The sequence below is a fragment of the Triturus cristatus genome, chromosome 5_2, assembly GCF_964204655.1.
Source record: "Triturus cristatus chromosome 5_2, aTriCri1.1, whole genome shotgun sequence".
NCBI lineage: Eukaryota > Metazoa > Chordata > Amphibia > Caudata > Salamandridae > Triturus > Triturus cristatus.
In genome coordinates, this window is record NC_140588.1 from 1,051,967,781 (window position 1) to 1,052,111,959 (window position 144,179).

The following is a 144,179-nucleotide window of genomic DNA, read 5'->3' on the forward strand; positions in this document are numbered from 1 at the left end:
TCACAACACCTCTGGAATCTACCCAACGCCCACACCTTACACCTATAGCCACCAACAATAAACACTCAAGTCCTCCCAAGGTCCAGCGGCACAGCTGGAACACGACCCTCTTATTGAACCAACCGCAAAGACCCAAAAGAACAAGCGCCGCACTTTCCTTGAGTAACGTGATTGATCTCGCCAAATCCTGTGACTCAGCTTCATCTATCAACCTCCGCTCCGAGATCCAGGTTATCATGAGATTCGGAAGAGACCGCATCGCACTGAGAACGTCGAGGCCTCCAGCCCTCACTAATATCCCCATGGCTCCCCTAACAAAGGAAAGTGACAGTAAGGGATCGATCAAAAGCATGGTCATAAACTGTAGATCTGCCACCAAACATACAACAGAACTGGCAGAAACCATCCTCACCCATGACATAGACATCATGTTCATCACAGAAACCTGGTTGAATGAAGCCTCTTCCCCTATCATTGACATGCTTGTGCCCCCGGGGATCTCAATCATCAACAGAGACAGAAAGAACCAGCGAGGCGGTGGGATTGCAATCAGCCACAAGAGCAACATCTCGGTAACGGAAACAGACTCCTTTAAATATGACACATTTGAATATCTAACTGCCACCATCAAGACGACTGACAACAAAGTGCTATACTGCCATCTGCTTTACCATCTGCCAGGCAACATATCGTCATTTGGGGAACACCTGTCTGACCTGATAACACACTGCTCACTCTTGGACTCTAACAACATAATATTAGGCGACCTCCACCTACATTGGAATGATGAGAATAGCTCTCTGATCCAATCCATGAATGAAGTTCTACGCAACAACAATCTTATCCAACACTGCTCAGAGCAAACCCATAACAGAGGCTCCATCCTGGATGGCATCATAGCTCACGAAGATACAGTCACTACTGACCACATACTGCCTGTTGACTGGTCAGACCACCACATCATTCTATTTCACATCAACCAAAACATCCATTGCCCACCTCGCACCCAGAACTCCCCCCGATGGGCGAGAAATCTAAGACAGATTCCCCTTGCCGACCTGGAAGGAAGGATAAGTTCAATCCTTCCCAATCCCACATACGACCTATCTACAACAGAACTGACTTCACACTACAATGCAACTATGACCTTCATACTTGACCAAAAAGCTCCCTTGAAACAAAAAAGAGTCAGGAATATCCCATCAAGATCCTGGTTCAACACAGACCTAAATTCGGAAGGAAGACAACTAAGCGCTGCGGAAAAAATCTCTGGTAGAACAACCCGTCCTTATTCCACCTTGATCAACTCAAAATGGAATCCAGGAATTTTAAGAAGCACATCAAGAAAGAAAAAACTTCCTTCTTCTGTGGAGCACCAGACAACGCCAAATATCGTCCCAAAGAACTCTTCAATCTCATCAGACAACAAACTTCCAAGCCCTCCTCAACCTCAGTGCAGGCCTCCAAAGTCTTATGTGACAATTTTGCCAATTTTTTTAACGATACAATCACCGAGATTGAGCTCTCCCTGGACGACCACCTCCGTCCACCCAGAGAAAGCACGCCACATGGCAAAGATGAAAACATCCCACCCAGACACTCCACTCCCAACTAAAAGTCGTTCAACCCCATCTCTGAAGCAGAAATCATCGAAATGATTACCAAATCCAATCCCTTGTCCCACATTGCAGACCCTATCCCTGCCCAACTGGCTAAAAAACTCAAACACACCCTAGCCCCACTCTGGACCAAGATCAAAAACAGCTCCCTGACAACCGAATCATGCCAGACTGTCTCAAAATCGGCCAAGTCCCGCCACTACAAAAAAAACGGGCTCTGACCCAAATGATCTCAATAATTTTAGGCCTGTATCCAATCTCCCATTCTTAGCCAAAATCCTAGAAAGCTGTGTTCTCCTTCAACTTACCCACCACATAGACAGCAACACCCTGCTAGACCCTCATCAATTGGGTTTCAGAAAAGGCATCAGTACGGAGACAGCGATCCTGAATGTCATAGATGATGTCCACAAATCACTCGATACGGACCGATGCTGTCTGCTCATACTCCCAGGGCCGGACTGGGAACGAAAGCCGGCCCTGGCAAAGTGCTCGCCCCCCCCCCTCCCCGGGGGGGCGGGGGGTTGGGGGTGCGACCGAGCTCTTTGCCAGGGCCGGTTTTTGGCTGATTTTGTTACAGGGCAGATTTTGCAGCTATGCTGCAAAAACGGCCCTGTAACAAAAACGGCCCCCAGGGGCCCAAAACCGGCCCCCACCCATGTGGCCCACCGGGGGATTGCCCGGTGCCCGCTACGTCCAGTCCGGCCCTGCATACTCCTGGACCTATCTGAAGCCTTCGACACGGTAGACCATAAATTGCTCATCACTGTACTCCACAAAAGGGTTCGAGCAGAAGAGGTGGTCTTACAGTGCTTTACCTCCTTTCTGTGGAACTGCTCCCAAAGAATAAAAATGTATAACTTCACGTCTGACATACTACCCATAAGTCGGGGGCGTCCCCCAAGGATCAGTCCACTCCCCATCATTATTCAACATCTACATGGAGCCCCTCACCACCATACTCAAGAAAGCCAATATCCCCTTCCACCTCTATGCAGATGATACACAGATCTACCTAGAAACCTCGTCCATTGGTGACATTCTGAGACTAAACGACACTCTAAAAGAAGTCCAACACTAGTTATCCCTCAACCACCTGAATCTCAGCAAGACAAGACGGATATCCAACTCATATCCAACAAAGAGCAGACCCCCCCAAATCACAGAATTGCTCAAATCCATTGATGCTCTCAACTGCAATCTCATCCCTGCCGACTCCGTAAAGTCACTGGGAATCACTCTGGACCCAAACTTAGACATGGTCAAACATATCAAGAACACCGCAAAGAGCGCTTTCCTCAACGTAAAACTACTCCAAAAAATAAAACCCTTCATCCCTCCCACTAACCTCAAACAAGCCACACAAACCCTGGTTCTGTCCAGATTGAACTACGGGAATGCAACCCTCACAGGCACGGCAAAATCTCACTTAGCTCCCCTCCGATCAACGCTAAATGCCACAGCCAGGATGGTCACGGGAATAATGAAATACAAACACATCTTCGTCCACTCTCAGGGAGCTAAAATGGCTCCCAATCGAAATGCATGCAAGCTTCAGAACTGCTTGTCTCACACACAAAGCTCTGCACACGGGCAAACCTGCCTACCTGGCCTCCAAACTAAACAAGGCTGGTTAGATAAGGAATCTCAGGAGTACTAACACTCTACTTCACATCCCTCCGAAAACTCGAAAACAATCACGCTCCTTCTCTCGTAATGCACCCAACATCTGGAATGTCATCCCAGTCTATATCAGGACCAACCCCTCCTTCAAAAAATGTAAAAGCCAGCTCACAGGTCTCTACCGCAACCTATTTTTTCCGAAGGGATAGCTGCCGCCCAACACAGAACCCTGCCCATTGGAGAATATAGTCACGTAGATATGAAGACTTTTACACCACCTACCTCTTGACTCGCGTCTCTGTTCTCCCTCCCAGAACAGGATTCAGCATGAAGCAACTTGTTTACTATTGTTCAACCTCTGTATTCGTCTGTTACCTTTGTCCCCATTCCCTGAACAGGACTTGTTCATGAATCAATGTGTTTACTAGTGTGTTTATATTATTTCACTCTGGACTCTACTGCTACATGACAAAAGATTGTAAAGCACTCCGATAACTCCGGGTCTGGCCAGCGTGTTATAATTGACTTGTGCTATTCCTTTCTCTAGTTGTGTTTTTCCTGCTGCTCAGCCAGGATGAGTGTTAGAATGTCTGATGACCTCACGGAGTGCTTGAGTACTGGCTTGTCTGTGGAGTGTCAGTTGGTGGATGCAGGCTGAGCGGCCGGGAGGCTGCTCCTGGTGGGGCTACATTCCCATCTACGCATCTTCTTCTAATGAACTTACCTCATAACCAAGCTTCAATAAATCTATCCTGTTTTATATACCTGGCGCATGGGCGTTCCATTTACCACATTTTGGTGACGATTGAAAGAACCTACACGTTGAGGAAGGAAATCTCTCTATAAAGGAGCTGAGGAACTGAGGAGCCTACTTAAGTAATTGAAACACGTTAACTGGAAACTAATAGGATACGCCTTGGTCAGCCCCACCAGTGTCCTTTACCACCTGGACAGCCTGCAGCCCAGGGAGTTTGACCTTCTTCTGCCGGTCTTCAAGCAGCTACTGTGGATATTGCTGCTATCCTACTGCCTTGGAGGAGTTGCTCTTGCCCAGCTGTTCTTGCTACAGTCATGAGACAGGCTGCTAATTTGGTTTGCCAGTAGCGACTGGTGCTTGGGAATTGGCACCAGCGACGTGTGCTGGGGAATACCGGCACTCCTGTGAAGCGTTACACTTTAAAGAAAAGTAGGCAGAGGCTTGTGGTCTACTAACAGTTTTAACCTGAGTTTTCCAGAGGTACTGTTTGTTTTAAGCTGTGAAGAGAGACTACTGAATTGAATACAGAGGATACTGAACTGTTTACTTCTCCGCACCTCTGAGGAATGGGAGTGACGTGTTGTGGGAAAATCGGCATCGCATATACATTTCTGTAATAGACTGCTTGCGGCGCATTATTTGGTAGCTGGAAGTATAAAAATACTGTCCTTCGCTGCAACCGTAGTCATTTGGCAGTTTGCCCGCAACTTTGAAATTTGAAAGTCAGGCACGTGTTGCCTATGTCGCGTGCACACTTACATGGTGATGCAGTCCTTTCGTGGAAGCCTCTGTGACATGTGGCTCATGGCTGTGGTGCACGTTTTAGAGCACGGTGATGCCGGGAGCCATCCGGCGCGGCATCACCGGTGTGTGCCGCCATCTTGGGATTGGAGAATCTTTGATGTTCATAATCTTCATTACCTTGTGGTGTACACGCTTTGCCAACCATATATTTTTTTTAATTTTGGATGTCAAGTACAATAAAGTTATGGGGAACATCGTCTTTATGGAGCAGCAAGGTTTTGAAGTTACTCTCGTCATCTTCGGTTGCAGTTCGTGTCGTTGTGAGAACAGCTAATGGTACTGCTCTCGTCAGCTTCTGTTTCAGTTCGTGTCCTCGTCAGAACAGCTATAGGTACTGGTGCTTATGGACCTTCTCTAGAATTCAACTTTGGGCACAATCGTGGGGCAGCTATCCGGTTCTTCATGGAGACTCGTGTTCCCGTTAAAGTGGAATGTCAACCATTTTCCACCAGATTGCAGGACACACTACATCGGAGTTTATTTTTCTCACGCTATGCAAAGACACTAACTAGGATGAAGTTTCTGCACGACAGCTACATGCAGCTCTTGGAAAAGGGTTGCTCTTTGTGTCAAGGCATCGGGTGAGAGATCGCTCACCGAGTATATGACTTTCTCCTTTAATTGTTTTGCTTCACATGTCGTATAATGGGGTGTGGATTTGACTCTAAATGCTTATACAGTCTTTTACAGTGAGGTTGTGGGGCGAGTGCCCCAGTTCAACCCTATAGAGTGTTGTATACCCTATTACGGTACCCTGTTAAGTTAACGTTGTTAAGGTGTTGTGGATGGTGTGCACCCTATTATGGTGTTGTGGGTGGTTGGTGCCACTGTATGCTCTTATTGGGTTGTGAGTTCCCTTTTTTTGGTAAGGTCGTGGGGCGGTAAGTGCCCCTGTTCTGGTTCATGGGGAGATCTGTTCCCTATTGTGTGGATGTTGTGGAAGCTGGGTGCTCCGGTTCAGTTTTTATATGTTTTCCTCTATTACATGGAGGTTGTGGCAGTTTTTTTAAAGAGATTCTGGCTGCATGGTGCCCCAGGTCTGGATCATAGGGAGGTGTGTTTCCTTATTGCATGGAGGTTGTGGGAGCTGTGTGCCCAGTTCAGTTTTTAAGAGGTTTTGGGAGCTAAGTGCCCCAGTTCGGGATCACAGGGAGGTGTGTTCCCTATTACATGGAGATTGTGGGAGCTAAGTGCCCCAGTGCTGGATCATAGGGAGATGTGTCCCCTATTACATGGAGGTTATGGGAGCTGAGTGCCCCGTTTCTGGATGTTTATGAGATTGTCCAGGTTGAGTGGTATGCCAACGAGTGGCATTAAAGCTTGTTTTAATTTTGCATAAGGGAGGGGGATGGGGTTAATCCCAATGTCTTTATTGTTGAGAATGCAATTTAAATGTTTAGTTTTGAAAATGCATTGTATATATTGATGTTTCCAATTCCTTCCTTCACTTCTGCATTGTTGTTTCCCTAAGGAAGGGGGGTATGTTATAATTGACTTGTGCTATTCCTTTCTCTAGTTGTGTCTTTCCTGCTGCTCAGCCAGGATGAGTGTTAGAATGTCTGATGAACTCACAGAATGCTTGAGTGCTGGCTTGTGTGTGGAGTGTCAGTTGGTGTATGCAGGCTGAGCGGCCAGGAGGCTGCTCCTGGTGGGGCTACATTTCCATCTACCTATCTTCTTCTAATGAACTTACCTTGTAACCAAGCTTCAATAAATCTATCCTGTTTTATATACCTGGCGCATGGATGTTCCATTTACCACACAGTGCGATATAAAACAGTTAAAAAAAATTACAAAAGAAAAAACCTAAACAAACATTGACCTTTTCTCACAGAGCTCAATAGCAAAGCTTTTTTTTCGTTTTGCAGAAAATTCTTGTCCATCTAAAGCATCCAGGTAGCTATCAAAAATAACAATCCAACCTGTCCAAGGTATAGAAGGGGTGCCAGGTTTACTTAAAAAAATTGAGGCGGCAAAGCAACAGCAATATGCTGGCTAGACATGGCTTTAAATATTATAATAGATCACACAATAAAAGCTATATGATAAAAATTTGAAATAAGAAACACAATGGTCAATTTATTTATAGGTGTGCACATCACCGTTTAAAATGCATTTGAAGAAAGGTCTCAAATACTTTTGATGTGCGTATCACTTCACGTTGACCGTTTATTCCATGTGTATGACATTAGATAAATGAAAAGAGAATTACATTCTGGTGAAATATAAACTAAAGATGTGCGCGTAACAAAGACTGCGTAACACAGAGTGTGTAGGTCACACAAACAAATTAAATGGACACGCTAGAGGTGTGCGTGTCACCGGAGTACTCCATAAGTGGTAATCCGTGGTGTGAACAGCTTAGCGTCACCGTAATGTGCTGCGCTGAAAACTAGAGAGTACACTGAAGACTTGAAGATTTTCGCCTTTCAAAATGGTCGACAGACGTAGCGTGATGATGTATCTTCTTGTAATCTGCAACGCATAGTGTGCACTTAAAACTTGGAGATTTTCGCCTTTCAAAATGGCCGACAGACGTAGCGTGATGACGTATGTTCTTGTAATCTGCAACGCTGACTTGATTGTAAGCTGCTATGCAGATTTGAACACCTTCGCACTTCAAAATGGCCAAAAGACATAAACGTTGTGACGTACCTTTTTGCAGACAGCAACGCTGACTTGTGGAGAAGAAAAGTTAATTCTCTCACGATGGCTGAGATGTGTGCTATAATGACGTGCGTGCTGAACGGCTTGAATGGTGCCAAAAGCAACTCACGGTTAGACGAAGTGACGTCACTGGAGAAGGAAACTCATCCTCTTCCAAACAGGAAAATTCACCAATACAGCTAATTTTATGGTAGCGTGTATCAAATTTAAGGACCACAATCAAAGAAATGGTCCGAAGTGTTCGTCGCTAGGCTGCGTCTATGACAAGCAGGAATCAATAGAAATTGCATTGGCTTGTCCTTAACTCATCTGGCCAGCGCCATCCCAGAAGATCATCGTCAAAATTGTTGTAGAAATAATGGGCAGCTTGAAGACTTCTCCAGGTATATTAATGTAGTTTTATTTAAGAGATCAGCCAAACGAACACCTTGCAAGCTGACCAGACAAGCAACTGACAGATATGGAATGCGTGAACCAAACATACTAGGATACACACAGGTATTCTAAAAGAGAAGGGAAAAGGGAACACAAAAAAAGACTTTACATATGAAGAATATGTAAATGAGATAACTGATCATGTACAACATTATTCCACCCTCAAGAAAGGATTACCATCTTGATCCACTATTGCTCCTAGAAATGTCACTAGAATATGGACAATAGGTCTTTCAACCAGTAGCATTATCCCCTAGTTGCCCCATACCACAGATGACATTATCAACAACTTATGTTTAACCCTGTCCTCCTTAGCACTTAGAGGTGACTGTAAAGGTGATATAAACACATGAAAATGCTTCAACCTTATATTCGAAGATGTCAATAGGTCTCACTGATGGACTCCTCCTTCTCTTATTCACGCTAGTCCTAGATCCACGGGTAGAATTCTAGTTGAGAATTTGATTAAGGATTTATTTGATGACTTGCAGGAGAGCAGTCCTCCTGCCAGACCCTGTGTCTGATGCTTTGTCTACAGTATCCAGCCTGTGAAATTGAAATTTGTCTGGAACAGAATCACTCATTGAAAAGCAAAACATTGTTGTGAAGGTTGCATTTCCATATCATGTTTGATACATGATTTACCCTGAACATCTTGTGCCAGTCACTTGGAAGCTCAGACACTCTGTACTGCTCTCTGAGGTGTTAGGTAAAAATTGCTGAAGCGAAGGGCTCCTTTTCAAGGCCATAACCAGGCACAAGAATATCCCTGGAATCCGCTGTGTCTTGTAGTCAATGGAGACGCTGAATGGACAATATTTGCAGCTCAGTTCTGCAGAGTCTTGCAAGTTAGAAATAATGAAATCCTTTTGGCTCCTGATAGACTCTGTTTACTGTGACATACATTTTAGAGCGGAATACAATTAAGACTGGTTCAGAATGTTAAGTTTGCAGTTACACGCAGATGAATGAAGGTGCTTAGTACTAAGATCCGTGTGCGGCGTAGTCATTGGTGGGTATCAAGGCTCGAGAGGATGCTACAAGTGTGATAGGCCGAGTCCAACTGATTCAACCCGGATCGTGCCCGGACAACTTTGTTGAGAGTTCTCTCTGATGAGTAGGGTCTTCTGATACAACCTCAGGCGACTTGACACAAACAAGTCACCTCGCTGGTTTGTTTCTCTACCCAGGGTCAGAAACAGTGGATTAGCTTCTCAAACCCTTGCTCATGAAGTTGGCCATCTACTACCAGAGTCTCACTCCTACTTATGAAGTACATGCCCAAGAATGACAGAACTACTCCTAGAAATGTATGATAACTGAAAAATGTCCACATGTGAAATTTTCACATGGTGGAATAGATTGCCAGGGTAAGAGATTAGAAAATTTCCACTGCAGCATATAATTTACATTGTTTCTCCGCAGGGAAAGTATTTTGCCTACGAAATATAGGGTATGATCTCTCCTCGTTCTACCTCTGGAAAGAAAACAACATCTACATTTCACTGGAGCAGTTATTAGTTCATTCGCAGGGTGTACAACTGCCTGCAAATTTATCATTATAATTCAGAAATTTAGGGGCATATCAACAACAACCGGCGATAATTATCGCTAAACGCACTTAGCGCTAGGATAATTATCGCCGTCTAACGTTGATTTTTATCGCTGAGATAGCGTGCTATTAGCAACGCTTATCTCAATAGCGATAAAAATCCTCACGCTAAGTGGCTAACGTGAGATTATCGCTGGAAACCCAGCGATAATCTCATGTTAGCTTGTTGATGGGGACAGACAAACTTAGCCATGATATCCTCCTTCCATAGGATATCATCGCTAAGTCATAAAAATACCAGACTTAAAAAAGCAGCGTTAACCGCGGTTAGCGCTGCTTTTTTTGTCTCTAACAGGGTTAGCGATATTCTTGATAATAGGAGAAATGTCGCTTAGCGACATTTCTCCTATTATTTTACTCTGGAACGCCCCCCAAGGGGAAGCGTAGAGTAAAAGGGTGCTAACATGCAAATTTGCATGTTAGCACCCTGTTGTTGATATGCCCCTTATTGCTTTGGAGAAAATGCACTGCAATTTGCAGACCCACCAGGCAGGATTGCCCACAGTCCTGCCCCTGCCTCTAAAATTAAAAATGCAGAAAATCCAATATTTTACAAGGAAATGTGTTGCTAGCTTTGGACAACTTGGTCCATTACGAAGTACTGAAGTCCTAACCAGTCATTAACCATTTGAACACTTGAGGCATTGATTTCACTGTATGAATGGTAACTGTGAGCATCAGGTGGTGTCATGGACTACTATATTGTCCAGGAATGTTCATTTTGAATCGTGGCCTTTTGTGGCATTGTGGCCTTTTAAAAGGACACAGTGGCAGTGCTAAAAAAACAAATGGTACATTGGAAGGTTCTTCCAAGCACCACCTCCCTCACTCGGTCACATGGGCTGGAGTGTTCATTCTGGTTTATTTTCATAATCTTGTTTCTGTGGCCATGAGTTCTTAGCCTGTCAGTCACAATCTTCATATCTTGTCATTGGAAAACACTAGACTATTGAAGTGGGAGCTCTGCTAATGCAGAAAAGAAAATAGCAGGCACTGATTGGCCAGGTTAGCTGACATCTGAAGGTATGCTGGGAAACAATCAATGAAAATATCTGTAACATGTGCAGTGTAACACAATCAACCCCTCACTGTTCTTAATGGAAGGACACAGCTGATATTTTACCAGCCCAGCCATCCTTTTCCCGGTATCATAGGGCCCAGTGCTAGGATCTGGATAATCCTTGGATGAGGAAGGAATGGTTAAACACATGCTGACCAGTACATTGGCAATTGATCAATGAACCCCATTTTGTGTATGGTGGGGCCTGCACTAAATGTGTTTTGTTCCCTGATCAGAAACCACTTTAAAGCCATAGGGTTTCTATAGACCCAGCAGTTTCCAGTTGGCTGGGAAACATCCGTTCTAGTCAGAATCCACCGTCCTAGATAGGATTAGTATGATACACGTGTCCGATAACCTGTGCTCACCCTTGGGTAGCTTGGCACCATTTAGTCAGGCTTATCCTCAGGGCCCTAGTGTAAAGCATTGACAGAACTCCACTCCCAGTTGGATCAGCAGCCCCCTCAATCACCCTCAGTGCATAGAGACCCTCACAGGTGAGCAGCTGCGCTTTGCAAACTCCTGATTGTGAGACCGGCCTCACGGCGTATGCCCTCCCGATCATCCAGCCAACCTGCAACCACCCCCAAGACACGGCATCTCCGACTCCGGCCGCCCCAGCCACACAGACCCGAGGGCCGGCCAGAGTCCCCGACAGACTCGACACCCTACCACGCATGTCCGACCGAGGGAGCGGGAACCCCCGAGCCAGACCAAGAGGCGCCAGCCCAGTCACACCTCGGATCGCCTTCCCCCGGGAGGACTCGATCGGCCACCAGGCCCCTGGGGAGCAGGCGCCTCGCCTGCCGAGCATCTGGGGACCCTCCCAGACCTACCTGAAAAGACCAAAGAAACGAGCGGCAGGAAATCCCGCCGAACCCCCTCAGTCACCAAAGACCCCTCTCTGCGAGGACTCCGGACTTCAAAGGGCAGGGGGAGTATAATAGGGGGTGCCGGAGGAACGAATGGCAGAGAAGACCTGGAACCATCGAAGCCTGCTGACGCTGTCGCGGCTCCCGAATACCGAACCACCTGGGCCTGCTGAGTGGCTCGCGGCCCCCAGCCATTGAACCATCTGAGCCCTGCTGACGAGATCGCGGCTCCCGAACTCTGAACCACCTGGCCTGCTGAGTGACTCGCGGCCCCCAGCCATTGAACCATCTGAGCCCTGCTGACGAGATCGCGGCTCCCGAACTCCGACTACCTGTGCCTGCTGAGTGACTCGCGGCGCTCCCCTCGAGGACGAATTGGCAAGAGATCGCCCAGAGAAACGACACCCTCCAGCTCGAGGATTGTGAGCTATCCGCAGGGTACTTTGCAGAGACACTACCTTCAAAGACTGTCCCGCTACCCCCATTTCCTTACCACCGATTTGTAGTATCTTGTGCCGCTGATGTACTACTTGCACCTTGGATCATAAAGATCCCTTGAAACCTTCGATAAAAGAACCTATCGTCCTACAAAGAATACGTGTGGTGTCACTCTGTTCGTAGTGTAAGCTCAGGGTGTGCGCGCCTGGTTCGGCCTACTTGGGAGAGGTGGGTCAAAGGGGTGGGCAAGACGTGTATCGAACCCCCCTCCGGCGAACGCCTTTCCAACATTTGGTGGCAGACGACGGGATCCGAGCCGACACCGAAAGAGAGCGTGCAGTGAACGACTGACGCACTACCAAACAGAGATGGAAGGAGAAACCTCCCTGGGTGCCACAGGTACCGAAATGAGCTCACCGTTCCGAGAGGATCAATTGGACTATTATACGCATAGAGAATTAAAACAATTTTGCAAAGACCTTGGAATCGCTACCACCGGATTAAGCACAAAGGAAGACTTCCAGAAAGAATTGAAGACCTGGGTCGAGACGGGGGCGCCCCCGACCCAAACGGAAGGAGACTCCGCCCATGAACCACAAAGCATCCCGGTGAGAAACAACGGGCCAGAGGGGAACCTGTCCCCCGAGGAACTAGCAGACCGAGAGAGAAGCCGCAGCCACGAACTTGAACTGGCCAAGCTGAAAATCGAGGGAGAAATAAAACTGGCCGAGAAAAAGTTAGCCGTCGAGCAGTTACGGCTACAAGGGGAACTCGAGGAAAAGAGACGCCAAAGAGAGCACGACGAAAAGAAACTCCAGCTGGAACATGAACGCAGCCTGAAAGAGATCGAGTTGAGGGCTAAAAGCGAAAAGTCACAACCTTCCGGGAATCTACCATCCGCTCCCACCGTGGAAGCCAAAGTCCACATCCCCAAGGATGTGGTAAAGGAGTATTACAAAAATGAAGATATCCAGCAGTGGTTTAAGGCCTATGAAGTCGCCATGACCTCTCACCGATTCCCGCAGAAGGATTGGGGGGCTGGCCTATGGGGCCGGTTCTTAAGCGAGGGGAGAGATACCCTGCTGGATCTGCCCTCCACGGTCATGAACTCCTACAGCCACATGAAAGAAGCCCTCGTGGGCCGGTATGGACTCACCCCCGAGATGTACCGGCAACGGTTCCGAGATTGCAAAAAGATACCGGGCACCACATGGGTAGAATACGTGAACTTTTACAGCCGGGCCTTGGACGGGTGGATCAAGGGCAGCAAGGTCTCCACCTTCGAAGAGCTGTTTGATCTGATCTCCTGGGAACATTTAGCGGCCAATTGCTTGTAGAACTGCGCCAACATCTCTTGGACAGTAAACTCACCGACCCTCGAAAGCTGGCCGCCGAGGCTGACCGTTGGGTGAACACCCGGGCCACCCGAGGCCCCGTGGGAGACTACGGTCGCCACAGTCAGGGACCCCGCTGCCAGAGGGGCGGAGGAAACCACGGCTGACCGAGAGACTTCCCAGGGGGGCCCCCGCACAGCCCTCCCAGCAGCCCACCAGCGGCAGGTCCAGCCCCGTCCCCAGCCAGCACCGGAGCCCCGGGGCGGCTAGGGCCTCGAACCAGGATCACCTGCTTCCGCTGCCAACAGCCTGGACACTACGCCAATGACCCCCAGTGTCCCCAGTATCAACGAACCGCAACGACCAACCGCCCGGCAGATGGCCTCCGTGGCCCTAGGGGAAGAGATAGAGGACTCTGAAGAGTGGGAACCAGCTGCCATGGCCCTGGTCTCCCTTGGTGATCGAGAGATGGTCCCCGGGACACCCTTGCCCTCCAACACGAAGAAGTACCGACAGCAGGTGACCATCAACGGCCACCGAGTCGAGGGCCTCCGTGATACCGGGGCAAGTGTCACCGCGGTCCACCGCAACCTAATCTCTGAAGACCAGATCCTACCCGGTGCCCTCTGTCCGGTCATATCCTCCGACAATTCCGAGAGCCTCTGCCAGATGGCTCTGGTACCTTTCGAGTGGGGAGGAGTCTCCGGAGAATTGAAGGTAGCCGTCCGAACATCACAGCCCGTAGACTGCCTCCTGGGCAACGACCTTGAGAGTTCCCCGTGGGGGCAAGTGGAACGAAGAGCCCATCTCGGGATGATGGGCCTACCCGAATGGGTCTGCGCCACCACGCGCTCCATGACCGCGCGATTGCCTCTCTCCGAGGGCGGTGAGGCCCTCTCACCGAACACTGTCCCCGAGAACCGGGACACCCTAACAGAAATGGACAACCCTCCTTCGGAGGGAGAAGAAGACACTAACCCGGGAGAAGGGCCGGAACCTTCCGCCCCTGAGGCACTGACTGAGCTCGGAGAACTGCCCGAGATGGCCCAGTGGCGCTGTGAGGGAGGGCCCTCCCGTGAAGAGTTCTGCCAGGAACAGGCCACCTGCCCTTCCCTCGTGGGACTCCGACAACAAGCCGAAGCCCAGACCGCCGGTGACCGGACCGGAACCCACTGGGTCTATTGGGACAATGGCCTCCTATACAGCGAACAAAAGTCAGCCGAGCTAGGCGCAGCCCGAGTACTGGTGGTACCCCTGCGCTTCAGAAGCCTCCTCCTGGGCCTAGCCCACGATGTACCCTTGGCAGGACACTTAGGCCAAGACAAAACATATCAGCGATTAGTTACCCACTTCTATTGGCCCAAGATGCGAGCAAATGTGGAAGTCCACTGTAAATCCTGCCTCACGTGCCAGGGCAGTGGGAAAAGTGGCGGAAAGCGCAAGGCTCCATTACAACCCTTTCCCGTTGTGAGTACCCCGTTTGAGCGGGTCGGCATCGACATCGTGGGACCCCTGGATCCGAAGACCGCCCAGGGCCACAGATTCATCCTCGTCCTGGTGGACCATGCCACCCGCTACCCCGAGGCCATTCCCCTCCGCACCGTGACGGATCCCGTGGTGGGCCGGGCTCTCATGGGGATCTTCTCCCGTGTCGGATTCCCTCGCGAGGTTGTGAGTGATCGCGGCACTAACTTCATATCCCGCTACATGAAGTCCCTGTGGCAGCAGTGCGGAGTAACATATAAGTTCACGACCCCCTACCACCCCCAGGGCAACGGCCTGGTGGAACGCTTCAACCGAACCCTGAAGGGGATGATCCTGGGCCTCGAGGAGCCCCTGCGCCGAAGATGGGACGTCCTCCTCCCTTGCCTCCTGTTCGCGTACCGGGAAGTTCCCCAAAAGTCCCTGGGGTTCAGCCCATTCGAACTACTATACGGACACCCCGTCCGGGGGCCCTGAGCCTGGTCAAAGAGGGCTGGGAGACAAGCCCCCGGGGGACCCCCCTGATGTGTTCCGCTACATCCTGGCGCTCCGCAACCAGACCCGGAAGTTCAGAGAACTCGCTGAGGCTAACCTCGAGGCCAGCCAAGAAGAGATGAAGCGCTGGTATGACCAGAACGCAACTCTGGTCGAGTTCCAGCCGGGCCAGCAGGTTTGGGTCATGGCCCCGGTGAAACCCTGCGCCCTACAGGACAAATGGACTGGCCCCTTCAAGGTGATCGAGCGGAAGAGTCAGGTCACGTACCTGATCGATGTACAGTCCCCGCGGAACCCCCTCCGGGTTCTCCACGTGAACCGTCTCAAGCCCCACTTTGTGAGAACGGAGTTGAGTTTGCTACTGGCCACCGATGATGGAGCGGAAGACGACACTGAACCCCTGCCTGACCCCCTGTGCGTGAAAGAACTGGATGGTTCCGTGGAGGGAGTGAAGCTGTCAACCACCCTCACTCCCCAACAGTCCGACGACTGTCGCCAGCTGCTCAGACAATTCGCAGACCTCTTCTCCCTCATCCCAAGGGTCACCGACTGGTGTGTCCACGACGTAGACACCGGCGACAGCCCACCTGTGAGACACCGAGCCTACCGGGTGCCTGACCGGGTCCGCACCTGTATCAAGACCGAAGTACAGAAGATGTTAACCCTTGGAGTGATCGAACCCTCCGATAGCCCCTGGGCCAGCCCGGTAGTCCTGGTCCCGAAAGCGGCCGCCCCTGGGGTCGCCCCCGAACTAAGATTCTGTGTGGACTACCGGGGGCTCAATGCGGTCACCCGAGCGGATGCTCACCCTATTCCCCGCGCCGACGAGCTCATCGACCACCTTGGGGCCGCACGTTTCCTCAGCACCTTCGACCTGACCTGCGGTTACTGGCAGATTGCGCTCACGGAGGGAGCAAAAGAACGCTCCGCCTTCTCCACACCCGATGGACACTACCGCTTCAGGGTCATGCCGTTCGGGATGAAAAATGCCCCGGCCACTTTCCAGCGGTTGGTAAACAAGGTCCTGGCCGGACTCGAGGAGTTCAGCGCAGCGTACCTGGACGATATAGCCGTATTCAGCTCTCAATGGCACGAGCACCTCCAGCACCTCCGACAAGTACTGCTGGCCCTGCGCCAAGCCGGCCTAACAGTGAAGGCCAGCAAATGCCAGCTCGGGCAAGGCTCCGTGGTCTACCTGGGGCATCAGGTGGGCAGCGGGCAGGTCGCCCCCCTCCAACCAAAGATCGACGCCATCAAATCCTGGGAGCCCCCCACCACTCAGACGGAAGTCCGGGCCTTCCTGGGCCTCACAGGATACTACCGCCAGTTCATTAAAAACTATGGTAGCCTCGCAGGGCCTCTTACGGAGTTGACCTCCAAAAAGCTCCCGAAGAAGGTGCAGTGGACCCCCCCGTGCCAGCAGGCGTTCGACGCCTTGAAAACCGCCATGTGCACCGCCCCAGTACTCAAGGCCCCCGACTACTCCCAAGAGTTTGTGGTCGAGACCAACGCATCCGAACACGGCATCGGAGCCGTCCTCTCGCAGTTCAACGACAAGGGCATAGATCAGCCCATAGCCTTCATCAGCCGAAGGCTGCTGCCTCGAGAACAACGTTGGAGTACCATAGAACGAGAGACCTTCGCCATAGTCTGGGCCCTTAAGAAACTACGGCCCTATTTGTTCGGAACCCACTTCCGAGTGCAGACGGACCACCGGCCCTTGCGGTGGCTGATGCAGATGAGGGGAGAGAACCCCAAGCTATTACGATGGTCAATCTCCCTCCAAGGGATGGACTTCACTGTCGAGCATCGCCCCGGGATGGATCATGCCAACACCGACGGCCTGTCCCGGTTCTTCCGCTTCGGCGAGGAGAACCCCCCAGTGGATGGGTAGTTCTCCACGCCTTTCAGCTGGGGGGGACGCGTGTGAGACCGGCCTCACGGCGTATGCCCTCCCGATCATCCAGCCAACCTGCAACCACCCCCAAGACACGGCATCTCCGACTCCGGCCGCCCCAGCCACACAGACCCGAGGGCCAGCCAGAGTCCCCGACAGACTCGACACCCTACCACGCATGTCCGACCGAGGGAGCGGGAACCCCCGAGCCAGACCAAGAGGCGCCAGCCCAGTCACACCTCGGATCGCCTTCCCCCGGGAGGACTCGATCGGCCACCAGGCCCCTGGGGAGCAGGCGCCTCGCCTGCCGAGCGTCTGGGGACCCTCTCAGACCCACCTGAAAAGACCAAAGAAACGAGCGGCAGGAAATCCCGCCGAACCCCCTCAGTCACCAAAGACCCCTCTCTGCGAGGACTTCGGACTTCAAAGGGCAGGGGGAGTATAATAGGGGGTGCCGGAGCAACGAATGGCAGAGAAGACCTGGAACCATCGAAGCCTGCTGACGCTGTCGCGGCTCCCGAATACCGAACCACCTGGGCCTGCTGAGTGGCTCGCGGCCCCCAGCCATTGAACCATCTGAGCCCTGCTGACGAGATCGCGGCTCCCGAACTCTGAACCACCTGGGCCTGCTGAGTGACTCGCGGCCCCCAGCCATTGAACCATCTGAGCCCTGCTGACGAGATCGCGGCTCCCGAACTCCGACTACCTGTGCCTGCTGAGTGACTCGCGGTGCTCCCCTCGAGGGCGAATTGGCAAGAGATTGCCCAGAGAAACTACACCCTCCAGCTCGAGGATTGTGAGCTATCCGCAGGGTACTTTGCAGAGACACTACCTTCAAAGACTGTCCCGCTACCCCCATTCCCTTACCACCAATTTGTAGTATCTTGTGCCGCTGATGTACTGCTTGCACCTTGGATCATAAAGATCACTTGAAACCTTCGATAAAAGAACCTATCGTCCTACAAAGAATACGTGTGGTGTCACTCTGTTCGTAGTGTAAGCTCAGGGTGTGCGCGCCTGGTTCGGCCTACTTGGGAGAGGTGGGTCAAAGGGGTGGGCGAGACGTGTATCGAACCCCCCTCCGGCGAACGCCTTTCCAACACTGATTGACTGATTGAACTCCACCATCACAACACAATGTGTACGCCAAAAAATGACTCCACACCGTATGTATAAAACACTGGTCTTTGTATTACACACACACATATTTAAATCAAAATGAGATACACATTGTAGATACACTTTGCCGTTATATGCAATTGTCAAACCTTTCCATTAGCAGCAGACGGCATCAACATAAATGTGTAAATCAGACGTATTCATCCAACACCACATTCCCCAACATCACATACTCCCAACAATTACAATGGTCAAGCAATCACAGGTCTTTGACTATGCCTCGTGACCCAGCCCCTCAGCCACTCAACTACACCAGCCAACGATACACGTTGCCCCTGGTGCCACGTTGATGAGATTGTCGGAACCACCTAAAACAGAAAGAAACAGTTACCTAGTTTCATCCATCCAGATTAGACCTCAAGGCACCCAGCGGCACCTGCACGAGTGCGGGGTCTCTATCCTCCCCAGACAAAAGGTTGTGACCCAGGAAGCTGGTCCGCTTCCAAGTCTGGAGTAGTATTTCCTCTCAAGTGGAGGTGCTAGCTGCAGTAGGTTCTGACAGCCAGCCGTAGGAGCCCACAAAGAACAACAAAACTCCACGGGCCCCGTCACGATGTTTTCCACAACAAAGGACCCTGTACTATGGGTCCAGGGATAGGGAGCCAGAGGCCTCGAACGGAGTCCATGATGTCAGACACTGTCATCCTCCCGATCTGGAGGTTGAAGACAGTCTCAGTTCAGGACCCCAACCACCCTTCAGACATCACACGCTCCGGAGTGCAAGCTAGCACAGGTCCCCTGGTTGCAAGCATGGGTCCATCGGACTCTGCTAGCTTCCCCCGCACTCCTCAAATTTCTCATCGCTTGGCACCTCAGGTGGCCAGCTGAGCTTTACGAGCACACACCTCTGCACAGTGTGATGATGGTGTACGTCAGCCTGGTCTTTGCCCAAACCAAAGATCATTTACACCAGTTTCTGCCGAACCCTGCATGGTCATGTGATCTTGTGGAAATGGGGAGATCCTTTGTGTCCCTGGGATCTTGTGGACAGAAGGCCAGGTAACTGGCCCTCGAAGAGTACTAAGGGACCCGTTGTCACTTAGCTGCAGGCAAGCACAGTCCAGGTAAAATCCACCACATGATAGTCTCCTTCCTGAAGTACAACAAGCTCCAGCCCATCACACGTCTGCGGATAATCCAGTTGCAGTCCCTCCTGCCCTAATGATTCCTTGTGTCAATGTCCCAGTGTTAAACCAGCATAATATGGTTCCAAATTCAAAAGCATCACTAACTTCTGAAGCCAGAGCCCCAGTAGTTATACCCACAATGGTCTCTGAAGATGCGATCAGTTCAAAAGCAAGTCTAGGCAGTGAACTGTGCTCCGCTCGCAGAGTTTGCAGAGTTTTTCGCACTCCACGTTACATGGAGCTTGCGGAGTTCCGAAAAACTCACGGAGCGGAGATTTTTCCTCGCTTGCGCTCCGCAACATCAAGTTGGCGAGGACGAGTGAGAAAAATCCACCTCCCAGTGAGATTTTTCCAAGCTTGCGATCATAAGCGTCAAGTTGGCGAGCACGAGCATGGAAAATCAACCTCCAGGCAAGATTTCTCAACGCGGGCAGTCAGGTTTCTCATCGTGAGTGGTCGCATATGCTAACGATTGCTCGCACTGAGAAACCGTCTGTTTGCGTTGAAAAAGCTGCACCTTGAGTAAAAAATCTACTTTAGTGACAGAAAGGAAGCAGTGCCCACTTGCATCCGATTGCGCTGTGCATGGTGCTGTTCGTGATGATTGCACAGTGCGGACAAACACCTGGTGCTGAAAATCACAGCAAACGGCATTTATCTAACGTGCTCCACTACTTGCGGAGCTCCTTATAGTGTGGCATAGTTCTGTTTGCACTTCACGGAGTTCCACGTAGCGGAACTCCACAAACTCTGCCCAGGCTTATGCAAAAGGCCACCTTTGAAATGCACAGGCCCTCTCTAAATGTTGTCCTGTGTGTCATCCTACCCCAGGAGGTTTGATCACTATCTTTAGTGGGGCCAAGACCCTGCCCAAATCCACTCCCACGTAACTGTCCCCAAATGGCCCATCGGAGTCAGAGGTCTGCAGTTTCCCATGTGCCCCTAGTTTATGGCCTGCTATCAGTCCCCGAGCACCCAGATGTGAACTGGAGACAGGCCGATAGGCACACAGAGCAATTTTCATCGAAATACCCACTTTTCCAATATGGCATTTCCACCTTAGTAATGTTGAATCCACTCGCAATACCGGCGAGGATTCTCCATTACGAACTCATCAATATCAAACACTATACTGTTACTATTCTGCATGTAGGAAATACTGCACAATAGCCTTTCCCTACAATCCACCATGTTTATCTAATGTGCAAAGCAGGCCCCTTCGTACCGAACACCACCATCCGGTGCCATTCAAGACTCTTGCATGTAATGCGCATGCACACATGCCCTATCTCTTCCCAACACTACACCTTGTCCCCAGGGAGAACTCCGTATAACAAGAGACATGCAGAACCTCAACACTTAGGGTCATATTATCAAGAACGGCGTTAAGATTATCACCGCTTTAGCGGCAGGAAACTGCCACTAAAGCAGCGATAATGGGCTTGAAAATATGCCCTTGAGAATTCCAATAGAAGCCCATGTTCTGGTGTGAACCTGGGCTTCTATTGGAATTCTCAAGGGCATATTATCAAGCCCATTATCACCGCTTTAGCGGCAAAGCGGCGATAAATTTAATGCCGTTCTTGATAATATGCCCCCTAGTGTTTTAAATCACCACGCTGAGTAATAGTGGCCTGCACACACAGGCCCCAACTCTATGGATGGCACAACCAGTGTTGCAGGCTCATGGAGGTGCATTCGAGGTACATGTCTTGGGTATATGTCTTACCCCTAGACAAGGGACTTACAGCTAACTCAAATCAGCCAATCATGTATACACCAATCACCAGTATGTATATGAGAAGCTCACTGCTTTGCCACTGAGCGGCAGTGTCAAACGTGCTCAAAGTCCTAAGGCTAGCACCTAGATCAGCTGAAAACCATGAAGGAGAAAAGCAAAAAGTCAAGGGAAAGAACCCTGGAAAGAGCAATTTCCAACAGTTTTGGTGAAATAGGTCCATCCGCAGGAATCTTGACAGCTGACTCAACCTAACTCAAAATGCTCCTCTCGGTTGCCCCATTGCACCAAAAACTACATTTCCAAGATGTTCTTCAGCAGTGCCTATTTTTTGTGGCTATTTTCCATAGAATTTAAAATAAGAACAGAAGTTTGCTTACTTCCATATGGAGTGAGCTCTGCGTGGATACAAGATCTCAAGGCTGACAAGCAGGTCGGGCTAATTATGTCTGAGAACGATCACCCATGTATTTCTGTACTCCGCAGCTTGGTTGAACTGATCATTACTAAAAATGCATTCACTGCTGGGTGGGAGGTAGGGAGAGATGCTGAAGTAATTTACAATTCTAAGTTCATACACCAGAGAAGGAAGCAGAAGGGGATTCCTAGACAAAGACGGGGCAGCAGAAGCAGGGACGCCTGGAGCAGCAATAGCGAATGTATTAAATTGAAAGGAGCACATTAACAAGGGCTTTATCTAGAAGCGGAGATAAAAATATTGCCCTATCAACCACAGGGTGCTAACATGCAAAATCGCATGTTAGCTCCCTTTTTCACTACACTTCCCTTTGCATCTCTAATGAGATGCAAAGCGGGCGTTCCAGAGCAAAATAATAGGAGCAATGTCGCTAAGCGACATTTCTCCTATTATCAAGCTTCACGCTAACCTTAGAGACAAAAAAAGCAGCGCTAACCATGGTTAACGCTGCTTTTTTACGTCTGGTAATTTTCAGACTTAGCCATGTAATCCAATGGGAGGTGGATTACATGGCTAACTCCACCATGGGCTATCAACAAGGATATCCCTATCCTTGTAGTTTTATCGCTGCATTACCAGTGATAACCTCCCAAAATGCCGCTATCGCTGGATTTTTTATCGCCTAGGCAGTTAGCGTTGTTAATAACGCGATAACCAGGCGATATTATCCAATGATAGCGGGCGTTAAAAAAATTAACGCTAAGCGCCCTTAGCGTTAATTTTCCCTGTTCCTTGTTAATATGCCCCAAAGCCCTATAAAGGTATGGAAAGGTCTCCACGTCTCTAAGCCAATGACTAATGCAGGGACCATGTAGTATCTTTGTGTCAGGAGTAGGTAGGGAACTGTGCAAAATGGAAGTGCTTTCATGCCCTTAAGTGCTGTCAGATGCACCGCACCTATATCAAAACAATGATTCATATTCATCTTTAAAAGCCAGTTGTTCCAATTCAATACTCCGAGTTGTAAGTTAGGAACCAGGGATCCAGTGAAGAGGTCTAGTTTTGGGGTGATACAGGCTTTGCTGCAGCAGTCTAGTGCTGCGATTAATAGGCCCTGGTCCATAAATCAATGCTTATTGCAAAGCTTCCTCTACCATACCTTCCAACAGAGGGAGGCCTTGAAGGAGGAAGCTGGGAGACATTAAAACTGCATTGATACCTTGGAGGGCTTAAACGCCAGATCTGCCTGGTGTTTGCATGCGCTCTCCCACAGAGGAAGGAGCTGACAGACTTATCCAGTTGACATTATGCGCAATGATGCGCACATTCTTTGGCTTCGATTAAGCGCTACAGAGTGACACCACCTGGGAAGCCACAGCAGCCATGGCCTGGGAACGGCATGATCTTCGCTCAGTGGAACGCGCTGTCATTTGAAAGGACAGCCTGAAGGCTGCTTTCTTCTCAGGAGGTCGCTGGCTATCCACAACAGGCGCTCAGCTTTACCCCAACAACTTCACGCTTTGCGTTTGAAGCACGCTCCCTTCTACGAGCCCAGCCCAACTACCTGATCTCGGTGATGTGTGTGAACGGTGCTTGGAAACAACTGTGCGCATGCGCAACTGCTTCACCTCTGTTATCTGTGCAAATAGTGCTCGGAAACAACTGTACAACTCCGCGGATGCGCGACTACCTCACCTCTCTCATGTGTGCAAACAGTGCATAGAAACAGTGGTGCACATGCCCAACTGCCTCGCCTCTGTCGTGTGCAAACGGTGCATGGAAACAACTGTGCACATCACCAACTGCCTCACCTCTGTCATGTGTGCAAATAGTGCTCGGAAACAACTGTGCACATCACCAACTGCCTCACCTCTGTCATGTGTGCAAACGGTGCTTGGAAACAGTGGTGCACATGCGCAACTGCCTCACCTCTGTCATGTGTGCAAATAGTGCTCGGAAACAACTATACAACTGTGTGCATGCGCGACTACCTCACCTCTGTCATGTGTGCAAATGGTGCATGGAAACAACTGTGCACATCACCAACTGCCTCACCTCTGTCATGTGTGCAAACGCTGCTCGTAAACAGTGGTGTACATGCGTAACTGCCTCACCTCTGTCATGTGTGCAAATAGTGCTCGGAAACAGCTGTGCACATCACCAACTGCCTCACCTCTGTCATGTGTGCAAACGGTGCTCGGAAATAGTGGTGCACATGCCCAACTGCCTCACCTCTGTCATGTGTGCAAATAGTGCTCGGAAACAACTATACAACTGTGGGCATGCGCGACTACCTCACCTCTGTCATGTGTGCAAACGGTGCTTGGAAACTGTGGTGAACATGCCCAACTGCCTCACCTCTGTCATGTGTGCAAACTGTGCTTGGAAACAGTGGTGCGCATATGCAACTGCCTCACCTCTGTCAGGGCAAAGGAGTTGGCATAACGGCTAGGGCGGTCGACCTCGAAGCTGGGGAACCGGGTTCGAGTCTCGACAATGACGCTGAACATCCTGTGATTCTGGGCAAATCACTTAATCTCTCCGTGCCTAACAAAAAATAAAATTAATGTGCCCTCATGTAACGCAACTGGTGCTATGTAAAGCGCTCTGATACCTAATTCGGATCAAGTTTGCGCTATATAAAACTATGTAAAAAAAATAAATAATAAAAAACAAAAAAAAAATGTGTGCAAACAGTGCTTGAAAACAGTGGTGTGCATGCCCAACTGCCTCACCTCTGTCATGTATGCATACAGTGCTTGGAAACAACAGTACAACTGTGCACATGCCCAATTGCCTCACCTCTCTCATGTGTGTGAACGGTGCTTGGAAACAACTGTGCCCATGCCCAACTGCCTCTCCTCTGTCATGTGTGCAAATGGTACTTGTAAACAATGGTGCACATGCCAAACTGCCTCACCTCTGTCATGTGTGCATACAGTACTTGGAAACAACTGTACAACTATGCGCATGTTCAACTGCCTCACCTCTGTCATGTGTGCAAACGGTGCTTGAAAACAGCTGTGTGCATGTTTAACTGCCTCACCTCTGTCATGTCTGCAAATGGTGCTTGGAAACAACTGTGCGAATGCCCAACTGCCCCACATCTGTCATGTGTGCATACAGAGCTTGGAAACAACTGTACATCTGTGTGAATGGCCAACTACCTTACCTCTGTCATGTGTGAATACAGTGCTTTGAAACAACTGTAAAACTGTGTGCATGCCCAACTGCCACACCTCTGTCATGTGTGCGAACAGTACTTGGAAATTGCACATGCCCAACTGCCTGACATCTGTTATGTGTACAAACGTTGGTTGGAGACAGTGGTGCACATGCAACTGCCACACCCCTGTCATGTGTGCAAACTGTACTTGGAAACAGTGGTGCGCATGCCCAACTGCCTCACCTCTGTCATTTGTGCAAATCGTACTTGGAAACAGTGGTGCACCTGCCCAACTGACTAACCTGTGTCATGTGTGCAAACGGTTCTTGGAAACTGTGGTGCGCATGCCCAACTTACTGACCTCTGTCATGTGTGAAAACGGTGCTTGGAAACAGTGGTGCGCATGCCCAACTTACTGACCTCTGTCATGTGTGAAAACGGTGCTTGGAAACAGTGGTGCGCCTTCCCAACTTCCTTAACTCTGTCATGTATGCAAACGGTGCTTGGAAACAACTGTGTGCATGCCCAACTGCCACACCTCTGTCATGTGTGCAAACGGTGCTTGAAAACAACTGTGTGCATGTTCAACTGCCTCACCTCTGTCATATGTGCATACAGAGCTTGGAAACAACTGTACAACTGTGCACATGGCCAACCACCTCTCCTCTGTCATGTGTGCAAACGGTACTTGGAAACAGCTGTGCCCATGCCCAACTGCCTGACATCTGTCATGTGTGTAAACGTTGCTTGGAAACAGTGGTGCACATGCAACTACCACACCCCTGTCATGTGTGCAAACTGTACTTGAAAACAGTGGTGCGCAAGCCCAACTGCCTCACCTCTGTCGTGTGTGCAGACGGAGCTTGGAAACAACTGTGTGCATGCCCAACTGCCTCACCTCTGTCATTTGCGGAAATCGTACTTGGAAACAGTGGTGCACCTGCCCAACTGACTAACCTGTGTCATGTGTGCAAACGGTACTTGGAAACTGTGCGCATGCCCAACTTACTGACCTCTGTCATGTGTGAAAACGGTGCTTGGAAACAGTGGTGCGCATGCCCAACTTACTGCCCTCTGTGAAAACGGTGCTTGGAAACAGTGGTGCGCCTGCCCAACTGCCTTAACTCTGTCATGTATGCAAACGGTGCTTGGAAACACAACTGTGTGCATACCCAACTGACTGACCTCTGTCATGTGTGCAAATGGTGCTCGGAAACAGCTGTGCGCATGCCCAACTGCCACACCTGTGTCATGTGAGCAAACAGTACTTGGACACAGTGGTGCGCATGGCCAACTGACTGCCCTCTATCATGTGTGCAAAAAATACTTTGGAACATTGGTGCAAATGCCCAACTGACTGCTCTCTATCAGGTGTGCAAACAGTTCTTGGAAACAGTGGTGTGCATGGCCAACTGACTGCCCTCTATCATGTGTGCACAGAGTACTTCAAAACAGTATTGCCATGTCCAACTGCCTCCCCTCTGTCATGTGTGCAAACAGTACTTTGAAACAGTGGTGTGCATGGCCAACTGACTGCCCTCTATCATGTGTGCAAACAGTAGTTGGAAACAAGTGAGTGCATGTCCAACTGTCTCACCTCTGCCATGTGTGTGAACTGTGCTTGGAAACAACTGTTTGCATGCCCAACTACCTCACCTCTGGCATGTGTGCAAACAGTGCTTGGAAACAGTGGTGCGCATGCCCAACTGCCTTACCTCTGTCATGTGTGCAAACAGTGCTTGGAAACAGCTGTGCCCATGCCCAACTGCCTCTCCTCTGTTATGTGTGTAAAGGTGCTTGTAAACAGTGGTGTGCATGCCCAACAGCCTCACCTCTGACATGTGTGCAAATAGTGCTCGAAAACAACTGTACAACTGTGCACATGGCCAACCACATCTCCTCTGTCATGTGTGCAAACGGTATTTGGAAACAGCTGTGCCCATGCCCAACTGCCTGACATCTGTCATGTGTGCAAACGTTGCTTGGAAACAGTGGTGCACATGCAACTACCACACCCCTGTCATGTGTGCAAACTGTACTTGGAAACAGTGGTGCGCAAGCCCAACTGCCTCACCTCTGTCGTGTGTGCAGACGGAGCTTGGAAACAACTGTGTGCATGCCCAACTGCCTCACCTCTGTCATTTGTGCAAATCGTACTTGGAAACAGCTGTGCGCATGCCCAACTGCCACACCTGTGTCATGTGTGCAAACAGTACTTGGAAACAGTGGTGCGCATGCCCAACTGACTGCCCTCTATCATGTGTGCAAACAATACTTTGGAACAGTGGTGCAAATGCCCAACTGACTACCCTCTATCAAGTGTGCAAACAGTTCTTGGAAACAGTGGTGTGCATGGCCAACTGACTGCCCTCTATCATGTGTGCACACAGTACTTCGAAACAGTATTGCCATGTTCAACTGCCTCACCTCTGTCATGTGTGCAAACAGTACTTTGAAACAGTGGTGTGCATGGCCAACTGACTGCCCTCTATCATGTGTGCAAACAGTAGTTGGAAACAAGTGTGTGCATGTCCAACTGCCTCACCTCTGGCATGTGTGTGAACTGTGCTTTGAAACAACTGTTTGCATGCCCAACTACCTCACCTATGAAATGTGTGCAAACAGTGCTTGGAAACAGTGGTGCGCATGCCCAACTGCCTTACCTCTGTCATGTGTGCAAACGGTGCTTGGAAACAGCTGTGCCCATGCCCAACTGCCTCTCCTCTGTTATGTGTGTAAACGGTGCTTTAAACAGTGGTGCGCATGCCCAACAGCCTCACCTCTGACATGTGCAAATAGTGCTCGAAGACAACTGTACAACTGTGTGCATTCCCAACTACCTCACCTCTGTCATGTGTGCAAACAGTACTTAGAAACAGTGATGTGCATGCCCAACTGACTGACCTCTGTCATGTGTTCAAATGATGCTTGGAAACAGCTGTGCTCATGCCCAACTGACTGACCTCTGTCATGTGTGCAAATGGTACTTGAAAACAGTGGTGCGCATGCCCAACTGCCTCACCTCTGTCATGTGTGAAAACGGTACTTGGAAACAGTGGTGTGCATGCCCAACTGACTGACCTCTGTCATGTGTGCAAATGGTACTTGAAAACAGTGGTGCGCATGCCCAACTGACTGCCCTCTGTCATGTGTGGAAACAGTACTTGGAAACAGTGGTGCGCATGCCCAACTGCCTCACCTCTGTCATGTGTGCAAACAGTGCTTGGAAACAGCTGTGCCTATGCCCAACTGCCTCACCACTGTCATGTGTGCAAACGGTACTTGGAAACAGTGGTGCACATGCCCAACTGCCCAACCTCTGTCATGTGTTCAAACAGTGCTTGGAAACAGCTGTGCCCATGCCCAACTAACTGACCTTTCTCATGTGTGCAAATGGTACTTGGAAACAGTGGTTTGAATGCCCAACTGACTGCCCTCTGTCATGTGTGGAAACGGTACTTGGTAACAGTGGTGCGCATGCCCAACTTACTCACCTCTCTCATGTGTGCAAATGGTACTTGGAAACAGTGGTGCGCATGGCCAACTGACTGCCCTCTCTCATGTGTGCAAATGGTACTTGGAAACAGTGGTGTGCATGCCCAACTGAGTGTCCTCTGTCATGTGTGCAAATGGTGCTTGGAAACAACTGTACAATTGTGCGCATGCCCAACTGACCGACCTCTGTCATGTTTGCAAATGGGGCTAGGAAACAACTATACACATGTTCAACTGTCTCACATCTGTCATGTGTGCATACAGTGCTTGGATACAACTGTACAACTGTACACATGCCCAACTGCCTCACCTCTGTCATGTGTGCAAACTGTGCTTGGAAACAGTGGTGCGCATGCCTAACTGCGTTTCCTCTGTCATGTGTGGAAACGGTGCTTGGAAACAGCCGTGCGTATATGCCCAACTGCCTGACATCTGTCATGTGTGCAAACTATGCTTGGAAACAGTGGTGGGCATGCCCAACTGCGTCAACTCTGTCATGTGTGCAAACGGTGCTTGGAAACCGCCGTGCGCATGCCCAACTGCCTGACATCTGTCATATGTGCAAACATTGATTGGAAACAGTGGTGCACATGCCCAACTGACTGACCTCTGTCACGTGCAAACAGTGCTCGGAAACAGTGGTGCATATACCCAACTACCGCACCTCTGTCATATGTGCAACTGTGCTTGGAAACAACTGTGAGCATATTCAAGTGCCTCACCTCTGTAATGGGTCCAAAAGGTGCTTGTAAAGAACTGTACACATGCTCAACTGCCTTACCTCTATCATGTGTGGAAAAGATGCTTCAGAACATCTGTGCGCATGCCCAACTGCCTCACCTCTGTCATGTCTGCATGCGATGAGTGGTAACAACTAGGATTACCCACAACAGGGGCAGCCCTACTCCCCAGAACTTGGGGCAAATAAACAATGCTGCAATGGATCAGGGAGACATTTGCCCCCACTTTTCTTATGCACATTTCTCCCTGAACCTTTGTAGCTGCTTCATTGGTAACAACTGTGCACATGCCCAACTGCCTCAACGCTGTCATGTGGACAAAGGGTTCTTTGAAACAACCAAGGGGCCGATTACGATCCTGGAAAAACCCGGTACAAACCGTGGGTCGGAGCTTTTTCTCCGTCCGACTCGTACTGGGTTGTAAAACTTTACAAACATGCAATTACGATTCGTACGGAAACACCATTTCCGTACGAATCGGAAAAAAGACCAACCGACAGAAAAATACATACAAATGTGATCCGGGACACCGCGGACGTGACGTCCGGACGGAGTTAGGCATGTTTTTACGTACCAGCAATTACGATTCGCACTGACTGCAGTCCGGATGGGAAAATTTTTACGGCACCTAAAAAGTGCCGGAAAAGCTAAGTACGCAGCGATGCGAGCTGATTAGGGGGCCGGGTACGTGCCGTACCCCCCCCCGCCCCCGTATGTTCGCGCCGTACCCCCAGCCCCCCGTATGTAAGGAGCGTATGCCTGTACCCCCCAGTCCCCCGTATGTACGGAGCGTACCCCCCAGTCCCCCGTATGTACGGAGCGTACCCCCGTTCCCCCCAGCCCCCCGTATGCACGGAGCGTACCCCCGTACCCCCCAGTCCCCCGTATGTACGGAGCGTACCCCCGTACCCCCCAGCCCCCCGCAGCCCCCCGTATGTACGGAGCGTACCCCCGTACCCCCCAGTCCCCCGTATGTACGGAGCGTACCCCCACCCCCGTATGTACGGTGCGGACCCCTACGCGCTGGGGGTCCGCACCGTACATACGGGGGTGGGGGTACGCTCCATACATATGGGGGGCTGGGGGGTACGGGGGTACGCTCCGTACATACGGGGGACTGGGGGTACGCTCCGTACATACGGGGGACTGGGGGTACGCTCCGTACATACGGGGGGCTGGGGGGTACGCTCCGTACATACGGGGGGCTGGGGGTACGGCGCGCCCATCCGCGGGGGGGCTGGGGGTACGGCGCGAACATACGGGGGCGGGCGGGGGGTACGGCGCGTACCGGGCACTTGTTTGGACATCTCCATGGTTGCTATGGGAGTTCGCTCCGGACGGTCTTTTTTCCATACAGTTGTACAATCGGACGGATGGGACGGATCGTACTTGCGCATTTGGACTTCAGTTTTCCCATTTGTACGTAAACATGTCCGGGGACGTGTCGGAGACTTTTCCCGACCCGAGGACGTGTGGGGGAATTTTCCCAATGCGATTTGTATGGACTTTTTCCCATACGAATCGTACTTGGCAGTTTGTACGGCGCTTTTACCATTTGTACGGAAAAAAGTCCAGATTCAATTCGGTTGGGGAAATTTTTTCCAGGATCCTAATCGGCACCCAAGTGTGTGCCCAAAGGTCATACTTCTGTTCTATGTGAAAACACTTCCTTGTAACAACTGAACGCTTTGAGGTACCTCAAGTGAAACGTATTGCAGTGGCAGTCTAGGTATGGGTAATTGGACAGGCTCGAAGAGAAAATGTCTCCCACAAAGCATTTTTTTGTTCAAAACAGTCTCCAACAAAACACATTCTGCTTCAACTAAATAACTCGGCATAACTGGCGGTGTGTAATTGCTAAAATTACACATATTTCACATAATGTAAAATTCTCAGAATTTAATTAAAATTACGTGTTTGACAACAATATTTCGCACGTCTAAGTCATACACTATTTATGGGACTGACAACACCCACTGCCAGGCCCCATAGGTCCTTTATGTGATGCCTCCCCAGCCCTCTACAAATTGTGCCACTTTATGCAAGCGCTTAGTTGGTGTATAGGCCACATTGGGGCTGGTCCTGATGTTTACATTCTTATGCTTGAGTTTGTAATTTTTATGAATGATTTTATTCTGCTGGACCACCACATGAAGGCCTCACTCCAGTTCTAATGACTCCTGCTCAGGAGACCAGATCTCCCATGTTCTTTTTATCCTAGTGAGAAAAATGCGATTTTGAGCTTCATAAGCAGATGTCTAAATGAGATCAGCATATGAACCGTGGAAACGTACATCTGCATCTGTTAGTTTAGCATTTTTAATCAAACCAATGTACTCTACACTTGTTATTATCACAAAATGTCTTTACTCATTCCGGTATTGGCTGCATCTGGGGAATGCCCCTTATCAGCGTGCAATTTATTGTGCTTGCCTCATTGCTACATCAATTTTTATGCACTACATTCTAATTTCTTTTATAAGAAGCCATGATGTGGCTTAGTTGCTTTTTTAAACTCCATGTTCTGATATGCTCTTTATATTGAGCTATCTGGTCATGAGCTACAATTGTAATGGACAATGACAAAAGCTACAAAATCATGGCGGCATTTTTGAGGAGCGGCACAGTCCATGCTTGTGGTTGCAGCAGGCCGTTCGTATTTTCCATCTGCATGATCTAACAAGCATTTACAATGCAATGGTCTCGGCAATATTATAGGTAGAGCTATTGGTATTGCTCATTATTTTTTTATCATTTTTATATCCCTAAATAAATGGCAGTCATTTCTATTGGCATTAGCTTTTTTTTTGCATATGTGATACCTATTGCATTAGCAGAGAGAGAGTGAGGTAGTGAGATAGAGAGAGAGAGTGAGGTATTGAAATAGAGAGTGAGGTAGTGAGATAGAGAGAGTGAGGTAGTGAAAGAGAGAGTGAGGTAGTGAAAGAGAGAGTGAGGTAGTGAAAGAGTGAGGTAGTGAGGGAGAGGGATGTTGTGAGGTAGTGATATATAAGCATAGTGATGTTGTGATGTAGTGAGATAGAGAGAGAGGTAGTGAAAGAGAGAGTGAAAGTGATTTATTGAGATAGAAAGAGTGAGGTAGTGAGATAGAGAGTGATTGAGGTAGTGAGTGAGAGAGAGTGAAGTTGTGAGGTTGTGAGCTAGAGAGTGAGGTAGTGATGTTTTGAGAGAGAGAAGTTGTGATAGTGAGATTGTGGAGTAGTGAGGTAGAGAGAGTTATGGAAAACACAAATTGTCTAAGGTGAAGATAAATATAAACGGGACCTGCAGCGTGGACTTAGATGGCCATAAGGATTTTTAACGTAGTTGTTGACGACTTAATCAGTATTGTAGAGCACGTCATCTGAGTTCACGTATAGTGCCAAATAACATTCTTTAACTGTTCGCAGAGAACAGCGCTTCTTCGTTCAAGACCTCTTCATTTTAAAGTTAATTATGTGGCAGCCGGGAACAGAGGGCCACAGTTCCACAAGCTCCCAACGAAAAGCGCGCACAAGACACAAACGACTCACCTGTCTGTATAGAGCGCTTTAAGAAAACAGCGCTGTCAGTCCCCCCTGACCTGCTTTAACAAAGCCGACCATTCACTACCTGTGCTGCTTGGTGTAAGCAACTAGCATTGTCCATACCTCCCTTCTTCGCCTACAGCCTACACACCCTGATCCTCCCGTCACTAGACCGTACTGGGTGCTCAAAATAATACCATACTCTTCCTGACGCAGCATGGAGGGACAGATTTAAAAATCCATCTCTATAGCCTTCAACCACTAAGCAATGCCCATGACATGCGAGCACAAGTTTCCTCCACACAAGCCTAATGGGCTGCTCTGTACATTTAAATGAACGCAAGTGTTCATGTTTTGGACACTATACCCCATCAACCACAATCCTTTACAGTCGTACTCCTCTTTCCGGCCCATCTTATATTGTTAATCTGATTAGGTCTACTTTTAAATTTGCACAAATGGTAAAAGTAGGCAAATTATGTCCTACACTGGACTAGAGAGGCTTAAACTCAATATCAGATCTGCCCGGGGGAGGGGGGGGTTCCCACTAGACGCTATGGAAGGATGCATTTTGTATACCTGTTGTCACACACACGCTCGTACAACCAGACGCTTATTACACCCAAATCTGGTGCAACAGGTGCAGTGGGGGCACATACTCTCCCACCCCTGAACCGAGCTGTGCCTTATTTCCACAACTAATGAACACTTTTTGGGCAAGGATGACAATGACGACTAATAGGTCCAGTCGACAGACACTGGTGGTCTGCGGTGACTTTAGTCACCTGAAACCTCGCCCACTGTTTGCAATCTGGCTGTGAGGGGCACAGAACCGTATTCAGATAACACAGTGACAGTGAGTTTTAATCTTCAATTGCAAGAGAAAAGTCACCCTGATGAGGCTCATGACCGAGTGTCACACTACTAGCCATTCAAGATGGCGGCACTGCTTTGTAGCCAACAAACAACGTTCCTAAAAACCTACCCCAACACTAGTCATCCAAACCCAGGAGCACTTAAAGGGATCCAGCAGGCAGCACCCGAGGTTAACACTGGAGAGGGCACCAGCGTCAGCTTTCATTCACACATTAAACACAACTTTGTGGCATACATTTATAAAACACGAAACCAACTAAAGCAAGATTGGCGTGCGCCGGCTAACTGCTGACTCCCCTCACAGGCCGAGAGGGGAAGGTTGAATGTACCCTCACAAGCGGGCGGCATGGCCGGTCTGTGGACAGAGCGTAGCGCTGCGGGTGCCCGCAGAGGTGCTTAATCCAGCCCTTGAGAAGGTATGTTCTGCTCTCTGCGGAATGAGAGAAGCTGCAGGCAACAACATATTGATCGTGGAAAGCCAGAAGCACTTAAGCCGAGGACGGCCTGGCCGCTAGCGTGCTACCTCAGGACTTTGAGATCACCAGGTCCCAGGGGCCACGGAGGGCCCCGCAACAATTGAAGAACACAGACGCTGCTCTATCCTGAGACGTCACCAGCCATTGAGAGAAGTGATGAAATGTACATCAATGCTGAAGAAAGGAACGGACACAGCAGTAGCCCCAGTGCGCCTGAGAACCGCTCCATTCAGCGCCTTGAAACCAACGCAGACACATCCAACGCCCGGACGCCTCACCGGGGGACACCCTGCAGGATGGCGCTTTGAAACCTGGGGTCAAGAAGGGTCGGCCGCGCCGGTGGGGAATAGGTCGCAGGGAGACGGGAAATAAGGGTCGTCGCCCTGCTCCCCAATGCTGCGGGAAGACAGCAAACATCAGAATACACAAGGATCCCTTGCTGTGCCGGAGAGACGTCCCTGCACTGACAGGGACGGACGGCTTTTAAAATACAATAATACAACACTTAACATTACTAATTCAGCTGGACAAGTCGTGCCACGCGCCGCTTCCAGAAGACATCGCCGCTTTACCTTAGGCCGCATCATCAGCCAGGGCATGGCATGGCTGCCCGCCCCAAGCACAAAGGGACACAAGGCTTGAAGATGCACAGCACGAGAGGGCGTGGGTACAAATGACACGGAGGATTTTACACGAGAGGGGCCGAGTGAAGATGAGAAAGCACCCCGATGACACTGAATACCAGCATGGATCGGTACAGCGGCACAACAGCAAGAAGATCCTCACGGCCAGAGAACAGCATAAAAATGGCGGATGGAAGAATCGAAACTTTTTCGGATTCGGGGGCGTGTTCCTGCTGTTCTAAAAGGGCGTGGCTAAAAAGTGGAAAGAACAGCAAGGAACACGCCCCCGAATCTGAAAAAGACGGAGCCTATTTGGAGGGACGGCTCTCTCCTCCAATGGCGGGCCTCCGTTTAGGAAGCCAGCCAATGGAGGAGAAGCAAAAAGAGAGGCGGGCTAAATAGCCACTCTAGGAAACATTAAATCTTCCGACTTCCGGTTCTGCCTTCGGCAGACCGGTAGTCCTTGACCTAAAAATCAATATATCTGGTTTCCTCATGAAGTGACACATCTTTGTCGACTGACGTTCTCCTACTATTTTGTTTGTGCACTCAAGGAGCCAGTTGCATTGGGGATGATACATGCCCCACTCCAGTAAAGTCCTACTCAGAAAATCTTGAATCTTTAGAGATAAAATGGAACTCTGTTATAAGATAACAATTTTTGGGGTATATTTCCCTTGAAAATATATTAGTGAAAAAATATACAATCATTTGGGTATATGGAGTCCTTGTGAATTTCGCATCTATTCATTTAGATTTGTAATACTTTAATGCAATGGCCAATCTCAAATCCTGGAAGAATATATAAATGGCCTCAAAAATTCGATTCCTACTTTCCCCCACACATCTTCATACATATGTACGCACAGTAAGGTAATTTTTATAGTTTCTAACCCCTTGTGTGCCACCTAATAAACAACAGCAAATGCCACAGTGGTAACAAAACAACCTAGACCCGCACATTGTACAATTTCCTATTCACTTTTCTGCTCTTGCACAAACAAGCTTAAAAAACAATCAGCTTTTTTTCTGGAACCTGGTATATGTACAACCATGAAATGATATTCAAAAATGTAGGTTCAGAGCCTGGCTAAGCGAGCACTAGATTCCATAGGATTTACATTGGTTCCCCCTAGATATAGAATAGAGGTTTGTGGTCAATTCTTCAAAGATGTCCGGTTCACCATATCTAAATCCAGGTACGGCCTGACGTTACCTGGCACCAGGTCTCGTATTATGATAAGGGCGCACTTTTGCTGTTTGTGCCATGGTGTACCTTCAAACATGTGCGCCGTGTGCAAACGGGGAAAGTGAGCCCCATAAGGTCGAATATGCTGCCGCTAGGGCAGCCGCGACAACGTGCTGCCCTGAGGGTAGCGCATTCAAGTGAAATACAGCGAGGATGCTTTAAACCCACTCCGTTTTTCACAGTGCAGGCCGCACCCCACCTGCATTTAAGAGGGATTAGAGATCCCTTTGCAGTGAGTGACTGCACCCACCTGCAAGTGGATGTCTGTGAGTCCATGGTGCCACTCTTTTTTGGTGCACTTTCAGCACACCTACTGACAGCTTCTTTACCTCTGCGCACACATCCATAATACGGCATAGGCACAGAGACAAAGAGATTCCCTCATCTGAATTACGGACATGCCCCCAAGCAAATGAGGGAACATCCTCTTGAGATAGTGCTGGCACTGCATGTGCCCCTGCGCTATCAGTATTACAGAAGGGGCCGCACAAGCATCTTCGGCCCCTTCTGTAACACCAAAGTGCCCCAGGGGTGCACCAAGCAGCCAAATGCATGTTGCACCCACAGGACACTTTCTGTACAGCACCCCCTGGTGTTTTTCCGGTGGGATGGCAGTATGGAGGGCAGTTTTACAGCTGGTAGGGCCAGTTTTGCTGCTGGGCACCAGCCAGATGCATTTTTAATGCCTTCAGTACTTACGAATAAGCAAAGCAAAAGAAATGGTCTTAGAGTGGGCTTCAAAGCCATTTGTTTTGCATTTGGGCGGTTCTTGTCCCCTGTAGGGTCCACAGGCAGCATTGACCTTCAATACTATAGGAGCGAGGGGGGTGAGGGGCCTGCTGTCGCTTAGCTCAGAGAGTCCAGTATATATATGAGAAATACTCTTCAACATTCAAATAGTGCATTTCTTTATTATGTGATATTTTTAAGCATTTCAGCTTAGTAAATTACCTTATACAATTTAATTGAATAACAATTGTTAGAAGTGACAGATTCCAATTATGAACTTAGGAACATGTATGCCCCATCCCTCACAGGAATGCTGTCTTTTGTCCTCCACATGTTCTATGGTGTTACTATAGATGGAGTAACATTATAGTCGTTTTCCTTTGTGTGGTGCACATCTTGAACTGATGTATTCTAAGGTGCTGGCATGTGATGATGAAGGAGGAAAAGGATACAAAAAGAACAAATGTCCTATGGAATGCTGAAACAATGTAAAACATTACCCCCAGTACGGCGATCTGGGCGTAAATCCATATTTTGTTTTGCTCCCTAAGCCATTCCAGTTTAGACCCAGACATATGCAAATCACACTAGACCCTGCTCCGCATGGGAACAGTCCAGCTGAACTGCCAGGCCAGGCCCTCTCTAGACCGCAAACAAACATCCTGGGTTCGGTTTCAGGGTATCACCCTAAGTTGGCAGGGTATGCCCAGACATGGGTCTCTTGTAACCCCAGGTGGAGCAGGCGGAGTTGCTCTACGCGGAGCTCTACGGAGTTGTCCAAAAATTCCATGGAGCTCTTCTCCACTCCGCTCCTCGCCTCCCAGCCCCCCGTAATAAATATTTTTAAAATAAAATTTACAATGAAAGTAAAATAAAAGCTCACTTACCTTATCGGGGCATCCCAGGCAGCCCTCCTCGCCACAAACCTGTACGTCATGGTAGGACTGCGCAGTCCTACCATGACATACGTCTAACGTAGGGGATTACGGCGAGGAGGAGGATGGCAGGCAGGGACGCCGCAATAAGGTAAGTGCGCTTTTATTTTACTTTAATAGTACATTTTATTATAAAAATATTTATTGCGGGAGTGGGAGGTGGGAGGGTCCGGTGCTGAACCCCGCTCCACTGTGGAGTCAGAAGTTTTACAGAAACTTTGCGTTCTCCGCAGAGCATGCAAAATTCCGCAAACTCCCTCAGCGGGGCGGAGTTCGTGCCCACGGTTAGTCCCTTGCACACTTTGCCACTGGGTCAAGTTAGCCTGGCTGATAAGGATGTGTTACCCCGAAACCAGTTCCAGGAAGGACCTGGCCCGGGCTCAATTATTCCCATGAGGAGCAGGGAAAAGACTGATTTGCATATGAGTGGGTCCAAACTAGGGTGGCTTAGTGAGCAGAAAAACGATGATGGATTCAACCCAGATCTGTGACTGGGGTCGAGTGTCTGAAAAGTTTCAGCACTCCATCCATCATCTTATTGTGTTTGTGATGATGGAAACGGAGGCACTGTGAAAAAAGTAAATGTCTAGGATCACACAATATAGTAAAGTGGAAGTCAGAATTGATGCAAGATTTTTGTACAATTCACCCGCTACATGGAAGCTAAAATGAAAACCAGAACACCCACCCTTGGTCAGTGCATTGAAACCATTTGCTCCACGTAGTTAAAAGTCTGTGGGGCAGATTTACAAGCAACTGACGCATCTGCACAGATGTGTCAGTTTCCTTGCACCAGCGTAAAATGTCCTTGTGCCACCATGGCTGTGCTGTATTTGCAATACAAAATTAAAATTAAAATATTTTCGAAAGTTTAAATGATAAAAATCACATCTATAAACTTAAAGTAAAAAACAAAATCTGTATTGAAATTATTAAAAGTGATGTATAGAATTAATTAAAAATAATTTCAAGATTTTTAATAAATATAAGTGTTACATTCATTTATAAATTTTAAAAAGTTAATCGTTAAAAAAAATATGTTTTATCAGTAGGCTTTTTTTAAACATCATATACAATGTATTTATACTGTTAAATAGTTTAAATAAATTCATTTAATTTAACATAAATTCCTATGTCATTTTATTTTAAGTCCCTACCTCCACTATTTATTTACTATCAAAAGGTGTAGTTGCATCTGTGAAGATTTCCACACAAAACATAGTAGAGGTGGCTGTGTAGACCACCGCACAATGGTAATTTTTCAAATTGCTTTACATTTACAGAGCCTTTTAAAATGTTACATTTTGATTTTTAAAGTATATATATATATATATATATATATATATATATATATATATATATATATATATATATATATATATTCACTGAAAAAACCATAGGTTTCACACATGTTATAGTTAGCAGGACATTTCACTCGTGAAAAACCAATGAAATTGCCCCGTTATAGTTAGTGCAGGCAACTATAACTCACGCGACCGCAATCCTCTGCTGATGACGTCAGATATTACATCACTGTATTTAGACACTTATTTACCCATGTCTTCTTCCATTAATTTTTAGCTATACATATATTACAAATATTTTTTTTTTCAGAAAAACACATATGTCATCAGGGATGTAATATCTGATGTCATCAGCAGAGGATTGCGGTCGCGTGAGTTATAGTTGCCTGCACTAACTATAACGGGGGAATTTCATTGGTTTTTCACGAGTTAAATGTCCTGCTAACTATAACATGTGTGAAGCCTATGGTTTTTTCAGTGAATTTGCAAGGTTTTTTAAATGCTAATTCCTAACTATAACGTGTGTGAAACCTATGGTTTTTTCAGTGAATTTCAAAGGTTTTTTTAAATGTAAATTTTTTTTTGAGATTTTTGTTAAAAAATAATATCCAACCTATGTATAAAATAATATATGTACTATATCCTGCATTATGGAATGGTTAATTTAAAAAAAATGAATGTTTACATACAGTTGTACATCACAGTTATTATCTTCTACAACCCTTGAAACGTTTTTTTTTTTTTTTATGAATTTTTTGCCGTGCGCATACGGTAAGCTGACGCTACGCGCTCCGTACGTCATAAGTACGGTGCGCTTACGTGACGTACGTACGCACGCGTACTTCTTCGGCAACACGTACACGCATGCGCGTTGCGCGGAACCAACGTCGCGGTTACGCGGGTGCGTGTAATGCGCATGCGCGAGTGCGTCATACGTACGCGCTCCGTAAGCGCTCCGTAAGCGCATGTGTACGTCACGTTTGCGCATGCGTACTTGTTTACGAGCGCGTAGCGTAAGCTTACGGAGCGCGTAGCGTAAGCTACGGAGGGCGCACGGTAGGTCATGTGATCCACAAAGAACACTTTTCATTGGTTTAAACTACTTTCAGTTCCAGAAACTTGCAACACCACACCCATTCCCCTCATTACTGCTTGAGATCCCCTAGGAGAAGGAGCTGAATTGACTTTTAGATACAATGGCAGAACAGCAGTCCTCTTCTGATAGTGAGCCTAGCAGCACCATCATCATACAGAGAAGGAGGAAACAAAAGAATTCTTTTGTGTGGGAGTATTTTACTTTTCCAGAGGGGCAGAAAAAGGTCAATGCTCCATTGGTCACTTGCACACTTTGTGACCGTGTTTTATCTAGAGGAAATCCAAGGAAAAAGTATTCCTTTGGAAATCACTCTATGATGAGACACCTTAGGGATAAACATCCCAGGACCTTTGCTCGACATACTGGAGAAAACTCTTCAGTAAGTCACCAGAGCCCAACCTCAGAAGCTCAGCCGAGTACATCATCGGCAGCTCAGCTGAGCCCTTCCTCTGAGGTGGGAGCATCACCTTCTTCAGCTCCTCTGGACATTAACCCTCGATTTCGGAGGGTTTCAATGAGGTGTACAACGTGTTGTGGTCTTATTGTTTTTGGGGAGACCAGTGTTTCCCTTATTAACAATAAGATAGACCAACATGTTTGTAGACGTTCATAATATTCCCATTCTTTCTTTCCTCTATCCCTGTCCTTGTAAGCTCCTGAGGCGGAAGCCGGGAGACGAACCACTCTTTTTTAAAATTGTTATATGTGTCACAAACTCGACGAAATACTCTGTATTTTTAAATAAATCTCACTCACCCGTTTACCTCTCTGGAGTGGGCTCAGAATCACCTAAACAGCGACCCCTTCGCTGCAACGCCAAAGCACCTAACAAACTTCTCGGCCGCCATTCTCGGCGAGGGAGAGAGGCCACGCCCACTTTAAGGCGACGCCCACCCGCCGCCCACGGTACTTAAACGCTGCCTTCAGCGCGACAAATATCAGAACCTTGAAAGCTCCTGAGGCGGAAGCCGGGAGACGAACCACTCTTTTTTAAAATTGTTATATGTGTCACAAACTCGCCGAAATACTCTGTATTTTTAAATAAATCTCACTCACCCGTTTACCTCTCTGGAGCGGGCTCAGAATCACCTAAACAGCGACCCCTTCGCTGCAACGCCAAAGCACCTAACAAACTTCTCGGCCGCCATTCTCGGCGATTGAGAGAGGCCACGCCCACTTTAAGGCGACGCCCACCCGCCGCCCACGGTACTTAAACGCTGCCTTCAGCGCGACAAATATCAGAACCTTGAAAGCTCCTGAGGCGGAAGCCGGGAGACGAACCACTCTTTTTTAAAATTGTTATATGTGTCACAAACTCGACGAAATACTCTGTATTTTTAAATAAATCTCACTCACCCGTTTACCTCTCTGGAGCGGGCTCAGAATCACCTAAACAGCGACCCCTTCGCTGCAACGCCAAAGCACCTAACAAACTTCTCGGCCGCCATTCTCGGCGAGGGAGAGAGGCCACGCCCACTTTAAGGCGACGCCCACCCGCCCTTTCCCTACACATTTAAGATGTGCAACTACCGGACGCGCAGCGGACGGGCGCAGCGGGCGCGCCGTCAGCGCGCCGAAGGCGCGCCAAAGGCAAGCCCGTCTGGGCCCGTCCGGGCCCAGAAGGCCCTAGGCCCCGTCACTATGCCGGGCACCCCTCAGGCTCGAGTAACGTATACAGCGGATACTTTATACGACTTACGACCTAAGAACACTCTAGCCTGCCATCACTCGTTTACTGCAGGTAAGGCATTCACGACCTGTCCACAATGCAATCTGACCCCCATCTCGAAATCACCTACCCTTTCTTTGAAACTAGGACTTCTTAATTGTCGCTCCCTCCCCAAACATGCCACCGAACTGAACCTCCTGATTCAGAACCAGGAGCTTGACCTACTGTTCATAACGGAAACATGGCTCTCGGACAATACCGACTCGGATATTGTCACGGCCCTCCCCATCGGGTATATCTGTCAAGCTCTTAATAGACCTAAAGGGAGAGGAGGCGGGATAGCTATAATCCACAGGGAACAATTTACCTGCCGCATGACCAACTCTGGTATTGAGGATTGCGAGAGCGGCCAATTCTCCATCCAACTCGCCCCAGCTCTCACCCTCGCAGGGCTTCTAATTTACCGCCCCCCAGGGCCCCCGGGTAATTTCATCAACGCTGTATTCGAATCCAGTTCACAACTAGCTTCTACCACCCCCAACGTCCTCATACTAGGTGACCTAAACGTCCATTTTCTGGACCCCACGGATCGAGCAGCATCGGACATTATATACGATTTAACATCTCTAGATATTCGTTTAGTGAATAATGAGCCCACCCATGATAAGGGCCATCTATTGGACCCGATCCTCACCAACATAGCAACAATGACCTCTGATCCACCGGTGACCCTACCTTGGACGGACCACTTTCTGGTCCCCTTTTCTTGGGAAATCCCCACTCCCACTTATTCAACCCCAAAAACCCAAGTTACCGACCGACAATGGCGCAAACTATCTCCTGAGATATGGGCTGACTCTCTTGCAGAGTCCACCCCTGCGCTCTCCTCTGACCCCAATATAGCTGACAAACAATTCAGCGACTGGATCACTTCTTCTCTGGATACGTTGCTTCCGAAAACTACCACCCTGAAACAACCCAAAAGAATACCATCCGCTTTATGGTACACTCCTGAGCTTAAAGTTCTGCGTCAGGAGTGTAAAAAAACCGAACGCTCCTGGAGGCGCGACAAAACAGCAACCAACAAGAGCTCCTACTCTATTTCTCTTCTGACATACAAAACTGCTATTCATAAAACCAAAAGCATGTTTTTTCAGGAGAGAATAGAGAAAGCAGGATGCTCCAGTAAGGAAGCGTATGCCATCCTTAAAGAGCTGTCTAAACCCCAAGGACAAGGTCCAGGACCCATTTCCGATCCCGAAGTCGACCTGGAGAAATGCCAGCAACTGGCCAATTTCTTCCACGATAAAATCAGACTAATTTTGGAATCTATCCCCCCCTCCAGTCCTGAGGATAATATCGCCTTCCCACAGACCTCCACCTGTCTGTCCACGTGGGGCCAGGTCACGGTTGATGAGGTGAGAAATACGTTCAACTCCATGAAGAGCGGCTCCCCTAGTGACCCTGCTCCTCTCCGTATCCTTAAAGAGGTAGCCCCCACTATCATCCCTTCCCTTACCCATCTGATCAATACCTCACTTCAACAAGGAGTTGTACCCTCAAGCTGGAAGAGGGCGGTGGTAAAAGCCCTGCTGAAGAAACCTACGCTTGATCCCGAGAACCTAGCTAACTACAGGCCCATCTCTCTACTGCCTGGAGTGAGCAAGGTCGCAGAAAAATTGGTCAACAAGAAACTCTCGCAATTCATAGAGGCCAATAACAAATTAAAAAGCTCCCAGACGGGTTTTCGACCAGGACAGGGCACGGACATTGCCCTTCTGGCTGCTGTAGAAGAGGCCAGAGCACTATTGGATGGGGGAGGATCAGTGGCAGTGATCCTCCTCGACCTTAGTGCTGCGTTCGATACAGTAGACCACCAACTCCTCATCGAAAGACTGGCTAGAGTGGGAGTGGAAGGTACAGCCCTATCCTGGCTCTCATCCTTTCTGGCCCAACGGTCCTACCAGATCTGGGAAAAGAACGCCCGCTCCTCCGAAATGCCTCTCCATTGTGGTGTTCCTCAGGGCTCTTCCCTGAGCCCTACGTTATTTAATATCTATATGTCCACATTGGAGGAGGTTATCATCCCCTTCGGAGTGAGCGTCGTCAGCTACGCCGACGACACTCAACTAGTGGTGTCTTTGTCCCATCCCAAGCAACAGAATGCTGATCTCTTCAACTGCCTTACGCAGGTCCATCATTGGATGAACAGATCAGCCCTAAAACTCAATGGGACAAAAACCGAGGTCCTTATACTCGGCCCTAAAGGAGCCTCACTTCCCCTGGACAGCTGGCCAGCTTGTTTGGGTCCGCCCCCTGACCCTAAAAAAGAGGTGAAAAGTCTGGGTGTGTGGATCGATTCCGATCTCTCTTTCACCTCACAAGCTAAGAAAGTGGCAGGGACCTGCTTCGGTCTCTTAAAATCTCTGAGGAAAGTCCTGCCCCTTCTTCCCCCTAAATCCCAAAAACTATTAGTCCAAGGTCTCATAGTATCGAGGCTGGACTATAGTAATGTGATTTACCTGGGTGCCCCCGAAGCGACCCTTACGAAACTGCAGACAATTCAGAACACGGCCGCCCGGATCATCACTAACACCCCGGCCAGATCATCTGCTAAGCCCGCTCTTAAACTCCTTCACTGGCTCCCCATAAGGGAGAGAGTCAAATTTAAAGCCCTATGTCTCGCTCACAAAACACTGCAGAACCAAGGTCCTCCTGTTCTCAGCAATTTTGTCATCCCCTACAGAAACTCTAGGTCTCTCCGCTCCAATGCAGAAAACCTTATCAACATCCCTAGATTCAGGAAAACCCGAGCAGGAGGAAGACGTTTCTCGGTACAAGTCTCCCGCCTTTGGAACTCACTTCCCCGTAACCTACGCCTTGAATCTCAATACCTGCGTTTCAGGAAACTGTTAAAAACCCATCTCTTTCCCTAACCTGTACATCCCCTCCCCCCCCTTTTGCCTTGACCCTCCATCCTTCCATCCTCCTATCTCAGTCTCTTGCTCCGCTGACTTGGTGAATTCAGGGTTCCTCAGCGCTGGGATACTCCGGGTGACTATCGCGCTTTACAAAAATAAATTAAATTAAATTAAATTAAATTAAATTAATTAAATTAAATTAAATTAAATTAACACAACGGCTCTTTTAAGAGCCAACCTTACCTCACAATTTTTTTAATTTTTTTTAACCTCTCCTTTTTGAAAAAATGTTTTTACCGTGCGCGCACGGTACGCGTAATCGCGGAATCGTTACGCGAAGTTCGCAGAATTTTTCCGTTTACGCCGTACGCGTACGCTACGCGCATTCGGCGATTTTTCGAAAAAAAATAATAATAATTTTTGCCCTTAGGGGTCCTTCTGGGACCCCCTGACAAAGGCTAGGGGGTCAGGAACTGTCCACCCTGCCCCCTTTTCACGTTATCCACCTTTATTTTTCACTCCCTCAGAGTGCGAGAGACAAAATGGCGGCCGACACTTCCTGGTTTCGACCGATTCGAATGTTTACTAAGATCTAACAACCAATCAGAATCGCGCTCGTGCACGGCGGCGTGCGCGTACGGTAAGCTTACGGTAAGCTTACGGTACACGCTCGGAGCGCGCCTATAGATATATATATTGATTTAAATGCTATTTTCTCAGGAAATACTGAACAGATTTACACGAGACCTTCAAAAGGCACATCCCTGACCTGAGGGCTACTTCTCTGCCAAATTTCAAGTAATTCTGTTCAGCCGTTCGGGCTGTAGCTCGGACTAAAGGTCCTATGGAAAAATGCATGGGGAAAACGCGTTTTGGGACCCCCCCTTTTTCTCAGCCCCCGCTTGACGAATCCCCCCGAGACTTTCAGGGAAGGAGCGGAGCGCCCCACCTATTTTGAGAATTTCGCGAGGATTCGTCAATCGGCGCCTAAGTTATTCCAAATAGAATGTTGCGGATTTCCTATGGAAACACGGTCCTAACTATAACTATCTACTGGCGACCGCCAGTAGATAATATATATATATATATATATATATTTATACATGACTTTCATTCGAGCACTTGCAATTGACGGAAATGTCATTCACCTGTGATCAAGGCTATAAAAAGCTGAAACGCGTAAGGACACGAGTTAGCAGTTGTAAAATAAATACCTGGAATAGTCACAAAAATGGGCTCGGCAATTTTTTCTTGTGATGTTCCATGACAGGATTCTCCATTCCTGTTGCCGCCGTATTCGCCCTGCAGGGTTGGGGGCCCCCACCATGGAGGTTTTGTTTTTCGTGTTGCAGACACTATGGGGGCATGACCAGCTCACCAGATGCCAGACCGGAATGGATTGCCTCGGTATTTCTGGCATTTGAGGTGAGAGAGGTACATACCTCTCGTGGACAGTTTTTGACTCCAGCTATTTGTGAAAGTATTTTGCTGCTACACCTTGACATTGTGTGCACGTAGTCACTTTATTTAAAAGTGTATCTTTCTAAAAGGAGGAAAATAGTGCAAGTGGCAGTGTGGAAAAGTTATTCAGCGAAAATCAGATGTTTACTGCATTTGTACAAGTTAAACAACACTGGTGCACCTTGGGACTTGAAGTGCTGTGCACTGTCACATGACTTTCATTCGAGCGCTTGCAATTGACGGAAATGTCATTCACCTGTGATCAAGGCTATAAAAAGCTGAAACGCGTAAGGACACAAGTTAGCAGTTGTGAGCATAAATACCTGGAATGGTCACAAAAATGGGCTCAGAAATTTTTTCTTGTGATATATATATATATAGGTAGTTATAGTTAGGACCTAGGGGCATATGTATCAAGCGAATTTTTAGTCGCAAACGCTGCGATTCGCAAAATACAGCGTTTGCGATTAAAAATTCGCAAAACGGGATGTATTAGGCAAATTCCCAACGCAAATTTAAGGAATCGCTAATTTAGCGATTTCTTAAGTTTGCGTAAGCATTTAAGAAATCGCAAGTTTTCAATTTTTTAAATACATCCCGTTTTGCAATTCTCAAATAGCGATTCCTTAAAAATCGCTATTTGAGAATCGCAAATGGTGATGTTGATACATATGCCCCCTAGTTACTATAGGAAAATGACAACATTCTATTCGCAATAACTTTGGCGCAGATTGACAAATCTTTGCGAAAGTTTCAAAACTAATTCTTTGTTGAGATCAGCTCCTATGTTGAAAGTTTGGGGGTGATTCGTGAAGGGGGGGCTGAGAAAAAAGGGGGGTCCCAAAACGTGTTTATTCAATGTTAATTTCCATAGAAAACTTTAGACAAGGCAACAGGTCGAACGGGTGAACGGAATTACCCCAAATTTGGAAGGGAGAAGGGTCTTGATCTAGAAAGCACGCTTTTGTTTATTTGGTGTAAATTCGTTCAGTAGTTTTTGAGAAATATTGAAATTTCACAGATATCGATATTTGGGAATACTGCCATCTGATTGGCTGAGGCGTTATGAGCACGAGCTTGCTGGTGATTGGCTGCGAGCGGAGCGAGCGGTTGCAACTAAGAAGTGTTGGCCGCCATTTTGTGATTCCGTTGAAGTGAGTAAGGGAAAAAATAAGGACAAAAATGTGGGAAAGAGGAGGGTAGGAGCGCTGTGAGGTTTGTAGGGCGGGTAGGGTGTGCTATAGAGGGAGTGTGAAGTGAATTATTTATCCCTACTGGTGTGAAAGTGCTGTTTTCACCACTGTGAGATGGTGTTCAGGTGAGGTGCCGGTACAGTCTGGGATGAAACCGTGCATCTAAACTGTGAGCTGAGTGCTGTAAAGTGATGTGCTCTGGGCGCTGCAGCATAGTGGGTGCTGTAGCATATCTGTGCAGGGGGTGTTAGTATGCGTTTAGAGTATAGCGGGAGTGGGAAGCAAAGTACTTAGTGGTATCGGTATGAAGACTCGGGGATGAAACTGTGAGTGTAAGTCATGAGTTTATTGCTGTGAAGTGATGTGCTGTGGGCGCTGTAGGATACTGGCCGCTGTAGCATACCTCTATTAGTAGTGTTAGTGTGCATTTATTCTATACAGGGAGTGAAACGAACTACTCATCCCTATTGGTCTGTAGAGTGGAATGTAGTGTTTTAGGAAGCAGGAATAAAGGAATAATCGTGAAGAATATAATGCAGAATGTTGCAATGCCAGAGAAGGAAAATGGTAAAATGAGTTGTGCCTAAGAAAGTGGTTGTGTGTAATAAAGGGATGGAGTTTGAAAATTATATAGAAAGTGTCTTTATTTAAGTGCCATAATTGGACCCACTGGTGCAAGAGCTAGGGTATCCAGCTGATGCAAAGTTGAACCACTCCTGCTGTATTCAAACGTAAGCTCGGGCATGGGTAAATTGTATATTACATGTTACAGTTGCATGTGAAATAAACAATAGCTATTACACTTGAATGACTCTACATTCTATAAAGAAAATAAAGGTAAGATATGATTAGTACATGTATCATTTAAGAAAAGAAAGAAATAAAAAAGAAATTGCAAAATGTAGTCATCAAACATTTTATGTACCTTGGCAGTGCTTTTTTGTAACAGAAAATGAACAACAGTAGAATAGTTTGCAATCTGTTGTACAGTAGATTCAATGTGGTGCGTGTCAGAATTGGTACTCGTTCAGCCCATATTGGAACTTTGAGGATGAATACAAACATTTCGCTTCTGAGAAGCCCATTCGGTACCTTTGTAGTCAAACCGTACATCACTGTCTTCAGCTGTTTCAAAAAAACTTTCTTGTGTAGAGTGCTAAGGTATCGAGCTTAGACAAACTCCAATTGCTCCTGCTGTAGGCAAATCGAAGCTCCTGCATCAGTGAATTGCACATTATATGTTACAGTTCTATGTGACCTACAGAATAGCTATTAGACATGAATAAATACATTGTATAATGAAAATACAGGTAGTTTACGATTTCCACACTGTGCCAACCAGTTCCTAAACAAAGTCGTATTTTTACATTTTTATCATGAGGTTCTGAGCAGAGGCTGACTTTGAGTAAAATTGTGTGAAAGGGTAGAGAATAGACGTGGTTTCTAAATGGATGTCGGGTTTAGGTTAATTTTGGAAGTAAATAGCGTATTTGCATAGGCCATACATCACCGATTCCTGGTTAGACTGGAGACGTAAGGGGGAATAATGAGGGTAGAGTTCAAATGTCTGAGTATACTTAGAAAGTTATTATATCAAAGTAGTAGGATTGAAGTGTATTTTAAAAAATTTAAAGGAAAAAAATCCATTCAAGAATAATGTGAGTTTCTTACAAGTCTTGGAGATTCCTGTCCAGAAGTTCTTCAGCTGCTTGTGATGCATAATGTTCCAAGAGGCTATTGTTGCCATTGTGTGAGAAAAGTGAAACGATCCAATTCATATCCTCGAAGGGACAGTAATGTTCCTCGAATGTTGGAGCGGTAATTTGAATGGGCAGGCAATCTGCGATGTTGTGAAAGGTCGCACGTTGCAGGAGATCTTTTGTGGCAGCGCAGAAATCCCATTGCTCTGCGATTACTTTTTGCATTGCATTCGCCATTGCTCCGCTCCCAGAACAATCATTACCTGCTGGATATCTGGAGCGATTGTTGAGATGTTGGCAAGGCATACATCTATTCACCAGTCGAATGGGCAAGTTTTGCAATGAACCGATGGTTGTACGCGTATTGCATAAGTGTAGTTAAAGGTTATGTTGTAGCTAGCTCCGATAATAAATAGAGGCAGGCAGCCGAAAAGTTTTTCCGTTTTTTTACAGTATTGATGTAGCTTGGCGTAGAAGCGTATTCTGTAGGACATTGTTGTTACCAAAGGGAGCGTAGCCATTTCTAGAAGTAGAATTAGTAGTAGGATGGACGCAAAGAGGGAGAAAATGATGGGCACTGTTCATGTTATTCCAGAGATCATCGAAAGAATGTCTGAATGTAGTCTTGTATTAAAAGAAGAACAGTTTGAAAACGTGTTAGAAGGCTGTAGGAGACCGTGTTAAAAAAGTGTGCCAGATCTTGAGTGTGACATGTGTTGAAAATTGTGTAACAATTCACAAAGTGTAATGGGAGGTTCGTATTTAAAAGGGAGTGTATTGTACTTGAAGTTCGTGGTATCTGCAGTCGATAAATTTCATTTGCAGAAGTGAGGGACACTTCTGTTGTGAACAAAAGCGCTTTCAGTTTGGTTTGTTTAATGAAATCTGTTTTCAAAGTAGGGATTGTAGGCCAAGTTGAAGTTTGGGAGTTAGTTTGTGTGGGTGGGAATAGACATTAAACAAATCCAGATAGGTAACAGTTCCTCAGAAGGGAAGTTGCAGTCCCGGTATGGTCTGCTACAAATGCAAGAGAGAGAGAGTAAAGTCTGCAGATAGGTTCGAAAAAATGAATGAAGTGAAGACCAGATACTCCTGGGTGGGTGATAGAAGTGTCCTCATACACCCTTGCAGGTGCAAAGCATCATCATAGGGCGAAGCTCCTCGTGGGGGTGTCGCTGCAGTCCCTCACGGGCCCTCAAAGAGGGCGTTCTGTTGGAGATCTTTTTTCGGAGTAGCCGTAGTTGTGCATGCGGGTGTGTGGGGAAGTTGTGGGAGGTGGTGAGGCTAAAAAGACCCTTCGGTACCCCAACATTTTTTTATTAGTGAGTCTTTAGGGTCTGGATAAAATGTAACGGGGAAATAGTGCGTAAATAACGCTGAAACGAGTAGGGGAGAAAAAGTAAGCTATAGTCCCGCTGCTCTCGACCCGTATGTGAAAACTTAAGGTGAGAGAGAAGGTGTAAAGTGGGTGGTCAACATGTTTCGCGCTGCCCGTGGTCCCTAGTGGATCCTTAAGCGCTTCATCAGGACCTTAGAAGAAAGAGATTTGGGATTCAGGAGGAAACAACCTATAATCCCTACTCAAGGTGGGGAGTCACGTCTTATTCGTGTCCCAAGCGTCGAACCTAGAAGAGAGAAAGAAAGAGAGGCAAAAGAGGCATGTAAACAACACCATAGCAGTCCAAGGCCACAATACTAGTAACCAATGCTGAAGGTGGGCCAGTGGGGTCATGCTGGGAGTGATGGGTATGCCAATGAACAAGAGGTCAAAGGGGCAGGGCTAAAAACGGGGCTACTGTGTGAACGGGGTGCAGGTACAAAATACATTCTGGCTCGGGGTCTCGGTACAGAGGTCAAGCACAGAAACGAATGTGACGCTACACATAAGTTCAATATGGAAATTATCAGTACATGGTCATGCACAAAACGGGATGTGAGAGACGTTAGCCACAGTAGAAGAAAGGTGAAAAAGGGGGGGGGGAGGGGGTGGAGGAAACAGGGGACCGAGGTCCCAAGGGAGGTCGGGTGAACGTCGTCTGAACTCGGTTACGGGCCCCAAGTCATCCTGGTCACGCCAATAGTTGGAGTGCTCTAGTGGTGTAACCACAGGGACAAGTGTTAGGGCCGGAGCCCCGGTAAATGGAAGTTATGCTTCTCAGTAGACGTGTGACGCGGTATACTGAGGGAGAACGGGTGATACCACGAGGAGGGGACAAGCAGTGCCTCAATGCGCTATTAAAACATAACAATCAACATAGAACAGTGGACGAAACAGTGCAAACGAAGGAATTTAAAAGCTGTCCTACCCAAAATGGTGTGGGTCCGGGCTATACCGGAAGGGACCGTCTGGAGAAGGAGCCAAAGCTGGAGCGCGACAAATTGTCGAGCACAGCCAGAGACGGAAGGTAGAAAGGAGTAAACACGTAGTCATGAGGTAACAATCCTGGAAACAAACACGGAGGGCATAGCAATACAGCGGTTAGCAGCAGCTGGATCATTGGACTTACGTGTGCCCCGAGGTTCCGATCTGGAAACCTAGTCTAGCTCCAGGGTCGCCGGTAAACTACCCAGGGGAACGGGCTGTATATAAGCAAACAGACAAGTCAGTCCCGGAAATGAGAGTGACGTTAGGCAAAGACAAAGGACTCTCATCGAGCTCAATTGGTGGCGGCCATGTTGGGAAGGGATCGAAAAGGGTGACGGCCGGGGCCATATGAGTGGCTAATGGTATGTAAGGGTGCCGAAAGCTACATACAGGAATGATTGTCAATATCATGTGGTAGCTAATAACAAGGTGGCCAGAAGACTGCGAACAGGAGAGTGGTAAACTGGTATCCACGTGGTACACCTGTGCAGTCTACGGGCATGAAGGGGGAATAGAATGTCTAAGTAGAGATAGGGGAGCGATGTCTCCAAAAATAAGACTCATAGTGAGACCATGTATGAGCGCTCGTGTGCAAGAGATGTCAGCTCATAAGTATCCGTGTGTTGCCAAGAGTGCGGAAACCCTTCCTGAAATACAGGATGGTAGTCGGTTAAAGGCGCTACATATCATTTGAACAGAGTAGAGGCAAGTGATAGTGTGCACGTGTGTGTAGAGACACAGCCATAGGTAAGTCAGTGGATATAAGAAATGTATCCATGCTGCCGCCCATGTATGGGTGTACCTAGTCTCAAGAACAGGGGGGTAATATCGTAGCTAGTACAGACCAAAGGACTCCAACCATGGAAATCTGCGAGAAATGTAAGTGCATGGCTGGCAGGGAGTGCTGAAGGACACAGTGCGACATATCAGAGGGGGAGGGAACTCCATGGTATGTCGTCATTTAGACCAACATTATTAGTTCTAAGTCTGAAGACCCAACGTTGTTCAGTCTTGAACAGGGTAGATGGGGTCCATGCGGGATTATGATCAATCACAGTCCATTGGAGACTATCAGGGGAATGATTCTGTTCCACAAAGTGATTCTGCAAACGGGTTTGGGTTTTTCTACACCGTATCGTACTCTTATGTTCACCGATGCGAATTTTCACCGGTCTAGCAGTCATTCCTATGTATCGGAGTCCGCAAGGGCATGTGAGTAGATAAATGCAGTTTTTGGAATTGCAATTAGTGTGACGTCTCAATTGACACGGTCTTTGTAGTCCTAGATCCAGCTCCTTCATAGGTTTTGTTTGAGGACAAGATGCGCATGACCCACAAGGAAAATGACCGGTGACTGGAGGTAAAGTCCAGAGAGTCTGTGGTGGTTTAGCGGTGATCTTGGGGCGGGTATGTACTAATATGTCTCTAAAATTTTGAGTGCGTTTGAACACAAAGAGGGGAAGAGGACCTGGGTCAAAGGAACCCGTCTTCAGTATCTGCCAGTGTTTTCTGACTATTTTTTGAATTTTGTTAGACAGAGGGGTGAAGGAGGTCACGCACGTTAGAGCTGTACTTTTGGGTTTCTCTTTAGTTTCTAGCAAGGCATCCCGATGATTATTCCTGGCCCTTTTGTGAGCTGTTTTAATGATGTTGGCGGGGTACTTTCTAGCAACTAGGTTCTTCTTGAGGATGGCTGCTTGGACTTCAAACTCGGTAAGGGTATTACAATTCCTTCTCAGGCGTAAAAATTGTCCCACTGGGAGATTGTCCCTCAAAGCCTTGGGGTGGTGACTCTGGTAGAGTAGGAGACTATTCCTATCGGTGGGTTTTCTGTAGTACGTGGTTAACAAAACGCCATCTTTGAGGGATATGGAGAGGTCCAAGAACGGGATAGACTCTTCTGATTGTGTACCTGTGAATTTTAAGGATGGATTGATAGTATTCATCCAATTGAAAAAAGAAAGACAGTCATCTATGCTCCCTTTCCAAAAAATGAGGATGTCGTCGATATATCGGCGCCAAAGTAAGATATACTCAAGGAAGGGGTTAGATGATCTGCTGATGTGTTCTGCCTCAAAATTGGCCATGTAAAGGCATGCCAGGCTCGGCGCAAATGTACTCCCCATACTGGTACCTTGTATTTGATGGTAAAGCTTGTTGTTGAAAGCGAAGAAGTTCTCTTTAAGTGCAAGGTTGGCACATTCACAAATGAAGGGTATGGGGGTAACATATGGCCAGGGATCCAGACTGTGTAGAGCATGTTCAAGGACGGTAAGGGTAGCGTCCTGAGGTATGTTTGTGTATAAAGCTTCTACATCTAAGGTGACAAGAAGATCAATAGTCTCAGGGGCTTCGAACTGCTGTATTAGATTGAGAACCTCCATGGTGTCTCTCAAATAGGTAGGAGTGTTGGTAACTAAGGGTCGTAGAAAAAAGTCACAAAATTGACTCAGAGGTTCGAGTAAGGAATTGATCCCTGAGACGATAGGGCGTCCTGGGGGAGGATTGACACCTTTGTGAATCTTTGGGAGACAATAGAGGTACGGAATCCGTGGGTCTTTTTGACTAAGGAATAGAGCTTCATCGTGTGAGATCCAATCTTCTGCTTCGGCTTCCAAAGTCAGGCTGCTTATTTTGTTCGTAAGGCGCTTTGTAGGGTCTACGTTGATTGGGAGGTAATATTTGGTGTCTGCGAGTTGGCGTTCGCATTCTGCTTCATAGGTCCCTTTATCAAGGAGGACAATAGCACCGCCCTTGTCTGCAGGTTTGAGAATGATGGTGTTGTCGTCTGCAATATTCTTAAGAATGCGGCGTTCTTCTTTGGAAAGATTGTCAAAATGATGGTGGGTATTCGTGTTGGAAATCTCTTTCAGGACCCACACCATTTTGGGTAGGACAGCTTTTAAATTCCTTCCATTGCACTGTTTCGTCCACTGTTCTATGTTGATTGTTATGTTTTAATAGCGCATTGAGGCACTGCTTGTCCCCTCCTCGTGGTATCACCCGTTCTCCCTCAGTATACCGCGTCACACGTCTACTGAGAAGCATAACTTCCATTTACCGGGGCTCCGGCCCTAACACTTGTCCCTGTGGTTACACCACTAGAGCACTCCAACTATTGGCGTGACCAGGATGACTTGGGGCCCGTAACCGAGTTCAGACGACGTTCACCCGACCTCCCTTGGGACCTCGGTCCCCTGTTTCCTCCACTACCCGCCCACTTTTTCACCTTTCTTCTACTGTGGCTAACGTCTCTCACATCCCGTTTTGTTCATGACCATGTACTGATAATTTCCATATTGAACCTATGTGTAGCGTCACATTCGTTTCTGTGCTTGACCTCTGTACTGAGACCCCGAGCCAGAATGTATTTTGTACCTGCACCCCGTTCACACGGTAGCCCCGTTTTTAGCCCTGCCCCTTTGACCTCTTGTTCATTGGCATACCCATCACTCCCAGCGTGACCCCACTGGCCCACCTTCAGCATTGGTTACTAGTATTGTGGCCTTGGACTGCTATGGTGTTGTTTACATGCCTCTTTTGCCTCTCTTTCTTTCTCTCTTCTAGGTTCGACGATTGGGACACGAATAAGACGTGACTCCCCACCTTGCGTAGGGATTATAGGTTGTTTCCTCCTGAATCCCATATCTCTTTCTTCTAAGGTCCTGATGAAGCGCTTAAGGATCCACTAGGGACCACGGGCAGCGCGAAACATGTTGACCACCCACTTTACACCTTCTCTCTCACCTTAAGTTTTCACATACGGGTCGAGAGCAGCGGGACTATAGCTTACTTTTTCTCCCCTAGTCGTTTCAGCGTTATTTACGCACTATTTCCCCGTTACATTTTATCCAGACCCTAAAGACTCACTAATAAAAAAAAATTGGGGTACCGAAGGGTCTTTTTAGCCTCACCACCTCCCACAACTTCCCCACACACCCACATGCACAACTACGGCTACTCCGATAAAAGAACTCCGACAGAGCGCCCTCTTTGAGGGCCCGTGAGGGACTGCAGCGCCACCCCCACGAGGAGCTTCGCCCTATGATAATGCTTTGCACCTGCAAGGGTGTATGAGGGCACTTCTATCACCCACCCAGGAGTATCTGGTCTTCACTTCATTCATTTTTCGAACCTATCTGCAGACTTTACTCTCTCTCTCTTGCATTTGTAGCAGACCATACCGGGACTGCAACTTCCCTTCTGAGGAACTGTTACCTATCTGGATTTGTGTATACCTTTGGAGCATCGGTACAGGACCTTTTCTAATTTTGCTCCGTGTCCCTCCCTCTTTAGTGTGTTTACTGGGAATAGACATTGCCACAGGAAGTTAATCGGTTTGAAACAGTAAGGACATGCAGTATGCCAGTTCACATTCCTTAGGAGTGCATGTTATTGAGAAGCAGATAACTGCCGTTAGAAAGCTGTGTCAATGTTGGTCTGATTGTGGGAGTTGGCGTGCTTTTAAGAAAGCACGCAAGATTGGGGGCTGTAAGCTTAGAAGCGTCATGCAGTTGGACATTCTTGCATAGTAATGAATGACTGCTATTGTTGTCGCACTTTTCACCTGTGAGAAAAACTTCTGTATGCTCTTTAAAACAGCGATATGTAAATGGGAGAAACCACTGCTCGTGAATAAACGCGCTACTTCATATAATTACATACAGCATGACAAACAACATGTACACCTAGCAGACACAACAACGCTACGTATTGTGGGAACCGTGGCTAGCCATGTACACAAAGCAAACAGAGAGATGGGAGCAAAGTATGTGCGAAGGTGGCAAGTAATTCTTGATTATAAAAGTATACAATGCAAACTCTTGAGGGGATGTGCCGGACAGACTTGAGTATGCAGAGCACAGACATGTACATGTCAACATACACTGATGGTCTATTGAGTGAAGTGCACAGTGGACGCAACCATGATAGTACAGTCAGTATGGAAGATTACAGAATGGTAGCGCGTACGAGCCTCCTCCCCCCTCCCAAATGTTTAGGGAAGTGGGCTGGCTCGCCATACGCAAGGCTAGCGTAGGGGTATGAATAAAAGGCACGTTTCTTTGGGTGTGGTTCTCTTCCCTATTGGCGAACATGTCTGCCAGGTCTGCGCAGCTTACACCGCCACGAGGCTGACGCTGTGAGTGAATGTGGGTGCGTGGATGATGCTGTCCACCTGCTGGTACTCAGAAACCGTCATTGGCCGCTGTGACGCATATATTCCCCACAGTTCACCTTTTGACACCGCTGTATGTGAAAGGGGGCCGACCACATGCCGGCGGAAGGTCCTGGGCCGAGGTCTGCGAGCTCGGAAGGCTCCTGAGATTAACGCTGGCTACCGCGACACAGGCACACAGAGCCCAGCCTGACTCTGTATAATAGTAACACAGTAGTCTGACAGGTACCGACAGTGGAACGGTTTTTGATACCATAGTGGACGATGTTAGAACTGTATCTGAGAGTGGAGAGGAAGGTACTCCCTTCGACCAGCTGCAACCGGATGTATGACGTTACAACGCACACTTTTACAACGCATGCACTTACAACGCATTTTTTACAACGCATAATCCATTACAACGCACTACACTTACAACGCATGACACTACAACGCATTTTTAAAAACTACCATTACAACGCATACCATTACAACGCATAATATTTAATTGCATTTAAAGTAAGTATTAGATAGTATAGGGGTAAAAATTACTTTTCTAACTCCAGGGGGTGCAACAGTAGGGTAAGTGTTGGATAGTATAGGGGTAAAAATTACTATTCTTACTCCAGGGGGTGCAACAGTAGGGTAAGTGTTGGATAGTATAGGGGTAAAAATTACTATTCTAACTCCAGGGGGTGCAACAGTAGGGTAAGTGTTGGATAGTATAGGGGTAAAAATTAGTATTCTAACTCCAGGGGGTGCAACAGTAGGGTAAGTGTTGGATAGTATAGGGGTAAAAATTACTATTCTAACTCCAGGGGGTGCAACAGTAGGGTAAGTGTTGGATAGTATAGGGGTAAAAATTGCTATTCTAACTCCAGGGGGTGCAACAGTAGGGTAAGTGTTGGATAGTATAGGGGTAAAAATTGCTATTCTAACTCCAGGGGGTGCAACAGTAGGGTAAGTGTTGGATAGTATAGGGGTACAAATTGCTATTCTAACTCCAGGGGGTGCAACAGTAGGGTAAGTGTTGGATAGTATAGGGGTAAAAATTACTATTCTAACTCCAGGGGGTGCAACAGTAGGGTAAGTGTTGGATAGTATAGGGGTAAAAATTACTATTCTAACTCCAGGGGCGCAACAGTAGGGTAAGTGTTGGATAGTATAGGGGTACAAATTACTATTCTAACTCCAGGGGGTGCAACAGTAGGGTAAGTGTAAGACACGCAACCAACTCTAGGTACCAACAGTGGAATGGTGTCTTGATCACACAATGGACGATGTCCGATATTACCTGTTGCTGGTTTTTCACACAACTCTGTCTGTTGAGGTGCAGCAGATTTTGTGCTTCTGTAGTTAAGTGCTGCACATGGTTATTGGGCTTAGTTGACTGGTATTGCTGGAATACACCACGGTAGAGCAGATCCAAACAGTGAAATGGGGTCTTGATTCTATGATTGAGGATGTCATAAGTTAAAGTCTGTGATGATTTTTGTGTACCCCTCTGATCAGGTGCAACCAACTCCGTGCTTCCGAATCCAACGGAAGTTGGATTCGGAAGTTGTGAATGAGCACTGGATTTGGTGTAGACTGCAGTTCGCAGGGTTCACAATTTAGATTGCGTGGTGATTGTTTAATTACAGAATCCAGTAGTTAAGTAATTAGAACGTCTATTGAAACATACACAATATTGTTTTAGTATACTTACTTCAAGAAGTTTTTTTATATCAGTTATAGGTTTAGTGAAATTACCAAATTTATCTTGGTATTCCAAAGGAACAGTGAATATTGTGGAGAGATGAAATCCCAATTCGAATTGTTTTGATTTATTCATTGTAGAGTTCTCTGTAATTTATGTTGTTTTATTTTGTAAAGAGGGAGTGAGAAAAAGTATTGATGGTTGTGTGTGTGAGTACTGCTTTTAATTAACAATGCAGACAGTAGTGTTCACAATTCAGAACGAGTTGCTATTGTACATGATGCAGTCCTGTAAGAGAAGAGATTGCTGTAGTGTGCTCTGTCTGCACCACTCATACGCATCATTGCAGGCTCCGCACACATTTTCTTTGCTTCGTGTATTGCAAACTGTAGAGCTCAAGTCAATGCTACGTGACTGTGGGCCCTTGCAGAACGCTCTCTCTCTGGCATATACTGCAGACTTCAGTGTTCACATTTGAAATTGAGTCAGTATTGTAGATGATGCAGTCCTGTAGGAAAAGACATTGCTCCAGCGTGCTCTGTCTGCACTACTCATTCGCATCATTGCGGGCTCTGCACACTTTTCTTTGCTTCGCGTATTGTAAACCGTAGAGCTCAAGTCAATGCCACGTGGCTGTGGGCTCTTGCTGAACGCTCTCTCTGGCCTATACTGCAGACTCAGTGTCCACATTTGACATTGAGTCGGTATTATAGATGATGCAGTCCTGTAGGAAAAGACATTGCTCCAGTGCACTCTGTCTGCACCACTGATATGCATCATTGCAGGATCTGCACACGTTTTTATTCTTCATATATTGCAAACTGTAGAACTCAAGTGAATGCGAGGTGGCTGTGGGCCCTAGCTGACTGCTCTCTCTGGCCTACACTGCAGACAGCAGTGTTCAGAATTCAGATGGAGTCGCTATTGTAGATTAGGTAGTTCAGTAGGAAAAGACATTGCTCCAGTGTGCTCTGTCTGCAGCACTCATACGTATCATTGTAGGCTCTGTACACGTTTTTGCTTCGTGTATTGTAAACTGTAGACGTCAAGTCGATGCCACGTGGCTGTGGGCCCTTGCTGAATGCTGTCTCTGGCCTATACTGCAGACATCTGTGTCCACATTTGACATTGAGTCGGTATTATAGATGATGCAGTCCTGTAGGAAAAGATATTGCTCCAGTGTGCTCTATCTGCACCACTCATTTGCATCATTGCAGGCTCTGCATACTTTTTTTTTTTAGTTTATGTATTGCAAACTGTAGAGCTCATGTTGTGAATGCCATGTGGCTGTTGGCCCCTGTGACCGCTCACTCTGGCCTACACTGCAGACAGCAGTGTTCACAATTGAGATTGAGTCGCTATTGTGGATGAGGTAGTCCTGTAGGAAAAGACATTGCTCCAGTGTGTACTGTCTGCACCATGCATATGTATCATTGCAGGCTTTGCACACTCTTTTTTGTTGCTTCGCTGACGACAAACTGGGTAGGTGAAGTCACTTTACGTATCTGTGGGTCTTTTGTGACCGCTCTCTATGGCCTACACTGCAGACAGCAGTGTTCATAATTCAGATTGAGTCGGTATTGCAGATGATGCATTGTTGATGGCAACAGATATTGCTCCTAGTACGGGCTGTCTACGTCACGCTTTTTTGGTGGCTGTGCACATGCTGAATGCTTTTGATGTGGTTATGTGAGTGTACTAGAACTGATGGAGCGTTTATGATATAATCTTTTTGTATATTATTTCATATCAATTGATTGTGTGTCAGTATACCACAAGTTGTTGTTCTTTTACGATGGAATTATTTCTGTATTGTTTCACATCTACTGTCCCTACCTTACTGCAGCATAAATTATTGATTCTTTTAATATTGAATCTCTGTGTGTGATCCAATGATTACTGTTGTAGTTGATGCTAGCAGCAACCATTGTCTGAAGGCTGGTTTAGACTTACCGCACACACATCCAGCACAGACGTCACTGGATATGTCTATGCATGATACTGTCTCTGGGCCGTACTATATTACGTTGTGTTGTGGACAGCGTATTGAACCATGTTACCCGCGATATTGGAGAAAATGTTGGTAATGTAACTTTTAGGTGTATGGGTATCATAGGTGGAAGGCTACTTTACAGAGCATGAATACTGATGTGTGTAGTGTAAGATATGTGTATATTGCAAAAAGTTTTGAACAAAACTCTCTAAGCAGAAGAGGTGTGTCTCATAAAATGCAGTACAGATATTAACTAAAATGGGTGGCGTTTTCGAACTGTTACAATGGGAAATGTTATGAACTAATTAAATGCTTTTTTTTTATGGTTACATGGCAATCGCGCAGCCAGTGCGCAATGAGACCACACCTGATGTGAATTTGAGAAAATATATTTATTATAATATAGGTTTATTAGAGTTAGAAATATATAACTGTTTAAAATATTTTTAATTATCGCTTGCTCTCATATACACTTTAAAGTTTTTTAGATATAGCTTTGAGACAAAAAATGAGGGAATGGTGTATGTGGCGCAACATCTGACGTAACACAGGGCGTGGCAGCATGCACTCGTCGCATACGCAACACGCAGCGAGTGCAACCCTATACATACATGAGGTAAAGCGCGGAATGGTAGTGCGTACCCGTCACATACCAAAGTAGCAGCTGGTGTGACCTCATATGTACATGTTTTAAACGTGGGACGCGGTGCCACAAACCCATCAGATACGAAATGCGCATCATTTAAATGTGGTAGATAGGATTTGCATGTTGATCGAGCTTGGTAGACTACCGGTACGGGACTGTAGTTTTCTCAACAACAAAAAAAAAATATATACATATTTTGTGGGGAAGATATAAAAGATTACATAATTTGTAAACTTTAAAAAAAGGATGATAGAGTTGCAAAATATTAAAAACTATTTGAAAGAAAATAGGTTTTATAAATATTAAAATATGAAATTAACATTTCAAAAACCTTCGAAATTCACTGAAAACATAGGTTTTACAGATGTTAAAGTTAGGAATTAGCATTTAAAAAACCTTAGAAATTCACCGAAAATACCATAGGTTTCAGGGACGTTATAGTTAGTTGGACATGTGACTCATATAAAACCAGAGAAATTCGCCAGTTATAGTTAGTTGAGCTAACTATAACTCGCGCGCCTGCAATGCAATGCTGATGACGTCACATATTACATCACTCATGACATGGTCAGTGACATCACTCAATACATCACTGATGACATCTCAAATGACATCACTGATGACATCATCCACGTGATAGTCTGACAAACCTCTTCACACTGTAATAGAAACATTGATAGACGCACTCTAAAATACAGACTACCGTTTTGAAAAGCATAGACACACCAATACCAGATACTAGATATCCATCCACTGATTCCTATCTATATATTGTGAGCCAGATATACACTGATACAGTCACTGATACATGGTGTCACTCATCATTACATCAGTATAATATCCACTCATACACGTATATATACATTTACACAGTGCTACTGATCCATAGAGTTACTCACACATCTATTCAGTCATGCGAAAAATCAATCATACACCCATGTACTCACCTATGTAGATATATACACACCTGCCTTATTTATACACCCATCACTTTCCTTATTTATATAGATACTATCACATACTTTCTTCCTTATACAATCACTAATACATGTACACATTCGTGTATGTAGACACTCTTGCAATCACTGTCTTTCACGTAGTCAATTATACACCCCAACACTCACATATAGTGTGTAAATACATATATAGTTACTCACATATAGACAGCTGAGACATCAATTCACTAATCAACACACCTGTTCACAGTCAGCTATCTATACAGCCCTTCTGAGATGCACTTTTGAATCTATAGAACCAGTGAATCGGCCATTCAGACATGTATGCACAGAGTCAGACACCACCCACACACCCACATAGACAGTCAGACCCCCATACAGATACTCATACAATCAATGAAAAACACATATACACACTGATGTAGCTACTCACCAAGCCATGTACCTGCTTACACACCAAGTGAGAGACTAAGAGAGACAGTGACACAGTCTAGTCACTAATCTATGCATTCAGTAACATACATTCAATCAGTCAGTCCTGCATCTACTAAATAATGCATTCAGGCACTTTTACATCAACTCATTCTTGAATAGACCTTGGCATAGATATATATGAAAAATATTGAAACTTTACAGAAACACACATTCACTGGATGATGTCATCAGTGATGTCATCAGTGATGTCATTTGAGATGTCATGAGTGATGTCATGAGTGATGTCACTGACCATGTCATGAGTGATGTAATATATGAAGTCATCAGCAGTGCATTGCAGGCGTGCGAGTTATACTTAGCTCAACTAACTATAACAAGTGAATTTCTCTGGTTTTATATGAGTCAAATGTCAAACTAACTATAACGTCCCTGCAACCTATGGTTTTTTCAGAGAATTTCTAAGGTTTTGTAAATGCTAAATCCTAACTATAACGTCTGTAAAACCATGTTTTTTTCAGTGAATATATATATATATATATATATATATATATATATATATATATATATATTCACTTAAAAAACCATAGGTTTCACACATGTTATAGTTAGCTGGACATTTCACTCGTGAAAAACCATTGAAATTCCCCCGTTATAGTTAGTGCAGGCAACTATAACTCACGCGACCGCAATCCTCTGCTGATGACGTCAGATATTACATCACTGTATTTAGACACTTATTTACCCATGTCTTCTTCCATTAATTTTTAGCTATACATATATTACAAATATTTTTTTTCAGAAAGACACATATGTCATCAATGATGTAATATCTGACGTCATCAGCAGAGGATTGCGGTCGCGTGAGTTATAGTTGCCTGCACTAACTATAACGGGGGAATTTCAATGGTTTTTCACGAGTGAAATGTCCAGCTAACTATAACATGTGTGAAACCTATGGTTTTTTAAGTGAATTTGCAAGGTTTTTTAAATGCTAATTCCTAACTATAACGTGTGTGAAACCTATGGTTTTTTCAGTGAATTTGTACGATTTTTTAAATGCTAAGTTATGTATTTATTTTTTTAAGGTTTTTCACCGTGCGCGTACCATTCGCGGAATTTTTCCGTTTCCACCGTACGCGCACGCTACGCGTACTCCGCGATTTTTCGCAAAAAAATTAATGGAAATTTTGGCCCTTGGGGGTCCTTCTGGGACCCCCTGACTAAGGCTAGGGGGTCAGGAACTGTCCACCCTGCCCCCTTTTCACGTTCTCCACCTTTGTTTTTCACCCCCTCAGACTGCGAGAGACAAAATGGCGGCCGACACTTCCTGGTTTCGACCGATTCGAATGTTTACTAAGATCTAACAACCAATCAGAATTGAGCTCGCGCACGGCAGCGTGCGCGTACGGTAAGTTTTACCGTACGCGCACGGTGCGCGCTTATAGATATATATATGCTTTTAAATGCTATTTTCTCAGGAAATACTGAACAGATTTACACCAGACCTGCAAAAGGCACATCCCTGACCTGAGGACTACCACTCTGCCAAATTTCAAGTAATTCTGTTCAGCCGTTCGGGCTGTAGCTTGGACTAAAGGTCCTATGGAAAAATGCATGGGAAAAACGTGTTTTGGGACCCCCCTTTTTCTCAGCCCCCGCTTGACGAATCCCCCCGAGACTTTCAGGGAAGGAGCGGAGCGGAGCGCCCCACCTATTTTGAAAATTTCGCGAGGATTCGTCAATCGTGGCCAAAGTAATTCGAAATAGAATGTTGCGGATATCCTTTGGAAACACGATCCTAAATATAACTATCTAGATAATATATGTATATATATTACCTACTGGCGGTCGCCAGTAGGTAGTTATAGTTAGGACCCCTTTTCCAAATGTACAGGGCTTATTAGACCTGTGAAAAAAACCTAAATTTTGGCAACATGAAATTATAAAATCGAAATAAAAAAAACACTATCCACATTGACCCCACCCCCTCTGCTTTTGGTGGCCGAAGGCCACCAAATGTACAGGGCTTATTAAAGTTGCTAAAAACCGTGCACGGAACGAACTGCGTTAAGTGGGCGCGCACGCCTCGAATGGCGTAAAGTAACTTAGCATTTAAAAAACCGTACAAATTCACTGAAAAAACCATAGGTTTCACACACGTTATAGTTAGGAATTAGCATTTAAAAAACCTTGCAAATTCACTGAAAAAACCATAGGTTTCACACATGTTATAGTTAGCGGAAATTTTACTGATAAAAAACCAATGAAATTGCCCCGTTATAGTTAGTGCTGGCAACTATAACTCACGCGACCGCAATCTTCTGCTGATGACATATGTGTCTTTATAAAAAAAAATATTTGTAATATATGTATAGCTAAAAATGTATGGAAGAAGACATGGGCAAATAAGTGTCTAAATACAGTATCAGCATCAGCAGAGGATTGCGGTCGCGTGAGTTATAGTTGCCAGCACTAACTGTAACGGGGCAATTTCATTGGTTTTTTATCAGTAAAATTTCCGCTAACTATAACATGTGTGAAACCTATGGTTTTTTCAGTGAATATATATATATATATATATATATATATACACATATATATACTTTATTAGTCTGTTAATATTATTGAATTTTCTGAACAGGACCGCCTTACTCTTTCTCATGTTCATCATATTCTTTGATAGACTGGTCGGTGCTCAAAGATTTTATCCTCCTCCATGATGGTATAAAAATTAAGGGGCATATTTACAAGGAGCTATTGCCGCGGCTGCATCATTTTTTGTTGACGCAATGGTGGCACAATCAGTGCTCCACACTTCTCCATATTTACAAACAGACGCATTGGGTCCAATGCGTACGTTTGTAGAGGCCTGCATCACATTATACCTGTGCCAGGAAAAATGTATGCAGGGTAGGCGTTCTCATGGTAAAAGCGACTTAGAACTGACGCAGTGAATTTACAACTTTTCACTGTGTCACTCTACGACTTGATCTCGTCAAAATCCCTACGCCTTCTCAAACCAGCCGTAAGGATTGACACAGGGCTATTAACATGGGACTCGCCTCTGTGTTCTGACTCATTGCTGGAGGTCAGTCTTACAAACAACTCGAGCAATGCGTCACTTTTGGGCCAAAAGATGAACCAGAATTTCTGACACATCCATGAATTCTCCCGCCATAGAGCATTTGTGGCAGGCACAAGAAGTCTGGTGCATCGATGTTGATGCATTTGATCTGGTACACATGCCCTTAAATCCCTGAATTGCCCCATGCAGACATTAAATGCCGAAAACCACTCCTTCCAACATAAATGCGCTTCACCAGAAGGTTGAAATAATAATAGAGATGGGTTTACCGACTGCATGAGTATAAATCAGGGAACGCCTCTTTGGGATCATTCTGGCAGCTGTTTTACGCAGGAGCAATCTATATTTCAGAAGGGGTGGCTCAGGCATTTACAGAGCCTTCAGTATTACCAACATGGCCAAAGTGCCCAAGAGAAACCAAAAAGGTTGCAGGGGACCCTCCTCGGGCACTGATGTAAAACATGGTCCCTGGCGGTAATATGCAATCACACGGATCAGTGTCATAACACAAAATGATGGGGCCTTCCTGCAGAATGTGATGAGGGGCCACAAAGTCTTCCATATCAGACATATATTCATGAGCCTTGTGCTGAGTGCGGCCGCCCTAAAGGTCAGGGGGCCTCCCGAAGGGCGGGGGCACTTGTATCCCGCACGGGGTGCAGGGACCTGCGTTATGGCCCTGATTCTGACTGAACATGTGTAGGAAATGTGGTAGTGCTCCAACTCATCATCAACCAAGAACTTTCATGCACAGACCATGAAAGTAGACTCATTCACTAGACAGAGATGCATTCACTGTCACTATTGACTGCACCTCGTGACATGCCGAACCAGCCTCGCGCCTGGGATGGATACCACAGAACCATATGATGCTAGTAGAGGGCTACTGAATGTACCTTGATGCTATAAACATGCATGCATCTGGGACCCCTCCTGCAAAACCTCGGAGCCATGGTGCACAAAAGTGAGCACCTACACCTGTTGTGAGCCCCGGGGCCGGTTGTGCATTGGATGCCCAAGAGAAGCATTTCCTGGAGGTGAAGGGATAGCTACTCAAAATACCTAATTGGAGCAATCGTGTGATGCATGAGGCAAATCCATGACAGCCATGCAGAAAGTCACATTTCCATTATCCTAGTACAGCATTATCCCAAAGACCAAAGATGGCCGCCATGTTTGAGGTGCATTGAGTTTGACATGCACAGTAGAAGAAGAACGGAAAGCTTGGTGAGAAGTCCTGACCTGAATTTGCATAAGGCAAATGGTGATTGTGTGGCTTCATGTCCCCTGTCTGCAGATGGCTATTAAGAAATCCTTTCAGCACTGGCAGAGGGCCAGGACTGGAAACAGCACGGGAAAGATGATGCCAAAAAAGAATCTGTTCTCTATATGTAGACAGCTGCCATTATTTGCATATTAATGTATCTGTTCCCTTGTAGTTCCAAAGATACAGTCACTGGGTCATATTAATTATTGGGCACAGTTCCCAATCGTACCGTAGCACACTCTCAATTGCGTGGAAGCGCATAGACAGGGGCAGTGCAACCATTTTGTGAAGCAAATATGCTTGCACCAGTGCAGTGCTTAATTTGTAAAAGAAAACAAAAACGTGTTCAGGCCCTTGTAAGGTGGCCCCTTCAGTTCGCAACACATTGCTCTGACAGCGCAGCCAGTGACAGTACCGACACAAGTACTCGCCATCACCCTCCTACAAGTGTAACAATTCATACTATTCCAGGCTCCCAAAGCTATAAGAATGGCTTGGACAGTAGGCATTAGTAATGTTTAATGTATATCGAATTACTAAACAACTGTTGCTGTGCTCATCTCTAAATGAGACCCACAGTGCTACCATGTGCCAGACTGTCATAAGCGCCGGTATTGACAATTAAGTGCTGGTGCTAAGCACCGGAAAACACCAGCTCAAATTAAGCACTGGTGCAGACTCAAACTTTGTCAGTTGGATTTTGCACTGGGGAGAGAGCCTTGGTGAAAAACTGAGCCACAGTTTTAAACCGAGGCCCAGTATTTCAGTGCCAGCAGACCCTCTCTCATTGTCAAGGGGGTGCAGGAATCACCCCCTCCCCTACTGATCAGTTGAGTGTATGACAACATCCACCTGCCGTGGGGGTTCTTGTGGGTCCTTGGGACCCTCTTGTTCTCCTCCCAAGGGACGACCCTCAATACATGTTGCACAATCAGTGTGCCTCCAAATGACCTGTTTGACTATGCCACTATACCTGTAATATGGCACAAATGTAATAGAAAAGAAGCTCCCTTATTTGCATGGGGCCATGCTCCCACGCAAGCGAGAGCAGAACCATCAGGATCTCATCTGCAGATATTTTGTGATAGTGAACTCCATATTTCTGAAAGGGCCATGCAAGCCTCTGTGGCCCCTTTGGTAATATGAAGTTCCCCAGTGGTGCAAAAGGTATCCCAAATACCCGTACCTCCCAGTCCACACTGTTTACTTACGTTAATGGGGCTGTTTTAGAAACAACATGCCCATAGGGTGCCACGGGTCTTAGCTCCCATTTCTAGACACCCTGGGCACTTTGGCATTATAAAAGAGGCTGCAGATGCTTGTGTAGCCACAACTGCAATATGGATCACAGGGTCAAATATTTCAAGCCAGCACGATCATGATGGGCTTTCCCTCTTTGCATGGGTGCATTGGCCCACTTTGACTCTGCACCCATGATGTATTATAAATCATCTATAAACATCTGTTATTCAGCACCAAGAGACCCTTGGGTGAGCGTGCGCTTTACAAATACACGTTATTATAGATTCAGGCACAGATGGATCAGAGATGTCGGGAGGTATAATGATTCAGAGCCGGACAGTGGGGATTCACAGTCAAAGCACCCAAACAGCGCCTGTTGAATGAGGGAACGGCGGCCCTGGAGACCCTCCAGGCATACCCCTACTGGCGGGGTCAGTCACTCACTGCAACTACTTGTCGAGGGATGTTTGCCCCCCTTTCCAACTCAAACGGAAAGGCAGACCAGCGGTAAGAGCTGCTCCGCCTCTCACTCATGTCTTGTTCTTACAGCAAACACAAGTTCTTCCCTGTACTCTGAGCAGTGCATTGACTGTGATAGGGTGCACTGTCCTGAGCCTTGGATTGGCCATGATTGCTAGAGAGAGATCTGGGACTTATTAAGCACCATGAAAGTGCACTTGTCATTACAGAGATAACATTAAAGAAAGAAGACCTTTGACTGAACTCATGCAGAGAAACTATCCAAATGTGATGGAAAAAGAAAGTAAGCCTTTCTGAGACATTGTAGATCAGGGCTATCCATTCTGGGAAGATTATCCAAGCAATCCAATGAATGCGTAAACTCTGGAGTTACACGTCTCAATAACTTACTACATGGAATTCCAAGCTTGTAGAATTCCAATAGAGGAAACACCAGGTGTAATAGGAACATATAGGCATCAATTGTGGGAAGATTTGAGCTTCATGAGATTTTTGAAGTCATTAGGCCAAAAGAAATAGCAAGGCTTATAAAACAGAGATAATGATGTTTTATCCAAAATTTTGTATTCCCTTTTCTCTTAAAAGTTTTCAACAATCTATTAATGGGAGAGATATTCTTGCCTTCTGTAGGACAAGTAATAGAGTATAAAGGCCCTCCACTGTACATAGTAAGGATAAGTAACTGAATGACCCTGTAGAGGATTGATACTGATGGCTGAGTTTGTTTATAAAGTCATGGAAGCCAGAAGTGTATTGCATTATCCTTGAGATGTATGGCAGGGGGCACTTTATTCCTTATACTACATTGTCACAATGTTACCATTCCCACATCCTGCTTAAATCCTTGATGTGTTGCCCTTTCATGTGATAGGATGTTTGCGGGCATGAAGCATTAAACATATCAAAAGCAGTTGGTAATTGTTGTATAAATATAACATAATCAGTTTTAATATGAATCAGACTAGAAGGATGTTGTATCTCAGAATGTGTAGAAACATGCAGAGAGACTCTATATTTCCGGTAATGTTTTATAGTGTGCGAAAAATAAATATTGCACTAAATATCTCGTTTCTTGTGATCACTGTTCATTTACAAAAACAGATTGCAAGAAAGAAACGCCAGTGCTCCTATTTGTTGTTTAAACAGTAGTTGTAGTGAAGCTCCAGGGCCTGCCTTTCACCTTGGCCACTAGCTCTGACAGCATCACAACTCAACTGCAATCACTTACTGTAGTTGATCAGCTATGTCATTTCGTTATTACAGGTGACTAGAGTCAAAACAACTCAACTGTAAAACGAAAATTAGAGAAAGGCTTTTATCCAGGGATTGTAGGCTCATATGTATTATATATGTGTCAACTGTAATAACTTATTACAGTTCAGAAGCTATGTCATTCATATATTACAGAAGATTTGAGAATTCACAACTTGTTTGTAATAAGGAAATCAGATATGAATATTTATAAATGGTTTGCAGGCTCCCATATATCCCATTACAAAAAGAGGAAAGGGTGAGATCAGGGTTTTAAAGACCCACCTCACTGCCAGGCACTCATGCTAAACCTTTCGGCAACGCTTAACTTTGTCGGCTAATCCATTGTGTGAGAAGGCATCCCCTCTGAACTACCACATGGGGCTAGACATGGAAACAATGTAAAACCTTATGTCACTCTCCAGATACAGTTCATCAATAAAAACCAGTCAGACTGTGGGACATGAGTTTCACCCCATTTATTTCCCCCTGGAAGTTTTGTTATCTGAACTACCTCCTGGTTTGTTGACTTCTGCCATCAGTGAGTCTCATAGCCTGAGTCTAATTTATTATAAGCTCTGCTATAATGGATTGGGCGTGCTAAGCGCCAGTATCTGCTTTTTGAGAAAAAGTTGGTTGAAGTCCAGCTAGGGTTAAAGGGACTGGGTGGGTTGCATGTGAACATATGCACATGCACATATGCAGACGTGCGTGGGCCCAGATTTTGAAAGTACCATCTAACTCAGTCTTGTATCTGCGCACAGGTAGCCTTTCACAGCGGGGGCCTTAATGGATTGATGGAGACCTGTACAGGCCTTATAATACTAGAGAGCATTAATAGAGTGAGTATGTCCATCTATAGTGCTTCACTCAAATTTGTAGAGTGACTCACTGTAGTATATATTGTGGACGAAATATGCACTAAAGTACAGTTTCGCCACAGTTATGACTAGAGCCTAGCATGACCACCAATCCTATGGTAAATCAGGATACATACCTGCACTCCCTGAGGCACTTCAAGATTTATCGCTTTTCTCTGACTCAGCCCCTTATTAGATTCGGGCCTTTGATTAACCTTTCTGGGTCATGCTAACGACTCTGCTGGCCAGCTAAAGAGCAGAGGCCTCCCACAAAATAGGGCCATGTACCAGTATTTAGTCCTGTTCCTGGGAGAGGAAAGAGTGGGGCTGGATTCTTCTGCATGTGCTAATTACTTTTTACATCTGGTCTAGGAAGGATCAACCCCAGAAAAATAACGGAGATGGGGGCGTGGCTTCGGCACCACTTAAGATGGCCACTTGACGTCGGGGCCCTGCCGCACTGGGGACAAGTCGCTGCTTTTTGGTGGGTTTTCTGCACCTTTCATAACTCTGAAAACAGCTCCTATTGCAGCGGAACTGAGGGGCACTGTGAGGAACTGCTTATTATAAGGTGGCTCACTGCGCTTTTCCTCATTTCAAGCTCGTTTCGATCACCTAATTGAACAGCCGCCATTTTGTTTCCTCTCACAAGTAGGTGCTTGTAATGCAACACTCTGGGAAACCTCATTTGGCATTGTTTTTTTCACTTCCTGCAATGTTTTGGGAGTCCGTTCAACCTCATCTTTCATCTGTAACTTATGGATTTCTGCGCTTCAATTCTAAGGTGTGCCTCCTTTGGCTTCCTCTATACCTTATAAGTTCTGAGGAGGATATTGTTCAATACAAGCTATTAGACTAAAAAGGACTTCTATTTCCACTGTTGTCAACCTTTCAGGAACGTGGAATTTCTTCTACTGGATATGGAGTCTCAACTTTATTTTGGTCTTGCCCTGGCAGTTGTGACATACATTTTGTCCTAGATATGGCGTTTTAGTTTATCTCAGTTTGGTGCTTTCTGCTAGGACTTCTTTGTGAGAGAATTTAGGGCAACGGATGATATCTATCACTTGGTGGCAGTACTTTCGAGGTGCTAATTCTGTTTGAAACCTGCTTCTGCCATTTCCATCCAGTTGTATGATCTCCCCTTTTATGGATAAATTAAGAAAACCTCAATTTGTATTTATCCCTAAAGGACAGCCTTTGACGAGATCCTTTTCTTATTCATCAACAGCAATACGACCACCTGTTGTTGAAGAAATGGCTGGTGTGGCCTCTACTCATACTTCCTCATCAAAATCTGTGGAAACAAGACTTCTCCACCATCTTCAGCGTCAAGACGGCGGAAACGTGATCCTCTCTCTCCTGATAAGCCGTCACCACCTATTTCCTTGGAGCTGCTGGAAATTCGAGCTCTGCGTCCCTTTGTAGAGGAAACGAATAGGAAAATACAGCTTCTTGACGAAAAGTGGTCTTCAATGGATAGTAGAGTATCTGTAATGAAGCAGCAACTATTGGATGTCCAAGGAGAGACGCAGAGAATTAATTCTTTAGAAAGGGAGGTTCACAGGCTACAACAGCACACTGAAGTTTTGGAAAACCGAAACAGGAGGAGCAATCTACGTATTTATGGCCTGCCTGAATCTTTGGAAGGAGACGATCCTGTCTCCGTTTTTTCCTCCTTTCTGCCAAAGTTATTGGATATGCCCTCTTCAACTTCGCTCAACATTCAAAGAGCCCACAGGCTTGGTCCTCGCCCTTCATTATCTGCATCTCCGGCCAAGCCTAGAGGTGTCATCATCCTCTTCTTGAAATTTACTGACTTGTTGTCGGTCATCTCTGCAGCTAGAGCTAAGCGTCAAGTGTCTTGGTTGGGACAGAGAGTATGCCTTTCTCAAGATGTCTCTAATGCCACCGCAGCTAGAAGAAAATAATTTCTTAATCTTCGTGCTCCTCTTTGTTCTCTTGGAGCCAGATATGGCCTCTTCCATTCTTGCATTTTCAAGGTGACTTTCCAAAATAATACTGTATCATTTGAAGATCCTGCGGAACTAAAGAAGTTTATACACTATCACACTTTGAACAATATGGACACTGATGGTCCTTCCAATGGTTGATCATTCTATATTTGTTTGCAACTATGGTGTTCTCATTGCTCTGCAATTGTAGTCTTATTTTGCGATTCCTTATCATATATCATTTTGTTTGATGATATTTTCTTAGTTTGTACTTGCTTGTAACTACTGTATTTCTCAATGTTATTAAATTGTGGTTCTATGTTGTGTCTCTCTATTATATCTTCGCTTACCAGACGATAGGTATTTAATATTTCTTATATTGTTCTTTTTTGTATCCTTGCAGGTTCGTATGATGTACTTGACCTGTTTGGTCAGTTTTCCTCATTGTTATCTCCTTTGCCCCTGGTGTGGCTCCGATTCCCCCATCTCGAGCGTGTCATTCTCTCGTGTGTCGTCATCACCCCAGTGTTATTTTGTTCTTGTCCCCTACAGGTATGTTTCTTCAGTCGTCCTTTATGGATATGTACTGTCTTCTTTTCTGGATTTAAATTTCCCTTTTTCATATTTTCCTTTTCTATCTTTTATTTCCTTTCATCCTTTCTCTTTCTACTTCCTTTCTCACCTTCGCTCTGCAGATATCCTTTTCTTTCTTGTACTATATAATGCAATTTTCTGTTCTACTCTTCCCTCTTTTCTCTCAAACATACTTTTTCTCTACTCTTTGGCTTGGCCTATTGCTCTTTCTATACTACTTCAGTAATGCCAATTTCATAGTTTTGAGTTCGAAGTTATTTTCTTGCATACAGACTTGTCACATGGAATGTATTTTTTCAATGTACCATTGTTATTGGTTCTCTTGTTCTATATATATTGCTTATTTTCTTACATTCAGAGTTGTTACTTGGAATGTAAAAGGATTTATTAACCCTATAAAAAGGCAGAGAAATATCTCTCATTTAGCCTCCTATAATCCTGATTTAGCTTTATTACAAGAAACTCATCTGTCGAAGGCTGAGGCTCTTAAACTCAAACGTAACTGGGTTGTTTTCAGTTCTTGTTTCTCGTACCACTACAAAAAAAATGGTGTTATTATTTTATGCCATAAAAAGTTTAAATGTTCTGTTGTATTGCAAGAAGTTGACGCAGATAGTAGATGGATTTTAGTTAAATTACTTATTGATTATAATATTTCTTTAACTGTATATAACCAATGACAGTGAAGGGTTTCTGTAGTGCGCACTGTCGTGAATTCCCCCAAAAACATTCTTACGTGCTCGACTTCCAATGGTTCACTGTCATACAACCATAAAGTCCATAAACATCAAATATTGTGAGGAAGGAACACCATGAAAAAGTCCATGAACTCTAGTCTTCTGTCTTCTAAATTTCTTTATCACAAACGTGGTATCTTCAATTGATGATGATTCAATAATTCACAAAATATTGGTCTTCCAAATACATTTCACAAAGCTTTATCAACCTCTTAGCCCTTGTTAAGCCAACGTGTTTCATCCTACCCTTAGGACTTCCTCAGGGCTGTAAAGAGTACAAAAGAAACAGAAAAACAAGTTTTTACAAAATAATATGAACAATACAAAAACAATTTTTCTTTTTCAAATACATGAATTCACTCTATTCTCACTTGATTTTACTATATCACAACAACGTTTGTTGAACCCATAATTTATATTGCACTGGGCAATACCTATCGATTATACATCTTCTACTTCCTAATTCACTTGAAGTTTTTCAACCTCAAAATTTTTTAATATCAAACCTCAGATTTACTGATTCAGAGTTCAAGAGGACGCACATATGCCAATTTTACTGACAATTCTTGGACCAAATGAGTCCTGAAATTATTTCCCCCATCTTTTTCTTGTTGCATCCACGTTTCTTCAACTATTGGATCCATCTTCCCACCAGTGTTATCTATATTACAATTTAGATAGCAAAATTTGTATTTTGAACTTCTCTCTCTCCATGACTTCCCCATGCAACCATAGCCCTAGGTGATCTATACTCACCAAAAACTATCATGGATATCGATACGATATGTGAAAAACAGTCCTTGTCTCAGAAATTAGAACCATTCTATAGACAACAAAAATATCACTCATTCTCCAAATATTTTTAACCTTTTCAAATTATTTTTTTTTTTAAACACAAGACAGTCATCATGAATTAAGAACAACGTACCTTTCTCAACGTAAGTTAAATGCCTCTAATAAAAGGCAAAATTCATCCAAAATACCAACAATTTCCGAATATTATCGGAGCTAAAATAATTAAAAAACGCCACATATTAGGCTTTCATATAATGCCATATAATACCTTCTAACGTCTGCCCAATATCCCTTATGACAACAATAACGTCTTTTCATGCAACTCACCAAGAGCGTTATATCTCAAAGACCTTCTCTTCTGCCCGGGGCTCAATAAATCCCGTCTGTACAGTTCATGCCCGAAGTACTGTCTTAAAAAGCCTCCATTAACCAATCAACGCTGGTGTTGGAAAACGATTTTTAACCAATGGAATTGCTCCATTCTAAACCCTGGTTATCATAAATCAGTTCCCTCTCTGGTCCGTTCACCACCATTGACCAAACAACGCTAGTGTTGAAAAGCGATCTTTAACCAATGGAATCACTCCATTCTAAACCCTAATTAGCATAAATCAGTTCCCTCTCTGGTCCATCAACCGAATACTGCATAACATTGCCTATCCCTGAATAAAAAGCTAATATGCTAGATCGCTCCAATCCAATTAGAAAAATTCGAACTCTAATGTTTATTCTTTGCTGATTGTTCTAATCAGAACTATTACCCTTTTTCCAATCCAGTTCGGTTTATCCCTCCTCAAGGATCGAACTCACAACCCTGCCAATTCATTATGTCATCATCCTTTACGCTATAAACGGTCCTCTCTTAAAACCCAAGCAAACGTGTCAAAGAATCCTCAACCAAAATCCTTGCCTATACAAAAAACAATTCTACAACTTTTCGAAAAATATTATTCAATCTCCGAAAAATTCTCCGAAAAAAGGAGGGGGTTTTTGTGGTTCTTAATTATTAAACCAGTTTTCCTGGATGATTCCAGATTAAAAAATTCTATTCGCGTCCTCAAGACTCAAACTCACTACCTTCACCTTAGATCTTGTTTCTGTTCTCACTGTTCCTATTGAGCTATCAACTTTCCTAGATCAATCCACTGATATAAGCATATCATGTATTATCCTATGCGCAATTCAACCTTGCCATCTTCTTCCAACCAAAATTCCAGCAATTCAACTTTTACTCATAAAAACTATTTTTTACTCCCTCAAATTGAAAAATGATGTAGCTCATGATCACTATTCAAACCCGAGCTTACTGCTCTGCACCGGCTGATCCATCTCGCCTCCTGCTGTCTTAAATATAGCTCTATGTCGCCACCCCTTGAACTCTGCAAGCTGTAACAAATGCAGGGGTTTATTGCTGTGACTCTAAAAGGTGCATCACGTGTGAATATCTTTTACAAACATCATCTGTAACTAGTTCTGTTACGAGAAGGACCTATACAATAAGGCAGCATCTTACATGTCGCTCAACATGCATTATTTATGTGATTCAGTGCCAACGGCAAAGCTGTAAAAAACAATATGTAGGCCAAACAGTGAATGACCTCCGTACACGATTCAGGAACCACAAATCTGCAATAATTCATAAGAAAATTGACCAGCCTGTAGCCAATCATTTCAACCTTGTGGATCATTCACTATCAGATTTGAAGATTTTCCCCGTGGAACATGTTTCAAAGGAAGAACTACTGGACTCCAGGGAAAACTTCTGGATGTACCGTTTAAAATGACTGCATCCAGATGGACTGAACAATACTGACAACACAACCTGATTACTGCATATCTCAAGAGCTCTCAGGACTGCATTGATTCCACATTCCAAATGGAGTCTTCACTCATGATGCTTTTTGAAAATTCAGCTGTGTCATCTGTGCAGCCACAGAGCAAACCATCTTGTACTACCTGAGGAAGGCGGAAGCTGAAACGTTGTAGTGGAAATATATTTTTGTTCTTTGGTGAATCTATCTGCTTGAGTCACTTCTTTCTTGGATATTTTATTTCTTTGTGACTCATTGTATCCTTTGGGATCCAGATTTTTGGCCTGGCTGGCTGTTGTTTTCTTATGATCCTTCATCTTCAAGTACATACTATATATATATATATATATATATATATATATATATATATATATATATATATATATATATATATATATATATATATATATATATATATATATATATATATATATATATATATATATACAGATAGATAGATAGATAGATAGTTAGATAGATAGATAGATAGATAGATAGATAGATAGATAGATAGATAGATAGATAGATAGATAGATAGATAGATAGATAGATAGATAGATAGATAGATAGATAGATAATATCAGTAACCAACAGCCGATGCGTTTCAGCCATTCAGTCTTGTTCATGGCCAAGTTATTTCAGTAAGGAACTCCCCTGGGCATTATCTGTCATTGTGAATCAGCAACATATTAAATAAAGCACTGCAGTAGATATCATTAGGTACTTCTCAGGTACAACTGTAAACTTCAACTGTGAGTTAATTATATCACCATGTGTTGTATTTTGCAACTTGATTGATTAATTGGGACTATTAATGAATTAAAATGTTTTTCCTCCTCTTTAGCATTTGTAGGGATGTAACCCGTGTCTAGCACTGCAAGGGGAGTGATAGAGATGATTCTTACAGTGCCCTTTTCTTCAGCAACAACAATTGTCCAGTACGTGGTGTGGTCCTATTCGTCAATGACCTTACTGTCCATACGCCCCACTTAATGGCTACTCTTATCCGTAGAGTGGAGACTTTGAGCTTCAAGCAGCAAATCCTAAAGGAAGAACCTTACCAGAGGGTAAATTATGCCAGGAGACCAGGTGGAGAGAAGAGTGGCAAGAAGATATGTCTTATGCTATGATCTACTTAGGATGACATTGGCCGTAGAGTCCTGTCTTCTCGAAGCCAGGAAAGACAAGACTGCAGGTTAATTACTAAGATTAGAGCCAACCCCTCCTCCTAGTAGTGAGATGATGACAGAAATAAAATGGCCTGGGGCCTCTGAATATCCATGGAATCTAGCAATGCAGGAATGTTTGACTCACTTCATCTGTTTACCCACAGAGCACTAAATATGCAGGTCACTGAGGAGACCTTGTTTCTTTCTGGGGCAAAGCAGGAATCGCATAAGCAGGTCCTCGCTTTTTGATGGAGAACACAAGGCCTTTTTCTTCCCCATGTCTTATGCAGAACAAAATGTCGAAATAGTTTGGTGATCTCCCTCGAACACATTTATTATCAACAGGGAGGACTTTTTTGATGGAACACCAACGGTGATACATCCAATTTCCTTTATTGAGCCAGCGCAATAAATTGTACAAGGGGACGCGCATGCTAGATTATGCTTGAGAGATATTAGCTGCTTTGGGAGAGGCCAGTTGCCTAAAGGAATGGACCTCCGGTGAGGTTAGGGGGTGAGGACAGAACAACAATCACAACCAAGCTTCATAGTTGCATAGCCCTGTGGAACACCAGCCAATTGTCCACCGAGCCAGTGAGCCCTGTCTGTCAAGATGTGGTATCTTCCTTATGTAAGGTTCTTATGATGTTAGTGAAGTGACAATCCAATGTTAGTGAATGTTGCCCTTCGAAAGGAGAGGAGTTGGATAAGGCACTAGGTGTACCCCACAATACCAAGGAAGTCCGCAAACGCCGCTCTTGGCGCAGCTGGCAACGGTTGCTAAAGTTACAAACTTTGCCTAACTTTATTTTTGAAGTGCCTTCCTCATATAAAGAGATTTACTTTGTATGCACTTTGTATGCACTTTGCATACTGCAAGGGATGTATAAACATTCTGAAGCACTAAAAACGAGTAATAAGTAACTGTGGATGATAAATCTTTAAAAAAGTGAACCGCTCTAATGTTCCCGGTGTACTGTGAAACTGCATTGATACTGCAGGGATCGCTTTCGAACTGTATGCACAAATATAGTCTTGACAGATAAAACCTGAAGCCTTCATGAATTAATGTTGTATTGTGGGAGTGGGTGGTTGCGCACCCGTTAAACAGTCCTTTTGTCTCAAATCAATGCTCTTAGGTGCAGGGGGCGCGCCCTGCAACCCTATCGTGAAGCTCACAAGTGGCTTTTCTTCCTCGTGAATTGATGTTTTTATGCTCGGCAGGAGCGCGCTACCGATTATTGTTGGCTGAGTGCTTCGGGTCTAAGGAGAGGCGCTCTTCGCCGTCAGCAGGAGTACTTCTGTGCGATGAATAGACGTAAGTGAAACCTGTGCTTTGTTCCTTCGCCTTAAGACACCTACATAATGTATCAGTGTACACAACTCTCACCTGCCGCCGCCCACCCCATCTGTTCTCAGGTGCCATGAATGGGTGCCATCTGGCTGGAAGTGTTTGTGGTCATGGGTGGGGTTACACTGCTGCTGGTGGAGAGCCGCCACTGCCAGATGTGGAAGTGTGCTTTTGTGCTTTGTGAAGTCTACACTGTAGAGCCATTCACCTTAGGCTGCGTGTGACATACTGAGCCTTAACACATGATGGAATATGTACCTCAGTGTGTTCAGATTGTGGTGAAGTGTTGCTACACGCTGTGCCCTCTTCCCCACCCTGTAAATATGTGTTTTCACACCCCATGAAAAGGTGAAGGTTAGGGCTGACTGTCCTTAAACTTAATGTGAATTGTGCTTTGAGAAGGGACGGCCCTGCACCATAAACCGACTGTGCAAAGAAATAGCGTAATCTTTACACTTATTTTTTGTTTTTCGACTTAGAAGATAATAGCCCCTATTCCTATTTGTATCCATGTGTGGCATTCACACCTGTGTCCTAACTTCCTGCCAAATACGCATTTCACAAGCCTTTGGTCCAATGAGGCAGGTACATTCGTGGCGACGAGGCTTTCAAACATTACTAAGGTATGCTAATGCAGTTTTCCTGGATGAAGGTCCCATGTAGGGTGACCAACTGGCATAGGTGATAATTAAAAAATGTGAGTGTAAAAATTCAGGACAAAAATTCAGGAGAGAAGGTCAAAATTCAGAACAAAATTCAGGACAAAAGGTATGTTTTACCGACACATCACTGCCATTGTGAGAAGTAAAGTGGCACACAGAGGATATAGCTAATTGTGATCTGCAGTGCTGGACTAGAGTGTAGTCGTCCGAGTGGCGAGCTTTATATGTCAGATCGCTTCAAGCATTCCCTTTCTGTTCAGCTGGTAATATCTTGCATAGGTGCTGGCATAGTACTGAGTAATGGATAAGACCCAAAGCGGACAGGTCTTGTGTGAGGGTAAGAATATTAAGCAGGAAAAGGAAGTTATTAACCAGCTTGCATGAGCATTAATTGGCTGCACACTGCTGAGCGTTTTTGTACTTTTGTGGGTCAGAGCGAATAGATAGGAGTTGACATTACTATATAATGACCTGACTAGTGGCTAGTTTTATATCAGCCCTCCTTATTTTACCTGTATATTGGAAATAGTATACTGCGTGGGCTATTTCATTTCTGTGAGTTGTAAACTGCAGATTTTCATTGATACACAGAAGTGTGCTACAGACTAGAAACTATATACACTATTAAGGCATAATTGTTTGAAGGCATAATTGTAGGGCAGAATGAGGCACTGTCTTTTATATACAGAACATTTTCTTTTGAGTGGAAGCAAAATGCCAACATGCAGTTTTACCGATAAAACTATAAAGCCCACAACTACAAATGTGTGGAAATGTGGTTTCGGCAAATATGAATCATTTGAACATCACCAAGTAAAGTGTATTGATTGTTTGATCCTATTAAAACTCTGTTTCCAGCACACTTCTGAATTACAACCAAGGGGTCCATTTGTGGTTTCCTAACTGCTGATATGTTTTGAAACATTTGACAGCTCATTTGCAGATATTTTAAAGTTGTGTGTTACAAACAAACACAGCTCACAGACTTTTCTTTCCCCACCCCCAAGAAAATTTGGGAAAACATGGTGCATTCTACAACACATTTGTAATTATATATCAATTGTATTAGCTTCTAAAGCATAGTAAATGATGACTTTACTGTCCACCAGGGTACGACAATCATTAATGGAGCTCTTCAATGATTCCCTCACTATCGGCAACAGTTCCCCTCTCTCACACGTATTTCATTTGTTTTATAGCGCCTCTCGTACCAGTGTAGGGTGCCAGAGCACCTTACATCACACACACATACAGAGATAATGAATTGTACCTGTGCAAATCATCAGTGTATAGAAAATGTTGCATAAGGCAATGGGGACCACAAGGTGGAGGATGCACGCCACCCATACTGGTAGGCAGTTAGTAAGAGTGCTTGGTCTGAAGAAGCACAAACTCAGGATTCAGAACATGACACAGTAGTTAGTGTTGACTTTAATGATGAGAATTTATTACTACCCAAACAAACCTTTTTTAGCAACATCAGGATAATGAAAAACTATGCAGAAAACATAGCTTTGTAACCTGTACATGCAGCTTGGATGCAGCTCTTTAATGGCAGTTCATAGCTCACTGTGCTAGATTACATATGAACTGCACAGTAACAAATAAATCTCAGTGACAAAAGCAGTAGCCCACTGAGCTCTGCACATAAAATTCTGTTTTTTGATAGGCATGATACACATTCTTTGCAGCAGGCATATTAATCCTCTGTGCTACCTTAGATGATTCAAAACTGCCACTAAACAAAACTCTCATCACTCTCCAGCAGGTACATTAGTCACCAGAGTTTTCGTGACACTTTTATTGTTGCCTGAAAACTGCTGGATATACAAGGAACTTGAACTCTGCAGTGCCAGCTCCCAGTAACAACTCCCTCCCCCCCATCCTTCCAGGGAAATTCCAGATGTTGGTACGGCCCGTATGGCCTTGCTACCACCCTCCAACAGTGCCCCTCATCTTCACATAGATCCTCTGTCATGTGTATTTAATTTATTTTATAGTGCTACTCATCTGAAGTATGTACGTCAGGGTGTCAGAGTGCGTTACATCACACACATATTATACAGAGATAATGACTCATAAATGTGAAAGTCAGTGTGTAGGAAATGTTACTTAAGATACTGAGGGCTACCAGGTGTAGAGTCAGATGCCATCCATACTGGTAGGTAGTGGCGTAGCATTGGCGGGACCACAGGGGCAATTGCCTCCGTTGCAATATTCGTAGGGGTGCACAATATTCAAATGAAAAGAAATTGTGGTGGAAGGGACTTGAGTCACGTTGGTGCTTTTGTTTGCAAGTGCAGGTTATGTTGTCTTGCCCGCCTTTCCCTGTAGAAGGGCTGCATGGATCTGTGCCCTCATGCATCCCTCATGGCCTCAGGGCAGCTGGAGGGCTGCTCGCACTTTCATCCATCATTCAGTCTTTCACCATTCGTTCTGTCCTTCCATCTGTGTGCCCATCCATATCCAAACCTATAAAGCTATTTCCAAACCTATCCTTCCATCCATCATTTCTATCATCCATCCCTCCAGCCATCCTTTCACTCATCCATCCATCACCCACCCTTTCACTCCATCCCTCCGTTCACTCATCCATCCACACTTCCACCCAACCATCATTCACTCATCCATCCAACCATTTACCCTTTCACCCATCATAGCAGCAACTATGGCTTTGTTGTATATAATATTGAAAAATCTTCAGTTCTAAAATGATGTGAAAGGATTATAACCCCTTCTTTTTAACTTCTTTCACTGGCTTCTATTCTTGAACTGGATTCTCTACATTTTTTCCATCTGGTGAGGTGCAATATAATTCTTTATGTACTGTTAAAACAGAATGCCCTGCCCTAGGCCGAGGCAGAAGGAGGCTCAGCACATGCTTTAATAGCCCAGTCTGGTCCATTGTCAATCTGTATGTGACAATCAGCCGGCATACAGAATGACAATGGGCATGGTGGGGCTGCTCTTGTGCTCGAGGAGTGTGAGCCGGCCCCATCAGGGAGTTGAGGCTTCAAGCAGGGGAATGGCCAAAATTGTGGCCAAAAGACGTTCGTAAAAGGGATCATCACAGACAATAGATATGAGATCGAAATCACAGAGGGCCCGTGAAATTTACGGACGGTCCGTCACCCTAGTCCCATGTCGTAGACAAGAGCTGCATGCAAGAGGAGGGTCAAGGCGGCAGTGCAAGTCTCCTTTCAGCGCTCCCTCCATGCACGCCACAGACGCGCTTTCTATGCACATTTAGATGGTTTTTTACTGCAGTTTGTAGTGGGCACATTCAGTTTTGCACTGCACCCACAGGCTCTTAGAACGGGAAGTAAATCGATGTAAGTGCTTGTTCAAAACTTAAGGAAATAGCCCCCTTAGTTTTCATTGCCTCCATTTGTTGTGGTGAGATTGCAGGCACCTGCCTAGGTGAGCAGTCACCTGAGATCCAGACAGTACATTTTCCTGGGCATGGCTTAAAGTTGGTGTTCAGAGAAATTACTGATACTTGATTCCTTATAGTGCTCAATTTGAGCAGGTGGTTTCTAGTGCTCAACACCAACAATTAATAGTCAACAGCGGCACCTATTACAGTCTACCACATGATGACGCTGTTCATCTAATTTAGAGATGAGCATAACAGCATTAATGAAATACAAATTACGAATGACCAATACCTGCATTAGAAGTTGTGTTGGTAGAGTCACTGGCAGCGCTGGCGTGGGGCAATGGGTAGTTGCCTCCTGACGGGGGCCTTGGCACCTATTATTTCACAAATCGAGCACTAACACACCATGAGTTATTTTACTCCAATAACCTGGCCATGGTGCATGTTGGTGTGTGGGTGCTGGCATTGGAGGCAAACAACATGCCTGTGCCTTGTCTCCATTGTGTTTTCTTTGAATATGTACTGCACAAGATCAAGGGTGACTCTGGCAGTGGGAGCTGTGAGTGAGTTATGCCTCCCTCTGTGAATGAGGGAAGCAGAAGGAACCCACCAAGATCACAAGTATTGTGCTTTGTCGCATGCTTGTGGACAATTTAGTTAGCGCATATGCAGCATATTTCCCCCACATTATACCTTTTGAAACCTGCACATAATGCAGTTTTGACAACTTATGCAATCACAAACTGGGAAAATTTGTTTGTGGATCTGAAAATATGTGTTTAGTGCAAAATGTGCACGGAATGGGAGAAGTGACACTAACTGTTATATAGCAATTTCTTCAGTATACATATCAAACATGCTCATTCTTGAAGGCGTTTTCACAATAATATACCCATGAAATATGCAAATTAATAACAATGTGTCAGGATACATGTTGGACTTGGCCCTTTTTGCAGGGTCATCCCTAAACTTTTTGCCTTTCTCCTAGCCTTTTCTCTGACATGGTGTTGGTAGTTTTAGGCCTCTGGGCACTTTAGCAGTGCTGTCCAGTGTAAACTGCGTGTGCTCTCTGTGTTACATTTGGTAAGATTGGTCTACACCTGTTTGGCCTATTTAATTTACCTGTCAGTCCCTTGTAAAGTGGTATCTCATATACCCAGGGCTGGTAAATTAAATGCTACTGGCGGGCTTGCAGCGCTGATTGCGCCACCCACCAAAGTAGCCTTGCAAACCTATCTCAGGCCTCTGCCATTGCAGCGCCTGTGCGTGCGGTGTTACTGCAGCTGTGACGTAATACCTAAAGCGCGTGCCATATCTGTGACCCCCCTTTTACTGCATGTCAGTCACCCCTAAGGTAGGCCCTAGCTAGCCCTGTCGGCAGGGTGCATTGTAGGTAAAAGATAGGACATGTACCTTAAGTGTGTGACATGTCCTGGTAGTGACAAACAGCCATTTTGTTTTCTCTCTACTGTGGGGCTGCCCTCCCATAGTAATGCATTTAGGATTCCCTGATAAGTGTTTCAGTGGTAATTCCTGATATGAGAGGAGCAGCGTGGTCAAGTTTAGTATATTTGGAATTGTCATTATAAATGCTGCGCAATGGTGTGCACAGATTTATTATAACTATTTTAGAAATGCCACTTTTAGAAGTTGGCATTTCTGTGTGCTATGTGTCTGCCTGCCTGATGTGAATTGCATGCCTGGCTTTTGAGTGACAGGGGCTGGGAGGTGTGTGTGGCTCCAGGAGGGGAAGGGTGAGTCAGCACTAGGCTGAATGGGACATCTGCATTGGGAGTAGTGGGAGGAGTAATCCCCTGACCCTGAATAGGTCTGTGCCTAGCCTGAACAATGCTGGCTCCGCCCCCTGTGGTGTGTCTGATCACCGAGTCCCCACCTTACAAAGGGGAAGAGGAGCCTGGTAAACAGAATGCTCTAATTCCCCCCCGAACCAGTTTTTGCTGGTTCCCCTAAGCCATGTGCCTGCGGATAAAGGAATGTTTAATATAAATATAAGGGCTGTGACCCCATGATTTGGTGCTGTTTCTAGACTTGCTGGGGGCTTGCTGCTACTGGGGGCCCAGGAGGAACCGCCACAAGGGCTTGCCTCCCTGCTGGAGGGCCCTGTGTGCTGGCCTCCCTGGGCCCAGCTATGCCCCTAGAACTTTGCCTTGTGTTTTTCAGGACTTAGTGCCTCATAAGCGATATATTTTAAATTTCCCGAAGAGGAGCGCGTGGACTTCGCAGCACGAAGCTGCAGCGCTGTCAGAGGGAATCCCGACGTGGGAATTCCCCTGCATTTGGTGCCTTTTCGGCGGGAGTCCACCCGCATTGTGGTGCTTAGCGGGAGCCTACTCGCTTTATGAATATTTTAAAAAGCGGGTGCCCACCCCGCATTATGGTGCCTCAAGCGGGTGCCCACCCCGCATTGTTTATTTAAAGGCGGGTGCCCAACCCGCGTTCTGCTGCCGAGAATCACTGCCACGGGCCGATCGAGACCCGGAAGTCAGGCGTGTCCGCCTGACTGAGGGTGTGGCCTGCTGCGTATGGCCGGAAGTGAGGAGGAGGTGTGCCGGCCGGAGCGGGGCTCCCGTGAGCTGGTGGGAGCCCCGGTGTCCATGGTAGCGGTAGAAACCAGGCGGGAGCCCACCCTGCACTGACGACCAGCAGAAGAGCCCAACATGAGTCCCAAGGGTTCTTCCTGTCCAGCAAGCAGTCTTCCTCGCAACCGGGAGGAAGAGCCTCGCGCTTCCCCACCACAGGCCAGGGGAGTCCTGCACGAGAGCCTGGTGAGTGAGGGCTTGGCCTGGCACGTTGTTAGTGCCTATCTCCTGAGCGGACCCGCCAGAGAGCGGGCCGCTCCAACGAAGGGGACATTTTCTTCTCCCTGGCACCCAGAGGAGCCCAGTGATCGGGGCTCCCCACAGGCCCCATTAGTGCCAGTGCAAGTTCGCTGTTGGGGGCAAGTTTACTTTAGAGAGCCCCACAGAGGGGCTTCATGATTGGCACATTGTCAGTGCTCATTTCCTGAGCGGACCCGCAGGAGAGCAGGCCGCTCCAATGTTGGGGGCAAATTTGATTTAGAGAGCCCAAGTGGGGGCCTCGAGGGCACAGTCGTGCCAGGGCCCCTTTACTTTATTCACAGCTGCGCCGCACCAGCGAGGGCAGCTGCAACGTTTGGCAGCATTTTTTTATAGAAGTCCCTGAGTGGGACAGGAGCGGCACAGTGGTGCCAGGCCTCTGTTATTCCTCAGTTGCGCTGCCGTAGCGGGCAACTGCAACGTTGGCCACATTTGTTTTACAGAGTCCCAGTGGGGACCCACTCAGAGGGCACAGTGAGTGCCCATGCCCACATTTTGTTTCACAACTGCACAGCAATTAGTGGCAGCTGCAACATTTAGGCCAGCGCAGGTTCGCACTTTGGATACTGCTGCATTGGTGGCATGCCCTGACATTATGGACATAGGGCATTTGAGCCCTCTGAGAAGGCCAGTTGGCCAGGGGGTCAGTAGGTTGGTATGGCGCCAGGCCCAAATGTGATTTATGTGCTAGTATGCTAATGTGATTTATGTGGTGCCCAGGAAATGTGACTTATGCACCCTGATTTATGCCTCTAATGTGATTTATGAATATGAGGTTATTTGCATACTGTGTTTATGTTTTGGAGGTTATTCCCTAATCTGAGGTTTAGGCATAGGAGGTTATTGCCTAATGTGATTATGCTTGTGAGGTTATGGCATATTGTGTTTATGCTAGTGAGGATATTATTATCTAATGTGTTTAGGCTTATGAGGTTGGCGCAGAATGTATTTTATGCCTAATGTGATGCTGATTGCATAATATGATTTATGTTGCAGGATATAATGCTGAGTACAGTGTTTTGCCAGTAATTACTAGTTGTTTTCTACATTTACTATTTTGGGCTTTGTGATGGTTCTGACAGTGGCCCAATTGGCCCTGTCATGTGTATTTAATCCCCTGCAAATATTTCCTAGTGCCCGTTGGCACAGTGTAGATTGTGTGATTACTATTCTAATGTGTTAATGATAACACAAAGGCTATTTTTATATATAACCTTGTGTGGAGTTCCTTTTGTGGTGTGCCTAGTGTGTTGCTGCTGTGTGTGTGTTGCGCAAGCGCTTTACACATTGCCTCTGGGATAAGCCTGACTGCTCGTGCCAAGCTACCAAAGGGGTGAGCAGAGGTTATCTTCAGCGTGTAACTCCCTTGCCCTGAGTAGAGTGGTAGTTTCTGCCTGGCTTAGGCGCAAGCCCTAATCAACCAGAAATCCCATTTCTAACAATACATTTATATATATAGCTAACACAAAATGGCCTCTCCGTTACAAGTGCTTTATAAACTTTTCTCTCTTTTTTAATCTGTTCCTTGTTCCGATTGGCCACTCCTTGTGAACAGACCAGAAGAATTTCATCTTCCTCCATCTTTGTGTTGAGTTATAATCAGGGCTCCCGGTTTTATGATATTTATTTTTTGGACGTGTCTGTTTGTATTTATCCATATTTATTTTTTGGTCATTTTATCCGTATTTATCCGTATTTATTTTGGGTTTTGTGAGAGAAATGAGGCTGAAACGAGTATATTTCCACATTTATTTACTGATAAATATGAACTCATGCTTGAATGCCTGTCAGGTTTCATTGATATGAACCTCCAAATAACATAAATCAATGTGCTTATGTGAAAATATGCAAATTTCAGTATCAGCCTTGTGGATATCTACTGCTGTTTAAGCCTCTTTACTGAAATTGCTTTTTTTTTTTAACCCTTTCAATCCACACAAATATTGACCAGGCAGTCATGGCAGAGAGTATTCAGAATCACCCATAAAGCAACCCAATTTCCATTTTTATTCACATTTAAAAATAAATACAGACAAGGAAACAGATGGTTTTATGTCTGTATTTATCTGTAAAAATCTGTAAAACGGAAAACAGGGAGCCTTGGTTTTAATAGGCTTTGCATTTCACTGGCAAATGAGGCCTGGTGAAGTATTAGTCATGCTGATGTAAATGATGAGAAACATGTCCACAGTGAGCATTGTTCAGTGTTGGGCCCGCCCCCACTCAATTTTAAATGTTGCTTTGGGCAGAAACACCTTTCCCTATAATGGTAATAAATAACCCCGCTTATTGGCTAGTTCTGTTTCCTTAAGCAACAGAATGTGCACAAGTTTACACCAGCGGGGATGGGAATCTCTGGTTAAGTGTCACAGGAAGCAGGAAATAGTCCTTCTTGGGATACAAGTGTTCATCAACTCCTGCAATAGGACATTTCTATATGAAAAGAAACAGTATAGAAGGTTTCAGGACACCGACTCGGACCGAAACAACTCCTACCATGCTATGTGGCTGAAGGTATTGCAGAAAAAGATAACTTTTTTCCCTGAGCCATTTACAAAGCGTCTCCTTATTTGTGTCCAGGTAGGTCCTAAGCTCATCAGCTCATTCTACTGCTTGCTGTTACAACTAGGATCATATTACACTCATTTAGAGTACCAAGGACACCACTGAAAAATGTTTTTAAAAGTACAAAGATGTCCTGAGAAATGATCTCGTGCACTAAAATGATGAGTCCAAAGCACACAGACTAAAAATACAGAGGAAGCCTGAAAGAATGTCCCCACCGAAGAGAAGGCGCTATGTACAAGGGCTTCCTCCGTGTGACTCCCAGTGGCCTGGGCACCACTGGTGTGAGTGGGTGGCGGAGTGATTCTACGTCAGCGTATAGGGTGATTCGCCATGAACCACGATATCTCATATCACCTCATCCACTGACACTCGATGACTTTGGGTACACAAGCAGGTGCCGAAATGCCAACTTTCCAAGAAGTGGGTGGTCAACATTTTCAAGGTGAATCATCCGTCCTGATGCATCTGTCCTCTTGTTCTTGTTTCTAGGCACTAGTTTTATAGCCTGGAGATGGTACTGGAAATCATACAGAGCGGCTTCCTGGCCGGTTCATAGGTAGCCCGATGAGGCCATCCATAGCTCCACTGTTCAACTACAGAGGTGTGAAGAGAGGCAACAGGCTGATCCTCCTGACCGGTGCCACTCAGGTCCATTCTTCGTCCGCGTCTGGTTGCCACACATCTAGCACTAGAGAGTATTGCCAGAGTGCTAGGGCACCTCTGCTTGATCTTGCCATTGTGGGTGTGTGTGAGCTCTGCTTATGGAGTATGACTGTCCTCAGGGGTGGCTGCCAGCTGCGTGGGGGTTTGTCAGATGCCATAGGTACCTCCTCTGCATCTGTATTGTTGTCATGGGAATTGCTGGGTCTTTGCCTAATGGGGAGGATGATGTTAGTGGATGTTTCCTCACAAGCCTGGACATGTGGTCATACATGCGCGGCTCACCTTCACTGGATGGTGCTGCTCCACCGCGCCTCACCTTCACTGGATGGTGCTGCTCCACCGCGCCTCACCTTCACTGGATGGTGTTGCCCCACGGGTACTCAGCTCCTAGGCACCTATGGCAGGATGGACACAGCAGGCAGTAGCATGGCATGAACTCAGCCACCTCCGAGGGGCCTGGGTCTCCATCAGTGTTGCATTACATCCACACTTGCATTTTCATGTAATTTGAGCATTTGCCTGTTCATCCACCCACCGGATTTCTTCCCTTGGCTGGTCATGCAAGATGGCATTTAAAATGAAGTATTAACAAGCACGTGAACTCACACACTCACTGCACTTCTAAAATTACACCTAATTCAACTCGGTGGAAGGGGTGACACAGCCACTGCATAGAAGGCAATACCAGATCACCAACGTCCTGCAGAAAAGAGCACCAGGGATGCTAAATAAAGGGGTTGCTGACCACAGATGATGGGTTGCTGTGCAGTCCATCTGGTCCACGTGAGGCGCATAGTTGTCATTTCCTGCATGATACATAATATGGCAGGAAGGCACTAGGGTTCCGTGCCAGATGTTGATATATAGACACACACAGGGTGATAACGAAGAGGCCTTTGGCGATGATCCCCCAAACGAGAAGAGAATCCTTCACATGGATGTAACTGCATCTCTTTGAGTTGATGATAAGCCTTTAGATTGTGCCCTCTGTTGGTAATCCACAGGTGCAGTATGAGGGCAGGATGACATGTATCATGGAAACTAAGAAAGTCATACCTGCCCATGCATATGTGCCATGTTACTAACACGGGTGTAGTGCAAAAGATGCACTAATTGTGCACCACATAGGGAGTCTTGCAAAGAAAGTGAACCTCCTGGAGGTACCCTATAGGAGAGGACATAAAGGTCTCAAGGACCCGTTGGGAACACCGTGTGCAGGTGAAGTCACATGGTGCCCGCTGACCAATCCCTGCCTGGTCAGACAAATCAAGTCAGTCTGCCTCAGTCCACCCGCAGAGAAAGGTGGCACGACATTTGTTGAGGTGTGCTGCGCGGTCCTGGTCCGCACTACGCGCAGTCGATGGGATTGCACAGTGGCACAGACTGGGATTGGCCCCCGTTTTCATAAAATGGCACCTCGGGTGTTTGTGAAACACCTACATTGTACAAATCTATGCAAATTATATCTGCATATGTGGACTTCTTAATTTAATGGAAAATATGGAGGTTTTTGATTAGGAAAGCACCATCTTATTTTGACAAATGTATACAGTGATTGCTACAGGTCCCAGCGTCCTAAAGGGATGTTTCAGGATCCATCATGCCCAGGGCAGAGACAGTGGCACACCGAAAGTTGTTCTTATTTCTTCTGTGCCCTCTTTGACATGAAGGTGGCACCTGTCTGGAACACCATAAGACTACAGGAAACATGGGGACTGACACCCTTTATTTTAATGAGATATATATTCAACGCCACCCCGCAGGTCTTTTTTTTATTAGTCGTTTTAAAATCTGCCATTTGGGAAGTGATGCGCACATGTGTAAATGTGCATTGAACTCACGGCTGTGAAAGTTGCTCAGCTGACTTGGGACAAATATATTCAAGAAAATGAAAAAAAAGATTTAGAAAATGCAAACGGAGATTGCAGAAACAGACAAAGTTGTGACCTACTTGCAGCTGTGCAGACTTCACAAGGACAGTGCGCTGGGGCTGCGAGCAAGGAGCCTTTTTATCCCGGATCATCAAGGGAGGAGGTGTGAGCATTCTGTTTGATGTGGAGTTTGAATCCCTTCTCCAACTTCCATCACTCTGATAGAGCGTCACGTTATTCTGAAATTTGTAGGGGTGCATCATATTCATCGTAAGTCAGCACCCACATATTAATCGATGTAGGTTAAGAGTGCCATAGAAATGTATTACTAGAATCGTTTAACATAGAGGGGTTTTTTTTTTTCCTTGATTTTTCGTTTTTTCTTTTTATTCCTCATATACCAAGATGGGCATTCCTGATGGGAGGCCACAACCTCTCCTCACCGATCGACCTAATCCAGCCCTGATATTCGAGACCGGTGCGGAGAGAGAGAGGCTTAAACCCTCAAGCTACCACTGCCTTCAATGTCCACTCCTTTTCGCGCTACCAGATAACCCGGCGCTATTTAGAAGGGACCGACCAAGCAGTGCCCAGGTGAAATCGTTGGAATATACTTTATCTATTCCGCCATGCAACCAGGGCTGCCCAGACTTTTCCATAGCTGTTACTGTCACATGCCATATCAGATTCACTGGTGTATATTATATATTTCAGGCACTCTATGAAAGTTGAAGCATTTATACTTTTCCAGGCTCTACATATCTCTCGTCTTGCCAGAATAATCAAATAGAAAATAAATTTAGATGCCGGTTCATTAAGATGGTAGTCTGTATGCAATCCAAACATAATCATTCTTGATTTGTTTATGTAATACCTCAACTAAGAAGTCTCGCACCGTTACCCAATAACTTACTATCTCAGGACAGTCTATAAACATATGATAGTCATCTGCTGCAGGCAGTTTACATCTTGGGCAATATTGGTCTAAGCCTGTTATCTTTGTTAGCTTTTTAGGAGATATATATGCTCTATATGTGGTGTATAGATGGTTTCTTTTGAGTGGAGCTGATTTGACCACAGCATGTAGCATGGTGAAAGAATCTCCCCATAATTCCATGAGGTCATTGGAATCTGAGCTAATAACATTTCCCCAAAGTTTGTGAAGTTCAAGTTCAGTTTTAGCTTCTGCCTCAAGGATGGCCCAGTACCAAAAAGATACCTCCTGCTTCCATCTACCCCTCCTTGATACATAGTCAAACTTAGGGTTCAATGAGTCAAATTCCCAAGATTTAGTTGCCCACCATCCTGACAGCTGATAGTACTTGTATCTTGATAGGGTTCCGCCTGTCAGGCAGGATAGGGACTACCAATTCAAAAGCTGCGAGTCTTTCTGCAAATCCTGCCAGTAAAACAAGCCTGCCACTTTCAGAGGACGAGATAGTTGGTCATTAAGGCAGTCTGGTATACCTGGAGAGTCCCAAATCGGAGCCTGAGGCGCATAATAAGGGATTTTTGGACTCTTTCTAACGTACAGCCAGTTCTTAAGAGCAGTATCCAGAATCTTTAGTCTGACCCTCTTAAAAAACCTTGGGTCACCATACTTAAATAAAAAGTATTCTTGCCCCTGAGGTATACCGTGTAATAAGGCTTGAAACAATAAACCCAGAGAAGAGGCATCTGTCTTTCCAGCTAACATTCTGAAATTTTTAAAGTGAAACAAGTGACAGTAGACAAATAAGTCCGGTAGAGTCAACCCTCCCATTTTAAGGCTTCTCCTTAATTTTTTCCAGGAGATCCTTGATGTCTTAGTGTTCCAGATAAAGGAGCCTATTTTCCCCTTAACATAGAGGTGATTAGAAATGTAATAATGCTTTTCATAAAGAGTAATGCTGCAGATCATTGTGAATGTATTTTAGTAAACGCATAATGTTTGATTTTTACGTAATGCAATGTATTAGGTCAAACATGTGCTGTGTTAAAGTTACACATGCAAGTTTACTTATTTAATGCTCAATGTGTGATTTAGTAATGTGTTTAACAGTGTAAAGGCCTGATCGCATATACGTTTAAAGAGAAAGGCCTGTTCATTTTCTTATGTTAGCTAAATGTTGTAGGCCGAAAAATGATTTCCCTTGGTAAAGGCTTTGGGTTACAGGATGATGAAAAAATCTAAGAGAAGAGAAAAGTTTTTCGTTCCCATGTTTCTGTTGCAGGTGCAAGGACATTTAGCTCATTAGTGAGACTAGGTCTTTGTTTTAGGAGTTAGGATGGTACGAGAAGCCAACAGGGGAGTACATTGGAATGTGAGGATGATACTTTCAGCGGAGAAGGTGCCTGGGACCCAAGGTCAAGGTCAAGCTAACCGTCGTTGGATGAGAGACAAGTTTTGTTGGAAAAGTACTGGAAAAAGACCTAGTTGTAGAGGTGTGCCGAAGGGCGTGTTCTACGTTTTTGGGGTTTTATATTAGGGAAAGTGCCCCGAGGGTTGAGCAGTTGAGACTTAGATGGGAAGCTAGAAGGAATATCTTAGAATGAGCTCTGACTAAGTGAATGTACTTCTTAGGAAGTCTTCACTTCTGACACCTTTTATTCTCTTGCCTGGGAAGGGAAATGATAAGTAGGGATGTCACCTTAGAGACAGAGTAGGGAAAGACTAACTGTTTTCCTTTTAGGCTAAGGATTCTGATGTAGCGCTTAAAGGTTTGAAAATTGTAGGGGTGCATCATATTCAGTGTTACTTGGCACCCGCACATAATGAATGTATCCTTAGTTATTCTGTGTGAAACGTACTAAGAATGTGGTAGCTATGTCATCATGTAAAAGCGTTAGGAGACGCGAAAATGTATAATGGATGTATTTAGAAAATGTATAACGATAAGTTTCTATTTAATACAGTGTATTAGACTAAGGGCCATATGTAGGTAAATTACATTTACCGATTCTTAAATACCAAATTTTACCGATTCGGTATTTATGAATCGGTAAATGTAATGTAGGTAAAAAAATACCGATTCGGTAAGTGTCGGTATTTTAGAATCGGTATTTACCGATTCGGTAATGGTAACCTGTATCTCATTGATTCCTATGGGCCAGGAGGCCCATAGGAATTAATGGGAAGCCAGTTACCATTACCGAATCGGTAAATACCGAATCGGTAATGGGGGGAGCTCAATCAAGGGTGGCAGGGTGTCACATTGACACCCTGTTGCACCCCTGATTCCTGCATGTGTGCACATGTGGCACACATACATGCCCTGAGGGCATGTGTGTCTGCCACATTGCACACATCTAAGGGCCAAAAAATGCATTAACTGAGTCATTCGTCATTTACCACCAACTTTCAGTTGGTGGTAAATAACGAATCCCCACACCCACCACACACTCCCCCTACATCTCATTTCTGTATTGGGTATTTACCGAATCGGTAAAATTACCGATTCGGTAATTTTACCGATTCGGTAAATTACCGAATACAGAAATGATCCCCCTACATATCAAAAGCCTAAATACCGGTCGGTAACGGTATATTTACCGAAAATCGGCCGTTACCGACCGGTATTGGGCTACCTACATATGGCCCTAAATGTGTAACCCGATCAAATTAATTCATGTATGTCGTTTATTCACGTATGTGAAAGTAAAAGTACTAATGTTAGAATGTAATTTAATAGAGTGTTTAACCTAGTAGAGGCCCGAAGCCACGTATATCGTTGAGGAGAAAGGCCTGGTATTTCTTATGTTAGCTGAATGCGGTAGGCCGCAAGTGATTTATTCTAGTAGAGGTTTTGGGCTGCAGTAAATTGTAGAATTAAAGGATGCAAAGTATTTCTTCACTCTGTGATCTCACCGCAGGTGCAAGGACAGTTGGTTCGTTAGTAAAAAGGTCTTTGTCTAACAGTTGAATTATGGAGGAAGCCAGACATGGGAGTGCATTGGAATGTGCCAATCGTAACTCCTAGTGCCGACGGTGTCTGGGACTCAAGGCCAAGCTGATGGACGATGGAAGATGGACGGAGCAGGATGAAAAATTACCGAAAGAAGACCTGGTTGAGGAGGTGTGTCGGAGGGCGTGTTCTGTGTTTTGGGGTTTCGTATTAGGGACAGCGCCCCAAGGGTTGAGCAGAGAAGAGATAGGCGAGGAGCTAGAAGGAGCGTTTAGATCAAGCTCTCCAAGTGAATACTTCTTAGGAAGCTCGCTTCTGACACCTTTTTCACGAGTTCTTGGGTCTTAAGGGAATGGTAAGCAGGGATGTCATTTAGCATAGAGTAGGGACAGAAATGCTTTGGTTTAATGATTCCTATTATCGACATTAGCTTGGTAATTATCTACCTCATGCTTTTAGAAGCTGTACTTTTGTTTATATTTAGTCGTATGCGGATTCTTCGTAGAGTGGCATTTGTATTAGTACCCATTTACCTGTTGAGCCTTGTGCTAAGGTGCTTGTAACTGCAGATGTGTTTCTTGATAATAAAATCCCGAGAGAAATAGAGATTGACTTCCGAGTCTTCAATTATGTCAAATTGTGGAAGGTATTCTCTGATAATTGTGTTTGCTCCCTCCACGCTATTAGGCAAGTAAAAAGGTTCGTTCGACCAGAGTGGGTTCTTGAGATAAATGGATTCAAGAAAATTGGGCCCCAGCAGTTGGTAGCAGGGTCGGATGGTTACTTCCGATAGCGAGGGACGATTAGATAAGATAAGTGATCCTCGAGACCCATAGACGATAAGTAACGGTGAATCATCAGATGGTGAGCAGCGGACGACGGCGGATGATGAACATAGACGGCGAGTAGCAGTGCGGCAGGAAGCAGCAGTTCGTGGAGTGAGTATCAACAGGATGAGATGTTGTAGATTGCGGTGTTGATTTATTGTGTGATGTCTTGCGGAGTTAGAGTGAATGTTGAGTACTTGTGAGATCAGCCTGTGAGCGCGCGCAGCCCGGGAAGTGTGGTGTAGAAGACACCCGTGGTAGATTTTGTTGACCCCCCAAAGGAGATCATGAGGTACCATCGATCACCTGGACCGAGATAGGGGGAGTGAATGTGTGAGTGCATGACAACTCGACGCTGGTCGTGAGTTGCTGCATGTGGATTTGAGTATTTGTAACCTATCAGAGGCGACAGACAGTTGCCAACCGAGGTCAACAATTTCGAGACACTGTGGACGAACAGTCAGAGGCTGTGGACGGACAGCCAGAGAAGTAACTTGTTTGGGATAAACGGTTATTTCAGCGTATGAATGGGACGAGTGCAGGCGTGAAACGTAAACGGTAAGGAGAGGGAACTGCTGCGAACGAAGAAAGGTGACGTCAGAGAGTGTCGCGCTGTGATAGGTTGGTTGGTGTTAGTCGCGCTGTTATTGGAGGGTTCGACATTAAGAGGTAAACAGCGTGTGAGATCGAATTTTGACAATCATGAAGTGTTTTAAGGTTTTTCGAGAAATGTGTAGAGGCGATAAGCATGTGGTTACTCGAGAGGGAGAAGAAGCCCCTCCCGAGGATACTCCAGCACATTACATGGCGAAGAACGTGGGATTGCATACGATTATTTGGCTTGAGAATTGGCATAAAATTACTCAAAGTGAAGGGGAATTAGCATTCCCGAGGTATGGCTCGTTCAGGCTAGCAGTGTTGTACCAGTTGAAATCTGTAATGGCAGGGTTACGACCTTTGCCAAGGCCAACACAGTTCGAAGCACTACATGCGTGGATTAGAGCAGCGCATGATAGGGATAGAGGGAGGAATCAGGAAAGAGTGAAAAAGTCGATCAGGGCTTATCAGGATGCTAGATGGGACGCAGCGGAGAAAAGATGGAGAGTGCAGGCGATAGAGGGAGAGAGACGTTATCCCTTATTGATCACATCAGAGGGGGTAAGGAATGTAAAATCAGAAGAAGAGGATGAGAGTGAGATAGACGATGACTTATTGGAAAGATTGTTGTCAGAGAGACCACCTCCGTATAACCCAGAGGTCCCAGAAGGGACATTGGTTCAAATAGAGGATACTAGAGGAGTAACAGGCCATCCAGAAATGAGAGTCGAAGGGAGGCTCTCAATAGGAACAGAGAGTACGAGGAGCCCGTCTGAGGCAAGCGTAAAGGTAGAGAGAGAGGGGAGGTTACCGGATGCTTTTAAGGTACCGGTCACCATTGGACCCATTGTTTCGATTTACCACCCAGATACAGAGGAGGGTGAAAACCCAGAGCAGACAGCCGAGGGGGTTAGGAGGGAGGTCACAGAAAGTGGCCTGGCGGGTGCAATGACCCGGAATCCGAACCCTATAGAATGGAGTACACCCTTGCCAGCCACGTCAGATTCCTCAGGGGAACAAAGAGAGCAGAGACCAGAGAGGTCGAGGTCTCTGATGGAGTCGAGATCAGATTTACGATCATGGGTACCGCCCCAGAGAGGACAGGACCCAAGGGTAAGAATGGCAGAGGGAGAGCAGGTCGGCTTCGGAGATCGGTCCGCTCCAAAGGAAATGTTCCGAGAAGGGAGGTCGCAGGACCAGGAATGTGAGGAGGACGCTAGAGGAAGGGTGGTCTGCCAAGAGGTGCTGAAAGGAGCCTTAGGAGCCGCGATGATAGATGTAGTAAGGTTAAAAGCAGAAGTGGATGAGATAACAAGTGGAAGCTTATCCCTTGAGAGGTTGTTAACATATGGACCGGATGAAATACTCATTGTGGTGAAGGATGTGACTCGGAAGGCACGAGCTGCACATGAGAAACTGTCAGAATTGGCTAGGCGATACGAGGTAGATTTGTCTAAAACGAAAGCATTGCAAGGAAGCCATAGGTTGCAGTACAGTGACCAGGGATTGGAGGAGAAAAGGGTCGTCGGATTGAGGGCCCATAGCAGAGATTTGATCCTAGCCATGCGAATATAGATGACGCTTGATAAATGGGAAGAAAAATGGTCCAGGAAGAAAAGTTCTAGAGGAATGCTAGGAGGGACCCCACCTCCGGGTGGAGGGCAGGTAAAGATAGGAAATTTCCCTTTAAGGGAAGTGCAGAATGGAGGATACGTGTACGTACCCTGGAGCAGGGGCGATTTGGCGGCGTTTACCAATGATTTCCCCCGGCTTCGGGAGAAGCCAGTAGAGTGGTATAAGCAAGTTGATCGTTTTGTTAAGATTTCAAAGGTATTGTGGACCGATCTGAATACTTTATTCGACATTGTCGTTCCGGGAGATTTGTGGGCGGCATGCAAGACTGCCATTGATTGGCCAACTCAAGAGCCTGAGAGAAATGCATACACGAATGGCCCATCACCGGCAGTAATGAGGATGTATGACCGAGTGATTGCCTGGTTGAAGGAGAAGGTTTCACCCCAAGACATTGATTGGGTAAAGATAGACAGGACAGTGCAGGAACCTAAGGAGACGGTACATGAATTCTATGAGAGACTCTTGCAGGCTTTTAAGCAGTACAGTGGTTTAGATGCGTTGGACACAAAGGATGTGGGACAGTTTGTTTCAAAGTTTGTGTTGGGATTGAGGCCAGAGGTTAGCCTTATGATACAGCAACACTTGATTTGTTGGCAGAATAAACCGGTTGACGAGATTTTGAGATACGCTAGGTACTGTGCTGATGAGATTGAATCCAAACATAGGAAATTGAAGGATAACTTGATGCTGGTCCAGATGCAAACCGCTCAGGGACAGCCTAATGGGGGACCATTGGTAAGGAGACAGGGGAATTATCAGGCAGGAAATCAGAACGTTCAGGGGCAAGGAAGGCCAAGACCAATAGACCCTAGGACAGGGATGGATGTGGCGATATTGAAAAAGACTACAGCATGTCATCAGTGTCACCAGATTGGACACTGGAGACGCGAGTGTCCCCTGAACCCATGGAATCAGACGCAGCCGGAAGGGGAAGTGGTTCAGGTCCCTGGGACGGAGGCAGTACAGACAGTAACCAGACCTAGGACGATGAAAGGGGGGCTGGTGTCCCGCAGATGCAGGTTCCCCAGCCACCCAGAATACAGAGTGTACAGCAGGGAGCTCGCACTTATTTGTAGATGCCAATGTTCGAAGTGAGTGAGGGAAACGATACAAGCTTGTTGGCACGATTATGGTCAGAAAGGGACACGGATTGTATGCTTAGGGCCATTCTAGAAGTAGATCAGGCAGGACCCTTTGTGGAAGCAGATCTTGACGGTCACCCTACAACCATTTTGGTTGACACGGGGGCTACCAGATCGACTATAAGGTCGGCAGTGGTTCCACGATTGGCCCTTTCGGGACAAAGTATCCAGGTTGTTGGAGTGGCAAATAAGAAGCTGGTTAGTCCGCTGACGGAGCCAATTCCGATTAGGATAGGAAATTTCAGTGATCGACACCAGTTCGTGGTGTGTGACTCTAGTCCGGTTTGCCTGCTAGGAAGAGATCTACTGTGCAAGCTCAATTGTACGATCTACTGTACCCCGAAAGGAGTGGAGGTACAGACGAGAGATGATGATGCTACCTTTAAGGTTGCAAATCAGCGTGTGTGCGTGGAAATGTACCCAGCCTTAACGATGGAGGAACTTCCACTTGATCTGAGAGATTCAGTGTCTATTGATGTATGTGACCTTAGTGGTGAGGAAATTGGTTTAGTCAATTGAGTAGATCCAGTGAAAATCCAGATTAAACCAAATGTAGAATTTCCGAGGACACCCCAGTATAAGTTATCCCCGGAAACAGTCGCAGGGATTAAACCTGTGATTGAGTCTATGATTAGGCAGGGAATACTGATGGAGATTATGGGTAGCCCATGTTATTCGCCTATTATGGGACTACAGAAGCCAAGCGGGAAATTTAGGATTGTGCAAGACTTGCGAAAGGTAAACGAAATAGTTGTTCCATGTTGTCCCGTGGTACCGAATCCATCCGTGATCCTATTTCAGATCCCATGTGAAGCTGAATGGTTCACAGTGATTGACTTGTGTCAAGCAGTTTTCTCGATTCCTTTGCATGAGGACAGCCGATTTCTTTTTGCATTTAGGCTGGAAAATCGCGTGTTAACGTGGTGTCGTATCCCACAGGGGTATACGGAGAGCCCATCTATTTTCAATCAGATTTTGAAGAAGAATCTCGAAGGTCTAGTGTTGCCACAAAACTCTGTTTTAGTGCAATATATTGATGATCTGCTTGTCGCGTCAGAGACAGAGGACGCCTGCAGAATCGACACAGTTGCTCTGTTGAATTACTTGTGAGAGAATGGTCACAAGGTGTCTCCAAACAAGCTGCAATACTGTTTGAGTGAAGTACAGTATTTGGGGCACCGAATTGAGAAGGGAAAGAGAAAGGTGTCTCCGGATCGCATTGATGCGATACTGCGAATGTCAGTTCCCTCGACTCAGAGGGAGGTCAGAATGTTTTTGGGAATGGTGGGCTATTGCCGCCAGTGGATACCAAACTTTTCCTTTGAAGCGAAGCCTTTACAGCGGCTGACGCGAAAGGATGTGAGTGATCCGGTACCATGGGATGACGAATGCTTAAGGTCATTCTTGAGGCTGAGAGAAGCTTTGTGCAGCACTCCAGCTTTGGGGATGCCAGACTATAACAAGGCATTTGCCTTATTCTGTTGCGAAAAGGAAGGTTGCGCATTAGCAGTGTTGACTCAGAGTCACGGAGGAGTCCGTAGACCAGTTGCCTATTTTTCAGCTACTTTAGATCCAGTAGCTTCTGCGTTGCCCGGATGTCTCAGATCCGTTGCTGCAACGGGTGTCAGTATCGAAAGATGTGAGAGCATTGTGATGGGGCATCCGCTTACTGTTCATGTGCCACATTCTGTTGAATTGTTGATGACTAGGACTAAGACACAGCACCTCACAAATAATAGGTTGACTCGTTATGAGCAAGTCATCCTTGCTGCTGACAATGTGACGTTGAAGAGGTGTTCTGTTTTAAATCTTGCTACACTGTTGCCTATTCCAAAGGTAGATGATGAGGAAGATTGTGAGGACCATGATTGTCTCGATGTGACGGAACTATGCACCAAACCGAGACCTGACATTGTCGATGAACCGCTCCCAGTTTCAGATGAGATTTTCTTTGTGGACGGTTCATGTTTAAGAGACAGTGTCGGTCGACTGAGAGCAGCGTTTGCTGTGTGTACCATCACAGGGGTGGTTGAAGCCGCTTGTCTAGAAGGAGTACACTCCGCACAGGTGGCTGAGCTTATTGCCTTGACTCGTGCCTGTTTGGCCGCTGATAAGATCCGTGTAACGATTTACACAGATAGCCAATATGGGTTTGGTGTGGTTCACGATTTCGGACAGCTATGGTCCCTGAGAGGGTTTATGACATCTTCTGGTTCACCTATCAGAAATGGGGATTATGTACGACAATTGTTGGAAGCATTGCAAGGCCCAGATGAAATCGCTGTTGTTAAATGTTCTGCACACACTAAAGGAACCGATTTTGTGTCATTGGGAAATAATTACGCGGATGAAGTTGCTCGATTTTGTGCAGAGCAGGGATGTAATTATACTGAGAATCATGTTGTGGAAAGTGAAGTGAAAACAGATTACACTGTGATGTTAGCTATGGCAGACTCATGGGAAGAACTGAAGCAGTTGCAAGATGGGTTCACCAACCAAGAGCGGGACAGTTGGATACGAGCGGGATGTGAGAGAGGAGATGTGGATATATGGTTTTCGAGTGATGGACGTGCTGTGTTACCGGAATGTTTGTTGAGTCCCATGGCGAGACTGATACATGGTGCAGTGCATCTTGGCAGAGATGCAATGATGCGAGTGTTTCGCCAAACGTGGTACAATCCGAAGTTTCGGACGGTAGCTGAGGCTGTGTGTCAGAGGTGTGTTACCTGTCAACAGATGAATGTAGGAAAAAGAACTGTTGTGACGTTGAGTCACATAGGTAGGTCAGGGGGACCTTTTAATAGGATGCAGCTGGATTTTATTGAAATGCCGAAGTGTAATGGGTTGAGGTACATATTAGTTATAGTATGTGTCTTTTCCAGGTGGGTGGAGGCTTACCCAACACGTAGGTGTGACACACTCACCGTAGCTAAGTTGTTATTGAGAGAACTAATCCCGAGGTACGGTTTCCCGACCTCTTTTGAATCAGATAGAGGAACTCATTTCCACAGTGAAATCATGAAGCTGCTTTGTGCTGCCTGAAATGTAGATCAAAGATTGCACTGTAGTTACCGACCAGAGGCTTCTGGGATTGTGGAGCAAGTTAATGGAACTTTGAAAGCCCGAATGGCGAAAGTATGCTCTTCGACATCCTTGAAATGGCCAGATGCATTACCTTTAGTTCTCATGAGTCTCCGGAGTGTACCTGATAGGAGGACTGGATTGTCACCCCACGAGATAATAATGGGGAGGGCGATGCGCTTGCCAGCAATACCTGCTACTGCCTTGATTAACATCACTGATGACATGATTTTGGACTATTGTAAAGGCCTGGCTGACGTAGTCCGTTCTGTGTCTCAGCAGGTGCAGACAGCAACGGTTCCCGCCGCAAGCGACCTGTGCCACGACCTGTGCCCAGGCGACTGGGTATTGGTGCGCAAACACGTGAGGAAGAGTTGCCTGGATGCTCGCTGGCGCGTGCCGTACCAGATAATCTTGATAACGAATACAGCAGTGAAGTGTGGGGGACTGCCGAACTGAGTACACGCTTCCCATACCCGTAGAGTTCCAGCACCCTTGGAAGAAACAGCCCCTCTCGAGAACGAAAATCCAGTTGAGGTGGCCGAGCCATCTGAGAGGGCGAGTCAAGCTGTAAGGGTTGCTGACGCAGCTGGTTGTGCACTGAATCAAGAACATGAAGATAACGCTGAAACTGACTCAGAGGAAGAAGAGAGAGCTGCAGGGGGCAGTACCGAGTCGGATTCCGCTGAAGAGGAAAGCAGTGCACAGGGTATTAGTAGGGAGCGTGGAGGTGCCACAGAAGCTGAAAGGGTTTGGCCCGTGAGTCAGAGGTGGGAAAACTCGAGGTCGGCACCAAGAACCGAACTTGCTCCAGTTTCCGAAGAATCTGAAGCAGAGCAAGATGACGTAGATCGACCCCAAGGAGCTCTGAGAAGGTCGAAGAGAACCAGAGTGCCGAGACAAAAGTACGCCTCACCAGAGTGGGCATACACAGTGATTGATGCCAAGTTTACTGAACACGGGAAGATTGAGATCGATCACACTGGTCAACAGTCTCCTGTTTCCGAGAGTGGAAGTGTTGTTGAAGATCCCAGGCTTGGAGATCGAAGGAGTACTGACCATCAATATTCCGAATCCACCATTCTTGAGTATCATCCGTGGTCTGATTTTGGAAACGCTAGACTTCCCAACCTTTGCAGTTATACCCGCACCCCAAGAACTGACAACCCTTAAGCTTGAAATACTGCAGGCGGTCCTAGAACTGTTGGGACCAGCAGTTATTATGGACTGATTGTGAAGTTGTTGTGCATAAAGTTTGAAAAGAAGATAACCTAGGCCCGAGAGGAAGAAGAATACATTTAGGGATTTTCCGGTGAAGAGACGAAGAAGAGTTAGGGAAGTCTTTCTGATCAGAAGAAACGAGAAATTGGACTTTGCTAAAGGTTTCCCCGATTCAAGAGGGTAGCTGGATTGATCTTACTGGATGAGAAAGAGACTCGTGTCCGCAGAGACTGTACTGAACATCGAGAACATTTCAGAGATAGCGGAACCTGGGAATACGCATCGTAGAGCCAAAATAGTGATAGGCACATTATTAGGAGTAGTGATAGCGGTTATATTTGCAGTAGTAGTGACTTCATACATGGTGGCCCATAGACAGGAGGGGGGGGTACAGGGAGCACCCACACCTACCACTCTAAGACAGGGAGGGGTCACTGTCAGGGATCAGAGAGCTCAGATGCTCGAGGAGAATCGTATGTTTCACATAGATTTGTCCAGAGCTGATTTTAAACTCAATGCTTATGCAAAACTATTGTACGAATATGTGGATGCGATGGATGCGAAAGATTGTTATGTGTGCATGCAGTTGCCTGCTTCGGTAGATGAGGGTATTAGGTACCATCATCTCCCACTGACATATGGGATCTCTTGCAGCCTATTGCTTAGTTTGTTTTATGAAAGGAAACAGTTTGAGTATTTCTTCTCAAATTATGACACAGTGCTTCCCGAAGTTCCGGCATACAAGCATTTGAATAAGTATGACTATTATAAGTCAGAGGATAGGCTTCGGAAGTATTTTAGGCCGACTGTGAAGCTAGATACAGCTTATGCTCATAGACATAATTTGACATGCTGGTTGTCCGAAACGGAAAAGAAGTTCATAGGTCAGATAGAGGACAGGTATAGAAAACTGACTCAGACACGGGATACAGGAGATAGTCCAGTGGATTGGACAGATGAGGAAAGATGGCATAAATCTAAAGGGAGTTCTGGACCGATCGCATTAGATGAGGTACAGAAGGGGAAATTGTGCGTTGCCCGGCCTCAAACTCCCAAGGAGAAGGTTCTAGTGGGGCATAGTACGTGTGAACATACCTTTACCATGGAGGACTCTGCTAAGGATTTCTTGCAGAATTCGATACAGGTGATTCCGACTGTGTACTACGTGAGTGGGAGAAATGCATATGTGATATTGCCTGCGAATTGGTATGGTACGTGTTACTTGGCCATTATATTCCCAAAGATTTATCATACGGAAGATTTGAAATTATTAGAGACGTGACGTCATTCCAAAGTGCGTAGAGCTGCGAATGTAGGAATGGTGATTGGGGATATATACGGAGTGACAATACCTAGCTTGGGAGTGGTTCTGAATGATGTGAAGATAAGAAGATTGGCGACTGTGGTGGATGAATTGTCAATGAATTCGGCGAGGTCATTGCTGTTGGTGAATGGAGAAATGTTGTCGATACGGAATATGGTTTGCAGAATCGGCTTGCGTTAAAAGTATTATTGGCAAAAGAGGGCGGAGTCTGTAAATTGCTGAAGGTCCAAGAATGTTGCACGTATATTCCAGACAACAGTGAGGACCTGGCGAAGTACATTGTCAACATTACCACGATCCATAAGGAAATAGAAGATTTGACGGAAGAGAATGTGTGGGAAAAGATTAGCCAAGGATTTGGTTGAGTGGGGACGTGGTTTGCGAACTTGGGAATGGGATTCCTGGGTTCTGTGTTGAAGCCAATTATAGTTGCAGTGGTTTGTGTGATTTGTTTGTGGGGACTCTTGAGAGCCTGGAAGTGGTACAGAGGGAATAGGGCCGAAAGAGCCCTCAGAGCAAATGAGCAGAGAATGGAGGGATTGCAGGATCGTCGGTATCAGAATCTTAAAAGGATGGAAGGGATCCGACATGGTGGGATGGTAGCAACTGCAGTTTAGATCAGCTTAATCCCAGGAGAAATGAGAATGAAGGTGTGATGACAGTTGTCATCAAAGGGGGGAACTGATGTAGCGCTTAAAGGTTTGAAAATTGTAGGGGTGCATCATATTCAGTGTTAGTTGGCACCCGCACATAATGAATGTATCCTTAGTTATTCTGTGTGAAACGTACTAAGAATGTGGTAGCTATGTCATCATGTAAAAGCGTTAGGAGACGCAAAAAGTGTATAATGTATGTATTTAGAAAATATATAACGATAAGTTTCTATTTAATACAGTGTATTAGACTAAATGTGTAACCCGATCAAATTAATTCATGTATGTCGTTTATTCACGTATGTGAAAGTAAAAGTACTAATGTTAGAATGTAATTTAATAGAGTGTTTAACCTAGTAGAGGCCCGAAGCCACATATATCGTTGAAGAGAAAGGCCTGGTATTTCTTCTGTTAGCTGAATGCGGTAGGTCGCAAGTGATTTATTCTAGTAGAGGTTTTGGGCTGCAGTAAATTGTAGAATTAAAGGATGCGAAGTATTTCTTCACTCTGTGATCTCACCGCAGGTGCAAGGACAGTTGGTTCGTTAGTAAAAAGGTCTTTGTCTAACAGTTGAATTATGGAGGAAGCCAGACATGGGAGTGCATTGGAATGTGCCAATCGTAACTCCTAGTGCCGACGGTGTCTGGGACTCAAGGCCAAGCTGATGGACGATGGAAGATGGACGGAGCAGGATGGAAAATTACCGAAAGAAGACCTGGTTGAGGAGGTGTGTCGGAGGGCGTGTTCTGTGTTTTGGGGTTTCGTATTAGAGACAGCGCCCCGAGGGTTGAGCAGAGAAGAGATAGGCGAGGAGCTAGAAGGAGCGTTTAGATCAAGCTCTCCAATTGAAGACTTCTTAGGAAGCTCGCTTCTGACACCTTTTTCACGAGTTCTTTGGTCTTAAGGGAATGGTAAGCAGGGATGTCATTTAGCATAGAGTAGGGACAGAAATGCTTTGGTTTAATGATTCCTAATATCGACACTAGCTTGGTAGTTATCTACCTCATGCTTTTAGAAGCTGTACTTTTGTTTATATTTAGTCGTATGCGTATTCTTCGTAGAGTGGCATTTGTATTAGTACCCATTTACCTGTTGAGCCTTGTGCTAAGGTGCTTGTATCTGCAGATGTTTTTCTTGATAATAAAATCCCGAGAGAAATAGAGATTGACTTCTGAGTCTTCAATTATGTCAAATTGTGGAAGGTATTCTCTGATAATTGTGTTTGCTCCCTCCACGCTATTAGGCAAGTAAAAAGGTTCATTCGACCAGAGTGGGTTCTTGAGATAAATGGATTCAAGAAAATTGGGCCCCAGCAATTCCTAATGTAGACATTGGTTTGACCATTGCATTTCTTATGCTTTTAGAGCTTATTATCTTTTTTCGTTCGTATGAGACTCCTACATAGACTTGCATTTGTTTTAGTGCCCATTTATCTTCTTCACCTTGTGCTAAGGTGTTTGTATGTGCAGTTATTTTTGGTTGTAATAAAATCCTACAAATTTGAGATTCGGAGTCAGTGGTCCTTCCTAAATGAAATTTGATTCGGGTGATTATGTACTAAGAATTGGATTTCCTCCCCTCTACACTATTTAGCAGATAAAAAGATCCTGGCGACCTGAGAGGATTCTTGGAGATAACCAGGTAGGCAAGAATCCGGTCCTATCAGTTGGTAGCAGAGTAGGATGGTTATCTCTGATAGTGAGGGGAGATCTAGATCAGGATAAGAGATTCTAGAGGCCCAAAGAAGTCAAGTGATGGTAACTCATCGATGGCGAGCAGCGGACCACGGAGGTTGATGGAGATTGATGGAGAGTAGCGGTGCAGCGGAAAGCAGCAGTTCTTGGAGAAGTGAGTATGAATAGGGTGAGATGTTTGTAGATTGCGGTGTTGATTTGATTGTGTGATGTTTTGCGGAGTTGGAGTGAGTGTTGAGTGATTGTGAGATCAGGCTGTGAGCGCGCGCAGCCCGGAAAAATCTTAGGCTCGACGAGTAGCTTAAGTGATTGTGGTGTAGAAGACACCCAAGGTAGATTTTGTTGACCACCGAAAGGGGATCGTGAGACGTCATCGATTACCCAGACCGAGATAGGGGGAGTGAATGTGTGAGTGCGTGAGTAATCTACTCTGGTCGTGGGTTCTTGTATGTGGAAAATTGGGCGCTTGAAACCTATCAGAGAGGTGATTGTCTGGTCGTTTTGCAGACAGACAGTTGCCAGTTGAGGCCGACAACTTCGAGAGACTGTGGACGGACAGTCAGAGAAGTAACTGGTTTGGAACAAACGGTTATTTCAGCGTGTGAATGGGACGAATGCAAGAGTGAGACGTGGATTGTGAAGGAGGGGAACTGCTGCGAGTGGAGGAAAAGTGACGTCAGGAGGTGTCAGGAGGTGTCGCGCTGCGATAGGTCGGTTGGTGTGAATAGCGCTGCTATTGGTGAATCTGACATCAGGAAGTGAACGAAAATATTGTGTGCGATCGAAAATTGTTAAATCATGAAATGTTTTAAGGTTTTCCGAGTATTATGTAGAGGTGACAAACATGTGGTTACTCGAGGGGGAGAGGAAGCCCCTCCCGAGTATACTCCGGTGCAATATATGGCAAGAAATGTGGGATTGCATACTATAATTTGGCTTGAAAATTGGCATAAAATGACCCAAGGCGAGGGAGAATTGGCTTTCCCACGATATGGCTCCTTCAGGTTGGAGGTGTTGTATCAGTTGAAATCTGTAATGTCTTCGTTGCGACCTTTACCGAGACCAACTCAGTTTGAGGCATTGCATGCATGGATTAGAGCAGCACATGACAGGCAGAGACACCGAAGTCAAGAAAGGGTGAAGAAGTCAATGAAGGCATTCCAGGAGGCGAGGTGGGACGCACAAGAAAAGAGGTGGAGAGTACAAACTATAGAGGGGGACAGGTTGTACCCACTACTGGAGAAGACAGACAGTGCTAAATCAAAGAGTGTAGATGATGACAACAGTGATACAGATGACAGTCTAGTAGAGAGGTTGTTGTCTGAGAGACCACCTCCATACAATCCAGATTCCTATGAAGGGAAATCGGCTCAAGCAGAAGGGACTAGTGGATTACAGACTCAGTCAGAGGTTAGAGTAGAAGGGAGAATCTCGACAGGAACTGAGGGCATGAAAAATCAGCCCATAGCAAACACAGAGGTTGGGAGAGGTGTGAGGTTACCGGATGCTCTAAAAGTACCGGTTACCATTGGACCTATTGTTTCAGTTTACGACCCAGATCAAGAGAAGGTTGGAAGTTCAGTACAGTCAGCTGTAGGATCGAGGAGTGTGGTAGAGGGAAATGGAACAGTGAGCGGAATGGAGCAGACTCCAAAACCTATTGAATGGAGTACGCCATTGCCAGCTACGGCAGACTCCTCTAGGGGACAGGTGGATGCGAGATCAGCAAGACCAAGGTCTTTGGCCGAGTCAAGGTCGGATCTGAGGATGTGGGTACCTCCTGCAAGGAATCAGGGTGAAAGAATAGTAGAGAGTGAGGAGCGAGGCAATTCAGGAAACCGACCAGTCTCTAGGAATATGACAGAAGAGAATAGACCTCGAGAACAGGAATGCGAGTATAACGAACAAAATGGGGCAGCTTGTCGAGAAATACTGAAGGAAGCCTTGAAAGGGAGGATGTTGGATGTTGTGAGGTTGAAAGCAGAAGTAGAAGAGATAATAAGTGGAAATTTGACTCTTGAAAGAACGTACATGTACGAGCAAGATGAGTTACTTTTAGTAGCGAAGGATGTGACTCGCAAGGCAAGAACTGCACATGAGAAGTTGTCAGAATTGGCTAGAAAATATGATGTGGATCTGTCTAAAACGAAATCATTACAGGGAAGCCATAGATTGCAGTACAGCGACCAAGAATTGGAAGAGAAGAGGGTCATGGGATTAAGGTCCCATATCAAGGATTTGATTATAGCAATGCGTGCATAGATCATGCTTGACAAATGGGAAGAAAGGTGGTCCAAGAAGAAGAGTTCTAGAAGGACGATAGGAGAGATGCCACCTCCAGGTGGGGGGATGATGGATGTAGGAAATTTCGCTTTACGAGAGGTACAGAATGGAGGATACGTGCATGTGCCTTGGAGTAGGGGTGATTTGGCTGCATTTACGAACGATTTTCCCCGTTTGAGGGAAAAGCCTGTCGAGTGGTACAAGCAGGTTGATCGGTTTGTTAAGATTTCAAAGGTGTTGTGGATTGATTTGAATACGCTGTTTGACATTGTAGTTCCGAGCGATTTATGGTCGGCATGTAAGATTGCTGTTGAGTGGCCACCTTCAGAGCCTGACAGGGATCCTGTTTCAAATGGTCTGTCACCCATAGTCATGAAGAAGTTGGAACAGGTGATTACATGGCTGAAGTCAAAAATTTCTCCTCAGGATATAGATTGGGTCAAAATAGATCGGACAGTGCAAGAGCCAAAAGAGACAGTGCATGAGTTTTATGAAAGACTCTTGCAGGCCTTTAAGCAGTACAGTGGATTAGATGTCTTGGATACGAAAAGCATGGGACAGTTTGTTTCAAAGTTTGTGTTGGGTTTGAGGCCAGAGATTAGTCTCAAGATACAGCAACATTTGATTTGTTGGCAGAATAAGCTGGTGGATGAGATTTTGAGGATTGTCAGGTACTGTAGCGATGAGATAGAATCGAAGCACAGGAAGTTGAAGGACAAATTGATGCTTGTTCAGATGCAAACGGCTCAGGGACAGCCTAACGGAGGAGCGTTAGGAAGGAGGCAGGGAAATAACCAAGGAGGAAACCAGAATGTCCAAGGTCAGGGAAGACCAAAGTCATTCGATCCCAAGACAGGGATGGATGTGGCGACATTGAAAAAGACCACTGCGTGTCATCTTTGTCACCAGGTTGGACACTGGAAACGCGAGTGTCCCTTGAATCCGATGAATCAGGTGCAGCAAGAAGTAGAGATAGTTCAAGTACCTGTACCTGAAGTAGTTCCCACTGTGGCTAGACCTAGGATGGTGAAAGGGGGGATTAGTAGTCCGCAGGTACAAGTTCCTCAGCCACCTAGGGTTCAAAGTGTTCAGCAAGGAGTTCGAACCTATCAACAGATGCCCTTATTCGAAGGGTGTGAGGAGTTCGGTCTAGACCCTTTGGCATGATGGTGCCTGAGAGGGGAGGAAGACTGCACTCTTGGAGCAGTCTTGGAGGTAGACCAGAAGGGACCATTTGTAGAAGCAGATATTGATAGTTACCCTACCACCATTTTGGTTGCCACTTCTGCTACGCGGTCTACTGTAAGATCAGCAGTAGTCCCTAACCTACCCCTCTCGGGACAATCGATCCAAGTCGTTGGTGTAGCAAATAAGAAATTGACTAGCCCATTGACAGAGCCAATTCCTGTGAGAAAAGGAACATTCAAAGATCGACACCAGTTTGTGGTGTGTGATTCAAGTCCAGTTTGTCTGTTAGGAAGAGATCTGTTGTGCAAGCTGAATTGCACCATCTATTGCACACCGAAGGGAGTTGAAGTGCAGACAAAGGATGATGATGCGACCTTTAAGGTTGCGAATCAGCGCATGTGTATAGAAATGTACCCGGCGCTGAGAGTGGAGGAGCTTCCACTTGATTTGAGGGATTCTGTGTCAATTGATGTGTGGGACCTGAGTGGAGAAGAGATGGGATTGGTCAAAGGTGTAGAGCCAGTGAAGATACAGGTCAAGCCGAATGTAGAATACCCTAGGACGCCCCAGTATAATTTGTCACCTGAGACAACTGCAGGGATCAATCCTGTAATTGAGTCTATGATCAAGCAGGGAATCCTGAAAGAGATTATGGGTAGCCCATGTAATTCACCTATCATGGGATTACAGAAACCGAGTGGGAAATTCAGGATTGTGCAGGACCTGCGAAAGGTCAATGAGATAGTTGCTCCATGTTGTCCGGTGGTACCGAATCCATCTGTGATTCTGTTTCAAATTCCATGTGAAGCTGAGTGGTTTACAGTGATTGATCTGTGTCAAGCATTCTTCTCGATACCACTCCATGAGGAAAGCCAATTTCTTTTTGCTTTCTGGCTGGAGAATTGTGTGTTAACGTGGTGTCGTGTCCCACAGGGGTACACAGAGAGTCCATCGATTTTTAATCAGATCCTGAACAAGAATCTTGAAAGTCTTGTGTTGCCGCAGAACTCCGTTCTGGTGCAATACATTGACGACCTGCTTGTTGCTTCAGAAACTGAAGACGCTTGCAGGATCGATACCATTGATCTACTGAATCCTTTGGCAGAAAATGGACACAAGGTGTCTCCGAACAAATGCAAGTACTGTCTGAGTGAAGTACAGTATTTGGGTCACAGCATTGAGAAGGGCAAGAGGAAGGTGTCACCAGATCGTGTTCGAGGCCATTATGAACATGCCTGTGCCCACCACTCAGAGAGAAGTCAGAATGTTCTTGGGGATGGTTGGCTACTGTCGCCAATGGATTCCCAACTTCTCCTTTGAAGCGAAGCCTTTGCAACGGCTGACGCACAAGGATGTGAGCGATCCGGTACAATGGGACAATGACTGTTTGATGTCATTTTTCAGGCTGAGAGAAGCCCTGTGTCGCGCTCCAGCTTTGGGGATGCCTGATTACAACAAGGCATTCACATTGTTCTGTTGTGAGGGAGAAAGTTGCACATTGTCAGTTCTGACTCAGAATCATGGAGGTGTCAGTAGACCAGTTGCCTACTTTTCAGCTACTTTAGATCCAGTAGCTTCTGTGTTGCCCGGATGTCTTAAATCCATTGCTGCAACAGGTGTCAGTATTGAAAGATGTGAGAGCATTGTAATGGGACATCCACTTACAGTTTATGTGCCACACTCTGTTGAACTGTTGATGACAAGGACTAAAACACAGCACCTCACGAACAACAGGTTGACACGTTACGAGCAAGTTATACTTGCTGCAGAAAATGTAACATTGAAGAGGTGTTCTGTTTTAAATCCGGCAACATTGATGGCTTTTCCAAATGTAGATGATGAAGATTGTGAGGATTGAGATTGTCTCGACGTGACTGAACTATGCACCTAACCAAGACCAGACATTGTTGATGAACCGCTTCCTTACCCCGATGAAATTTTCTTTGTGGACGGTTCATGTTTAAGAGACGATGCTGGTCGATTGAGAGCGGCGTTTGCTGTATGTACGTACCATCACAGGGGTGGTTGAAGCTGCTTGTTTAGAGGGAGTACACTCCGCACAAGCAGCTGAAATCATTGCTTTGACCCGTGCCTGTTTGGCTGCTGATCAGATTCAGATAACGATATATACCGACAGTAAATACGGGTTTGGTGTTGTTCATGATTTCGGACAGTTATGGTCACAGAGAGGGTTCATGACATCTTCAGGTTCGCCCATCAGAAATGGGGAATATGTGAGATAGTTGTTGGAAGCATTACAATAGCCGAAAGAGATTGCAGTTGTCAAATGTTCTGCCCATTCCAAAGGAAATGACTTTGTGTCTTTAGGAAACAACTACGCTGATGAGGTTGCCCGGTTCTGTGCAGAACAAGGATGCATATTTACTGGAGGGTACACTGGAGAAAGCCAAGAAAGAACCAATCTCAGCATAATGTTAGCCATGGCCGATACATGGGAAGAACTAAAACGATTGCAGGATGAAGTTACTGATCAAGAACGAGATAGCTGGGTACGATCAGGATGTGAGAAGGAAGATGTGGATGTGTGGGTTTCGAGTGATGGACGAGCTGTGCTACCGGAATGTCTGTTGAGTCCAATGGCAAGATTGATACATGGTGCAGTACATCTTGGTAGAGATGCGATGGTGCGAGTGTTCAGACAGACATGGTACAATCCGAAGTTTCGTGCAGTTGCTGTATGTCAGAGGTGTTTTTACATGTCAGCAGATGAATGCAGGAAAGATAACTGCTGTGACTTTAAGTCACATTGGGAGGTCAGGAGGGCCTTTCAATAGGATGCAGTTGGACTTTATTGAGATGCCGAAGTGTAATGAATTGATGTACATCTTAGTTGTGGTATGTGTCTTTTCAAGATGGGTGGAGGCATACCCAACACGTAGGTGTGACACACTCACTGTAGCTAAACTGCTGTTGAGGGAGCTTATCCCGAGGTTCGGTTTTCCAACGTCTTTGGAGTCAGACAGAGGGACACATTTCCATAGTGAGATCATGAAATTGCTCTGTACTGCCTTGAATGTGGATCAGAGATTGCATTGCAGTTATCGACCAGAGGCTTCTGGGATTGTGGAACAAGTTAATGGGACTTTGAAAGCGCGGATGGCGAAAGTGTGTTCTTCAACATCCCTGAAATGGCCTGACGCACTGCCCTTGGTCAGCTCAAGCAAATCTGAGAAGGTCCAGGAGAACAAGAGTGCCGTGTCAAAGGTATGCCTCACCAGAGTGGACATACGCTGTGACTGATGCCAGGAGTGTTGAGCTCGGGGAGGCTGAGGTCCTTGACGCTGGTCAGCGATTATCCGAATCTGAAAATAGACGTGTTGTTATTGGTTCCAGGGGTAGAAATCGAAGGAATACTGACCCTCAGTATTCCGAATCCACCAATTCTGAGCAAGATTCGTGAATTGATTCTGGAGACGCTGGTTTTTCCAACTTTTGGTTTTGTACCACCGCATCAAGAATTAGTGGTGCTTCATCTTGAACTTTTGCAACGTGTTTTAGAAATCTTGGGAGCTGATCTTATTTTGGACGGAAGGTGAACATTGTTGTATATAAAAGTCTACAAAGAAGATAACCTTGGCCCGAGTGGAAGAAGAATACATTTAGGGACTTTCCGTCAAGTCGACGAAAGAGGGCTGGGGAAGTCTTTTTGTGGACTGTGTAAATAAGGAACTGAAAATTGCAAGGGGATTTCCAGCTTTTGAGGTGTCATCTGAACTGGTTGACAAGCAATACCTGCAGGAGAAAGAGAGTCTTAATTGTTGCTGTCGAGCCAAGAACTTTGAGAACTTTGCAAAGATGGCAAATGCTGGAAATACTCACCGTAGAGCTAAATTAGTGATAGGTACCACCTCTAGCCAGAAGGAGGTTACTATAGGAGCTAAAAGAGCTTTGCTACTCAAAGAGATCCGTTGATTTCACATAGATATATCTAGAAGTGACTTTAAGCTTAATGCGTATGCAAAACTGTTGTACGAATATGTGGATGTGATGGATGTGAAAGATTGCTATGTGTGCATGCAGTTACCTTCTTCTGTAGATGAGGGTATTAGATACCACCACCTTCCACTAACATATGGAATTTCTTGTAGTTTGTTGCTTAGTATCTTTTATGAGAGAGGACAGTTTGAGTATTTCCTTTCCAATTACGATGCAGTACTTCCTGAAGTTCCAGCTTACAAGCATTTGAATAAATACGATTATTACAAGTCAGAGGATAGACTCCAGAAGTATTTCATACAGTCTTTGGAACTGGATACGGCTTATGCTCACCGACATAATTTGACATGTTGATTGTCAGATACAGAGAAGTTTGTAGGTCAAGTAGAAGATATATATAGAAAACTGACACAGACACGGAATACAGGAGATAGTCCAGTAGACTGGACTGACGAGGAGAGATTACACATATCTATGGGAAGTTATGGTCCCATAGCATTGGACCAAGTGCAAAAGGGGAAGTTGTGTGTGAGACGTCCTCAGACCTACTATGAAAAGGTTTCGGTGTGATCATATCTTTACAATGGAAGATTCTGCTAGGAACTTTTTGCAAGGCTCGGTGCAAGTGATTCCAACTGCTTATTATGTGTGTGGAAGGAATGCTTATGGGAGGTTGCCTGCAAATTGGTATGGTACATGTTATTTAGCTATTATTTTTCTGAAAATCTATCATGCGGAAGATTTGGAGTTTTTAGAGACTGGACATCATTCTAAAGTAGAGAGCTGTGAGTGCGGGAGCAGTGATTGGGGATGTCTTTGGAGCAATGATACCGAGTTTGGGTGTGGTTCTGAATGATGTGAAGATAAGAAGGTTGGCGACTGTGGTTGATGAATTGTCAATGAATACAGCAAGGTCTTTGATATTGGTGGATGGAGAGATGTTGTCGATAAGGACGATGGTTTTGCAGAATCGCCTTGCTTTAGATGTATTCTTGGCAAAAGAGGGCGGAGTCTGTAAATTATTGAAGGTTCAGGAATGTTGTACGTATATATATATAGCAAGGATCTGGAGACATATATAGACAACATTACCACGATTCATCAAGAGATTTGACTGAAGAAGGGGTGTGGGAAAAGATGGGTAAAGGATTTGGTCGTGTGGGAAGTTGGTTTGCGAATCTGGGAAAAGGGTTCCTTGGCTTTGTGTTAAAACCGTCCATTATTGTTGTGGTTTGTGTGATCTGTCTGTGGGGTTTCATCAGAGCTTACAAGTGGTACAGAGGATACAGAATCGAGAGGTTCCGACGGGGGAGGATGGCAACAAGTACTGTTTAGGTCAGTTCTTTCTCCAAGGGAATTAATTGTGTGATGTTGTGATGACCTTTTGTCATCAAAGGGGGGAACTGATAGAGCATCATGTTATTCAGAAATTTGTAGGGGTGCATCATATTCACCGTAAGTCAGCACCCACATATTAATCGATGTAGGTTAAGAGTGCCATAGAAATGTATTACTAGAATTGTTTAACATAGAGGTGATTAGAAATGTAATATTGCTTTTCGTACAGAGTAATGCTGCAGATCATTGTGAATGTATTTTAGTAAACACATAATGTTTGATTTTCACGTAATGCAATGTATTAGGTCAAACGTGTGCCATGTTAAAGTTACACGTGCAAGTTTGCTTATTTAGTGCTTAATGTGTGATTTAGTAATGTGTTTAATAGTGTAAAGGCCTGATCGCATATACGTTTGAAGAGAAAGGCCTGTTCATTTTCTTATGTTAGCTAAACATTGTAGGCCGAAAAATGATTTCCCTTGGTAAAGACTTTGGGTTACAGGATGATGAAAAAATTTTAGAGAAGAGAAAAGTTTTTCGTTCCCATGTTTCTGTTGCAGGTGCAAGGGCATTTAGCTCAAAAGTGAGACTAGGTCTTTGTTTTAGGAGTTAGGATGGTACGAGAAGCCAACAGGGGAGTACATTGGAACGTGAGGATGATACTTTCAGCGGAGAAGGTGCCTGGGACCCAAGGTCAAGCTAACCGTCGTTGGATGAGAGACAAGTTTAGTTGGAAAAGTACTGGAAAAAGACCTGGTTGAAGAGGTGTGCCGAAGGGCGTGTTCTACGTTTTTGGGGTTTTGTATTAGGGACAGTGCCCCGAGGATTGAGCAGTTGAGGCTTAGATGGGAAGCTAGAAGGAGTATCTTAGAAGGAGCTCCGACTAAGTGAATGTACTTCTTAGGAAGTTTTCACTTCTGACACCTTTTATTCTCTTGCCTGGGATGGGAAATGCTAAGTAGGGATGTCACCTTAGAGATAGAGTAGGGAAAGACTAACTGTTTTCCTTTTAGGCTAATGATTCCTAATGTAGACATTGGATTGACCATTGCATTTCTTATGCTTTTAGAGCTTGTTATTCTTTTTGTTCTGAGTCGTATGAGACTCCTATGTAGACTTGTGTTTGTTTTAGTGACCATTTATCTTATTCACCTTGTGCCAAGGTGTTTGTATGTGCAGTTATTTTTGGTTGTAATAAAATCCTACAAATTTTAGATTCGAAGTCAGTGGTCCTTCATAAATGAGATTTGATTCGGGTGATTATGTACTAAGAATTGGATTTCCTCCCCTCTACACTATTTAGCAGATAAAAAGATCCTGGCGACCTGAGAGGATTCTTGGAGATAACCAGGTAGGCAAGAATCCGGTCCTATCAACTCTTTAGAAGAAAGGAAAACCTCGATCAGCACATTATTAGCATTGGACGGATCCGTGGTAAGTCCTGTGAGTCCTGGGCAGGGAAGGGTCTTACCTCTGCCAGGGATAGCATTGGTAGAGTGTAAACATAAGCTCTGAGTCTGGCCAGTGCCTGACCCTACGGATGATGCTACTTCCTTACCATGAGCAATAGGTAAAATTAAATGTCCAGACCGGAGAGCTGTGATAGTAGAGCATTGGCTGATATAAGCTTCATAGCACTAAAATGACCTTAAGGTCCTTTTTGGAGGTGCAGGAGAGGATTAGGCTGTTGTCTAATGTGGGGCACACACCAGTCCCACCTCAGTACTTGAGGTATTTCTCATCGGGCGGTTGGACATCAGCCTTATAGAGGGAGGCGCGGAGTTCTTTATTTTAAAAGAACTTTGAGACTGAAGGCTCCAATGTGGGACTCCACACATGGAGTCTTTGGGTGGTTAGGAAGTTTGGGGTTTATGCCTTAAGAAACAGGTGGTACCTGGGACCTGCACTATTGGCATGAGGACATGACATGCCCCTGAGCATCTTGTACCCGAAAAAGACCCTATTTTGTGAGGTGGACACCCAGCTCCTGTGCCCACAGACATCCTACAGTTTTGTGTGTCAGCCCCAGAGATCACCAAATAAAAGAGGGAATAGAAATTGGAAATGCAATTAGAACAACTACATCCCTAAACAATGGTTCATATTTATTATTTTGCAGTATTTTTCAAGCATGAGCACTGAACTAAGCCTGGGCAAAGCACTACGCTATGCTTGCGTAGTTTGCAAAGTTTGCGCTACTTCGCACTACGCGTAGCACAGTGCAAACACGTGTAGTGTAGAGTAGCGTAGTGCCGCGGTAATTTTTTGCTTGCTCACGGTCCTCAACGTGAAGTTAGCGACCGCGAGCAAGCAAAATGACATTCCGGCGAGACTTTTTCCTCGTTCGCGATCAGCAACATCAAGTTGCCGATCGTGAGCGTGGAAAATAAACCTCCCAGTGAGCTTCTCAATGCGGGTAGGTCAGGTTTCTCATTGCGAGTGGTCGCGTATGCTCGCGACCGCTAGCGATGAGAAACTACCAGTCCGCGTTGAGAAAGCTGCTGCTCGAGTAGAAATCTACTCGAGCGGCAGAAAACTACCGCTTGCACTGTGCAAGATGCAGTTTGCACTGATTGCACAGTGCGGACAAGCATCCGGCACTGTGCAATCAGTGCGAACAGCATCTTGCACAGTGCACTAAGCAGTTTGCGAAGCTACGTGTAGCTCGTGTAGTGCGAAGTGCACTTCGCGTAGCTACGCGTAGCGCTACTTCGCAAACTACGCCCAGGGTTACACTGAACCCCAGTGGGCTATCACTGCCCTGTAGCTGCCACACATCCTGTTTGCTAAGTGACTAGGGGAAGGACATTTAAGAGATAAAATCAGTTACTCTGGAAAAGAGTCAAGTTTTAGGCTTCTTTCTGAATCTGAGTTAGTCATTCACGAGGCGAAGGTCCAGGGGTAGCAGATTCAATGGGATGCTGCAAGATGGGTGAAAGAGCGGCATCTGGTTCTGGCTTTTTGACAATTTTTGATTTTGACTAAGGCTAGATTTCCGGATCTCAGACTTCTTGTGGGTGTGTATAACTCGATTTTAGATCAAAGGATCAGGGGACCCGAGTTATGAAGATCCTTGCGAGCGTGGCAAAGAATGTTGCCCTCTTTCGGATGGGCAGCCAGTGGAGAGTTTTTAGGCAGGCGGAGGTGGAGCAGTATCTGTCTTTGTTGCAGATGAGTTTAGCACCCATGTTTTGTATCAGCTGCAAGCAGGTAAAGAGATGTATAGGATGGTTCCTTAGTCCAATCCACTAACCACAAAGGCTTAAACTATGGTTCTGCGCCAATCTAGTGGAATCCAGCAGAAACGTTCCTTAAGAATTCTGAGCAGTCCATAACATTTGCCACACGTGGCTATGACTTGCTCCTGCATAGATAAAGACTCATCAATGATGACTTCCAAGATTTTGCAACTTGTTTTGGCTTAGGTGTGGGTCCCAGGGACACAGGCCACCACAATGAGTCCCAAATTTGATAGGCACCTCCAAATAGTAGAATTTCTTTTTTTCTTCATTTCGTTTTAGGCAGTGTGCCCTCATCCAGCTGGCTACCTCAGCGAGGAAGCTACAAAGGTTCTTTCTAGTTTGTTTATGTTTCTCCCCTATTGACTTGACCAACTGAGTATCATCTCCATATGAGAATATCACAAATCCCCACTTACGAACCAGCTTAGGGAGGGAGGTGGCGTACACATTGAAAAGTGTCCGGCTCAAAGAAGAGCCTTGTGTTACCCTGCATGTGGATCTGTGGGGGGAAGATTTAACTGTTTCAGCTGGACAGAATGGGTCTTTTTGCTCAGAAAAGATCCAAACCAATGTGGGGCTGTAGAGTGGAGCCCAACTCATGAAGTTTATGTATCATTTGACTGTGCAAGACAGTGTTGAATGCTGAGGCGAGCTCAAGTAGAATCAGGGCAACCATTTTGCCTTGAGCTACATCTAACATTATGTTGTCCAGAACAGTCAGAAGAGTGGATTCTGTACTGTTCTTGGCTCTGAATCCCGTCCGAGAAGGGTCCAGTAGTTTTAAGTCTCCCAGGAAAGCTGTCAACTGACTGTTGACGAGTCTTTCCAGGACTTTGGACATGTACAGAAGCACAGAGATGGGGCGGTAACTAAATAGGTTGGAGGAGTCTAATCCTACTATTTTTGCCAGAGGGAGAATTAGTGTTTGATTCAAAGTGTCCAGATACTCAGCATTCGTTAGAGATAGGGAACTGAGGGGGAGATGACTTGTGAAAGGCTGGTTGGCTGGGAAAGTTCTATCTTCCATCTGGAGGTGTCCCAAATTTCTGATACGCACTGTCTAACACAAAAGAGAAAGTGTAGATTCAACTGAGTTAAACATAAAGAAATCTTTGCATTATTATCATCACACATCTTTTGAATGCCTGTAGATCGCTGCAATAAATTGTTGAACATTAAACATGGAATACTTGTTAAATTTAAAAGTGAAATCAATCAGTGAACACCAAAGTGCCAGATAGTAATAAAAAATTAAATGAACGGTTCAACAGGCCCATGAATGAATGAGTATGGAATGTGGAAGACAAAGAAATAGCCAAATGGAAAAACGTAAATAGAAGTAGTCCAAGGGATACCAATAAAAAGTGGTAGTGGATAACAATGGTGTCATGGACAGAATATTTAACCATCTCTTGTTTGACAGATAAATTTATAGAAATACCAATCAATCAATCATTTGTAAAGCGCGCTACTGATCGAACACCCAGGTCTTGAGTATCCTCCTGAAGGTCAGCAGGTCTTGGGTCTGTCGTGGGCTCAGTGGGAGGGTGTTCCATGTCTTGGCGGCGAGGAGGGAGAAGGATCTCCCGCCGGTGGTTGTTCTTCGGATGCGCGGGACAGTGGCGAGTGAGAGGTTGGCGGAGCGTAGCTGGCGGTTGGGGATGTAGAAGGAGAGCCGTCTGTTGAGGTAGGCTGGGCCGGTCTTGTGGAGTCCTATCTGTGCATGGATGAGGAGCTTGAAGGATATCCTCTTGTTGACGGGGAGCAAGTGCAGGTTTCTCAAGTGGGGGGTGATGTGGCTGTGTCGTGGTACGTCGAGGATCAGTCGTGCTGAGGCGTTTTGGATGCGTTGTAGTCGTTTGATGAGCTTGGTCGGGGCTCCCGCGTAGAGGGCGTTTCAGTAGTCGTGTCTGCTGCTGACGAGGGCCTGGGTGACTGTCTTTCTTGTATCTGTCGGGATCCATCTGTAGATCTTGCGGAGCATGCGGAGGGTGTTGAAGCAGGAGGAGGAGACGGCGTTGACTTGCTTGGTCATTGAGAGCATTGAGTCGAGGATGATTCTCAGGTTGCGTGTGTGGTCGGTGGGTGTCGGGGCTGCCCCCAGTGCCGTCGGCCACCATGAGTCGTCCCAGGCTGAAGGGTTGGAGCCGAGGATGAGGACCTCCGTCTTGTCCAAGTTCAGCTTCAGACGGCTGATCTTCATCCAGTCGGCGACGGCCTTCATACCTTCGTGGAGGTTGGTTTTGGCGGTGATGGGGTCCTTGGTGAGGGAGAGGATCAGTTGAGAGTCGTCGGCGTAGGAGATTATGTTGAGGTCGTGCTGTCGGGCGACATGTGCGAGCGGGGCATGTAAATGTTGAACAGTGTTGGGCTGAGGGAGGATCCTTGGGGAATGCCGCAGATGATTTCGGAGGCTTTGTAACGGAATGGAGGGAGGCGGACGCTCTGGGTTCTGCCGGAGAGGAAGGAGGTGGTCCATTCCAGAGCCTTGTCTTGGATCCCTGTGGCGTGGAGACGTGCGCGTAGTGTGCGGTGGCAGACGGTGTCGAAGGCGGCAGAGAGGTCTAGGAGGATGAGTGCTGTGGTCTCACCGTTGAATGTAAAGAAGCAAAGATTTAGGAAACCAGGATAAATATCTTGATTTAAACAAACATAAACAGCATGACTCTTGTAAGCAAAACTAAATAGAAAAAATATTTTTATAACACTTGTTTAATAGTTTTAGTAAAAAAATATTTTTGGGAGTTCATTTTTAAATTCAACATACATATATAGGAATAATCACAGTTATTTAATTGTTATATATATGCAAATGATGAAACAGGGATGACATGGATGGTCTCCACAAGATGAACATCAAGAGATACACAATATAGAAAAAACACAATCAAAAACATAATATTTGCAATCTGTTGAACAATTAATTCAATGTATCAATGGCCTTGAGATTTTTCCGTAATCCTACGCGCGTTTCGGCATGTGCCTTCGTCAGGGGGCCATACAATATGTTCGCCAGTGCCTAGATAAAATACAGACAGCTATCAAGAGTATGCTTAATCAACTTATGAATACAGTCACAAACAATACCTAATGCCCATACTACACATAATATATGTAGCAAAATCGAAAAACATTTAAAATCACTAGTCAACCTTATGTAATTTGAAGTCTCTTAACGTGAGCTAAAACTTTTTTACACCCTAAAAAACCATCACCAAAAGTGGATTCGTGTCAAGCATCTATATAGTTCCAGTGTGCAAAAAGAAAAAATCAAGGATTTTTACGAAATAGTCATTTAAGGTCAGAAAGATAAGAGAGAACGAGCAGATAGATATACATAAATGGAGATCAAGTTGAGTAAAAGCCGTTAGAGTAATTGTAACTCACAGAATCGGTTTGAGGGAATAAGGAAAGTGTTAACGCATCAATGGTACTTCACATCGGCTCTGACATCAACTGTGCATATGTGGTTACTAACTGTTAGAAAAAAGGAGTAAGATATTGTACAATTGATGTATTAACAAGATTGTTGGTACAAGTAAAGCCTGAATGGCAAAAATGTTCGACCGACCTGTGTTCAAACGGTCGATTCTTATTGTCAAACCGTGTATATCCAGTGTTGCGCTTAATTCTTAAGGGCGCTTCATGTACAGGCGGTCAAATGGGACTTGACCCATACGGTTTGTCTAAAACAAAAAGAATACGACCAGGTAGAAATGATAATGCGAACGTTTGTTTCACACTGAGCTCACCAATGATAAGACAATGGTGACATCGCGGCTTACCTCGAAAGAGGTCCAAGTTACCTTAAATTATGCTGGAGGGATAGTTGTAATTAAGTCAGGTCAGGTTATCTGAAATACGGAGAGCAACGTGTTACATATGTCGCTAGAATTAAGACCCAGCCTGCGAGTAATAAAGTTATACCATGGATAGGGATTAACTTACTTGAGTTTAAAACGAAACTCGACTGGAAAATTTCGTAATTCTTGGGTCCGTTGAAACGCAAGCCGTCTCCTGCAGTTCATGAAACTCCAACAGGAAAGGTGGAGGCATGGACTCTAAATGCGTGTTAAATAGACGGATTCTGGGAGTGCGGGGCCAAAAATGCAAGCATTTCCGCTATGCTAACAAGGTAGAAGGATGGACTACCAACAACAAATGTCACTGAGTTAGGGAAAGCGTGGTGGCCATCTTGTAGAGGGTGAAAGATGAAAAAAACGTCATGTAAATTACAAATTTCGGTCTATAAAAAGGTAGCTTGATATAGGACTGGACACTGCTATTATGGGTGATGTTGCGAAATGCTGTACGAACCGTACAGTAAAATTATAATTTCATGTAGGAAAGAATTTTTACAGAAAAGATTTTTTTTTAAATAAAAATAAGAACACGATTAAAAATAGTGATTACCTTCCATCTCAGTTTCAATTGTATTTGATAACTTGTTCCCAAGGGATTTCGCTGTTCATACCATTAAGGTATGTATTGAGATGATAAATCCAATAAACTTCTCTTTTTTTACGTATATTTGTGCTCATAATGCTGGAATTGTTTCTAATTTTCTCCAATATGAGCCAACGTATTTGGTCTGCAGTATGGTTCGCTTCCATATAGTGACGAACCAAAGGGGCTTGGATTTTCTGGGTCCGTATGGCTGACCTATGTTCTGTCAGTCTGGTGGACAGCATGCGTGCTGTCTCTCCAACGTAACCTTGGTTACAAGGGCACAGTAATAAGTAGATTACATTGGTAGTCTTACAGTTTGTAAAGCTCGTGAGTGGTATATTGCGATTGTTGAACGAAAATTGTTTAGTTTCCATTGCAAATTCACATGCTGTACAGGACAGGCATTTGAAGTTGCCCGTTACTTTAGTTAACCCAGTGATGGATGACTGGGTGTAGGTAGCAGCAGGTTTGGTTGGCATGCGTGATCTTACTACAAGATCTTTGAGATTTTTATTTTTCCTATATGCATATAGGGGTTTGGGTAGAACTTGATTTTTAGGCTTGGTGGCATTCAAAATGTGCCAATTTGAATTGATGATGTGACGCACTTTTTCGTTCATGGTGGAATGTCTTGATACAAAGACTAATCTTGAATTAGGAATTTTGGGATGTGATGTTAATAGATGTTGTCTGTCGTAAAATCTTGCTCGTTTGTACGAATCTCGTATGAGGCGTTTGGGATAACCTCTTGTAAGAAAATTCTGTTTCATGTCTTCTGATCTTAAATCAAAATCTTGTACATTAGTACAGTTCCTGCGGAGTCGTAGGAACTGACTGAAAGGGATGCTGGTTTTTTGTGTGAGGGGATGATAACTGTAAAAATGGAGTAGTGTGTTACGTGATGTAGGTTTAACGTATAGGTCTAGCTCTAGGTGATCTATATTATTTTGTATTTGTATATCTAGAAACTCTACTTTGACATTATTAAAGTTAGCTGTAAAGAAAATGTTATCATCACACAAATTAAGCCAGGATACAAATTGTGGTAAATCATCAGGGTCCGCTGTCCAGATAAAAAAGACATTGTCTATATATCTGGACCAAGATGTTATGGATTCACTGAATGGGGCAATCTCATTATATATGAATCGTGATTCATATAGGGCCATATAGATGTTGGCCACTGTTGGAGCACACGAAGCCCCCATACTGACTCCCTTCGTTTGTTTATAAAGGGAGCCATTGAATTCAAAAGTATTTTCAGTGAGTATCACTGTCAAACAATCCAAGATAAATGGTCTAGGACAATTTATGTCAAACATTTCCATGAACCAAGCTACCGCTTCTAAAGCTCCAGATTGTGGAATATTGGAGTAAAGAGCCGTGATGTCCATGGTAACCATTAGTTGAGTATTGGCATTAAAGGGTAAATTCTCGACTTTGGTGATGATGTCCCTAGTATCACGTATGGAAGATGGAATCTGTGATACGAAAGGTCTTAAAATGGTGTCTACATATTTGGATAGTGGTTCCGTAACAGATCCTATAGTGGTAACTATTGGTCTGTACGGTGGATTTGTACTATCCTTATGTATTTTAGGGATTCCATAAATGGCCGCCATTTTAGGTTCTTGGATATTTGGAAATTGCCATTCTTTCTCGCAGATTTGTTCCAATTCTAGAGCTCGCGTGGTGAGATGAAGTATAGTATTTTGGACTCTTTTAGTAGGATCTTTAGTAATCAAAGTGTAATGACGTTGATCTTTCAGCATTTCATCCATCTTCTGGATGTATTGAGGTTTGTCTAAAATGACAATACCGCCACCTTTATCACAACTCTTGATGATAAGGTGATTGTTCTTTTTTAATGATTCCAGCGCTAGATGTTCCTCATGTGAGATGTTATATTTTGGAGGTGAAATATATTTAGTGGCCGCTGTGAGCTTGTTGAATACAACGTGTTCGAATACAGAAATTTCTGGGGACACTTGTTCAAGGGTTGGAAGAAAGGAAGAGGTCGGTCTAAGACCTGATTTATTATCTGCTGAACAATCTTCCTGATTACCTTCGAAAAAAATTTGAAGTCTTATTTTTCGAAAAAAGACCATCATATCTTTAAAGAGTTCAAACTGGTTGATGTTGCTATGAGGAACAAAGGAAAGACCTTTGGTGAGTAATGTTTCCGTCGTGTGGTCCAGAGGATGACTACTCAAATTAAAGATAGAAATATCTTTTAGTCGCGCCAGTACTGTGCATTTCTGGTCACTAAGTATTGATTCTGGTTGGTATAGGTAGTGGGAGCTTGTTGGTAATTCTGTGGGGGTGGAAATTGTTGGTTCTGTGGTGATTGAAAATTTCCCCTGTACCTTGGTTGGTATCGCGTTCTCCAGCATGGCTGTGGGTTCCCACGCCTGGATAAAAAAGACGAGGTACGCATGCCTCTGGTGTTTCCACCCCTATTAGGGCCCGCTGATTGGTATTGATTGGGGGCTTCATTGTCTGAATCAGAGGTGTCTGAGAAGATAATAACCTTCTTGTGGGACCAGTTAGTGGTATGTGAATCAAAAGCTTCACCACTCGCTTCTGGTTGATAGTAATGTTCCGCTAAATAAGGGTACACTCTATCTTGGCTAAAGAATTTAATATCTTTATTGAGTTTGTCGGTCTTTCTTTTTAATAGATAATCATTATATGAGTTCATTTCTTTTTCTACCTCAGCTAGCTTTGTTTTCGCTTCATCTACCGCATGGCTGCTCTTAAGTTTAGATTCCAATTCTGCTATTTCTATAAGGAGTGTTTGAACTAGTTCCTTGGCAGTTTCAATAATTAGGATCATATAATCACGTGAGCATCTATTAGAGATCAGAGACCATCGTTCTAGAAATTTGCGAATCTGTACAAACAAGCCTGGAATATTGCGCACTCTAAGGCCTTGAGGTATGACACCTGCCTTAAGATACTCTAACATGAACTGACCATGGAGTTCTATTCTTTTTGTCTTTTTTTTGAGTGCTAAAAGTTTGTGAGTATCTGTGTTGCTCTGCCAAGATGCAGTGGTGGCAGTAGTGATGTTAGACGTAGATTGCTCCACTAGGGATGCAAAATCTTCGTCTGTAAATCCAAAAGTAAGTAATTTATCCATGGTGATTAATTTGATGGTATCTGATCTATAAGGTATATTAGATCATTTACTGCGTTTGAAAAATTAATACAAGGAAAGTAAGATGTAGGATTATATTCAAGAGACTTGAGGAGAATGAAGTTGTTATTTTCCCCTCGCATAAAGTTAGACTAGTGAAGAGAATTAAAAAAGGGCTATTCTATATGATGTTAATACCTTAAAGAGAAACCCTCGCACAGACAGGCTGTGGAGTGAATATGTATGAAAAAACAGAGGGATACCCCTAATTGTTCTTCCTAAATCAGAGTATAGAGAATTTGAGTGTAAAGAAGCAAAGATTTAGGAAACCAGGATAAATATCTTGATTTAAACAAACATAAACAGCATGACTCTTGTAAGCAAAACTAAATAGAAAAAATATTTTTATAACACTTGTTTAATAGTTTTAGTAAAAAAATATTTTTGGGAGTTCATTCTTAAATTCAACATACATATATAGGAATAATCACAGTCTCACCGTTGTCCAGCAGGGTCCTGATGTCATCGGTGGCAGCGATGAGGGCAGTCTCGGTGCTGTGGTTGCTGCGGAACCCTGACTGGGAAGGGTCCAGGATTCTGTTTTCTTCTAGGTATCGGGTTAGCTGTCTGATGACGATTTTCTCGATGAACAATATAAACAACAAGAGAGAGAGGGTTGGAACACACTCTTAATCCCCCTATATCATAAATCAAACAACAAAAGAGTGTATACAGAAGAAAAAAGAAAAGTAAGAGTCCCAAGCGGAGCTAGGGAAACCTATAATGTGATAATGTGCCCTGAACAAATCAATCTGATATGTATAAAGAACCCTCACTCACCAACCTGGTTGCTGACATGCTTCATCATAGGGTTCCACCAGAGGTGCTTCAACGTTTTTGATTATAACGGAGCAAAGATATCAGACCAGTGGAGACAATTCATATATGGTGAGTGTGCCAAAAAAGGGAGAGGTGTGAATTAAAAAGTACACAGGAATCGTCCAAAAATAATTTTAATGACGACGAACCTGGCACTAGTTAAAAGCAAGTGTATAAAGGACAATTTCAACTGATATCAATTAATCAGATATATCCTATTTGCGTGTTAGTTTGGTCGACATGTTTCAGCTTCTATACGTCACTGCACGAAGCTTTCTTCAGGACCTATCAAGTGAACAAATCACATTGGCGGTATAAGCTCGCTAAGGCTTACCCTGACCTCAGGTGAAGAAACAAGACCGAATTAACTTACGATTTTGTAGTGGCCTTCGAGAATTTCCCAAAAAGCCTTGAAATGTCTGTAAAAAAACAACATTAATCTGTAATACATGTATGTTTTATACATATCAGTTCGTCTCAAACCATCCAAGAGACGTAAAACCGGCACAAAAACAAATTCTAGCAAGATTGTCAAGAATCAATCGACAGTGGCATAGATATATGTCTCATTAACTTTAAATGAAATCAATACTCGGGAAACATAAATTATGTGCTCTCCTTAATTAATCCATGCATAGATGCAAATGCGTCAGTCATTTCTATCTTTAATAAAAACAGGTGATACAGCGTGTCTATTTCAAGATCAAAGGCTAGTCAATGAATTGTGTCGAGAAAGTGCCACAGACATAATGGTGCAGACTTCAACACAGAGCAAGCAACAAAAACGGAAAAAACAAACAGGGCTTACGTGTATTTACGAAAGTGCATGCTCCTTAGGCAAACGAGTGGGTGGGGGGACTACAGAACAACTGCAATGGAAAAAATACGGGAGGATTAATCCAAGTTCGTCCACCCGCTATTTTAAAAGAAATACCAAACCGCTGAAGACAACGCAGCTTTTCAAGCAGTACTCACTTCGTCCAAGTCCCCTGCCAAGTAGATCCACCTATATCGTCCCACCGTGCCTGGAGTCATTGACAGACCAACACTTCCGTGTTTAAATAAAGAGAGGGTCAACTGATTGGGAATATCAACCAATCCCAGTTAGCAGCTACCAGCGTCACGTGACCAGGAAGTCATCCCGAACATCAAAAATGGAGAAGGGACTGTCCTGCCCGTCTCTGAACTCACGCTAGAACGTTAACTCTAAGATTCATTCGTTTCCTCTCAAACTTTATTTTAAATCTCGCACGTACATTTACCAGTTTAAAAAGGAGGTATCAGAACAAGCGTAACCGCATTAGAAACCCACATGGGATTGACAAAATAAACTGTAAAAAGGAGTAAGCCTGTATTCAGTATTATATGTTTCGTAGTAACATCATTGAAGAACGATAAACCTCGATTATAATGACAGTTAGAAACATCTATAGAAACAAACGAGGGCAAGCTGAATAAGTACAAGTGCTGCAGCACTAAAAGGTCATCTGTTGATACATACAGGGTCCTCATTGCTGATTCCAAATACTCCAACATCAATATATTGGTGCAGGGATATATAGTGTATGTGGAAACACTAATTACTGCGCCTCATCACTGTACCCCATGGGATATATTCATTCAACCCCACTAAATGTGTTGACATGCAATATATCCATCGCTGTTCTTTTTCAAAGAGCAAATTGAGTGAATTAAGCCCTGGTTTAATTTGCTCAATGATCGTCCAATGTAGATTATCCACAGTATGATTCAAACGCAAGAAATGTTCAGTCAGTTTCGTTGTAGATCTTTTACAGCGAATGTTACTGCAATGTTCCCCTATACGTTGTTTAATCTTCCTAGTGGTCATCCCTACATACTGTAATTGACACGGACAAGTGATCAAGTACACTACGTCGGAGGTGTTACAATTAGTGTGACCACGTTGTGTCCAGATCTTGTCACTTTCCAGAAGCAATGTCTTGGTGGGTGTAGTCAGATGGCAAACACTACACAACCCACATGGGAAGTGTCCCGAAACTGGTGGAAGACCCCAAGCACTAAGGACAGAAGGATTACCCTCACTCTGAGTATTCCTGGGTCTGGTATGGACCAGTGAATCCTTAATGCTCTTAGCCTTTTTGTATGAGAAAAGAGGTTTCTCCCACTTTAGATTGTTGCTGGTGAGAATCCTCCAATCTTTTTTGATGGATTTAGAGATGGTATTCGATGCAATATTGTAGGTAGTGACACATGTCAAAGGTATATCCGTACTTTCCTTAACAGCGGTCTGTAAAAGGATATGGCTAGGTTGATTCCTGGCCCTTGTACGACAAGCTGTCAAAATCTTTTCGGGATAGCCCCTCTGTCTCAGTTTGAGGGTCAAATCCTTAGATTGTGTCCTGAAATCCTCTACTTTACTACAATTGCGTCGAATGCGTAAAAACTGCCCGTACGGCAGATTTTCTCGCAATGGACGCGGGTGAAAACTGGAGAACGTCAATAAGTTGTTCTTAGAAGTGGGTTTGTAATGGGTTTTAGTCAGTAACAACCCTTCCCTCTTAGTGACAACTACATCCAAAAATACCATCTCTTCCTTATCATAGCTGTGGGTAAATGTCAGATTGGCGTCACAGGTATTAATCCAACTGAAAAACTCAAGAAGAATATCCTCAGGCCCTTCCCAGATGATAAAAATATCATCTATATACCTCTTCCAAGAAGAAAGGTATATAGAAAAGGGATTGGAAGAGCTCAGAATGTGTTTACGTTCGAAATCATAAACATAGAGCCCCGCCACACTCGGCGCAAAAGTGCTGCCCATCGAAGTGCCTGTGGACTGAAGGTACAGTGAACCCTGATATTCAAAAAAATTCTTCTTAAGTGCCAGAGTCGCACACTCAACAACAAATTGTTTAGGTGTTTCGAAAACCCATGGTTCTGAGTCCAAGGCTTCCCCAATGACTTTGATTGTGTCGTCCTGGGGGATGTTAGTGTACAGACTCTCAATGCCCAATGATACAAGGAAGGTAGTGTGATTATCAACCATCAAATCTTGTAATGATGCCAAGAAACTCTTGGTGTCTTTTAGATAAGTAGAGGTGTTTTGGATCAGTGGTTTTAAGAAGTAGTTACAATAGGTGGAAAGGGGCTCGATGACCTTGGCCGGGAAGGGGAGCAGAGAGATGGGCCGGAAGTTCTTGAGGTCTCTTGGGTCTGCCTTAGGTTTTTTGAGTAGGGCGTTTATCTCTGCGTTTTTCCAGCTCTCTGGCAAGGTCACGGTCTTGAGGGAGAGGTTGATGACGTTGCGCAGGTGGGGTGCGATGGAGCTGCTTGCTTTGTTGAAGACGTTTTGCGGGAATGAGTGTGACGGAGAGCTGGAGTGGATTGTGCTCATGGTCTTGATGGTGTCATCGACGCTCATGCTGGCCCAGGCTAGCAGGGGGTCGTGGTCGATGGTTTGCGGAGGATCTGTTGTGTTGCTGTCTGTTGGGGCTGTCTGGGTGTTGAAGCTGTCGTGGATGTCTGCTATCTTGCTGTGGAAGAAGGTGGCGAGGGAGTTGCACAGGGCTTGCGATGGCGGGATGTCGTTGGTGTTGGAGCTGGGGTAGGAGAGTTCCTTCACGATGTTGAAGAGCTCCTTGCTATTGTGTGTGTTGTTGTCGAGGCAGTCTTTGAACGAGGTCCTCTTGGCCGCCCTGATGAGGTGGTGGTGGTTGCGGATGTTGTCCTTGTGTGCTGCGTGGCTGTCCAGAGTTTGTTCACTGTGCCATTCCTTCTCTAGTTTCCGGCAGGCTTGCTTGGTGGCAAGGAGTTCTAGGGTGAACCAGCTGGCCCTCTTGCTGGTGTCTCTGTTGGGGGGTTTCATCAGCGGGGTGAGGGTGTTGGCGCAGTCCTCAATCCAGCGTCTGAGGCTGTGGGCAGCGTCGTCTGTGTTGGAGGGTTCAGTGGGTGGGCTGAGAGCTAGGTTTGCATGTGGTTGGTCTTTGGTGATTTTGCTCCAGCAGCGGCGGGGGATCTGTTGGGTGCGGTGTGTGTGGTGGGTTTCTGGAAGGCGAAGTGGATGCAGCAGTGGTCGGTCCAGAGGTGCGGGCTTGAGGAGAAGACGGGGTCGAGCGTGTGGCAGGCGGAGTGGGTGGGCGTTGTGACGAGTTGCTTCAGTCCGAGGTTGGCGAGGTTATCAATCAGGGTTGTGGAGTTGTTGTCGTTGTTGTTCTCAAGGTGAAAGTTCAGGTCTCCAAGGAGGATGTAGTCGGTGGAGGTCAGGGCGTGCGTGCTGATGAAGTCGGCGATGGAGTCGCTGAACTGGGGACGGAGTCCGGGGTGTCGGTAGATGAGGGTGCCTCTGAGGGTGGAGTTAGGGTTTGTGTGGATCTGGAAGTGCATGTGTTCGGCGGTGCTGAGCGCGTCGTCGGTGCTAGTCGATACCCTGATGCTGTTCTTGTGGACGATGGCGATTCCTCCTCCGACTCCGTTGGTGCGGTCTCTGCGGGTGATCTTGTAGCCGTCTGGGATGGCTATGGCGATGTCGGGTGCGGAGGAGTCGTTCAGCCAGGTCTCTGTCAGGAAGGCGACGTCCGGGGATGTTGTGTTGAGCAGGTCCCAGAGCTCGACGGCGTGTTTGTGTGCGGAGCGGGTGTTCAGTAGTATGCATCGGAGGTGGTTGGGGTCTTTCTTGGCAGATGGTTCGTCGGCTCTGCGGCTGGTGTAGCTGCAGTTCCAGCAGGTGAAGGGACCGTATGGGGGTTTGGGGTCGGCCTTGAAGCAGGTGTGGGTCCGTCCGGAGTTGAGAGCGTGCACAGTGCTGGCATCGTATTGGCGGCGGTCGTCGTGGCGGGTGCTGGGGACAGGGGTTCTAGCGCTGGGCGCGGTCCAGGCACGGACGGGCGCAGATGGGCTTGCCTTAGGCGCGCCTGCAGCGTGGACGCACAGCGGACGCTGAAGAACCGGGGTTTAACCCAGCGGCATCAGGAGCACGCCTAAGATCTTCGAGTTCACCTGTCTTGGTATACAGAGACACGGAATACTTCTGGATGGCATCAGAGACCAAGTTTATTAGCTGCAGCTAGTAACAGTGATCCTAGAAATACATCACGGTGTAAATTCTCAGGAGACTGCTAAGGCGAGATGTCTCCTTTTATACCCAATATTCACATTATAAATGTACACCCACTGCACAAAATTCTAGCCAATAAGGTACATTTTCAAACAAAGTGTCACATAACAAAACTCAATTTACAGTATCCCAACCCAAAAGTTAATTATTAGGAATGTCCCAAATTCAATCTCCACAAGCCGGACAAACCTATAATTGAAAGCATAACCCATGTAATGAAGAAACATAAAAAAAGAAATGGTAACAGATGCTGAACAAGATAAGGCATGTGCAAGGAAACTAAAAGTTAACGATGTCCTGAACATTGATTGGCAATCTCAGACAAAGATCGATCAGGGAAATTGGCTTTGCGGGGTCAGTTTCAGGTGCAGAGGTCAGTTTCTTACAGTTCATTTCAGAGTCAAAAAGAAACCTAGTTAATGTATACATGAACTAAGAAGGCCAGGCTACTTTATTTGCCAGGCAACCTTCACAGGCCTACGTGAGGGCAACACAAAATGGTGGAACAGAACAAAATGGAGTCAGACTCGAGAATTACAGAACCTCAGACCCTCCTTTTGCCATTACGTAGGCAATAACCTAAGACTCATGTTAATCTGAATCTAGGTCTATGTCGATATTCATTAGGTCATCAAGGTGTTGCTGTAGCATCATCTTATTATTCTCTACTTCTCTCGGGACAGGTCTCCGAACACACATAGTAGCACAAAGACTACAAATGGCGGGACCACACTGGATGCAAAGACAACAAGAGAAAAGGATGGTTAAAACCATACCAAGGAACGTCAAAATCTTCCATCCCCATTTGGACAGCAGTCCCCAAAACCATCCCGTCAATGACCAGTCTCCTTCATCTACATGGATAGACTCAGAGATTTTAGACAACCTAGAGATGGCTTGGTACACTGTAGGGGCATTATCTGGTATGTAAACACAGCAACTGGATCCAATCAATTTACATACTCCTCCTCGATCTGCAAGTATGATGTCTAATACCATACGGTTCTGCAAAGTCATAAGGCGGTCCGCTTGAAGCTCAGCTGTAACATTACTAAGAGAACCTGCTGTCTCATTAATAGTAGCTTCAACAACGCGGACAAGCTGTCGAATATGCCTACTATTGATCATAGGACCCCAAAAGGGCAAGAAGCCCTTGAAGAAATCTCCTACTTCGTGTACTGCGATATCTTCCTTATTGAAGACACCTCTACCATATCTCGTTCTATGATAGTCTGAAACAGTAGTGTATGTAGGGGGAAGTAGAAACACCACATAACACGTTCCTGAAAAATCAGGTGGCAACCATGTGTAGGCTCTGTCATGACAAACAAAATATGTGCCTTTAGCTGGCTCAAACGGTGGAGAAGTCCGAGATGAATAGACATATGTTTGAGCACACACACTCTTACCTAGCCGAGCTTTCGGATTCCGACCATTACCTTGAAAACAAAAGTGGCCTCGGTGGGGTACAATCCAAATAGGGGGAGACCTTTTTCGTCTCTCCTTCTCTGTCAAGCTGGTACTATATCCAGTCACGTTCCAACCAACGTAAGCCTGAACCTCATCCTTAGGGATAGCATTATATGCATCAATATCTCGGATCATAGCTACTATATCTCTTATTAAGGCACTATTGCTCGAGTTATATTTAAGGGAACGTAAGGGGCGTACCTCATTTGCATAGATAAACATGGTCTGAAAAGCCCACACAGACCCATTAAAAGAAAAAGGCAAAACCAAATATGGCATACCTTTATCTGTCGTATGAGGCATAAGACCACAAACCCAACAATTTGTGGTATTTACTACTAACTGATGCTGATGCAACCACTGTATAAACGAGTTGGTGATAAATTCTGATCTCCTTGTCTGTTCATGTTCAGGAAACATATAAAACTGGTGCAAAGAAACAGTAGTGAAAGAAAGCATAGGTTGGGAGGTGGGTGCAGATGTCTGTTGTGTAGCATAGACAGTCCAACCCACACAAGCTAATGTGATACTTAAAAACATCAAAAAGCGCAATATTATAAAATATTTGCTATGTACCAATGTACAAAATCTTGTCTTAAGATCTATTCTCTCAACATCTCTTTCAGTTACAACAGACTCCATCCTCTAACGTGCTGCTCGCGGCAATTTTCCTTCTTCACTCAAGTGTGCGTCCAGGCGTCCTAGACGTCCCTAGAACCGCAGACCTTTCGTCAATACGCGGGCCACCCCTTAAGTTCTTATACCGCGACCCTGCAGCTGAACCCGGATGGTGGTTCAAAAAAGAAAAAGAAAAATAGTCTCTTGTCTGAAAGAGTGTAATTCACAAAAAAATTCAAATTTTATTTGTCCTTTTTAGACCTTAAGTTGTAGCGTTCTTTACCAGGCACAGTTTGATCCTGAAAGAGTGTCTCTGGGTGCGTAGTATCAAGTCTCAAACACGGCGGCACAGCTTCTTGCAAGACTTTGTCATCCGCACGTTCTGACAGAGTCCATTCCAGATGTGCATCGCTAAAAGGTACAAATCTCGGAACCCTTTCACTCTTGGAATCGGCAACACCTTCCCGGAACCACTAATCGTACGGTAAGGGCAAAGGTATCTTCTTACAATGGGTACCATGTACCCAGTTTTTCTTGCCGAACACCTTAATAGCAGTCCGAGTTGATAACAGGACTTGGTATGGACCGGTCCATCTTGGTTCCAAGTTCTTTGACCTCTGGAAACTCTTGGTTAGAACCCAGTCGCCAGGTTGAATCGTGTGGCCTACGTCTACAGAAACTGAAGGCAAAGTGTCATGGACCTGTTGGTGAAGAACACGCAATTTAGCAGTCAAATCATGTAAGTAGTCAACCAACATAGGGTACTCGATATCACTGTACTTCTTAGGCCTCAGCACACCCCAGACATTCGCCGAGCGTCCAAAAACAATCTCGTATGGGCTAAGTCCCACGCGAGAATGTACTGTCGTTCTCGTGGACAAAAGTGCCAATGGTAAGGCATCGGGCCATGTAAGACCAGAGCTCGCTTGCACCTTGGCCAACTTCAGCTTCAGAGTGCCATTATAGCACTCGACCAGGCCTGCTGACTGGGGGTGATTCGCAGCGTGAAATTTCTGTTTAATACCCAAACCCGCACATACTTTCTTCATAATCTGACCCACAAATTCACTTCCATTATCACTCCATACCATCCTCGGCAAGCCATATCTGGGAAAGAATTCTTTAAGCAAAACCTTGGCTGTAGACAAGGCAGTATTATCCTTTAGGGGGTAGGCCTCTATCCATCTGGAAAAGGCACAAACAACCACAAGGACATACTTCAAGTTGTTGCATCTTTCCATATGAATATAGTCTATCTGCAGCACCTCGAACGGATACGTTGGAGGAGCAAAATGACCCGCTGGAGTTGGGGTTCCCTTTCCAGGATTATGCATCAAGCAAATCATGCAGTGTTTAACCAAATTCTCAGCACACTTAGGAATTCCACCATTCTGCCATACCGGAGCCAACAACTTACATATCCCTTTTGAACTAATGTGAGCCAACCCATGAGCCATAGTAACCATCGGAAGCACATATGCATCCGACAACAACCAACGCTGGTGCTCTGACAACTCAACCCAACAGCCTGTTGAATCCAACATTCCCGTACTCTCTCTCCACATACTCAATTCTTTCTCAGTAGTTTCTGCCTGAATCATCTTCACACTTTCTGTTGTATCTTCACACATTCCTCCTTCCACAACCCATCTGGCAGGACCTGCAACATACATCCGACTCGTCACATCTTTCGCCGTTTCTCTCGTTACTTCATCTGCAAATGCATTCCCTTGACCCACATCATCCGTAACCTTCTTATGCGCACTACACTTCACTATCGCAATTTGGGTCGGCAAAGTAAGTGATTCAAGAAGTTCACTCGCTAATTGTCCATGCTGAATTTTCGTACCATGGGAAGTAAGAAATCCTCTCTCTTTCCACAAGCGACCAAAACTGTGAGCCACGCCAAATGCGTATTGGCTATCAGTATAAACATTCACTCTCTTTCCTTTTGACAACACACATGCTCTAGTCAATGCTATCAACTCCGCTGCTTGCGCTGAATTCTGTGCAATACATGCTGTTTCAACAATCGTGTGCAAAGTTGTGACAGCATATGCTGCAGTCTCTCCATTCGGAAGCTTAAAGCACGAACAATCTACCCATAGGGTACCATCAGGATTCGAAAGAGGAGTATCTTTCAGATCAACTCTACCCTTCGTTTCCTCCTCTGTCCGGAGAAAACAGTCATGCTGTTCCTGAGCATCTGTCTCTACAAAAATCGGCAACAATGTAGCTGGATTCAATGTGTTGCACCGCTTGATGTGCACATGGCTAGCCAAAAGCGTCAACTCATAACCTGACAAACGCGCACTGGTAAGATGTTGAGTCTTCGTTCTATTCAATAGGGTATCCACTGCATGTGGGACCATCACAATCAATGTATTATCCAATACCAAACCAGCAGACTGTCGGATAGAAACAGCCGCTGCCGCTGTAGCTCTTAGACAGCTACCAAATCTAAAGTAGCTGAAAAATACGCACATGGGCGCTGCTTGTCTCCAAATTGTTGCGTCAACACTGACAACGCACAACCTTCTTTCTTGTGTACATAAAGTGTAAAAGGTTTACTGTAGTCGGGGGTACCCAACACCGGAGCAGAACACAATGCATCACGCAATTCGGAAAAACTCTTCTGACATTCGTCAGACCAAGGAAGAGGGTGTGGTGTGTCCTTAAGAGTAAGTGCCAACAAAGGTTTCACTAGCAAAGAAAAATTCGGAATCCACTATCTACAATACGAGGTGATACCTAAGAGGGCACGCGCCTCTCTCTGTGTGCATGGCACAGTCATTTGGGCAATCGCTTGAATACGCTCTGGGGTCAATCGCCTTCCCTCCTTCGACAAGAGATGACCTAAGTAGGTCACTTCTTGGCGGCAATACTGCAACTTCGAAGGTGACACTTTATGATGAAGGTCAGACAGATGTCGCAACAAAGAAAGAGTAACTTCTTTACAAATCTCTTCATCATCAGCAGCAACCAACAGATCATCAACAAACTGGATAAGAGTAACACCAGAAGGCAATGCAAGAGTATCAAGCTGAGTTTTCAAAGCCTGACTGTAAATGGAGGGACTCTCACAATAACCTTGAGGAGTGCGCTTAAACCGGAAACTGCGGCCTCCTAAAGAGAAGCCAAAAATATCCCTACTTTCCTCAGCAATCGGAATACTGAAGAAAGCGTTCTTCAGATCAATAACAGAAAACCAAGCAGCTGAGGCAGGGATCATAGTCAATAAAGCAGTAATGTCCGGGACAACAGGAAACTGTGGCACAACGATCTTATTGACCTCTCGAAGGTCGATCACAAACCGAAACACAGGTGGCTGAGAAGAGTCAGTACGCTTAAGGACAGGCAGAACAGGACTGTTGCACACATTACCTCTCGTTTCTTCAACCACACCTTTCTCAACCAAATCATAGATAATCACTAAAAGAGCTCTTTTACCATCCCTGGAAATTTTGTACTGGTGAATGAGAGGTAATTTAGCATTCAACTTAATCGTAACAACATAGGGTTGAATCTGCAAGAGACCAACATCATTGGAACCTGTAGCCCAAAGTGTATCAGGGAGAGAACGCAGTTCCAGTGGAAGGCGATCCTTAGAGAGATACATCGGGGAAATCACTTTCTTACCCACCGTAAGATGTACTCCCGAAGGAGAACAATGTAATGTCGCATGCAATCTTTTCAACAAGTCCAAACCCAACAGATTCTCACCACAGCCCATCGTTAGAATAAGGGGAGCCTCCAATTCACAAGGACCAATAGAAAGGGGCAAAGGACAAGAAACCGGTTTACGAACTGGGGCGCCAGAAAATCCTACTGAAACATTGGTCAAGCCAGACAAAGGTGCGCCGGGGAGTTTAGAGTGCATGATAGAACTCTTTGCTGCACCAGTATCCAAAAGAAAAGGTTCTGCCACACCCGATGTAATCACCTCAACATAAGGTCCACTCTGGTCTACTGGAACTGACACTACTCCCTCCCTTTGTCCATGGCTGTCCTAACTATCATTAAAACCAGCACTCTCGCTTCCAACATAATAATCATCAGTGTAGTACTGAGCGGACTGGACGGTCGGAACATTCTGTCGGTCAAAATAATTCATAGAATTCTGAGGGGAAAAGGAACGTTCATTCTGGGGAAACGTACCACGTCCCCTACCCCTAGGTACTTGTTGGAAACCACCACGACCTCTCAGACCAGATATACCATTTGCACGCTGTAGCAAGATCGGGCAGCTATTCTTGAAGTGACCTTCTTCTTTACAATAAGCACACTGATTAGGGCCTAGCGGGAGTCGCGAAGCAAAAGACTCAGGCTTCTGCAACAGTTTCTGAAACTGTGGGGGTTGCTGAAACTGGAAAGGTTGCTGAAACTGACGCTGATTAGGGCAAGGCGGATAAGCCTGCTGCAGAAGAACTTTCGTTTTTAATTCTCTAGTCTTCTTCTCTACTTTATCCTTCTCATCTTTATCTCTATTCTCATAGTATTGTGCAGTAGCCAATATCTGAGCCGAAGAAGAAACAGCCCATGAACTCTAAGAGTCCTTTAACTTATTAGAAAGTTCAGGAAGTAAATTAAAAACAAACTTATCTACAAACAACCTCTGACCACCTTCTGTACTCATATCCTGACCACTATGATCAATGAATGTTTCCTCAAACCTAGTGAAGAAATCAGACACACTCTCGTCTTTCTTTTGTTTACATGCTGCTAACTTGTCCCAATTCACCCGCAGAGGAGGCATCATAGTTTTCATTAAATTAATAATCCTACCAGGTAGTTCTGCAACTAAGGGTTCAGGTTTGGCACCTCCTACCTGGCGACCATCTGCAGCAGTAATATTAACCCACGTATCTCCTAACTCTGGCGCGTGATCCTCGTGGCGCATCTTCGCCCACAAAGGTTGAGGAACTACATTACCCATCAACATATCTATATCAGCTAAATTCATAACACACGCATCAACTGTCTGAGACAACTCCTTATATTAACCAGCAGGATTTTTACGGAGGTCAGGCAAAGTCTGCTTAAGAGCCAGGACCTCAGCTCTCTTCCAAGGGACATGCACCCACACTCGCTGAAAATGAGCCGGTGCAGCCGCAATACCATGAGCAGCATCTGCCACAACTGCCTCTCTCCATACAGGGGGAACCTCCCTCATAGGATACTGCTTCACTTTTCTCCTAATAGAAGGGTCAGGTTCGAACAATGACTGAGGTGGAAGTCTAGACCTAAAAGTAAGTAGTGTCTCTACCGCTTCCTCAACATCGGAACCCACTATCGTCCCTTTAGCAAATTCAGACTGAACATTAAGCAATTCCAGTGGAATTGAACCCAACTCATTATCTTCCCACTCCTGACGAAGGAAGGTACACATGACATCAAAAACATACCTTTGTTTTGGTGCCTCCCACTGTAGGAAGATATCCATAACCACTTGTGGACTGTACTTGGAGGTATTCGAAACCCATCTACGAGCAAGGAGATCTAACACTGCCCGCTCTTCGGGACCAGGGAGCTGATGACTACGTCTCTTCTTACGTTCAGAAACAGGGGTCATATTCAGTGACCCAAAGAAAGGAGACAAAAGACCAGTGACAGTCTCAGTCATTCGTTGCCGAGCGGAAGGAGAAGAAGTTGACATGAGGACAGGAGACAAAGTGTTTTGAGGAGACGTAGGGACAGAAATAAGGGAAGTCGAAGATAAAGGAGTGTAAGGCAAAGGAGTTTGAGGCAAGGCTGGTGGCAAGGCTGGCGGCCCTGGAGGGGGCTTCGCCGGGGGAGGAAGAACCACCTGTGAAGCAACGGGTGGCTGAACTACAACAGGGGGTTGAACGACAACAAGGGGTGCAACAACTGGAGGTAACGGAGGGTGGTAATCTCAGTAAATGTGACATCAAAGGATCCTTTTCAGGGTCTACAGTCACATTTGAAAGGGGAGGTGGCAAAGCCGGGTAACATTTGTCAATGGCCATGCAATGTTGTCTATCTGACACTCCAATCGCACGATCTTCTTCATCTTCCTTAAACTGCCTAGCAGCTTGCATTACCGATATATTCCTTTCCTTCCTATCTCTCTTAGCTTGCTTAATTTCTCGCTGTTTGGCTTCCTTATGCCAAAGGCGGAAAGAGTCAAACATCGCCGGCCGGGCTTTCTTCTTAAATAGTGCAACTTCTAGGTTATCTAAAACATCTGATTCAAAACTACCATGTTGGGGCCATCGTAAAACACCATCTTTCCTTGTATAACGGACCCATACTTCATTAAAGGTAATGGGACCTACACCATGCTTTGAATAGAGCTCATAAGTTGGAGTTCCAACCGGAGGTATCGGACACGAGTCCTCCAATCGGGAATCCCTATTACAACTACAACAAAACCATTTCCTAAATTTGCTAAAACCAGGCATCTTTTAGCTCACTAGTCTTGCTTCAAACTTTCAAGGGGTTATCAAAAATGATACACTCGCAAATATACGAACCACCCGGCTTCGACTATTGCGATGGCAGAATCAAAACCAAGAAACAAAACAAAGTTGTGGGAGCGACCCACTTATACTTAACCAAAATGTCTGTCACGCCACCAGAAGACCGTCTAACGTCTAGCCTTACAAATCATCACAAGAGGGTCCAAGACAGGGCGACAGTCAGGGCAGCAGTCCTTCACAGCCGTTGGAAAGGGGAAGCCTCGCAGAAAAAAAACCTTCGGTCCTCGTCGACATGCAGGGGTCGATGAAGTGGCGGCCGTCCTCCAGAATTTCCTCACGGGGCTCCTCACAATCTTCGGGCTTGGACCAGTACCGCTGAAGTCGCCCCACGTTGGGTGCCAGTTGAAGAACCGGGGTTTAACCCAGCGGCGTCAGGGGCACGCCTAAGATCTTCGAGTTCACCTTGGTATACAGAGACACGGAATACTTCTGGATGGCATCAGAGACCAAGTTTATTAGCTGCAGCTAGTAACAGTGATCCTAGAAATACATCACGGTGTAAATTCTCAGGAGACTGTTCATTTTACTAAGGCGAGATGTCTCCTTTTATACCCGATATTCACATTATAAATGTACACCCACTGCACAAAATTCTAGCCAATAAGGTACATTTTCAAACAAAGTGTCACATAACAAAACTCAATTTACAGTATCCCAACCCAAAAGTTAATTATTAGGAATGTCCCAAATTCAATCTCCACAAGCCGGACAAACCTAAATTGAAAGCATAACCCATGTAATGAAGAAACATAAAAAAAGAAATGGTAACAGATGCTGAACAAGATAAGGCATGTGCAAGGAAACTAAAAGTTAACGATGTCCTGAACATTGATTGGCAATCTCAGACAAAGATCGATCAGGGAAATTGGCTTTGCGGGGTCAGTTTCAGGTGCAGAGGTCAGTTTCTTACAGTTCATTTCAGAGTCAAAAAGAAACCTAGTTAATGTATACATGAACTAAGAAGGCCAGGCCACTTTATTGGCCAGGCTACCTTCACAGGCCTACGTGAGGGCAACACAAAATGGTGGCAAAGAACAAAATGGAGTCAGACTCGAGAATTACAGAACCTCAACGCGCAGCGGCCGGCATATATGGGGAGGAGGGAGGGAGGAGCAGCTGGGCGGTGGGAGGCGGGGGCAGCGAATGGGCAGTAGGCAGTCAGAGCACAGAAATCAAGGGAAAAAACGAGTGGCACAGAAGGCAAAAAGGGCACAGAAATACAGGAAAAACGAGTGTCACAGAAGGCAAACAGGGCACAAGAATACAGGGGCAGCTGAGAAACAGAAGGCAAAAACGGGCGGAGAGGTATGGGGGCAGCGAGGAATACAGAAGGAAAAAACGGACGGAGTGGCATGGGGGCAGCGAGGGGTACAGAAGGAAAAACCGGGCAGAGACATGGGGGCAGCGAGGGGTACAGAAGGAAAAACCGGGCAGAGACACGGGGGCCGCGAGGGGTACAGAAGGAAAAACCGGGCACAGACCACGAACAGGCAGCGGGGGAAGACAGAACAACAGCAGTCACAGACTCAGCAATGAAATACAGACAATACAATAAAACAATAGAGCGGAAGATGAACAAACCTACGGCCTACCACTGACCACCAGGGATGAGGCACAGGTGGTAGTCTGCGGGTGGTGGAGGGCCTCGAACTTCCTCAGCAGCAGCGGCAGCTGGGGCAGGGACACACAGGCGGTGCTGTGCGGAGGGGGAGCGACCTACCTGGTGGGGTCAAGGGTCGCTAATTAATCAGCAACTAAATGACCTGTGTTTGGGCTTTGTAGCCTCTTCTTGGGCTTTATAAATGACAAACTTTAAGAAATTATCTAATTTTTGTCATAGTCCCCCAATTTTTGCATGGATGGATTTGCTGGCTTTAGAACTCGGTGCAGCTTACAACTGCCAAACAGTAGTAAAGCCCCTGTGCTTCCCTTCTAAAACATGTGCAGTACATTGAAACTCCCAGTTTTGCATATTTAGCTTACCTATAAGTCCATTGTAAATGATCTCATAAGTGTACCTATAGCATGGAAAGTTAAATCTCAATGTTAACTGCGGTGTGCATTTACACAATATGTCTCTGCCAAGGGAACCACTGATCACTGCTTCGACTGATACTTATAATTCACCCTTAATGTGAAAAAATGTAAAAATAGGGTTAGTGTGCCCTCAAAGTAAAATAAAACCGAAAGCTATTTCATTATGTAGGGTAGGATAGACCTTTTAGGCCTAGCTCTGATTAAATTCTTTATTTCCCCTCTTCGCTTAGGACAGGGGTAGAATATTGTTTCAAAGTTAATTTCTCCTTAGTTTTCAAAATCTGATTTGATGGTGAAAGCAGATTTTTGATAGTTTAAGCAGAAAAGTAACTTTGTAAAAATGTACTTTAGGCTGCCTGAATAAGAAATTGCCAGAACAAACGCCAACTTTTGTACTACCTCTTTTGACTTAAACATGCCAGGAAGGGGTTCTGCTATTCATTCCCAGGACCTTCTAGAAAATCAGGCCCCAGCCACAGTAGGAAGAAAAAACAGTTTTGACTCTGTTAGGTAGGGGAGTGGTCAAGAAGTTGAAGACAGGCCTGCCTTGTAGCAGCTGGGTCTCACCATCTTGAAACATGGTTCCTGGGTAACTTTACAGTAAGTCAAGGGAAGTTCTGCAAGACAGGTCTGTCTGCGAGAAAATTGTTAGGATTTGGTGGTTACATTTCTTCAGTCTTTGGCTAGTGCACAGAATAAATCCGGCACCTCCACAACCACCTCCTAGGAAAATTCCTAGACCTTCGAAAGACTCCACTTGAAGAAGGCGGCTCCAATGGAAGAGGAGTCCTCACCTCTGACTTCTCTGGAAGAGGAGGGTTCACACAGTGACTCAAGAACCTGTGAATTCTGCTGGCGGTCAGAGATTGACACTGCTCTCCAAGTGTCAAGTGATTGGCCTCTTGTTTACCTGCTTTAGGGACAAACAATCAGAAGGACTCCTGTCTCCAAGAGGGCCTGGCTGACTAAACAAGGTAAGCGGGCTAGCCTTGCTCTAGGCCTAGCTGGAGAGATCCCTGATGGCCAAAATACTCTCCCGAGGTTCTAAGAGCTGCTGAAAAACCTTTCCTAGCAGTTGGAGACTAAGGGCCTGATTTGCAGTTGGCCAACGGGTTACCCCAACACAAACAAAGGATATCCCGTCCGACTTATTACTCGTGGATTTAACCCACTGTCAGTTGTAATAATGTGTTTGGGATTCTCTCATTTTTGTGACAGCAAACCCTAAGTCAGGCCCGAAGTTTAAAGGTAAAACCTTTGACTGAGACAACCCGCTTGGTCTATCTGATCTCCGCTCCATCGCGGTTTGACTGAAATTGCACAAAGGCCCTGGTCCTTCAAACTGTTGTTTTTCCATAGTGT